Below are 144,179 nucleotides of genomic sequence, written 5' to 3'. Positions count from 1 at the left end.
CGAGGGATTGCTCACGCTGGACATCAGGGGCAAAGCAGGACTATAGACCATGTCCTTGAGTTTTATTGACCTGGAGTGCAAGCGGATGTCACATGCTTTGTGAAATCATGTGACAGATGTCAACGGACAGTACTCAAGCACCTCGTCGGTCGTGTGCCTTTGGGGAATATACCCTTAATTGGAATCCCATTTCACTGAGTTGCGATCGATATCATCGGTCTACTATCCCCAGCATCGAAAAACGGAAACAATAGACTTCGCTAAGCACTACCCACATGCAGTAGCCTTGTCGAGAATTGAAACAGAGAGTAGTGGAAGCGCTACTAGAAATGTTCACTCCCGTTGGGTACCATGAGAAATAGTAAGCGACTGTGGCAAGTTATTCACATTTTGTTTGGTGCAAGAACTGGGACGATTATTGCCATTTAGACAACTTCCAACAGGACTTTACCATCCCATGGCAAACGGCTAGTGGAAAAATTTAATGAGTCCCTCAAGATAATGATTCAACGAAGGTGTCAGGAGCACCCAAGCAATAGGACAGATATTTGGCTCGGCTTCTGTTCGCTTACCACGAGGTCCTGCATGCTAGCGTTGGCTTTTCTTCATTTGACCTTCTTTACGGACGATTTGTGAGTGGTCCAATGTCCTTTTTTAAGAAATTGTGGACAGGCGACAACATCGATTTGGAAACTAAGACGACGTATGGCTAGATCATCGAGACACAAGAGAGGCTGCAAAACACCTGCAAGATAGCTCACAAAAAGCTCAAAAAAGCAAAGGCGTCTCAAAAGAACTGTTATGACAGAAAGACAAGACTTTGACAGCTGTCTGCAGGTTACAAAGTATTGCTTCTCCTTCAATCAGACAGAAATAAGCTTATCCTTACATGGAAAGGACTTTTCCGTCGTCGAGGAGCGCAACAACTGTGATTATCTAATTGATGAGTTAGCTTATTTCATGTCGACCTCCTCAAAAGACATGAGTAAACAAGAACCAAATCCAATGACCGATAGTCTCTCTTAGAATTAACGTGTATCCCCTCTGCTCTGATCAGTTGTGAATTAGTGATGAACACATTGTAAATATTTTGTGCTAGTATTCCAGACTGTGGACGGGTTGTTTTATTGAAACAACTTTCTTGAGTGGAGGGATAGTTGTTATGAATGGATGAACTTTGTATGGTAAATTTGTGTGCAGATGAAATTTTCGGGTAATTTTAAAATATTTGTGCGGGCGCCCGAGGAAAAGAAGGACGACGACAAGAAGCGGCAGATGCACGAGAGGAGAACAAAAAAGAAAAAGAATAGAGGCGCGTGTGGAACGCACAAAGAGCCAAGCAAGACGTAGCCGAAGAACATGCCGGACCAGGGCGCTGTCTTTGACTGTTTCATGGCCGCGCTTGCAGAGGGCCTGGTGCTTGCCTAGTGGTCCTGATGGTGGCTCCAGCTGGGACACGCCGGACCAGGGTACTGTCCGTGGAGCTTCTCCTGTCTGTTCCCTGGTCCTGGTAATCAAGGTCCTGAAGCAGAGGTACCTGTCTAGGGCTACCGACACCGGGCGCAGCTCCTGCTATGTTAGTGTGCAGGACAGGCACGACGGGCTCATGATCGGCACCGCCATCTGGGACGGCTGAAGGCCGTGTTCGGATGTGAGGTCGTCCGCACGCCTTTTCTCTTGCCGTGACCGCACGCGGAATGTGTGTTGCCTGCCTGCCTGAGCTTGTCTCGACAAACATCGTCGCCGAACGGGAACTGCTGCCTCCTCGAGATTCTGGTTCGACAAACCGTGAGCTGTCGCGTTGTTTCAAGTAGACTGGATACTCGTCATTTTGAGGACTTTCAGTTTAATTTGAGCATGTTCTGTGCTTGTTTTTGTGATAGTCCATTGAATCCCTTGTTGTGATAAATGTTTTGAAACCTATGCATGCGTCATCTCTTGTCGTTCGTTCTGTTAACCATGCACAGGCAAATGTGATGAACCACCTCTGTCTTTACACCAAGCATAAGATACAAAATATAAGCAACAAAATGAGGTGTAGAGCTTATGAACTGAATAAATGATTTGCTATGCAATATCCGTGTTTAATGCACAAAGAAAACCAAGGACAAAGTACAATTCAAGAACTACTAATGTGCAGACAAAACAAGTATTCTGTGTTGCATTCACTGATTGATCGTATACAGAGGTCAAGGGCAGCTTTATAAGCCACGCAAATGACACTGTTGATTTCTTGCTTGTTAGAAAGGTGCAGATCGTAGTACAAAAAAATCGCAGCATATCCACGGAGTGAATGATGATAAGTGGGGCGAAGCGCTGGAGGATTTCATCGTTAAACTGCGAACTATCCACGAATATCGTCCACTACATTATTAAAGACGTGACAAACACAGCATATATTTCTACAAGAAATTTTATTACTCGCAAGTGGCAGCTATGTGTCACTTCCGTTCCCCCTTTATTAAAACAGCTTTATGGTTGGTCAGGTGGTGGATCAATGATGGGGCTAACTGCGGTGTTTGCACAGACGAAGTAGTGGACAATTTTCAAAGGTGAACTATAGGCGGTCACGTGCAAACAAGGGATGGACACAGTGGGAAAATCTATGGTTCTTCAATGCGCACCTGAATACAAGTACACGATCATCTTGCATTTCATATTGGCTAATTCTCAACAGTATTTGCTTTATGGTCTGTGAAGTGATTGATATGTGGGGTTTAACGTCCCAAAACCACCATATGATTATGAGAGACGCCGTAGTAAAGGGCTCCGGAAATTTAGACCATCTGGGGTTCTTTAACGTGCACCCAAATCTGAGAACACGGGCCTACAACATTTCCGCCTCCATCGGAAATGCAGTTGCCGCAGCCGGGATTTGATCCCGCGACCGGCATGGTCTGTGAAGTGGTAGATTGGTGATGGGGCGTAGTGGGATGTTTGCAAGGATGAAGCAGTGGGCGGTTGGCAAAGGAAGAACTATAGGTGGTCACGCACATACATACAAGGGATGGACAGACCCACGTCTTTAAAAGCTTCGCCCCTAAAAGCTGTACATGATCATACTTACAAAGAAAGCCTACATCGAGCAGCACAAATCAGCCTTTTCTATGCCGCTGTGTCATGTGGCTACCCGTTGGAGCACGCCACAGATTTGGCAGACTGTCATTTATAACTGACCTGTGAATGGTGGTTGTTGCACGCTGAATTAGCAAATCTAGGAATCTTATTGTAGGTACAGGAGGAACTGGCTAATCGTCTGTACTGACTAGTACATTATCTCATATGACAAGAAGCTGCGATTTTGTTGGGGAGCACACAAGGCAATTTTGTAGCACAAAATGTTGTACAGTGTTTCTCGTATGCGTGCGATTTCACTATCTGAACCACTGCCAGGTGGCAATGTCATCAGCATAGATGGAGTGCTCGATAAGTGGGATGCACTCCAGTAATTGTGAAAAGTTTTGCATGGTCAATTTGAAAAGGAGGGGGGCAAGAACTGCATCTAGAGAGGTGTCCTTTGTTCCTAATCAAAACTGTTCACTTTTAATATTTGCAATATGCACTTTTGCAGTGTGGTCCTCAAGAAAATTTATAATGAGCAAATCAGTGCATGTCCCCTCATTCATATAGGCCAGATTGTATAATATTGATGTGAGCGACCTGTTGTCAAAACCTTTACTTGCGTCTAGTCCTAGAATGGTACAGTTAGACATTACATGGGGTTCAAGTTTAGGATATCGTGCTAAATCTGCCACAGTGCATTGAGTGGACAGATGTGGCCTTAAATTGGATGTTGAAGTCTGAGATTTCAATAACTGACCCATGTCTAGATTTAGTATTTAATTGATTAGTGGTCCTTGCCAGCCACAGCTGGGCGATTCCACGAGAGATCGAGTATGCGTTTCCAGACCATATTTTTGTTTATTTTTTTATACGATATGTGGGTATATTCGAGGGGCACGGAACAGAAAATTTTATTTCATAAAACTGATTCCAGCGCACAAAAAAAAATGTCTGAAGGTGGCGGCGCGCGCGTCTCACTATTGCTTGCCGCATCATTTGGTGATCTCGCAGAATTGAATGCACACTGTAAAGGCTCACTCACCCCGAGCATTCCAGCTGTAGAAAGGGCTTCGAATCCAATTCAGCAGCGGCGAGATCCGCCGAAAGGAGCCTCTCTGCGCCGATCACTCTTCAACTGATTTTTGGGGCGTCTGCCAACAAATCTTCTCATCGCAAACCAGTAGGAGCGCTAGCCGAGGAATTTGAAAATATGGTGGCCAAGTCCGACTCGCTCTTCATGCCACAGTCAAGTAACGTGCGCTTAGAAGAAATGCTAATTGAATTTGTGTGCAACCACTCTGTCCTATACGACAAACGCCATCCCAGTACCAGGACAGCGTGCTAATTGACTACTTGTAGAACAAAATAGGAAACGAGCTTGGATTGACTGGCAAGTACCAGTTCCTTTGCCTGTGTTGCGTTGCTCCTTAAATCACGAGCACCTTGTGATTTCATTGCCTTTCTTTTCCAAGTTGCAACGAACGTTGAAACGTGCATAACACGGGTGCACTGAAGACTCGAGCCGCCGACAACATCCGGGGAACAGCGCATTCATCCCATGCTCGCCTTGTGGTTGATTGTTCACTGAGCAGATGACGCGCTATGGCTATGCGGTGCGCGTCCACTGCGAAAGACGCCGTGTTTCGGTAACAGAAGAATGTAGCTCGCTGGAGAAAGCGGATGCTTCGGAGTGAACTAGGCATAAATGTTGTGTCAAAATTTTTTTCTTCTTGTTTAATATGCATCACAGTGAATTACATTCATGCTTTTCTTAAGCTGTCTGCAGAACCAACAAAATTCTGAAAAAACGGCACACTTGGTCAAAATAAAAAAGTCTGGTATCTTTGATGCCCCTTGGCACATTTCTTATTTCATGCAAAAATGAAAAAAAAGTGCTAATATAGAGCAATATCTTCTTAACATTCTTGCAAAATATTGTTTTCTTAGAAGCAGCATGACAGAAGAAAAATATATTTAAAGAAGCAAGTTTTTTCAAAACAGCTCATTTTTCGAAATTTTGCATGAAATAAATGCACCATAGCACATCAAAGATACCAAACTTTTTTATTTGGACAGAGTTCGATATTTTTCTAGAATTTTTCGGTTTAGCTTAACGAAATCATGAATGTGATTCACTGTGATGCGTATTAAAACAAGAAAAAAATTTCGACAACGTGCGCATGTAATTCACCCGCGAAATTGGGAAATGTTGCGGCAAGCAATATCAAGATGCACATGCCGCCACCTTCAAACATTTTTTTGGAGCGCTGAAATCAGTTTTTCTAAATTGAATTTTTGGTTCTGTGCACCTCAAATATACCCACAACATGAAAAAAAAAAGCAGAAAAACCGAACATATCGTCCAGACACACATGTTTGATCTCTGGTGGAATCACCCACCCATAGTTTTGATGCTGTTAAAGACGGTGCGAACCTCCGATTCCATAATTTTGCTGTCCATGTCCCCATTTTCTTCCCTGCTATAAGCTGTAGGTGAAACAGGTTTCTTTCAGACATAAGGGGGAGCAGAGTAAATCGAACAATAATGCCTTGCATTCCTTATACAGGGTATTTCATTTAAAGGTTATTTAGTGCATTAAAGGGTGAATAAATGCATAGCATTTCTTGCCAAAGCAGACACAATATTTAGCCACCCATGTCTTCGTGCTATCGCGGTCATTTCATTAGCCTGCTCTACACCAAAACTGGCATCCCATGAAACGAGCGCGATAAATATCACACAAATATCATAAAATTCATCTCCTGTGCCCATGACAGACATTACAAGGGGCAACATGCCATAATGGTTGTTTCATAAGGTCCATTCGATTCACCCTGCACTTCCAGAACTAGTTGACGGTGGTGCTGTCTAGGTGTCGTTTTCGTGCAGGCGACGTTTCAGCAAGTGCAGCAGCGACGAGACGCAGAAACAAATACGAGAGTGAACATGTCGTGCAAGCGTAGGCCGTCTCGATGGTTGTGAAGGCTGCGATTCGTAAAAGACAGTGCCGCTTACGTTGCTTGGCATGTGTCTACCAGAAAATGCTCACTGTTGTACTTGTTGCACGTCACAAAAACAGACACGAATGCAATCGGCTGAGTCGTCTGCTGCAGAATAACTCTGGTCTGCTGCAGCTGCAGCCATCTTGTGCTGCACAGACTCAGCATTACCTCACGAGCAGGTGCAGGGAATTCGTGAACTAGCCTTGCACGACAGCTGCACTTTCTCGAAATGAATACTGCGGTGACGCTGCCACCATGTTGAACTCGTGAAACGAATGCCGAAGTGCAGCACCTCTGTGAACTGGTTCAGGAAGTGCAGGTGAAACGAATGGACCTATAATGCTGCTTTACACCAGACTGTGCATCACATGACATGCATGCATGACAAATATGAATGACAGGTCACAACAGATATGTTCAAGACATAAATGACAAATTACATGGTGCAGGTGTTGTTGAAATCATCATGGTCTTTCCATTAACATGGTACGCCAAGAGCACAGAAAATGTGTACAAAAATCTTTATTTTACATAAGACCAGATATTTGTGCACTCTTTACAGAATTGCTCGGGTCGCAGAGACGCATGCTTTATAATGTGTTGTGGTGAATGTAACTGTAATCAACAAAAATAGACCAACTAACCTTCTACCCAGAACAGGGTCAATTTTGAACATAATAGATACCTTTAATGCAGGGAATCCATATCAGTTTTAAGTTTGCAAAAGGGTGCAATTGCTAAGTGCCATAGATTGATGAAGTCCAGGCCAATTTTATTGCAAGACATTGAAAGCAACTGTTTAAAAAATGCAGTTGCTTGGCCTTTGTAACAACAGGGTCCTTCATGCATTGAAAGGCTTTGGCGATGCCCAGTGTGACATAATTGCTTTCCTTACTATCATGAACGAGAATGGAAAGTTTTCAACAGAAAAGTTGTTCGAGGCGACTGTAAAAACTTTGGAGAGTACATTTAACTAGGCTTGTGCAAATGGTTGAGCACCCCGAATATATCTCATATCCATTCATCATTTTTTTAAGTTTAAAAAAGACTGTTATATCAGCTTATATGCTTTCAGTATAGTAAATTTTAAAACATACCATATTTTACAGGTTCTCTCTTTCATTCCATTTAAAGTGAAATCCTGCTACTATTCAATGTTGATTACACTTTTTTTGAATAATTTATTTGTACATGCTTTGTCTCAATTAAAAATATATATACAATGTACAGGTTAATTGGGTCACGACAAATGTGCTCATTTTTCTTTATATTATGTGATATATACTATTCGAATTTGCTTCGAACGTGAAATTTACTATTTGCACAAGCCTACAAACCCCTCAGAGAGCCTTGCGTTGCTTAGCAACTGTTAATGTCACAGCTATGCTGCACCTGTTCCACAAGAACAGCACGCTCTCTCATCCTCTTCATTTTCTGCTATGTTGTCAGAACAAGCATACTGATTGCTCCAGTGCAGAATTCAATAACTATGATGGGTAAGACAGTGAATACACAGAGAGAAATAGAATGTTAGATAAAGAAGGAGAGAGAGAATGAAAGAGGAGAGAATGAAGGAAGGGAATATTGAGGGCTCTTTTTTTTTACACTACCTTAATGAAAAATAATAGATAATGAGAGAGAGAAAGGAAGAAAGAAAGCAAAAACACAAATAAACATAGGCAAAGAAGCATCAAAAAGAGGGAGAAGAGAGAAAAAGAAAGAAAAGGAAATTGGCAAAACTTGGCAAAACAGTTGCAGCTAGGACTACCCACGTGCCTATCAGCTTTGCTGCCTCTTTAGCAGTGTGCTTCCAGTGCAAGCTACAGTGATTAAAAAAAAAAGACAGCAAGCACGAAAATAGAAAAAGAATTTATGCATCTGTACACCTCAAGTTCTGGAACATATCAACACTGAGGCCCGTATTCAAGAACGTTCCTCGACTCGAAACTCGCCCTCAAGGGACCCTCCAGACATTTTGTGTTGAAGAAATCGCATTGCAAAACCATCCTCAAGGATCCCTTGAGGTCGAGTTTCGAGTCAAGGAGCGTTTGTGAATACAGGCCCGAGTGTTTGTAGTGTTTTGAATATCTATTGAAAACAGCATATTGGTCACAAGTTGACAAGAGTTTCACTTAGTTTTGGCCAGGTTCTGGTAATGTAGTGCATCTTGCTTATGTTTGCATAGTGCTCTTGCTGTTCAAAAAACGTGTATTGGCATGCTACCTCTGAATTGTGCCTTTCACTTAATTCAGACAAATTCCAATATAAGCCATATTCAACAACTTTAATGTGATACTTTGAAAAAATAAAATGTACAAATTCTTTACATTGTGATTTTAAAAAATAGTGCTAACAGGGGGAGGGGGGAATAGCATAAATATGCAAATAGCAATTAACCAGTACTTATTAGTGAGCAGCAAAAAAAACTATTATAAATCACACTAACTGTGACTTGTACAATTATTACAAAGATGTACTGTATTTCATTCTCTAATATAATCATCAAAGATACTTAAATAGGCCAAAAGTGAAAAACACTTATAAATCACACTGATTGTGACATGCCCAATAAGAAAAATGTACTGTATTTCATTCTTTTATATAATCATCAAAAGACACCTAAATAGGCTATAAGTGAACTTATACTGTATGGGTAAAAATATAAATACAGCCTTCACTGCAGTATCAAGTGTCCAACTACTGATCAACTGTTAAGATAGTTGAATACAGCATAACTCATTTCAAAGCAACATAAGGGGATATTAAAAAAATGACAGAGAAGGTTCGCATTCAGTCATGAATTGTCAAGTTGTCTAATGATGCAGAGCCTCATGTCAAATATGAAAGGAGCGAGGGGAATGAAACCTGCAATCGAGCCCTATGTCATGGCACCAAACACTGGGTTGTGACGGCAGATGCTTGGTCCACACTCTTCATAGGCCTTTTTGGTATGGCACACCTGGTAAAACTCCGGCTGGAATAAAAATACACAACAGAAGTTAAAGAAAAATTCTACTTATTCAGAGGTTTTAGGAGAACATATTTATATCTTAAGAGGCTAATTATTTCAGCAGAAGTAGTTGAATTACACCATTCTTGTTCAATACGCCATATTTGAACTATATGCAATCCCATTTTAAGCATTAACCCTTTTTTTACAACCACTTATGCAATACTTTTGGCCAACTATGGGTATCATTCATCTGTGTTCATCATAGGTCTGTCTTAGCTGTAATTTATTATTGCTTCAAATACTTTGTTGAGTCATACACCCACTTCTGACAGATGTTTTACATTGAAGGAACACGTAATGCAGATAACGCTAAGAGAACAACCAGCACTTACTTGGCTTTAAGACTGTGCACAGTTCTTAAGGAAAACATCCTAATTGCCATGATGTTTATGAGATCTGGTAGAAAAGTATCCGAACTTATTATTATTTTTTTTTTTGTGAGCACCTGATAAATTTGAAACAAAGGTGGTTGCATCAGCCGACCTTGAACCTTTGTGCACATGCGTGAATTTTTTTCGCTTGCCAATAGCGTCAGTCGCTGAAACGCAGAGCTTGAGTGAGGTAGTGCTCTAGTCTGTTTTTGGAAAAGGAAAATGACAGAGTGACTGGAGCAGCACTACTGCATCAAATTTAGCCATAAACTGGCAGACAGCCAAGTGGAAACCATAGGGAAGATGAAGACCGCTTTTGTTCACAATGCTACGAACTGCACACAAATTAATGAGAGGTACAACCGGTTTAAAGGCGCCCGCACATGGTGGAGAGAGAGCCACGCTCCAGTTGGCCATCAACATGCCGAAATGACCAGGTCATTGCCGAAGTGAACACTGTGGTGACTCGGGACAGTTGTGCAACTATCCGGGAAATTGCGGAAGAGGCGGGCATCAGTACTACCTCAGCATATTCCATTATGACCGAAGATTTGGCCATGAAAAAGAGTTGCAGCAAAATTCATGCTGGAACTGCTCACGGCGGAGCAAAAGCAACCTTGTGTTGAAGTGTCAGAGGACATGCTGGATTTCACAAGCAGTGACCCTAACTTCATAATTACCATTATCACTGGGGACGAGTCTTGGGTGTACGGGTACCACCCAGAAACCTAATCCCAGTAGTCACTCACAGTGGAAGCATTCTATGCCACCAGGACCAAAGAAGGCCCGCCAAGTGCACAGCAATGCTAACGTCATGCTGAGTGCTTTCTTTCGACTCCTGCTGTGTATTGCACCACGAGTATGCACCACAGTGTCAAATATTCACCAAAGAGTACTACAGGGATGTCCTTTGCCGCCTATGTGATACTGTGCGGCGCAAGAGACCCGAGTTGTGTTCAACAAGAAACTGGAGCATCCATCATGAAAATGCTCCTGCATATTCCACACACTTGGTTTGGCAAAAAGTCAGACTCCTGTAGTTCAACAAGCTCCTTAGTTTTCTGATATGGCCCCCTGCGACTTCTGGCTGTTGCCCAAACTTGACAGAACATTAAAAGGCGAGCGATTTCAGACGAGAGGACATTATGGCTGCAACTACAGCTGAGCTAAACTCCATTTCGAAAGAGGCCTTCTCAGAACGATTCCAACAATGGCAGCACTACTGGGAGATGTGCGTAGAATCCCAAGGGGACTACTTTGAAGGGGATTAGGCTTCCAATGCTCCAATTACGCCAGTTTTTTTTTCTTCCACCAAAGATCGGACACTTTTCTAACAGTCCTCGTATATTCAAAATTGAATTATGAATACTATATTCTACAGAACAAGTTTTCATCACATAATACTAAAACTTTATGTGAAAATGATGCTTGTTCAAGAGACAAAAAAAAGCAAAGGTATAAGACATTTCTTGTACACATGCTTACCACATTACCTTAAGTCTGCCCACAAGTCAAACACAAGCAGTTACCTGGCAGGACCATGTCGCGTGCCATGAGTGACGACATTGTGTTGCAGAGTGTAGCAAACAAAAACTAACGTTCCCAAATTGAGTCACTATAGTAGTACCACTGATCTTATGAAAACAGCAGCTCTTAAAGCCATATCATTACAGCTACATTACCAAAGCAAATAGCTCCAGTCACAACAGACTACACTTGCTGGAAACATACCAAGCCCACATGTTGATACTTGACGCAGACTTCTTGCTTGTGAACCTACGATGCGACCTCGCCTAATGCTAGCAAAACGCAAGTCAACAGTTTAGCCATATTTCCATTTCACAAAACTAAAGCAACTTGAAGTTATCATAAATACACTACTACATGCCAAATATTTATCTAAGAGAACACGTCCCCATACTTTATCTGTTGAAAGAATAAATTATTGTGATGACTCACCGTAGATGCCAACATGCTGCCACCAAACCAGACAGCATATCTCTGCATGTGGTGTGAAATCACTTGCACTTCCATCGGCTTAGGCTTTAAAAAAAAAAGAACAACACTGTGATGTCAAACGTCGATTTCAAGCAGCAGTAGCCATGGTGAGATGTGCATACATGAAGGCATATATATTAAGAAAACAAACAAAGCAAACTTGCCGTGATGCGTCCTCCACTTAATTTTTCACTGAACTTTAGGCGTGCATCAACTACACGTTTCAAGTCTCGCTGTAGTCGGCGGCCAAAATCTTTAAACATTGTGGAGCCACCAGACAAGACAATATTCTGGAAACAAGAAATAACCATTACACAAAAGCTAATCATACAACTTTCTTTAGGTAATCACCATATACATCACAGAGAAAAAATGTTATAAGTGACTGAAAGAGCAAAGTGTTAGGGGTACATATTATGCCCAATGTGGAAAAGCTATTAAGCAATTAAGGTCTACTGCTTGGGTGGGACATGAATATTCGCACATAGGAAATACATTTTTCGGTTGTTGCATACAAATGTTATCTGAAGTCAAGTTCATAAGCAAACACCATTATCTGATCTCTAACGTGGAAGTACTCTGGAAGTAATGGCATGAAAAGCACCAATTCTCATAGTGAATGCATAAACCACTGCACTCGCAGCAGGCCATTGCATGAGGCAGTGTATATGAAATTCATCTTTACAGGGCGAAATGGCTCGTTACAAGTAGACATCCATCCTAAGGGCTCACCTTATATAGTGGGCGTCGCACATCTATGGGACAACTTTGCACACATGTGTCAACAATCTCAGAAATAGGTGTAGTGAAGTCGGGATTTGAGAACTGGAATAGAATAAATAAATAAAGAATAAGCAAACAGTTGTAAACACAGAGCATAATTGTAACATTGCCGCCTCTACCTTGGTTAAAGCTCTATTCCCAAGCATATTTTTGCTGGCCCAGTACAGCATACTTGACCAGAAAGCAAACTCGTGTATAAAGTAGACAAGTTGCATATATTTCTAATCTTAAAAGCATATTATTGAAAAGCCCCGCCGCAGTGGTCTAGTGGCTAAGGTACTCGGCTGCTGACCCGCAGGTTGCGGGATCGAATCCCTGCTGCGGCGGCTGCATTTCCGACGGAGGCGGAAATGTTGTAGGCCCGTGTGCTCAGATTTGGGTGCACGTTAAAGAACCCCAGGTGGTCAAAATTTCCGGAGCCCTTCACTACGGCCTCTCTCATAATCATAGCGTGGTTTTGGGACGTTAAACCCCACAAATCAAATCAATATTAATGAAAAGCAACAGACAATGATGCCAAGAAAAGTATAGGGGATGGAATAAAAGTAATTGGAATGTAAATGTGAAGAAAGAAAAGTCGAAGAAAAAATAACATGCCACCAGCAGAGACCGAACCTGTGGCCTTCGAATAATGCATCCGATGCTATACCACTGGGCTACGGTGGTGATCATCCTTCTAACCATTTTATAGGGTATATATGTACATTTGAACATCTGAGCATCAGTCGGTGCCAACTGCTGCCATTACAGTGAGTGTGGAACACTCTTTTTGCCTGTTGGTGTCACGTAGTATGTTATCTTATAATGAGCCACCCCTTCTTCCCCCCTCATCACACACACAGTCAAACCTCATTATAAGAAAGTCACACTTGACACAAAAATACTTCATTATATCCAAATATTTGTTACACATATTTTATGCACTGTATGACAGAGCTATTCTTCATTTACTTTCTTATAACCAATAATTCATTATATCAGGGTTTGTTATAATGAGGTTTATTTGTGTGTGCATGCAAGAGGCAAGAGCAGGACCTTGTTTTCTTTAAACTCTGCTTGTAATATTTCAGGTGTGCCCCACACTTGAGTCATAAATTGGCACACTTACATCTTAAAACAGATGCTACCACCAACTGCAACTGCTAAAAAATGCTGTTATTATAGCGTTCCTGTACAGTGAGAAAACATTATGCACAGCGGGGAACAAGACGTGGGAAATTAATAAAACACAGCACAAAGTACTTAAAAAAACAAAACCCTAGCTTACTTTGACACAAACATTTCTGAACTAATTTATAAAAGGGACCCTTAGACACTTTTTCAAGGAACTATGGAATGGATTCGCTGAAAGAACTTACTGCCTTACGAATTCACCACCACAAAAGTTTTAGGAATCCGTCCATTATGAGCGGAGTTACAAAGATTTGTCGCGCTCCGCAATCTCATTCTCTGTCTCTGGTGCTGACGAAAGTGCTGGAAGCTAAGCAGGCAGGAATAGCATGAGCAAAGAAAACACGTCACACGTGCCTTGTGACTATCATGACCTTTAGAGCTTTGCTTTTTTCTTCGAATATGCGGCCTTTTCAGTGTGATCGCACACAAATGCATGGACACGTCGCGACCTCCTGCAGCAATTCATGTTATGACCAAGTTCGCCATGTTAAAATTAGCCAATGGCTGATAGAAGGCCTTTTACAAGCGATTTCTGAGCTGCTTCTGTCATTTGTCGAGAGAATAGAAGTCAACTGTTAGCTTACTGATAATTTATTTTGAATTCTAGACCGCATGCTGTGCTTTATTATTTGGCTCGCGTATTCTCGAGAGCCTTTACAACAGATAGGCAGCATTTTCTGACCATGCTAAAAAGTGTTGCAGGGCCCCTTTACAAAGTTAAGGTAGTTATGAATAAATTAATCTATATTATAACGGGGAAAAAACAGCAGTCAGTCCATAACCACAGGACAGCTCACACACAATGTCAACCTCTTCACTTCTGATTGTTATGTGTGTTTTAATGTCCCAAAACCACCATATAATTATGAGATGCCATAGTGAAGAGCTGCGGAAATTTTGACCACCTGGGGTTCTTTAACGTCCACCCAAATCTGAGCACACGGGCCTACAGCATTTCCACCTCCATCTGAAATGCAGCAGCCGCAGCCAAGATTCGATTCCACGACATGTGGGTCAGCAGCAGAGTACCTTAGCCACTAGACCACCGCGGCGGGGCACCTCTTCACTTCTAGTCAGAGGCTCATTTCAGGTCATGTCCCACAATGCCCTGTTACCATCAGTCGAAACCACGGAACACAACCCGCGATGACGAAAATGCTGACCCGATGCGACTACGGGGCCATAGCGGGAAGAGTGGTAATGCTTGAGCTTTAATATTAACGATGTTAGGGAACAACACAGCACAAGAAAGCGAGGAATAATTAGGAACAATTTCGTACATAACATTGGTCACTCGTCGAAGCATGCGGTATGGGCTGGTGAAACAAGCTTCTCAGAAAGGCCTGCAGGTGACCAAAGAAGAACAAGGAAACCCGCCAGAAATTGTTCGTCACGATGCCGCTCATTAATGACACTTCCATGTTTCTTCGGAAGCTGTTAATTTGCTGCTGGCAAGCTGACAGGCATGGTCAGCGCGGGCAATAGTGTCGTGTGCATATTCATAAGTAGACTGTGCAGCAGAGAGCAGGAAGATATCCAACGGCAATGTTGGTTTGCGTCCAAACAAAAGGTGAAATGGCGAGTAGCTAGCAGCGTCATACCGGACGCAAACAAAAGGTGAAATGGCGAGTAGCTAGCAGCGTCATACCAGGAGTAATTGTACGCGAACGTCACGTACGGTAGTGCATGGTCCCAGCCACGATAGTCCGCCGAGATGTATTTTGATAGCATGTTCGGCAATTGGGTGCAGTTTAAGGGTTGTGTAAGCCAATTTGTCTGGGAGTGGTATGAGGTTGAGAGCTTATGTTGAGTGCAGCAGGAACTCAGGATATCGTCAACCACTTTAGAAAGGAACGCACGGCCTCGGTGTGTTAGCAGTTGACGCGGAGCTCCGTGCACTAAAATGAGATCTTGTAATAGAAAATCTGTGAAGTCTGTAGCGCAGCTGGTCGGCATGGCTCATGTGATTGCAAGTAGGCCGCGTAATCTATAGCAACCGCGACCCACTTGTTTCTGGAGGCGGATGTTGGGAAGGTACCGAGAAGGTCCAAACTGACACGAAAGAAGGGCTCCAATGGAATGTCGATGGGTCGAAGATGCCCTGCAGGAAGTCTCAATGGCTTCTTGCAGCGCTGGCAAACTTCGCAGGCATTGACATAAGGGCGTACAGAGCGCATAAGGCCAGGCCAGTAGAAGCGGCGGTGCAGACAGTCATATGTGTGAGAGACGCCAAGGTGACTCGAGGTTGGCGCGTTATGGAGCTCGCGGAAGACTGTGGAGTGCAAGTGCTTTGGTATGACTGGAAGTAAGTAGTGACCGGTAGGTGACAAATTACACTAATATAAGGTGTGGTCCTTCAAGGTAAACATGTGAACAGAAACGTCATACGGTGAAGATTCGAGTCTTTGTATTAAGTGACATATGTGCCGATCGCAACGCTACTCGTCGCCGAGATCAAGCAGCTGGGAGATGGAAAGGACGCAGTCAATGGAGTCGGTGCTCATAGAGTTCCAGTCAGCCACGTAGTAGCGTGGCAGGCAATCTACACTATTTCCATGCAATATAAAAAGAAGGCCCATCTAAAAAGACAAAATGAAGTACTAAGCTAAATAATTCTGAACTATTAGTGAGAAAAAATGCACACAACAGTTACCTCAGGATGGAAGAAGATTTCAGGTCCCAGAAATCGCTCGTAACCCACATCAACACTAAACTTCTGCTTGGTGATTGCATTCATGCCTTCATACTTCTTGATCCACTTGCTCGGCTCCTGGTCATATCTAGAAAATTCCTTGGCAATGTCTGGACAAATGTAGCACAACTTCTCCTGGAAACACAGGTACAAATAAGCAACAATGGTATGGCAACCATGGCAAGAAACAATCTTACCTTGATGGCCTTTGCAGTCTCCAAAGACTGCTCTGGTGGAATGCCTACCTCCCGTTCACGCAGAAGGTTTTGAATGAAGTAGGTCACATTGCGTCCAGCTATGGGAATATGCTTGATGCAGCTGCCAATAACATAACCCTCTGCCTGAAACAAGTAGAGCAATGTCGGTTTTTATATATGGTCATACACAAGTAAAAATCTTGTACTTGCAATGAATTAAGGAGAAGTTTAAATTTGGGAGCTTTCATATGCACAAAGAAATGGAGAAATCACTTTTCAACAATTGTACTGATTCAGTTGACATTTGCTGCATAAGTAAAGAGACCCTGCACCCCAATTTAAGCGAATTTCTATTGGACATTTGCTTGCCATGAGCCTTGTTGACTGCTGTGTCACCATAGAAAGTGGCGATAACAAAGTGTTTGCTAGTTTAACTTGTTTCCTAAGTGGGTTTTTGTACCGGCTCCAGCGTCGTACATCAACAATTGCTACTGTCGTAAGTGAGGTATCACACTGAGCATATGATGAGCACCTTGATTGGTTCAAAACAGTGATTTCATCAATTAATTTATGAATTGCAATGTGTGTAATACTTGTTAGAGCTGTTACAAAGGACCAATTTGTCCTTCGTAATTTAAATTTCTGTGCAACTGGCACAGGTGGTACGGTCTACACAAAGCAGAGCCCCCCCCCCCCCCCCTCCACACACGCACATTTCTCATTTTCCATTTCTGCAAAGGGGCTTAGCAAGACGTGTGTTTGGGCGAGTTGTGTGCCTTTTGTCTATCTATGTCTCTGTTTCATAGCTCTTGTCTGTTTCGCATCTGCATAAGGCCCCGCTTGTAACAGGAAGGCGACCATGTGCTAAAGGGTTCCGGTATGGCAAAATGTAAGCAGTGTTTTGATCAGAAGCAGAAAAACCAGATTGACACATCACTGGGTGAGTGAAATACAAAAGGGTACGTTAATTTCTGTCATCTGCTTCTATTTTGAATTTGCAACACGAATTCATTAACTTTTTTTCATGAGCATGTCTCCAAAACATTTTTTTGCATTTATCTTAGGATATTACACGAAAGCACTGCAATCTAAAACTTGGCAGATAAAACTGAAAAATTCAGGTGCAGGGCCCCTTTAAATAGCTAAATCAAGAGCATTTTGTATCCAGGCAGTTTTCCCTAAACAGAAATTGCTGTAAATGAAAAAAGGAACAATTACCTAGCTCTCTAATTCAGCAACAGTTAACGAGTCATAACATGGACTTGTTTGTTAATCATTCAAAGCAAATGGTTTCACCGCGAATTGAACTTATGAACAAAAAAAGGCACAAAGAAGACACACACGCAGCACCAACACATATGCATCCTCTTTGCGCCTTCTTTTGTTCTTGTGTCGAGTCTGCAATAAGACCAGTTGCTTCTCAATAATAAGATAGCCTGACCTTGTACACAGCAGCATATTAAAGACATCTAAAGTGAACGAACTATTGTGTTATACACTGCTCTGAAATATACACTAAAAGATAATTAATTCAAACTCCATTAATTTGAACTTACAGTTTATTCGAACTGAAGCACAGGTTCAGACACAATCCTGTTTATTTCTATGGGGGGGGGGGGGGGGGACTGCCAATAATTTGAATGTGTCCGTACATGCTACAGTTAATTCGAACTGGGCTTTCAATGCCCCTTGCAGAAGTCTGCCCACAGTGATTGCGCGTTGCAAAACAAACTAAACTTACTACAGATGCAAAAGAACAAAATTGCAGCATTTTCCCGCAGATAAGAATTCGGTTGCTGCACTGGAGTACTTGGGCAAGCTGCAAACGATGCTTATGGAGTCGTGACAGAAGCAGTGCAAGCACAAATTACTGCTTACCTTTATTTTGATTCTATTAAATCTGCCGTGCAAATGAACATGTTTTGGAGCATAAATGATGTCTCATATTTTGACACTATGGATCACTGCTCACATGAATGCATGTCTCAGCTTGTTTCTGGTGTATCACTGACTGATCAATTAATTATGTTCTCTGTTAGAGCTCCATGAACTTAGTTTACAAAACCACTAGCCACAAACAGGTACTAGCATATGATTCGTGATAAGGAGTCCAGAGGTGGCTTCTTGGGCTTCTACCTGCACAGAGTGGAATGCGATGTGCAATAATTTTAACTGCCACTTATTAATTAAAACTCCGCTTAGATCAAAACATTTACTATCCACTAAATTCGAACTATTTCATAGTCCCTTTTGAATTTAAATTAACTCTTTCGCTACCGTGCCTAACCAAATCATTCAATTTGAACGATTTGTTTCCAGTTTAAATTTTTGCGTATTCCCGCAGTTTGCAGTTGCCTAACGCCATTTAGGTAAGAAAGTAGGAAATGAACAATGAGATCTGCTATGTTTTGATTGTTTTTTGCTTTAAGAAAGTTTTTCCTTGCCGTCTAAAGTTTTTGGTTGTTGCACAACCGCCCCGATCATGGCGTCGTTTTCGTGTGTGGATGTTCCTAAAAGACTCGTTTCTCGCGAATCGAGTGCATCAACAGCAAATTTTGAGGATGATATCAGCAGTAGTGAGCCTGGAAAAGATGATACATCAAATTTCAGCATCGATGACAACGATGCGTCAAGCCGCAACATCGAGCGAGTGAGTTCCCGCTGTATGTGTGGCGCACATATTGCTGCGTAATTAGCAGTTACAGACGGCGGAGCGCGTACCCACAGCAACTTTACTGATTTGGAGGGTCTCAACTTCCTACGGACATGATTCCTTGCCGGCAACTATCAAGCATGTGCAGTTTCTTTAAAGGCAAAAACCAGGGGTCTAAATTGGAGTCACGCTCCAGAGTAATGTACGGCGCTTTGCCCGAGCAGTCAATTTCTTCCAGCTGTTTTTTACTGCGCAGCTGACCAGCATGATCTGGGACTATGCCAACAAATATGCATGGATGCATATTTTAGAGAGGCAGACACACACGGAAAGAGATGACTCGTGGAGAAACTTCAGTCCCTATCAAGTGATGAAGTGTATTGGAATCCTCATTTACATATAATTTATTGAACTGCCTCGCCTTCATTTCTACTGAAATACCCCAGAGTTATTTTCAGGCCTCATTCCTTCGACAATTATGCCCAGAAGCTATTTTTTTGTTCCTTGCTTTTCCAAGTGTCATGGACTCTGAGCAGACGAACACCGTCCACAATGGCAAGCTGCACAGGATAACCCATATACTGCTGCACCCTCACTTTCTTTTTTATAGAAAAAACAGTTTTTGGCACTAATTGTTTAAACTTGTAAAACCTTTTTGCAACATAAAAAGCAACATATTGTAAATCTTGAATTCCTTTAACCTCATCATTTTTTATGTTATCCTCCTTTTTAAAGCGTGAATTATATAATCACTGTAAAAACTTTTTGATATAACCATTTTTTTCCTTAATGTGTGTATTAAATATATATGCAACATTTATATTATTGGACAGAACATTCTTTCAGCTACAGTATGGTAACAAAGAATGTAAATAAGGCATTAGTATCTAGCTGTCCAAAAATTGTTATTTACACCTCGTGAAAAAGGCCTCTTTTCCCGTGGTAGCCAAAGAGCTAAAGTACTTCTACTGTTACACCTAATCTGTGAATCGGCCTTTTGCAAAGTCATCATAGACATGAAAGCTATAATTCACACATCCAACTTGTCTATTTTAGATGATATAATAGATGCAGCTTTAAGTACATGCACTCTGGCAGGAAGCGTCTCGCGGCGGTAAAGAAATGTACCTTTGGTGAACAATGATACAGTTTTTTTTTTTTAATAGTTAGGTTTCTAAACGATGTTTTCCAATATTTTGTACACTTACCAGTTTTCATATATTTCATTAAAATGATCCAGAACTAAAATTAAATTTCTTTGCAAGGCCAATACAATGTCACTAACTCTCCTTCTCATATGCAACAAATTTTGATGATATGCGGGGTTTAACATCCCAAAACCACCATAGAGACGCCGTAGTGGAGGGCTCCAGATATTTCAACAACTGTGGGTTCTTTGACGTGCACCCAAATCGCACGAGCCAACAGCATTTTCCTCTTCACCGAAATATGCAACAAATTTTATTAAATCACTCGAACAATTGTCTTAGCAAAGCATTCTTGCATTTTATGAGTACGTATTTGAATAGAGAAATCATATGTGGCCTCAAGCTAAAAGTTCGAGTTTTATTGAGACAATAGCAAGTTTCAGTACTCAGTACAAAGCGTCCACAACAGCAGTGTGAGCATAAGTATGCCCTCTTTTTGCATCGAGTACATATACAAAGGTTCTGCACATAACACTCCAAGCGAAATGTGGCATTCTATATGCAATGCCATTAGACACTACATTATTTGTACTAAAACTTGCAAATGCCACACACACACATGTGCATTACTATAGCATAATCATACAATTCAGCTTCAATCTCTATGCGAAAAATCACCTGCAAGATGCACTCAAAGCACCCATGCATGCGCAATCATGTAATCACCGGACAACATGCAAATGATAAAGAAAGAAAAAATGTGGCAAATGAGTGTTTATGTTATGGATGTACAAGCTGTGAAATTTACTAACAAAGTATACGTTGATGAAATGTGAGCCCCAACAGTGAGTCAAATATGGTTACTTTTTAATTGATGCATGAACATTAATACCAAGGTATTGTGGAATTGTTTCAATAAACAATATGCATAACAGATTCATATATAGTGATACACGAAAGTAGCATAATACCATTCAACAGTATAACATATGAATATATATGATGATAAAGAAATGAATTGTATCATTCAGGACAACAAAGCAATAATAGAATAGAAGCATAAAAGCCCTTAATAGGTGCCTGTACAATGTTAATATATATACAAAATGGCCTGCAGCATTAGAACACCACATGTATTCTGGAGATGCAACATGTCGAAACCAGCCCAGTAAATATGCACATACGCTGCCAAAAAGTGAGCCACTGTTTTTAAATGACTGGAATTTAGAAACTACGTGCCTTGTGCTTTCATGAACGAAAGCACAAAGTACAACAACCTTGTGCAACAACCATTAAAATCCTGCTACAGAATCACTCAAAGCAGTTTTTACATCCATTGTTCGATCTCACTCTAGATTCAATTTAAACTTTCAAATATTAACATAATTACACCTACTATTATATTTGTATTTGCACACCAGTAACTGACCAAATGACACCATGTAAGGGTTATAAACATTACGTTTCACACTGCATAATTAAAGTAACAACTGCCCTGTATTAACTGCAGTGCCAACAAGGTACGTACGAATTCAGTTTCCAATATATCAACAAACTTGGTTTATTCAATCATGAAATGCCATTGCACTTCAAAATTAATTATTTGTTGGCAGTTATAATATGCATGCAGACAATATTTTCATGAAAACAGTGCTATAGTTTTCCCTCCCCGACATTTCAAGCACATTATTGAAGCTACCAATTTAATGTGAAATATAAATGAAATCAAAAAGGCCAGAAAATAGTGCAGGTAACCTTAGAGTACACTCAGCTGTTAGTTTTAGAATAAAAATAGAAATCAATAATGAAGCTCACCACAGGAATACAGTGAGTGACACCATCACCAGAATCAATCACGAGGCCAGTCAGGGTGCGTTCTCCCATTTGACGAGATGTCCAGGAAGCGGCCAAAGCCAAGACAGCCTGCAGGACAATGGAAGTTAAATGCAATTGGCACACTCACACCTGACATCTAGAGAATTTTAAAATTTACATCTTATGACAGTTCAGAATGGCAACTTTCTTTTTTTAACAGTCAGCACATAACTCATGTGGAATAGGTAAATATTTTTTCATATAAAATCACTTATTTCAAAGCAATACAATAGCAGCAAAAGCTTGGGAACACCCAGCTCAAACTGACATGCCATAGATCGTTAACATAACCACAATGTTTCAATATACTTCTTCTGGCCATGAAATTAGTGCAAAATTTTGACACAGCGACAAAAGCTGTGGCTAGAGGGCACTGCCGTGAGTGGTAGACAACTGATCTGCCGCATTTGAATAGGCAGTTTTGAGTTCATATGGGTACTTCCAAAGAAAGAAAAATTTCACCCACATTTCTTTCTCTGGGTACGTTAACTGAAAAACGCCCTCACACCCCAGTGCTGCTATGAGACTGACTGACCAGACAAGGCAATCGTTAGAATTTTTGAAAGTGCAGGATATGAAAAAAAAAATTATGTAAAAATGTACAAAAATTTCAAAGGATAAAATGTAGTAACCTTGTTGCGATATGGCATGGCAACATTTTACATTTAGATCCTGTGTCGTTATTAACACAGTCCTGTTTCTCTGAACCTATTTAGCATGTCTGTACACAAAATGACTGCACACGTATTCATACTTGCCAAACTGTATTTTGAATCCGGGAGATTTCCACCGTGGGTGGGGTGGGAGGGGTGCGCTGAATTATTTGCTTTTATTTTTTTTTCGGCAAAAAAAAACATAAGGACAAGAAAAAAAACAATCGCAAAAACAAGAGGGGCTTGGGGTGGGGGGTGCGGGGGCTTTCAATTGCAAGCGCCGACATCAGTGTTGTGGTCTTATTGTGGCCGAACACACGAGTGTAGACACACTTGAACGGATGGCATGGCGCAGCTGGTTGCGCAAAAGCGCGGGTCAAAGCTTTGCTCGCTACTGGATTCTTTTGACAGGAACGCCAAATCGCATCTGCCCCCCCCCCCCCCTTTTTTTTACGATAGCAATTATATGGACAGTCTAGGCTGGTTTTATGCCGTTATTCACCTTTTATGTATACTATACGTACATATCTATATATATATATATATATATATATATAGGAACACTCAAGAAAAAAAAAAAAGCTGCCCGCGCTCGGAGCCAAGCTTGTTGCGATGCTGATGCACCAATGCGCGCTTATCTTTGACGTGTACTCTGCCTTGCTGATAGGGGGAGTTAGATGCTTGTGCGCGCGCGCTTATCCTTTGGTGGGGAGAATCGTGTGCCTTCAGCTTTCACTGGAACGATTGCTGTAGATGCCGGGCCCACAAAGGTCACTTCAGTCTCTGCACAGACCCTGTTTGCGGAAAGGCCGCGCTTTTCATACACAGCGAGGTATAACAACAGGCACACTTGTTAGTTTGTACTCATCTGTACCTGTGATTACGTATCGTACATCGTTTTTGTTTAAACAACGCGTCACATGTTGAGTGGTAAACGCTGTTAGTTCACCCTCGTCCTGTGTGTATCATTTTTATCTGCTTGCCGTTCTCAGCATGACATTACAAGTTGTTGCCGTCGCATTCATTGCTATGCCCTCGCAGCAAAACTGTGACTTCTTTTTTTACGTATTTACTGCCTTGAATCTTCCACTGCGTGCCCTTGGAGCTCGCAAACGCGGTTATGTACGCGCCGATTACAGCAAACGGTAGTTTCTTTTACAATCCCCGTGCGCTTGGCTGCGCACGCGCCTTCAAAACTACGTCGTTTCATGCCATCTCCGATCGCAGCTGCCACAGTTTTGTCCGCAGTGTTTGCGAAAAGCAGCGTTGCTTTGACTGGTTGAGTGCACACTTTCGCAGGTTTGTCAGTTACGTTCTCGCCATACTACATGATCGTGTCAAGAGCGACTGAGACTTCTTCCACAGCAGTTGTGGCAACGATAATCACACGCACATTAAAGCACACTGCTTTCGCCAGTCGCACACGTACTTCTGAAGCTTCTTGTACGTTGCTCTCAGCCTTCGTTCAACGGTTTCCGTACTACAGTTCGCATAACCCGCCGCGATTAGGAAATGTGTTCGGAACATTTGAATTTAGGCAAATTAGACACAGTGGAATTTGGCTAGTGAATTTAACGAATTCGTATTTGCCGTGGTTTCAAATCACTGAGATTCTTCTGTACGTTTAGATGAACGCTCCTTAAACCGATTCATAAAAAATTGGGTAGGTTGAAAAAGCCTGGAGCAGATTGAGCTTTTTTTTTTTTTTTTTTTTTGTCCAGGTCACGCACAGAAATTTCGAATTCCGGGAAATTTTCACGACAACTGTACAAACGGAAGAAACGGTCGAAATCCGGGAGTCTCTGGGCCAATCCAGGAGACTTGGCAGGTATGCGTATTGTACAGATAAAATGCATACAAAATCCATTCCGAAGAGTATAAAAGACTGTATGCCACTTGAACAATCAAGTTACAAGTGACAAAACTACAACAGCAAGATTCATGTTGCGGCAAAATAAAACCAAACGTAATGATTAGACAAATTCCAATGAGCCTTAGATACTGCTAATATTGCAGTCATGCACTTCAAAGTGCTTTTGCCATTTCATTACTCAACTATAAGGAAACTTCAGTAGTGCACTTTTGCACTAATCTATAAGAGACATGGTTCCTACAAGATATGAAGAATTCACATGCCAAGAATCTCACCTGGACAGCTATGTAGAGTCCAGGCACATTGAAGGACTCGAACATTATCTCTGCTGTATACTCCCTGTTCTCCGGAGTGTTTAGTGGTGGCTCCGTCTGAAATAAATTTGAAGCATGATTTTAAGTTTCAGCCATTTTGTTTGATTAGTGGAGTTTTGTGGCCCAATCCCACTAAGTAGCGTTGTGTCACAGCCATGCTCAGACTAGTCGTGCACCATTCACTACACTCTGATGCTGCTAGTTCAATCGGTGAGATCGAAGTATGAATACAGGAAAGAATACACACGTATGCTTTTTGCAACTTTGAAATGACAAAAATTCATCTAACAACAATGCCAATCAGAAGGTACTGGCTTTACAGGAAAAGTTAGCAGAGAGGCGTGGATTGTAGCCCTAACTGCACCTTTCATTACTATAACTATTTTGCTTTGCTGGTTGAGCTGGGGCGCTCCATAATATCCACAGTAATTGTGCTACATGCAGGGCAAAAGAAAAACTATGCTTTTATTTTGACCTCGCTGAAGGATATGATCCATTAAATACAATTAAAGTGACTTATGAGCGTGAAGCATTATTAATGCATCAGGGAATATGAAGTGCAACTCTCTCCTCATGCGTTAGCCGATTGTTCATCATCGCTATCACTCTCAGTGTGTTCATAGCCTTCTACGACCAGCGAAAAATTATCACCGTCAAAATGGTTTGTTTCAATGTCACTGCTGAAAGCAATCTGAAGAACTCCCTCCGCCGAACTATTTCGACACAACAACAACACTACGTCACCACAATTATCTGGGCACAGAGAACATTTCGCCAATGTCGCTCTAAAACCCGTCAACAAGCACATCGCTAGCATTGTGCTGCCATCTATAAAAACACACAAAAACAAGTGGCAAAGTGATGGCCAATTTGAAATTGAGCTAGTGCGACTTTCTACGTACAATGAAATGAAATTCATGCACACAAAAGCACTCAAAAATGCTATATGGAAGTTCATCATCATCATCAGCCTGACTACGTCCACTGCAGGACAAAGGCCTCTCCCATGTTCTGCCAGTTAACCCGGTCCTGTGCTTGCTGCTGCCAATTTATACCCGCAAACTTCTTGATCTCATCTGCTCACCTAACCTTCTGTCTCCCCCTAACCCTCTTGCCTTCTCTGGGAATCCAGTTAGTTACCCTTATTGACCAGCGGTTATCCTGTCTACGTGCTACATGCCCGGCCCATGTCCATTTCTTGATTTCAACTATGATATCCTTAACTCCGGTTTGTTCCCTAATCCACTCTGCTCTCTTCTTGTCTCTTAAGGTTACACCTACCATTTTTCTTTCCATTGCTCGCTGCGTCGTCCTCAATTTAAGCTGAACCTTCTTTAAGTCTCCAGGTTTCTGCTCCGTAGCTAAGTACCGGCAAGATACAGCTATTATATACCTACCTCTTGAGGGATAGAGGCAATCTACCTGTCATAATTTGAGAGTGCTTGCCAAATGTGCTTCACCCCATTCTTATTCTTCTAGTTACTTCAATTTAGTGGTTCGGTTCCGCGGTTATTACGTGCCCTAAGTAAACAGTCTTTTACAATTTGAAGTGCGCTATTACCTATCTCGAAGCGCTGCTCTCTTCCGAGGTTGTTGTACATTACTTTCGTTTTCTGCAGATTCATTTTAAGACCCACCCTTCTGCTCTCCTTGTCTAACTCCGTAATCATGAGTTGCAATTCGTCCCCCGAGTTACTCAGCAATGCAATGTCATCGGCGAAGCGCAGGTTACTAAGGTACTCTCCATTAACTCTTATCCCTAACTGTTCCCGTTCTAGGCTTCTGAAAACCTCCTGTAAGCACGCGGTAAATAGCATTGGGGAGATTGTGTCCCCCTGCCTTACACCCTTCTTGATTGGTATTCTGTTGCTTTCTTTATGAAGCACTATGGTAGCAGTTGATCCCCTGTAGATTTCTTCCAGGACGTTTATATATACTTCATCAACACCCTGATTACGCAGTGTCTGCATGACGGCTGATATTTCTATTGAATCAAACGCCTTCTCGTAATCTATGAAGGCTATGTATAGTGGTCGGTTATATTCTTAGCACTTCTCTATTACCTGATTGATAGTATGTATCATATACTGTCAATATGCAAGTTAAGCAAGGCTAATTTAAACTGAAAAAGTCAGTCTTATTAATAACATTTAAGTAACCTACGTAGCTACAGAAAACCTTGCGAAGCTGATATGGGTACTTTGTGGGCTATCATCGAAAGTGCTAGTTGCCCCGTATTTCACAAAAACTTCGCGTGTCACGAGAACAAATAAAATTTATCGTGTTGCGGAGGGTCCGTTTGTTCACTAATGCAGGAAACATGCAAAGTTGGAGAGCTCATCGTTTGCTCACGCGTTAGTACTGAGGCTAGCACAGCCAAAAAAGAGAGAGTCTGCCTACTGACCCGCCTTGAGAGGACGCTCTTTGATTCCACTCCCGAAATCTATGGGCATTGCGAATACAATGTAGCCACTAATACGGCATGGCAAGGAACATGCACTGTTTCAATCTTTTGAAAATTATAGTTAGAGAAGGTGGTACACTTACAAAGCGTCACAAAACCATGTATACTCACTAATAAAAAGTAATGGTCCTCAGGCTCAGCTCGTAGGTACTTGAATATAGATTGCTCCCAGAAGCGCTCCATCAAGTCCCAGTCTTCCACAATGCCATGACGAATTGGGTACTATAAGGCAATGCAAGAAATGTCAACATAGCTTTGAATCAGTTGGTCCTACAACAGCTAGCACCCTCTACAGACTTTAAAGGTTAGATTAGGCAAAGAAAAATACCTACAATGCAATATGTTTCACGATGTTTTGTGTTAGTGTTGGCCCTCTCGGTGTTTAGAATTGTTCTAACTCTAGGTTAGTGTGAAGTAAACAAACACGCATTAAATTCTCTGCGTGACATCAACTGCCAAGTTCTGGCAAAACAACCGGCTAGCATAACACGCAATAAGCATATAGTAAGTTTAATCTCACCTTCACAGCATAGCCAGCAGCATCCAAGGCCTCATCACCAATGAAGAAATCCAAATCATCAATGCCTTTCGCTAACCTTCTAGTAGCTTGGTCTCCAATTTTAGCACTCTCTCGTATCGCTATTGCTGCGGGATGCACCAAACGATAAAATGAACAAGAATGCTCGACTTTGGCATGATTAATTAGCACTTACCAGATGGTATAATAAATTGCGGCTCTTTATTTCCAGCAAATCCAAGCTTTGTATAACTGAAAAAAAAAAAAAAAGAGCGGCGCCAATTCACAATGTATCGTACTTCCGCTACCACCACGCAATTATGCGTCCATTCTCTTGCCACATCGTATTGACAAATACTTATCTTTCAAACTTATTACTTTGCATGTTTGATACTGTTTAGCATTACATATTAAACACATACACCACAAGCTCCATCCTAGAGCCTGTGATGTATGTGTACAAATTAGATATTTTATTACCAGACAACACGATGACGCACGCATGAAGGCATTGCTCATGCAGGAAACGCTTGACTTTTTCAGCACCGCCTTAATAGTAGAGTAAAAAAATTGTCGAGATGAACCGCTGCAAGAGGGCTCTACTCGGGAGGCCTTATTATTTTTATAATGAAACCAGCGAAAGCGGGATTCTATATAATCACTGCGAAATTTTATTTTTGAGAGGCACCCATACTCGCTAAACGAGATAAGAACACTTGCAGCTTCCTGTCAGCACCGGTTTCACTTCAGCAGTTATTAACAGTGCTACAGTCATCAGCAGCGTCCTCGTACTTGGAGCAGCACGCACTTCAAGCGTGAAGTGAAAGCCGGCTAGAATTTGCATAGGGTAATTCGTTATAGCAGCCCGGAGAAGACTACTGAAGTGTTGCGTTGACACACCCTTCCCTCGCAACGAATGTAGCACAAATGAACTGCTGCGCGTATAATTATAATACGACGATTATTGCAAAACACAAACTTTAGATTACCAACATACTCATGCGCACACGGTAAGCAATGATAACATAAGAGAAAACCAAAACAGCGACAGAAATCGAGACAGCCGCCCCACTGATGGCTCTGTCGTGCCGGGGAGGTCAAGACAGTTTAAAACTACCACATGAACTCTATGGGATGTGCTTCATTGATATTATTTCGGAGCAGACCAACAAACTCACCCTGTGCCGTTATCAATTACGATCGCTGGAAGCCGGCCTGTCATTTTGTAGACCGCTGCTTCACAGCTTCAGTCCTAGAGCTAGTAGGCGAAGCCAGCGAAGAGGCAAGGCACGCCGAAGCTAGTCCACCGAAGTTGCGAATGTGCCTGCCTCAACGCGGATGTCATGTGATAGTCATAACATTTTGCAGGTTGGCATGTGAAGCAAAATTGAATAGTTCTTTTTTTTTCTGTCACAAAGTTTTTTTTTTTGTGGACAGTAAACCAATCTATAATCTAGACCAACGCCTTCTTTCGTGATAAGGAGTAAATCCTAGTGACCATTTATTTTACCGCGAATTTTGAACACTTATCCAACCGCCGTCGAGATCTTTTGCTGACTTTCGGTTTCAAGGAAAATATGCATAATTACATCATCGCCCCGCGTGATAATCGCGGCATGTGTGCTTCAAAGTGAACTTCAACGTCCAGAGGCATCGGAATTGTACTACTGTTAGTTGGCTTCCCAGTAGCGCATTTGCTACAACGGCCGTCCCCGTGACATGGAATCTTGCGCCTTATCGAGACCACAATTTGTTTAATTAATATCTGGGTTAAACGTCCAAAAACTACAAACGATTATGAGAGACGCCGCAGTGGAGGGCTCCGGAAATTTTGACCTCCTGGGGTTCTTAAACGTGCATGTAAATCCAAGTACACGAGCCTCGAAAATGCAGCCGCTTCCATCGAAAATGCAGCTGCCGCAGCCTAGTAACTAGCGGCATAATTTCGACAAAATTCTGCAAGCAAGAAACGAAAAACAGGTCCTGGGGACACGATTTCTAAGATTGCAGGGCTATATGCTATACATAGAGGTATATTAACTCTATCCTATATGTTGGGAGTGCTGCAGGTCCACAAGTCATGCACAATCTTTATCAGTTCACAATATAATTGTTCACAATATAATAATCATATCGTAATTTTGGCATTTGCAAAAAATACGGTATGATCAATTGTGAGGCGCACGCATGCTGGAGAGCGAGAGAGAGAAAACTGCTTCGGAAATTTCGACCAACCGCGGGTTATTTAAAGTGCATAAATTTACGTACACAGGCCTCTCAATTGCATTTTTCTCTACAGTAACAGTAGGAATATAAAATGTTATTTGACAAATATCATTGCCATAAGCGATAGCATACAAGGGCGTAGCCAGAAATTTCTTCGGGGGAAGGGGGGGGGGGGGGGAAGGCACCTTTTTAAAATGGTTTCGCCGCAGTGGTCTAGTGACCACCGCGGCGCGGTGGTCTAGGTGAAAATGCTGTAGGCTTGTGTGCCCAGATTTGGGCGCACGTTAAAGAACCCCAGGTGGTCGAAATTTCCGGAGCCCTCCACTACGGTATGGTGGCATAACTACGGCGTCTCTCATAATCAGATGGTGGTTTTGGGACGTTAAACCCCACGTATCAATCAATCACCCCCTTAAAGTGGTTATTTTTCACTCTGTATGCCATGGCGAGGCGCAGCACAGTCACAGCGAAAACTAGAAAAGCGGCCTTTCAGACAAAGCCTGTTCAAAACACTGATTGGGTAACTACTGCAAGCACACTTGCTTGATACCCACTAGTGCATTAATAATAACTTTTGGGGGGTAGTAGGCCGGCATTCGCTATGCTATTTTTCGTCATTCTTCTGAGAAGTGTGGTATATCTGCTAAATACTAACAAGGAATTTTGTGCCAATTGTTTATGCAGTGATTGATGATGAGGAATTATGGCTGAAGTAGGTATGGGCCACAGTTAATAGGGGAACAAGAACGAACTTTTGTAATAAAGAAATGGCTCTGGCAGTCCCTTCCTGGTCTACATGTTCGAACGTCATTCTTACACCTCCTTGGAACTCAAATATATACGACGGCCACAATGGTACATCACAATCATGCTTACGGGTCTGAGTGAATGCTGGGCAGCAAGTTATTGACTTGTATTGGATCTATTTAAAAACTGTGAGCACACTCAGCTATAATATTAAAGCGCATACATTAAAGCAATTTAGGGTACGTAGAACCATTTTCTTGTCACCCATTTATTTGTCATGCATCTGCACCATCAAAATTCAAATCAAATTCAAGAACTGAAACACACAAAGCAAACTCAATGCAAGTTGGCTGGTGCTGCTCAGCTGCAACACCACGGCCATGCTTACCATTATTTTTTGAGGGCCTGAACGGCACCACAACTGAATGCAATAATGCAATGCAATGCAATGCAATGGAACCATAACCGAGGCTCACATAAAAGTAAGCTGGAATAATATGGCCTCTACAAGCCACCATTTCAGTATCCAGTAAAACAAAGCACCCCTGTGGAACTTTTATTCTGTCACAGAACTATTCTTTTCTTATTGTATCTGCAGTCATATTTGCATGTTCTAATGATGTTGCGTCACAATTCCTGCATCAAAAAATGGCTGAGTAGTATCGACAGCTGTCATGTCAAAATATCTTTGCAATGATGATAGACTTGTGCTTTGCTGTTTAAATGAACTGCATGGCTGCATGGGCATTGGCAGGGGGTGCAGAAGGGGCACTTGCCCCTATCAAGAAACATCAGCACTTGCCCACACCCATTTTATTCCAAACTTCATTCCCACCTTTGATAAAAGAAATGAAGAAATAAAGGTGAGGGAAAAACCTGTCCCTGCATAAGCATACCAGGTTTAAAGCCAATGTGAACCAAATATATAGGGGCATTTAATTAAAACTCAAAGCTATACATAGGGCAGCCAATTAGACAAAAAAAAGTGGGCAAAGGTAGTGCACTAGTCTCCCTAGGGCTCAACGGGGACATAAACCTCGTGGAGCGTTTAGTAATTGACCAGTGGGACTTAGCCGGGACAGGCCCAGCAAGAAATTATAAGGTTATGAGATATCAGAAATTAAAAGCGAGAGAAAAACGAAAGAGGAAAGGGAGGACTGAGAAGAGGAAAGAAAATAGAGAAGAAGCCGAGCAGATGGCGGAGGGTAAGAAAAAAAAAAACGTGCCCCTCAACCGTTGGAAGTTACAGGGCATCATTAGGTGCCTGGAGGCCTCGTCCATGACTGCGTACCAAACCAAAAGGACAGAGAAAAGAATGATAGAAGATTAAAAAAAAAACACTGCCGGGCGTTTGTCCAAACACCCTGCCACCAGTCCTCTTGCCCTCACTGTTTCAAGTCCGGGGTGAGCCCACACGTTCACCAGGGTGGTCGTGAGGTGCCAGTAGGCCGCCGTTGAGCAAGATATGGCGTCACAGTTAAATTGTAGTGTGTGCCCGCAGACAAGGACAATGCAGGAGGCAGAGGCCGCCGTGGCTCTCACCCTCACCAGTGTAGCGTACAGGACAGCTCCACATCCACATCATTCCATTCATGCGGGTGTGACTTTGTCCACTGACCCCACCTCCCCTCCTTTTTTTTTCTCTCTGCATAGCTTTCGCAGGCTACGTGCTCAATTGAGGTCAGGAATCGGCGCGCAATTCTGTGCGTATCGTAGCAGCTAGAAAGGCCTACCTCTTCTGCTGGTAATCAGCGCGTGGCTAGATTTGTGTTACCAGATGTCGGGTTAGGAGACAATCAAACAGATATATAGTGATCGGTTCCGTCGCAAACAGCGCCACACGAACAGACCGGTTCCGGGAGCAGGTTAAACCTGTGAAAGTATACAAGTATAACTGACTGTGCCCTGTTAAGAAAGTGATGGGGCTTTGTTAAGTGGGAACCGAAAGGTGCGCCCAATATGTGTAGAACCCCATACGCGTGAAATGCCAAAGTTTCTGCCTCATCAAGGCACTGCGGACCGTCCTCGTAGTGAGGGTAGCCTGCCTCATATGTCAGCCAAGCAGGCCGCACGTGCAGCGAGAAAATCCGCCAGCTCATTACCAAAAAGTCCCGAATGCCCTGGCACGTGGTAGAGTGGAATTGAGGTGACAGCGGAATTGGAATTGAGGTGACAGTTGACACTGCCAGAGTTTATTTCTCAAATTCTCGGGTCGGTTGTCCGGAACCCTGAGAGTGCCTGGAGCAGGGACAATACGGTATAGCTTTGATTACTGCGATGACTTCTGTGCAGTGCGCGCTCGTGGCGTGGTGGATCTGACACCTACCTACCGATCCAATTTGCCCACTCGGGCCAAGCACAACGAACGTCATCCCTGTCAAGCGATCCGCATGTGGGCCATCCGCAGCGCCTCATCTCGTGCGAGTGTGGCCACGAGATGGTCCAGCCAGACGTCCAAAGTGATATAGACAGAGCGATAAAAACCTCAATATCTTAAGTGGTGACACCACAACATCATTATAAATATCTCTAGTGGGAGACCCCAGATTTATTTCTTAATTTATGCGAAGACATTGATTCACCTCATAATGCTTGGCTCAAAGCAAAAAAGGTTGCACAGGCAGCTACTCGCAAACTGGATCACATTAAATTGATTCCCACAATGTGTGGGATTTCCCAATTTTTTAAATTGACATGCTTTATTATTATGTTAAACTATGCACCATACAGAAAAGGGTGAGCTGATTCTGGCACGGAAACCCTTTTCTATGCCCGTGAACTCAATTTAAGACAACAAATAATATTCTCAGATGGTGGCATTTTCTACCACTGTGGACCTTGTGCTGAGCTGGAGTTGGGAATTTTCCCGCCAAGGGTTCTTTTCTGGACAAGTACTAGAGATGCTTTTAGGTGACCGGTGCCAGTTGGCAGTAAATAATTTTGCTAATGAATTTTAAAAATGCGTACAATGTTTTCTCAGCACTTTTATGGGCAGTTATGTCGCAGGGTACCAATTTGTACACAACCAAGAAATTACCCCCTTTTTTTTTATTGGCAAGCAAGACTGTGCAATAATGCAGACTGATATTGTTTCCGGATTACTTTCTGTTCTCAGTAGCATTTTTTGTTGAAAAACCAGTTGCTACAAGGTTCAAGGCTTGCATATGCCTGACCTTCGGCCGTTAATAGAACAAGTTTATACCGGCATAATCGTCACACCTGCCAAAGACGTGGCAAAATTTTGCTAACTAAACAGTGTAACCACATGAGCCCAGCTTGACATAGCTTAAAAGGAAGCTTCAAATGTTCATTAACATAACATATTCTGCCCATAGAGAACTGTTTGAGGGGGATATTTAAATGAATAACTGAATGTTTCACAGGAAAGTATAGGGAAAGTTATTCGTAGTACCGGAGTCCGTCAGCACTAAATGTAAATGTGAAGAAAGAAAGGTGGACAAAAAGATAATTTGGTGTGGGTAGGAACCAAACTTGTGACCTTGGAATAATGCGTCTGGTGCTCTACTGCGGCAGCTATGCCCCCTTCCAATCTATGGGGCATGCATATTTAAACGTGAAAGCGTAAGTCAGCACCGCCAGTAGCCATGATGGCGAGTCTGTGTGAAACACTCTTTTCCTGCATTGATGTCATGTAGCATGTGATCTTATTACAAGCTGGCAGCTGACCAATTATTTCTCGCATAATACCTGAAGTCATCGTCTGCCAGAGCAAGACCCTTGCTATAAAAAAAGGCAATAAGTGGAAATATTAAGGTCTATGATTCCAATTTTAAAAGCCTGAAATAAGAAAGTAAGGGACATCAGCAGCCCCCTGTGAAATAGTTGCCAGGCAGGACGGCCAACAGCTTGTTGTCAATGGACACTAAGCTCTTAAAAAATATCTTAGGCAGACACCGGGGAAGGGGGGAGCCCCCGATGAAGCCTTATGGAGTGGGCCCAAGCCTCCCAGCCCCCCCCCCCCTCCCCCACTCTTCTCCTATATTTTGTCATGCTTGAGCAATCACTGCTTGCCCGCTCTCAATGTCAAAGAAGTTTTTCACCTTCATGCCCTGCTGGATCAACAATTCAGCATCTTTAATCCCCTGCTCTGTTTCAGCCACTTTCTTTTTAGCTTGATCATTGGTACCTTCCACATTCGGGGAGCTTCGCTCTGTATCTAGACGCACACGCTTTGATGATCGCTCCTCAGCCGCAAAGCGCTCCGCATGGTCTTGATGACCCCCTGACAGCAGGCCAGGTTGCTGTTGGTAGTTACTTCGCACCAAACTGGCTACTTTATGACTACCATCTGGTGACAAAATTTTTTCAAGTTGGTGCCATGAATACTTGATAGTTACCTTTAACATCTGTTTTAGTGTGCTAAGTAGCCATATTTATTATTATTTGCAGATAAAACACACTGTTTCCATGTTATGTCATATCAGTCAATGCATTCGCATGTCCTCTGCCCCACTATGACTGGTGCGCATCGACACATTCCAATACAAAGCATAGAAAGAACACCTGCAAATACGAAATGTCAAAGTTAACTGCATATTGATAAGTATGTTACAGTTGATTAAGAGATAAATGAGTATAAGAGACAATAGTGTGCCTACAGTAAAACACTGATTATTAAGAAAATGCATACCTGGCACCCTGCTTATAAGAGACATCTCATACAAATGACAAGAATCGCTCCCCGCAGCGTGCCTCTTATAAAAGGGTTTAAATGTACTAGGATGTTGCTCATGGTGCTAGTTGACTACACTGATGCTACGTGCAAGTTTCAAATTCACATGCCATGCATAGGTGTCTTCTCGTGTGAACTTTTCAAAAAAAGATTTATGATGAAATGAAGCTGGACTGTACATATTAACTAGGTTTGACCATTTGAAGCTTGACTGGTATTATGCAAACTCTGGCAATCAAATTCGATCTGAGGCCTTATGAAAAAACTGGTTCAGCATTATATGTTTGTACTGACTGGTTGGCTGCAATGTTCCAAAATTACTCTGTTTTTGGCAGGAACGCTATCCTTAATCAACTACTATATGCATGCCACTCTAAATGTATTATAATTGATTCTTTTATTTGCAACTTCTTGATGGCTTGAAGACCAAGCAAGAGAAAAAAAGAAGGAAGAAAAATGCAGAAAGACAGGGAGGTTAGCCAGTACTCTGACAGGCTGGTTGCCCTGTACTGGGAGAAGGGGTAAGGGGAAAAAAAGATGATAAAAGAAAGATGTTACAAAAGAGATAGAAAAGAAAAAATTATGATTGGTTAATGTCTATTTCTAAAACATGGTGTAAGAAAAATAGTTTAAGTGAGGGCACTCGGCCTCACGGTGTGTCCAGATAATGCTCAGCACTTAAGTTCCTCTAGACCCCTATGCCCCCCCCCCCCCCCCCCCCAGCAACCCTTCGATTTTGAGGCACAATGCAGCCAGCGCACGCAGTCTCCGTCGCGGCGGCCTGAAAGTGTCCACTCCTAAATTACTTTATTACACTGTGCTCTAAGACCAGTTGTCCTCAAGAAATGCAATAAAGATTTTAAAGCCTTTGGTGCTGAAGAAAGACTTCGTATTTCAAAGATTTTGAGGTTCTGCTAACGTGTTGCAAGCTTTTATTTCGATGTTTCTTTAAGAGTGTGTGAATATTCAAAATTTCAAATATTTTTTAAATACTGGTAGCTATTCAATTCGCACTGAAATTATACTATTATAACTATTCAAACTTCGCCAAGACAAACACAGTCAACATCCAATTGACAGTGGCCCCTTCGGATTTTTATTCTGCTTCACCCCATCACACTGCTGTATTACAGCAAGCTGCCTTTCAGGACCTGCTTCAGTTGCAAATGTATTGACAAAAGACAACGTTGGTTCTAATGTAGAGATAATAAATGCGGCAAAGGTGAGGGCTCAATCAATGCTGTTCTGGACCCAAAATTCAGGAATTATTCTACAAATATTTCATCTGCACCCAAAATTTTGCTATTTGCACAGCTCTAGCTTTTTTTCTTATTCAAGGTGGTATCATACTTTAACAGGTATGTGGAAAGATTTTGCTCCTAGCCAGAATGTAGCTTTCTCTGCAGCATTCCAGGTTTTTATAGTTTCCTCTGTGTCTGCTCCTACCTATGCATTTTGTTTTCAGTTTCAAGAGGACTCAACATCATTGAATGCAAGCTGAATGCCCAACTTAGCCTAAAAGAGTTCGGTCCTTGAAAGACTTCCCAAGAAATTTTTTAACAGCATTGCCAATTCATCATAAAGAATGTGAAGCGGGGTTCAGTTCCATGATACAGTTTTAGGAACCTTGTAAGAAGTTCACCAGTGGAGCTATTCTGGTGGTGTGCAATTCGCCGGAGTGCATTAAGTTATGAAAAAAAAAAAAAAAAAGCGGTGAGTCGTGACGTCAAGACGCACTTGACCACATCAGCACACCCATTGAGTTTACTATATATACACTAGAGGGGACTCTGGTGGTAGTGTATATGGGTGCTGCAACTCGTGGCGCTTCAGCGAGCATTGGAATGATGGGTAGTACTCGGATTTGCCTAGTCTTTGTACTGTACATTCCTTCTGGCTTTGCGCGTCTTGAAGCAGCTTTGTCATGGAACAATCGGCAAATCTTCAGCAGTTGCGTTTCACCAGCTTAAAATTTAGGCTTATTTCAAACTGGGTCACGAAGTTCAAAAGGGTTAATATTTTTCTTTTAAACAAACCGAAACTCGACAATTAACAGAGTTACAAGGGTGATTAGCCACCCGCAAGTACGAAGATTAAGTTAATCAGTGTACTACTCATCATTTTCATGGTCGCTGAATGATTGGTCGGCCAGAGTCTCCTCTAGTTAATTTTAGGAAACTCTATGGGCGTACCGAACCCGCCAGCACATTCCCAGCATAAAAGAAAACTAAGTGGAAAAAATGTAGAGTAACAGGTCTTTTAAACCAACTTGACGTTTATGAAAGTGCATTTGAACGTGTTGAGATAATTGAAGAGCAATGCAGAGAATGCGTACAGACCTTTCAGGGGCGCCAGGCGAATGGCCGCGTTGAACCTAATTCAAGGGCTAACGTGATTAGAGTCCATGCACAGCCCCAGAGATGTGCGTCCAAAAGCAGATCTCTAGGGACAGCATTCGTTGCGGGGAAACGCATTCCGTCTTTCTCATTTATGACGAAAGTTGTGAAAGCTTCACAGTGTCAAAATGACGTTGTGGAAGAAAGACCGGAAACAGGCGGTGCACTGCTCGGCAGCTCCAGCCAATCAGGGGAGGACAAATTGGACATGACGAATTGGACGTGAGAATAGCTCCCCAGCATTCTTCACAATAGCGCCTTGGCACAAAAGTGTTTGCTATTCAGATTGCTCCTAAGTCTTTTGGCGATGCTGCCTCCAGCACGTGTTTGAGTCACGGCGGAAAGAACACTCTTCAAGGCACCAATCTGCTCGAGCAGTCCGTCTACTGCTGGCATAAGTGGCAGCCAGTCAATGACAGTCAATTTACATCCCGTAGAAATATGGTTTATTAAGGGGAGATGAGAGTCATAATAATATAACTGTTGGGGTTTAACGTTCCAAAACCATCATATGATTATGAGAGACGCCGTATTGTTGGGCTCCGAAATCTTGACCACCTGGGTTTATTTAACGTGCACCTAAATCTAAGCACACGGGCCGCAAGCACTTTCACCTCCATTGAGATTGTGGCTGCCGCAGCTGGGATTCGATCCCGCAACCTGCAAGTCAGGAGCAGAGTGCCTTAGCCACTAGACCACTGTGGGGAGATTGGTAGAAAAATGTTTTTTTTTTTTTACAAAAATTACACATCTTTTGTTTTTATTTGTTTCCACAAGTATAGTTTCTCTACTTTTACAGCAAAAAAATGAAGATTGTAATTAAACTCAAAGTAGGGTAAAATTGCTTAAGAGCACAGAAGGCCGCTAAAGACTAAAATGAGCTTATTGTCTATAAAGTACCCTGGAAATTGTCACCTCGGTGCTTGCCATTGCATTTCGCATGAGCGGTTAACTAAAACCACATGCTCAAAATAACCATTATTTCCGAGCTTTTATGATGAAAGAAATCGCTTGAAAAAACATTAAGTGAAACCCCGATTATACGACTTTCAGGGGACCACACAAAATTGTCGTATACTAAACAACTAAGATTATGGGCAGTGACACTCAGCCTTGCCAAAAAAACGGGTAAAGGCTGTCTGAATAAGCCCACGGCATGACCTTGCACTTCTGCAAGAAAGGCAGATTAAATTATTCTTGCCAGTGCCAGCTAAAGGCAGCATTACTTAATTGAAGGAAAATGTGAGCAAATACTTATTCGCAGCCTTAAAAAAAATCTAATCCAACGCGCGCATGAACATGAAACTATGTTGCCAACAGCCTCCCGTCAGAAGAGTCGGGCGCCGTGCCAGTATAGGTGTTTTGTGGTGCCAACCCTATCACATAAAGGCGACAGACCACGAGTTTTTGTAGAATGTCTTCGTGCGCGACTGAGCAGTGCTCATTGTAATTTGTTCCCTCGTGAAGTGCGACTAGTGGTGTCTTGCTCTTACCATAAACATTTACATCAAGTGAAAGTAATTTCGCACGGTGATAACAGCATCGTCGCACCCTTATACGTGCGCAGGCATGTTACTGAGAGTATGACAAAGGCAGGAAACCAAGGTTTCCATGGACCAAAAATATAAAAATATCAGCTTTTCGGCCAGCTGAAGCCACTCTATATAAATGGACCTTGACTAGGTAACGACTCTGAATACATACACACATGATCGATGCGTATGTAGATGCGCATAAACTTCCAGGAGAATCATCTTTTTATTCTACGAGAAAATTTTTAATTTTTTTTTTTTCCTTTTCGGACTTTTTCTCGGAAATTTTTCTTTTTCCGAACTGAATTAGAGAGTCATCGTAAGATGCGGGGTGAGCGTAAAGCTACGTCGTATAACCAAGGTTTTTAATACATTATATATATTGCGATGTTGCCATGACCAAACCATCATAAAATGACCATCATAAAATGACCATCATAAAATGAGGCTCGTCGTGAAACCAGGGGACATATAATCGAAGTTCCATCGTATCTTTTCTGCATAGACAAGCCTTCATTTATACCTTTAAAATGGGTTTTTCTAGATACAATTTAGGGCAATTTGGGTTTTGACATGTTTTTAGTACTTCCGATAGCAAGATAGAGATGAAACTTTGCCCACATGTTTCTTAAAATGTGAAGAGTGGAACTCTCTCTTTTACAACTTGATATTGCTTATTATTACAAACCTAAAGTAAGCAATTAGTATGGTATGAGCATTCCCAGACTTTGCACGTTACAATGTTGTTTGTCTATTAAAATGTCTTATATGCACTTTCTGGTTGCTTATTTGCATTCTACAGCCCCGCCGCGGTGGTCTAGTGGCTAAGGTACTCGGCTGCTGATCCGCAGGTCGCGGGTTCAAATCCCGGCTGCGGCGGCTGCATTTCCGATGGAGGCGGAAATATTGTAGGCCCATGTACTCAGATTTGGGTGCTCGTTAAAGAACCCCAGGTGGTCGAAATTTCCGGAGCCCTCCACTACGGCGTCTCTCATAATCATATGGTGGTTTTGGGACGTTAAACCCCGCATATCAATCTATTTGCATTCTACAGTAAATGTAGAGCAATATAAGCCATTAGTGGCTCAGAACCATAAAAATTTAGAAGCGTGTCCAAAAATAATATTTACACATTGTCATGGTGAAAAGTGAAAATTAAGTAACTTACTATAGAACTGATTACATATTTGAAGTGAGCATAAAAGACTAAGACTACACAGAACACTGTACCTTTACATCAACCGTTGGTATCCCACAGCCAACCCAGCTGTGCAAGTTTTTTTTTTTTGCATTTACAAAATAAAAACATACAAAAGTAGGAATAAACTGAGAACCTGGTGAATTTAGCTTTAGTTGTAGAAGAAAACAAGTGTCTTCATACGTGGACTCTGGGAAAGCCAGCTCTACAATGTCCATGATCCTTCTTCAATGTACATGGGAACTTTGCCCTGCAGACAACTCTGCTTTCAATGCATTATTCATTATCATCCAATCAGTTCAGAGCAATGTTAATTACACCATAATACACATTCATGTGGCTGCTTACTAATGACTCTTGATTAAACACTTTCATAACAATTGTTTGTTCTTGCCATCATCAACACCTCACGTTCAATGCTTTTATCACAACCACCGTTACCACTAATCAAGGCCCATTTGCTTGCCAACAGCTGTACTTCACCGTGTTCGTCATTGTAATGATTGCTGACCATTACCAATTTATTCATGATTATGTTCAAAATGAATGCTTTCATCTTCAGCAGTAGCACTGTTCAAGAGACCTGTGCGTGTTGACTGTTTTAACGTGCTGGTTGTCCGTATTCTCCAAAGAGCCACATTCGCTTCTGCTAGTGAGCTCAAAATGTAGGGCATGTATGTCTTCATCACTTCATTCCCCTCCAGAGTAAAAGAAATAAATTTAAAACTTAACTTCTAAAAGGTGTATTTAACTATATTACCGATGTTTTGTACAGAGCCACACTGCAATGAACAAGTCCTACTAACATTCGGCTTTGTATGAGCTTCTTACATGAATTCTCTTTGACGTCCACAAACATGGATACCTCAGGAAACTAAACTTAAAAAACTTTGGCCATTAACACTGAAGTTAGTTATGTTTTGCCCACACATGTGGATGCTGCAGTGCGCAAGGCCAGGGAAATGTAACTTACCGATTCAGCATGTTTATTATGTGGAAGCTCAATGACAAAGCCTTTTGGAAGACAGATATCTGCATTTAACTCAAGAAAGAAAATTTACATTTATTGATCAATATATTTCATTGGGACATCCATTAAAGCGCATCTAATCCTGGACATTCGACAAGTTTCCAGTCTCCAAACCTTTATATTCACATCCAAAATACAGAGAAACAATAGTTAAATGCGACTGTTTTACAATAATTACAGGACACTTTTCGTACATATGTGAAGTCACATTACATACAACAAAGTGTGATCACTTGTCCAACAAATATACCAAGTGCCAGACAATAATGCTACCTAATAAAACTAGATGAGTGACACATCCTTCCATGTAGTCCCAAGTTCTTTGATGCTTTATCAACACGCACACACATACACACAAAAGCCCTAAAATGAATGTCACTGCGACACACATACACAACAACACCCACCACTTTCACAATGTAAACTAGTGAACGTTTGGCAAATGCCAAGTTCTTTCATGGCTAAAGCGAAGCAAACTGCACCGTGAAAATATACCGCATGAATCGCAATGGTGTACTCTCGCATGTTCTTTCCTAACAGATTGCTGTTAGCTTAGAACACCACTAAACAAGATATCATGCAGCTTCCTCAAAATAAGCGACATTTGAGCAAGCTGAACAATGAACAGAGGTTTTGCAACAATCACCAGAAACACAGTAAGGAGTTTTCAAACAGGGGCCCCAAAAGCTTCGGGCCCCAAATCCTTTTGAGTGTGCCCACTTTGGGTAAAGCAGCAGCGAAGAGTTTTTGAATAGGGTCTGCGGCGCTTTGGACACTGCCCCTTCACTTCGATCGTTGCCGTCATGTGTCTGATGCAAAGCTTTTGGGGCAGGCTTTGGGGCTCCCGCTAAATTCGAGAAATACATACCTGTCAACCTGGCAACAGAGAAATTCGTAAAACGGCCAAGTGAGTGGGGGGGGGGGGGGGGGGGGGGGGGGGACAGGCATAATCATGTTTTGCCGACGGTTTCGGTACTCAAGTTCATATCACATGCCGCGATTAAGAAAAGTGTTCGGAACATTCAAATTTCCACCTAATGGACACATCAATTTGGCTGGGGAATTTCATGAATTTAATATCTGCTGTGGTTCCACATCACTGAGACTATACTGTACGCTTAGATGAACACTTCTTGAATTCGTTAATAAAATGCGGTGGGCTCGCAAAAAGCCCAGACGGACTGACCTGCATTTTTGTCAATGTGGCCAGATCTTGCACACAAATTTCACTTTCCGGGAGATTTTCATTGGTAACTGTACAAACTGAAGAAACGGTTGAAATCTGAAAGTCTCCCGGACAATGCGGGATACTTGGCAGGTATGTGGTGATGGTAACACCAATACATATTGATCTCTTTAGGTGGCGGAATATAGAACAATGCCATTTTTGTGGCATCCACGACTAGCTATGGCAATACACCATAGCCAATCGCAGAGGCCACGCTATTTTACAAATTTGATTTTTTTATGGAAATAAAATATTTTTCGTAAAATTTCAGGCAAGATTCATAAAATCGTAAGCGCAGTCATAGTTCGTACATTTTACGAAAAATTGGAATAGTTAGCAGCTATGGAAATAGCGTCCCTAACACGAAACCGAAATGCAGATTGGATTATGTGCATGTGCAGTGGCCTTGACGCCACTTCTTTGGGGCCCCTATTCGAAAACTCCCTAATGGTCAATTTTGCAGTGGCACTCGTCATAATACCACTATTGTACACGTCGAGGTGACTGGATCATTACACATCACTGCCCCCTCCCACCCCATCATTGCTTTTAAATACAGTCGTTTGTTATATAAAAAATGTCATTTGGACGCGAGTCAGAGGCAGTACCTGTTGTGGTGCTGGGGTGCTACACATTCCATTATTCTATACTGAAGATTACCTGCGCGAGTAATGCAGTGCCCATGCCCATCAGTGATGAAGCAGCATACATATATACAAAAAGTTAAAAGCATCCCTCCCAAACAAGGCCAGAATCCCAATGCAATGGAAAAAATCTTGACAGCTGACCAGTAAAATTTTTAGAAAGGATTGTGGGGGAACTCACACCACCATCAACTTTCTTGCCACTACAGATAATCTCAAACATTCATATACAACTTTTCAACTTTAAGGCACTGCTCAACCATGCCATATCTTAAATTAAAATACAGGTTATTTCAAAAGTCTTATTAAGTGAGAGTGTGTGATATGTACATTTCACCCATTCAACTGCTGGATTCACTGTCCGAGTCACTACTGGAGTCACTACTACTTGAACTACTAGTGGAATCACTGCTTGATGAAGCAGACTTCTTTGCTGACACTGCTGGAGGTGCAGCAATCAAGTCTGGAACTGGTGCTGGCTTTGGAGCAGACTTCAGGTGTTCGCGTAGGTCAGCCCTGCATAACAAGTGGTTGGAAATGTAGCAGCTTCTCTCCGATTGTGATCCATCTGATTCAAAGTGGTACAACATAGGAATCAACTATGCAAAACACAACTGAAATCCAAAACTTTCAGTGGCAATGCAATATATGTGTGCAGTTTTCCCAACAAAATGTTTGGTCTTCCTAAATGACAAGTATTAGAAAAAGTCACTTGTTCAAACTCTACCCGGACGGATAATACTGGCCGAAAGTACACTGATCATTTCTTCGCCATAAAAAGAAAGGACATTCAGATGTGCTCGTGTCTCAATGCTTGCAAAAATTCACACTTCATATACAGATAAGTTCCAAGCCAGATGAATGCTTGAAAGCAGCAACAATGACACCCTGGACCATATTTTGACTTGCCTTACTATCATGGCACGCTGTTGTATCTAAAAGATTTTTGAAAAGACGAATAAATAGAAAGAACAATTAGAAACATAGTACTCTCATCTTCCTCACTTTCCTCACTCTTTTTTTTTAAATCTTTACTCACAATTAGCCTTATTATAATAACCCATGAGGTTTAATGTTCCAACTAGCCTTGTCAAGACATTTGCTAGAGTGACTGTGATCGTTTCTTATGGAGCTGGAAATAAGCACCATCTTCCAGTATTTTTTCCTTAAGTGTCACCAGAAAAATTATCCAAGGTAAAAGTGTGTGAAGTGTTAAAAAATTTAAATAGAAATTTAATACCTTTGGTATTCCACTCATACTACATTCGAGAATTCACTATCAAAAGTTGCTGAATATCTCGTTTCAAAACTAATTGCTGCATCCTACAAAGATACTCATTCAAATAAAGAAAGTTCTGATAATTCTACTGCACTACTGTGGCTGTCAGGTTTCATTTCATTTCATTTCATTTTATTACCTTAAAGGTCCCCAGGGGGACATTACATAAGGGGTGGGGTTACAAAAAACGTACAAAAAAAGCCATGAATTAGTTTGAAAAATGGCTTGTGACGCTATGCATAAATGTTGATGGACAGGTGATTGCTGCAATATGGTGGGGGAGGTCATTCCAGTCTTTTGCTGCACGAAGAAAAAATGAGGCAGCAAAAGTAACGGTGCGGGAACGTTGACGGGCAACTTGAAAGACATGGCCAATGCGATATGACCTGCGAAATGGGGGGAGAATGTAAGGTTCGATCGCAAGTGGACTGTGAAAAAGTTTATGAAACAAGCAAAGGGTGGCACTGCGGCGGCGGGAAGATAGAGGGGACAGGCCAATTTCTTCTTTTAAAGATGACACGCTAATGTGATAGGCATATGAGGAATGAATGAATCTAGTAGCACGGTTTTGAAGTGATTCGAGTGCAGCAATGAGATACGCGTGTTGTGGGCTCCAAATTGACGATGCATATTCAAGCTTGCTTCTTACGAGGGACTGATATGCTAATAATTTTACATGGCGGGGTGTGTTGCGCAGATGACGTTTTAGGAAGCCGAGAGTACGATTAGCAGCTGCGATGATAGTCCGGATGTGCTCAGCCCAAGTTAGGTCACTGCACAAAGTTAGGCCAAGGTATTTGTACGATTGCACAAGTTGAACAGGAGTGTTAGAGATTACGTAGGAAGTGGTGAGCGGGTTATGGCGACGCTGAAACGACACAAGTTTACATTTGTTAGGATTAAGTTCCATTTGCCACCGTTCACACCAACGCTGCACTTGGTTAATGTCACTTTGGAGGCTAATTTGATCAGATACATTCGTTACTGTGTGGTACAAAACGCAGTCATCAGCAAACATGCGTATGTTACAAGTTAAGTTCGTTGGTAGGTCATTAATATATATTAGAAATAACAAGGGGCCAAGAAACAGGTTGAAGAAAGAGTTGTTGAAGAAATGCGTTGATACCACTAATGCACGAAAATTCACAGCTGTTAATGAGCATCTGTAACTTTAGGGAGCCTTGCTGCTAGGATTGATGAAAAACATATTACTACTTGGCTAACCACACCATATCTGCATTCCTTGAAAATAATGCACAATGCAGTAGTATTGCAAGCATTAACTTTTCCTTAATCAAAATGTGAGCACCACAGCCAGGATCAAGCCAGAGTATTTTGAGTCAGCAGCCGAGCACCATAAACCGCGAGCCACCATGGTGGACTTACCGTTGAACTGATTTTTGGGAACCTCTATTACACCATAATAGATGGAATATTTCATCAGCAAAACTTCTGTTATAACAAATTACTTTGATTACACTGTCCCCCCATTACAAAGTATTGAGCAATAATCACTATTAATAGCAGCAACCAAGTGATGCTACTAAGGACTTCCAATTTGGAGCAATTTTTGGAGCATCAGAATTTCAATTTTGTAGCACTTTGAAGCAGCAAAAATTTTCATCTCGGTACACTTTGGAGCAGGCAATTTTGCATCTTGGAGCACTCTGGCACAGCTAATTTCGCATCCTGGAGTACATGGGAGAGGCATATTACATTGACATTCCAGCCCCCAAATAATTATGGTGCTTTTATGATATGATAAAAATATTTTGATTTATTGCAAATCTAATGAAAATAATTATCTCAAGAGCATCCACATATCACTTGATAATGCAAAAATGAAGGGTGTCATGCACTTGGCTGTCCTCAAATAACCTTGTCTGATATTTTTTAAAAACTAGCAAATAAAGTGAATACTGTACACTTTATGAAATAACACTCCAAATACACCTAGTGGTTATCAGCAGAAGTGGAAGACAAAGGCCAAGACATACAATGGTGCCTCAATGCTAGTGTCACACTGTCGCTAATGTATTCGCACAAGATCAAGGGTGAAAGGCGGATTTCATCACGCAAGTATTGCTAGGCGCAGAAAGCCAAGTTTTTCAGGCACACATTTCCTTCCCCTGTGTTTCCAGACTATGGCTTCCACATGTGCTTGGTTGCCTGGAAAATATGATTCCCTTCAAAGGCCAACTCAGGCAATTTTTTTTTTATATGTCAAAGTAATAGTGCTCTCAAGTTCCTGAGACTAACTTCTCTAACTTCACTAACTTCTCTGTTTAAACTATATTATGATATATTTGTTGTATGTGCTCTGAAATAATGTGTTCCAGTAGTGAAGGTTCTTTTTCTTATGTTTCTCTTATGCACATTTCTGTTTTATATGAGTCAACTCCACTCCTGTAATAGCCCGCAAAGGGCTGACAGTATCAATAAATGAAATGAAATGAAATGAGACGCTCCTGTCATGGGCCTCATAGCAGAAACACTCGGCAAAGTTGAGAATATACTTAAATAAGCAAAAAAGTGCTACACGAAAATCCGACCACAATACTAGGGTGGCTAGAAGAAGGAGGTGTGAAAAGTGGCTGCTGAAACCGGTCCCCAAAGCGTGCCGATGCCGCTTGGAGCGCTGCACGCAGAGGCACGGGTACCCTTGCGCAGGCAACATACGAATGAGCGCGCGCTGCTCTCTGCAGAAATCTCTCTCACGCAGTTTCGCGCAGGCCCATAGCCAGGGTGGGGGGGAAGGGGCTAGGAGCCTCTTCTTTCCTGGTTTTTAGCAAGTGCCCCCCCCCCCCCCCCCCCCCCCGGAAAAAATTTCTGGCTACGGGCCTGCTCTCACGCTATATTCTCTGAAAACAATTCTCGAGAAGGCATATGAGCGAGACCTGACACCAACTTTTGTGGATTTCGTAATATTGCGGTTACTCACCGCAGAACTGCAGGGGTGTTACGAGACGTTGCAATTACTGGAAGGCTTCATATTACTTTGGAGCATGTTAAGTTCCTTTATCCACGAGCAGAAACGTCGGTACAAGAGCCTCGTTTTGCTGCTCCGCCGCGAACGCATAATCTTGTGCGAGTCGCAGCTTAAATTCTCACTTGGCATTCAATTATCGGTTTCCGAATGTAGAAGTTTTAGCAGCCTACAATTGCTCATTAACTTAGACGAGTAACGCTGTAAGAGCGCTAAAACTTACGTATGCCGCGAAGCCTGTGACTCGAAAATTGTCCCCAGCAGCAGACATAGAGGAGACACTTTTTTTAACAAGAACATAACTTTATTTTCATGCATGCCAAGGTATTCATGCTCTGCCACTAGAGTACACGTGGCTTAACTCTCCACCCTTTCTTTTCGTGTTCTTTTTGGTTCATGCCTTTAAAAAAAAAAGTGGACACGAGTGAGGCAATAAAATCACACCACACTTTTGGTCAAGAGAGCACCATGCTTTGGGCAGCCAATTTGTTGTGTCTCGCCAATCCCCTTTAGCATCTCTATGGCCGACTTGGCGTGAAAACGTGCCGAGCACAAGAAACGAGTGATTTTGTCCTCAAGGTTCAGGATGAGAGTATAAAGAGAATTTGACGGATACAAAAGTCCGCCCAGATCGCACAACTTGCTTGCCTGGGTTGGGAGATTTCCTGGCACATTTTCTCTCGAGACAAGACAGGCGTTCTTGCACTCATCACAATTGTTGCTAAGTATACGCTTTCTCGCAACGTAGCCTGCGACATAATATACCAGGCGGGAGTCACTTCACTCAGCAGTGTACGATGCATGATCTATCGACACTATCGGCACCCAGGCACAAAGCACCAACGCTGGGTCTTCTTTTTTACCGTTGACATCCTCGGGCATTTCAGAGTGACCTAGCGCAAACACTGACAGATGGCATACTTGCAATGTAGCGACTGCTTGCGAAGAAAATCCCAGCGCACCTGCAGCAAACACAGGGAAATGCACCGCTCCCTACCCGCGCCGCTCCCATCAGCGCCCCTTGCGACATCGGCGCGCCGAGTGACCCTCTCCAACAAGCGAAAAGTGCCCCACTCATCACACCTCCCCATTCTAGCCACCCTAACAATACTGTCTTCGTGTTACGTAGATGTTGGCAAAAACCATGCAAGGTCTGCCGGTCCCTCCAACCGGAGTATGAAAGCTGCAAAGTCGTGAAGAGCAGACACTCGGGAAAGTTGACTCCATCTCAACAGCCGCACCACATGTGTTACTGGTCGTGCAGTGTGCACAAGCTCCTGAGAGCTGTCAGAAAATGACAACCGAGATTTGGACGCATGTGGAGGCGGTAAATGAATGGCAACCGCTGGTTATGCATTATACTGTCAGATGGCACCACCTGTCCAGGCTGCTCAAAATTGTGGGGCCGTGATCAGTAAAATGCTATCGCTGAAACGTTTGTGGACTAACTGAAGCTTTTTCATATTGCTATAGACGGTTTCGGTGTTTGTAAACAAACTGGCTCTCACTGAGCGGCCTACCTCAGCAGACTTCCGGTGCGGCACTTCCGGCAATGATTTTTCAAGGTCCCGGTGGTGTTTTCGTGGCGTGTTGGAGTTTGCTGCTCTAATATTTCTCACACATTTCTTAGGATGTGTTTGGGGCAACGTCTCGCGGCTACATGAAGGGGCTCGACGTAGCGCACGGCTCGCGTGGCCAACGGGCGCCTTGCAAAATATACGTCGTGGCGCTCCGATGAGCGCGGCCCCCTGCTCCGTGTGGCCAGCTCTGAGAGTGGTCGCGCCTATACAAACAGAAAACGCATAAATTGTAGGAGACGTTTGTCAGCGAACTTAATTGAGCCAGTTGGTTCTGCATGCATGCCGACGATGTGGATGCGCTTTGGAGTCGCAGACCGGGAATTGACAGCTCACACCTGTCTTTTCCCTGTCCGCGTCTTCAAAGCGCACCCACCGTGTCGACGTGCAGGAGAAGAGTTGCTCGATTCATAGTAGTCAGCTATTCAATTCAGCTTTTCGACTAGAACTTTAAACCTTCCTCCTGTTGAACCCCAAACATAATTGTGTTTTCGTCTGAGCATGCAACCTCAGGATAAAACGCTTATTTCTGCGTCTGTGTCACGCCGCGCTTTTTAAAGAGATCAGTGGCGATCAGAATCGCTTGTAATCTGATGTGTTTGTGTGATTAAGAAATTATAAAATGTACTGATGTGATAAGTCAACTGTGGCTACAGGGTCACAGGAACTATTATGGTTTACTCGCGAGTAAGCTATTCATGAATCAAACTTTCAAGTTTAACTTACCTAAACCTACAGACCATGTTCACACCCAAAAGATAAGTTAGCTAGAATGCGGTCATGTTCACTATCGGCAGAAAGACAGGCGATGAGTCATTTGTTCGCACAGATGAGAGCCCACTCAACGGCGTCGCTTTCAAAAATCAAATGCAACATGGACACCACGACGTACACTGTGCGGCGATTCATGTTAAGCGCGGCTACTTTGTGTCCTGTGTTGTTTCAATCAGTACACATCATTGATATCGCTCAAACTATAATTCAAACACGTTAGCGATGGATTTTCAGTGTTAGCATTCACGTTTTGCTATCCATTTCAGGCGTCAGTACACTTGTTTGCCATGGGTGGAAGAAAACAGCGACCGGTGTGTTCCCGGTAACCGGGGGCCTTCGATTAGTCTAATGTCCGAGTATCGCCTCTGTGCCATTAGCCTGCGCTGAGCTTTACATTGCCTTTGATGAAGTGGGCAGAACAAACCTACAAGCTCTTAGCGGGAATCCAGTTTTTTTTTTTTTTTCTGCGTGATCGCTGCAATGCAGGCGCTCTTTCTATCATCATCATTCAGAAGACAACGTTACGACTAGAATACAAAATTAATTCAGGCATGTAGACTCCATCCCGACTTGACACAGCTGTGCTCGAGTTGCCAGCGCTTCACCGGAATAATTTTACCTGCATAAAACATCTGAACACAAGCTGCCGCGGCCAACAACAAAAGCAAAGAACCACGCAAGAACAAGCTAAACCGGACATTTTCGGGGGTGATTTTCGGTGAATGCACAATGTTGCTAGAGACCGGCAGGCTCTGGTAAAACCGTCTATAGGAAGAGTGCATATGCGTGGCAATGGCAGAGTTAAAAATGACGCTGGTAGGGCTAAAGGAATTTTATTTAGGACGAGCCACCTTTCAAACGACGCGCTAGGCCCAGTCAAAGTGCACCCTGTATATGTTATAAAAAGTGTTTTCACACAATAATGTGCATGCTTAGTACACCACCGTAATGTTCACCGGTACAGTATTCTTCAGCCGGTACAGTATTAACACAGTTTTCATGAAGCGAGCCGGCACTGCTAGCTGAAACATTATAAATCGAGGCAAGTGTTTTGTGAATGCTCAGGTAATTATACGGGGGTGTGCAACTGCAACGCAATACCACTTGCCACCCATCACACACAATGAACTGAAATTCCCACACCGAACTAATGAAATGTTGACTAAGCAAACCACGCGATTGTTGCCTTGTCAATAGCAGATTATTGGTTCAGTCACTTCTGTTGCTTTGACATAGATGTTGGCACACACATAATGTTGCCAATAATTGTGGGAACCTGTTGGGAGAGTCGGGGAAATCTATAAAATTCATTTGTAAAAAATCTGTGCATGTCTCCAGCCTGTAATTGGGGACAAATAATCTGAACGTGCAAAGGAACGTATCCACGGAAATTCATCGAGATCCAATGATCTCGAAAATCGCCACAGTTGGCCTTTAAGCTGACCAACCGTGAAAACATCCAAAAGTGCATTCAATGGGAGACTAGTACATTAGATAACAAGCTTTGCTTTTGTTTTACAGCAAAGCAGTATACAGATAGGACTTTCCATTTGTACCCCGAAAGCCCCTGGTGCCTCCTAGAGAGCATTACAAAGAAATAACGCGCAACAAAAGTTAACAGCCTACCCTTTGACATTAACTTGCACACCAGCCTCCATCATGTCATTTCTGTGCCATGTACCAAACAGATTCGCTGGTCGTACAGCATGCAGAGTGGATGGCTCCTCATTTTTTAAAGGCGAAATTTTTCACGCTATCGGTAGCTTGTGCTCGGTCGTACAAATCTCCTCAGGTGGGTAGGCGCCACAGGAATTGGGCAAACCCACTAATGTGAGCAGCAGGTGCAAGTGTTAAACGAGAACTCTGCCCAGGGAACTGCAGGGCATGAAACTTGTGAAGGAGAAAGACAAAGAATAAAATAAAAAGAAATAATGGAAAAATGGACAAATATTGTGACAGAAAAAGAAAAGAGGAGAAAGATACAATACGCACAAAAAGAGATGGAAAAACAGAATAAGAGAAAAAAATGAGAAAGAGAAAAAGTGGGAAGCAGACAAAAAGATGGCAAGAGAGAGACAAAACAAAAAGAAAGGATAGAAAGAGCATGAAAGAAAGATGGAGATAAAGAAAATAGAAATGAAGAGACAAAGAAAAAACTAGGCAAACATGAAAGGTCAACCAGCTTCACTCTTCGTTCAGGCTTGGCACCACTAGTGTGAAGCTGCCACAATTTATTTCTTTGTATTGCGATTGCAATTGTATACTCTCGAGAAATTTTCGGCGTCACCAATGCAGTCATTTCCAGTAAAAATCCAAACTATAACCTTGCCTCGCACATCGTACGTCCTGTCTGCAACTAAAGGCTCGCAAGCGCTGGTGACAATCATGGCTGAAGAGAGGATGAAGCGAGCCGGCCTTCTCCATTGCACGGTGAGCGCATGCGATAACATAGGGTGTTTACCAATTTGATTTTTCCAAATTCCCCAAACGGTACATCTGCTTGAAAAAGTATGCGCACTGGAAACAAACCCTCGAGTGGCAAAAAAAATATCAGGTGCTCATATAAAATAAGTCTGAGTGTTCCAAGCATGTACAGTTAATATAAAAATATATATATATCTAGCCAAAATGAAACCTCTGAGCCAGACAGTGAGCAAGTTTGCTGTTTAATCTTCGGAAGAACCAGGAAGCGCACGCACAAGTTGAAATTAACTGCAGCTGCAAGTTGCAAAAACCGAGCTGTACTGCAAAATTTGTTCTTTCATTTTTTTTTTTAACACGATGGGCACGTGCATGTTGGTGTTGTATTTCTCTGAACTGAGGCTTGAAGCACGATGAAAGTCTTCAGACGCTTGTAATGAAATCTGGGGTAGCGTTTAAATATGTGGTGGCGAGAAGGAATCTGTCAGTCCGCAACAGCTTTCTCGATTCCATGAATGAATCATGGATGCCGGTGTGTTAGCTTTGTTTACGTGCTGTTCTATAGACGAGACGCTAAGAAATAAATAATCATAGATTTAATGACACAATCTCAAGAAACTGAAATGAGAAATTTAGCTGAAGTTACCCATCGCCAAGTGCCTGATCCTGCGTTGCTTTCAAAAATGAAAGAGATAGGCAAAATGGTGACAAAAGCTATGCGCAGAGCACAAGAAATGTACCTTTGTGATCTAGGCGAGAAACTTAAAACCAACCCCAAGGAAGTGTGGAAATACGTGAAAAATAAAAGTAATTCTAGACCCACTATTCCTGACATCATGGACGGGATAAATTACGAATCTAACACGGAAGCCAAAGCTCAGGGTTTCAATACATACTTTCAGTCTGTGTTCTCGCATCCAGTTAACACATGTAGTCTATGCCAGAATGATGGCTCGCTCCCGCAAATGAACGACATAGAAATTTCCGAACGCGGTGTCGTGCTCTTGTTGGAAAAAATAAATGTTCACTCTGCTCCTGGTCCTGACTGTATATCCAACTTCGTCTTGAAAAACTGCGCAGTGTCTATCGCCCCTTTTTTAACTCTCATGTACAAAACGTCGCTTGAACAATGCGTTTTACCGGCTGATTGGAAAAATGCCAACGTAACCCCAGTATATAAAAGCAGAGATAAAACAAAAAAGTGTAACTACAGGCCCATTTCTCTGACAAGCGTGTTCTGCAAGACACTCGAACATATCATTTACACAAACTTAATGAATCATCTTCAAAGTAATAACTTCTTTTCCCCATTGCAACACGGTTTCAGGGCGGGTTTCTCGTGCGATACACAACTGGTCGAGTTCACGCACGACATTGCAGCTTCTATTAACTCAGGCCTTCAGGTTGACTGTATATTTCTGGATTTCCAGAAGGCATTCGATTCCGTGTCACATGTGTTGTTGTTGCAGAAGCTTCATTGTCTAGACATACCTAATGCACTTCTCATGTGGATTGAGGCGTACCTTTCAGAAAGACAGCAGTGCGTGATTCTTGACGGTGTGTGCTCATCAAGCGTCGGTGTATTGTCAGGAGTGCCACAAGGGTCAGTTTTGGGGCCCCTGCTTTTTCTTATTTTTATAAATGATATCTCCAACAATCTCTCTAGCTGTGTTCGATTGTATGCTGACGATTGTTGCATTTACAGTAACATTACCTCTGAAGCGGACACCGTTCAATTGCAGAATGACTTGAACTCTATAGTTTCTTGGTGTGATTCATGGAGAATGACACTAAATCTGTCGAAGTGTAAATTGGTGAGGTTTACGAACAAAAAACAGCCTCGGATTTCAAATTACGTCATGGCCGGGGCTACCTTGCCGGTTGAAACAGAATATAAATACTTAGGGGTCATTTTTTCTGCCAACCTATCTTGGAACGCTCATATTAATTACTTAACATTAAAGGCTAGTCGAGTGCTAAATTTTTTGAGGCGCAAATTCAGACAGGCACCAACTAAGTTGAAAAAAACACTATACATATCCAATGTGCGTCCCATATTAGAATATGCCTGCAGTGCCTGGGACCCCTCAACAAAATCAAATATAGAAGCCCTGGAGCGTGTACAGGCACGCGCAGCACGCTTTGTGGCAAGCAATTATAACTTTACCATAAGATCAGCTGACATTCGTTCAGGATTGCAATGGCCTCTGTTAGCTGACCGGCGAAAATACCTACGACTGTCCCTATTTTACAGCATATTCATGAACAAAACAGGCATCGACAAGGATCAGTATATAAGGCCACCTACCTATGTGTCACCCCGTACTGACCATTATTTAAAACTGCGTGAATACACTTCCAGGATCAACGCATTCAAATACGCCTTTTTTCCAAGAACCACGCATGAGTGGAACGGCTTGCCAGAGGAAATTGTCTCTGCGCCTCCCTTATCTTTTGTTAAAAATTTGCACAATTTTTTGTTGAACTAATCATTACTGTACATTTCTGATGCGTTCCGTACTAATTATTTTCTTTTGTTTTTATTGCCCTGTGTTACCAATAGCACTCTTCTCTTTCAACGTTTGCTTTGTATTTGCAATTTGATGCCTTATTTATGACAGTGTTGTTTCACTTTGTTGTTTCACTTTGTTATGACTATGTTCTTTCAAACGATACAGCCTTTTATCCGCAACCATCTTTTTCGGTATATCGACTGTACTGTATTGTTTTGCTTGTTCTCCGCCCTACAATAATGCCCATAAGGGCGATGTAGGTACATGTATAAATAAAAAATAAATAAAAATCGCAAACCTTAAAACGCAAGCTATTAGCGATAAGTGTGTAGCTGAGGATGTTTGCATTGCATCGCCAATAACAATATTAGTAATAATAATAATTATTATAATAAAAGACATGGCATAAACCAACAAGCCTCTGCTCATGGCAGTTCTAGCCTAACCAGAAGGCCTTCAAGCTGAGCTGAAATCGTGGCCAAGACAAATATGCACAAATATTGTGCTTTGAAACTCAGATATCCTGTGTGATATGTAGAAGCAACAGACATCAGAATACAGTGAAAGTGCGTTCATTTGAACTTCAATAATTCAAATGGAAGTTATGGTCCAACCAATCTCCATACAAGTCCATAAATAAAAAATCTCGTTAATTCGAACGCGAGTAGGTTTCGCCACGGATAATTTGAACTACGCACCACCGCGCTGGTGGCTTGGCTAGTCACCCGATAAAGCAGCTGCCGAGTTACAAGGCGGCGTTGACGGGGAGCGAAGAGAAAAACGGAGAGAGAAACTGGTGCGACTGCCAGAGTGCAGAAAATAGCGCTTCTTGCTCTTCACCCCCCCCCCCCCCCCCACCATCTCTCTCTCGGCCCCACCTCCTCTTCGTCCGACGTAACCTCCAAAATTTGTTTTTTTTTTTTAAGCGCCGATCTCGAAACCTTTGCAAATCCTGCATAGTTGCTGTTAAACGACAGATGGCATGACCAGCACACAGCAAATCAGGTGCGTCGTAGCTTTCCCAGCCTTTATTTCTGCAGTTTCTGCCTCGGTTGTTAGAGCTTGGAGTAGCTTCCTGTCTGTGACAGCGCTTCCTGTAGCTTCCGTCTGTGCAAGTGACAGCGCTTACGATAGCAAATTGCTATCGCCACTGTGGCTTCAGCATTAAAGCTCTGCAATCCGACGAGCTGTTTGTGCTCGAACACAGCGTCCTCGCACCCATGGAGGACGTTTTGGAAGACGTCTGCTTTGCGGACTACATCGATGCGGACTCGAATGCAGTGGTGTGTGGTGCACTCACAGATGATGACATAATATGTCAGGTGAGAAGTGCAGAACACGTCGCTGCCAGTGACAATGATGAGGAGAAGGACGAATCACCAGTGCAGCCCTCTGCTGCGGAAGCCATGGCCGGATTGAATGCCGCCCATCTCTTCTTAAGTTTTGAAGAAGATGGAGAAGAGGCCTTCCACTAATTCCCTCATTAGAGCAAAAAGTACTGGCTGTCACCTTCAAGAAAAGAAGGCAGGCCGCGATCACAGATTAAAAAATAAATAAATTGCTAGGCGCTACTTTGCCGCAGTGAGTTGTTGTTCTTCACTTTTGAACTGAGATGGCTTTTGAACTGAGATTCGAACTGAGATGGCTTTCCCTTGCGGTTCAAATTAACAACCTTTTACTGTAGTGCATGTCAACATGCACTATTCTGTATGTTGGAATGCTTTAGTCAACGTGAAGAACAAGTTGCCGAGAGGAAATTTTCCTGGTCTTGTTTACGCCATAGGCTGACACGATTGTGACAACTGGTACATTGGTGAGACAGGTGATTTAAAAAAAAAAAGAGTTACACAACACGAATACGTTGTCACGAAATGGCGCATGACCTCGAACGCCCTCGCTGAACATGTGTAATCTACAGGCCACCAAATTGACTGGTCCAAAGAAAAGTAGCTTGCATCGTGCCTGCATCTAGAATCCCTGCACATACAGACAACTGCATATATGATGAACATGAGTGATGGGACGCTTCCGACGATGCGCTTTTGGTGCTACATCGCGTAGTTAACGTACCTAAATATGCTGTATCTTTCTTATGGCTCTTATTGCGAACAAGGCTCCCGTAGTGGGTGCCGAAACGTGAGTAATCTTTGTGCTCCTTTGGCCGGTGTATTGTTTCGTGTTTACGTTAAAAAGCAACAGTTATTGCCTTTGTTTTTTTTCATGCCTCTTCTAGCTGTTCATTGTAGTTGCAGCCGAAGAAGCAATATTTTAAGCTTTGATCAATGGGAATACTTATTTTTGTGACGGTCACACAGACTGCCATGAGTTTCCATGACCTAGCCAAATTTTTCAGGAATTCCCGGACTTTTCCAGAAGGGTCTAAATTCCCCGACTTTTTCCATGTTTTCCAGGTTGGTAGACACCCTGTAAAATCCCCCCGTGCACAAATCCTGCCATCGATCCTTGATGAAGCAGAAAGAAAACGCCCCGCCAGTTTTTCGTAAGGAGCATGAGAAGAAGAGACGAGAGCTCCCTCGCTCAAAGGGCACAGTGGCTGGCACCTGCACTATCTCACAGGCATCACCAGACTGGTCGTGAACTTGCTGTGCTGATTTTGAATGAAGAAACAGCACTAGAACAGAAGGAAGACAAAAGGATAGAAACACAAAGCTGGCTAACAACTGGATTGCTGCACTCTCAATGCTTACTTTGTACTTAAAGAACTGATAGCACGAAAACCACATTGGTCCCTGCAGCGGCTGTATTTCCCTTAAACCTGCATTTTTGTTGAGTTTTGTTGGTACAATTTACTGTTATAGCATTCACTGCTTTACCTTTAAGCGACACATAATTTTTAACCAATGGTTATTCACCCTGGAAAGTGGCGAGAGGCGGATGTGTAACATAGCGTAGCTGCCGCACAGTGAGTCTTCCGACACCAGGGCAGGCTGTCAGTGACGGGCCTGCTAGTGAAGCTGTGCATACTTTTATTGAGATCAAAAAAAAGAGGAAAAAGAAGAGCAAGACATTCGAATCGGGACCCTAACCATTACGAACTCTAAAAGACAGGATCCTTTAGAGGGTATTTACAACAAAAGTGATGACAAACCTAGATGTACTGGTCGAAGAACATTACAAAAGTCACTTGTGGCTGAAGAACCATGGATGAAGTATATTCAATAAAACACATTCCCATTGTTCACATACTCTTACATGAATTGAGGTGAAGCACGGAAAATTTGATGTTGTTCCATATATCTATTCTCTGTCCATTCTTGTTTCATGTGCTCTGAAACATTGCATCACGCTGCACCAATTAGCCTAACCAGCACCTCCTACATTTTTTTTTTTTTTCCAGTGCCTCGGCGACACTTTCTCAAGGCCGTCGAGCGCACGCTCAGCCTCTGCTCACCGCTGCTGCATGGCGGTGCTGCGCAAGTAGACCAGGCGAAGCTGGCGCTGAACGCCGCACGTATTTGGAAGCTAGTGGAATCCTGTTTTCATGAGAGTTAATTTGCATTCGTGCTTTTCGCCAGTTTCACGGGTACACGGAGGATGAAAAGTAACGAGAACATAGCAGCACGCTGTTTTCAGTGCTTCTCACCGTGGTGGCAACAAAAAAATGCTATATGGTCTTCGTCACATGTATAACTCTGTCTTTTCATCACTTTAATACATTGTACGGCTGTAGTTCCATAAAATTGCAGCTGCCGCTGGTGTTCAGGGGAGGGTGCTTGCAGTAATCAGGCAAAATAATTAGTCTCCAAATAAATCTTCGTACAACACTTGAATATGTAGCCGTCAGTTACAACCCAAATATTTTAAGAGATTATACGAAGTGGTGGCTTCAGACTACCTTTCACGTTTGGAAGCATGGCAATCAGTATCACAAAACGGAACTGCGCTGTATCCGAAACAGTCAACAAATGAGTCTATCAATAGCAATACTGCCTTGCGATAACTGCCACGTGCAACGATAACATTACACCTCGAAGTTTAATGGGAGCCCATGGGCACCACATGAGTTATCGGTGAAACAAGCGACAGTTATCATGTACAGTGTCGTAATGAATTCGTGCTTTTAAAGCTGAACAGGGTGCCCCATGCGACAAAAGTGTCCGGGTCGACAGCCATTCGGCCTCTACTTTGCTCACTACCGAAGAGGCGAGAGGGAAGAAGAATGAAACAGAGCTGAGCAGTTGGACATTGAGACTACAACAATCCGTCCACGAATACACAGACGAGCTCAAGCAACTGACAACAGGCCTCATTTTTCATGCTTGTCACCTGGGCTCAAGTTGAGAGTCGGCATTAGACTTCAGACTTTAAAAGCGCCTGTTCAAGACATAGGCCACGATTGCAAGAATCGGGCCGCATATGGAGCTGTTTTTGTTTGTCTCATGACAATTTCATTGTTTAAACTCTCAAACAGTGAAATCAACCTGGAATAGTTCCTAATTTTCCGGCACTTGCTTTGTCTCAGTGGCAACACATGTAATGCTTAAAAGCTTTGTGAACTATGGCAGGTGATTGAAATCACCTGGCATAGTTCCTAATTTTCTGGCACTTGCTTTCTCTCGGTGGCAACACATGTAATGCTCAAAAGCATTGTGAAAAGAACGTATAATGTGCTATGCCATTAGACAGTAGCAAGCACAAGGAATATTAGGCACCCAAGCTTTTAGTATTAGCTCCTGCAAAAGCTTCATTCAAAAATCGACTTTCAGCGAGTCAAAAAAGCAACTTTCAGTCAAGCGAACGTCACAATGACAAAATGATCTTCCATGAATTACTGGCATGAGCTATCTGGCATCGGCATAGCAGACGATGTGATAGCGCCTCGATCAAGTAGTCGTGAGCTACACATGCCTAACAAGTGATTTTCGATTCTCGTTTACAAGCTTCTATTATACCTGAAACGATGCGAACACAGCCGAAAATCGAGCCGTATAGCAGCTTCAAATGCAGCCGCTGCATTCGTTTGTGCGAGAGATGACAGGGTGGCATGTCTACTGTGGTGGCGGTGTTTGGCGGCGAAACACCGCACTAACACTGACAACCGCTTTCCATTGAAATCCGCTCCTTCGCCCAGGCACTGAAAAAATAGAGAAGGCGCTGGCCCAACACCCAACTTTAGTGAACTCCACATAGCTATTTTAGTTTTCCCAGATTTGATTCCGTGATGTCTAGAAACAGAAGTGACAGACATTTTTGCAGCACACCAGAACATTGCTGCAATTACATGCCGTGAAACGCCTGAAACTAGCTATCAGCAGCATTTCTGGAACTGACGGCAGTCGGCGATTAGTTGCCGAAACACTTTCTAGCTACTGAACGGCTTGTGTCATGAGCCTCTGCGAAGGATGCGCTTTGCTGTTGAGCGGACTTCCACAATGGAAGCTGCTTCGGTATCGAGCATGGCGCCATGGTTTTACTCAGGATGCTCGCGCTAGCACATGTTTATTCAATGAAATATTTATTGCCCTCTGGTTGTGACTTTGGTGGCCCAAAGATCACGCTGCATGAAGTTTTGATGTGCCAGTGGCACGATTGCCAGTCATAGGCACCCTCAAAACCGAGACTCTGGTAAAGTTTGGCGCAACTTACTTAATTTTATCAGGATGGCACAGTAAATTCAATTCGGCACACTTTGGTGCAGTTGGCGCCAGAGTGGAATCACTGCAGCAACACCAACAAAGTGTGCAGTTTCTTTACAGACATGTGCATGCTTGACTACCTCACACATGTACTTGCAGTGGGCATTCAAATAAAACTGCTTGCAAAGTGCACTAATTTGAAAAAGGACAAGAGAAGGGAAGAGCATGAGCACTTGTTTTTGTCCCTTCTCTTGTCCTGTGCGAATTTTCATGCTACACAAACAGTAATGCATCGCCAACAAGCCCAATTTCACATGTTCCAGGAAAGTTTACAACATCAATGTCACGTGCAAAGACATTCCTTTTCTCATTGGCACGGCTGAGGTGTTTATCCAGAAGACAAGCATGGCAAGTGACTGAGAAAACAATGCGAAGGAGGGTCTGAAACAAAGTGCTACACTTAAGTGTCCTATATTTTTGAAGTGGAAAGCAGTGCCGTCACGTGCCAATAAGCTGGCATGTAGTAGATAGGGGGCAAAAGACCACCACAAGGGTCCCCCCCCAAAAATGCGACAAAGTACCACAAACTTTCACATCTGCACAGATCAGTGCCCTGAATCTTAACCCAATGCAAAAGAACGAGTGCCATATGTGAGTTCTGAAGGCATCATTTCTGTAATACGAAATGCTGAAAGGCAATTTCAGATGACGGAGAAAGTAACTGCTACTCACGTCAGTCCTCCAAGGCCAATAGAGGTGAAGAAATTAATGGCAAACCGAGTGTTCTTGGGCAAGTCTCTCGGAAACAGACCTTCAAAAGCATCTTGAAGTGTCCTAGAAAAAGGAATCGTAATGCTACATGAAGATACTATACAGTAGAGATCGCAAACCTTCGCACAACTACATTTGCCACTACCCATGCAGGGAAGCTAGAAGTTAAATGAACCTGCATCACGTACACATGATGCCAGTTACACGCTACTGTACAGGAGGCCTATGTACACACAATGCGGCCCAAAAATTGTTACTACCAGCGTTGTTGCGGCTGTACACGGTGTTTCATGATGTTTTATGAACAGCGGTGTTTATGAATACGGTGTTTTATGAACAACGTAAAACTGTCCACTGGCATTCGCCCATCGTGCTTAGGCTTCTCATTGAACCTAGTGTAGTTAGTCGGCAACCTGCTAGCTGGTCGACAAGCTCAGCAGCGACTCCCATCAATTACAGAAATGTCGAGCAAGAACTACTGTAAGCCAAGTGTCTACACAGCTGTCCTCTTACCAAGCTAAAACAAACCTTAATGAGATCCTTGGTGGTTAACTAATTTACTTCAATAGAGAAGAAAAATACTTTTGACATACAAACATGCATTTCGAATAATGGCAATCGGCCACATTTCAGAAATTTTTCAGTACACCTTTTTGTGCATAGGCGTTCACTACTAGATCAGGGGGCGGGAGGGGGGGGTGGGTGGGTTCAAACTACAAACTTGCAAATGTATCGAAATAAAATGGGCAAATATTATATCAGATACTATTTTTGTGGTAGTATCTTGTACCGGTATCTTGCCTGAGTATCTTGTATCGCATCGTAATACAATTTCAAAGTATCCTTGCAGAGTCCTGGCATGACAGCAAGCAGCACAATTACTAAAAGCTGAGTGAGCTCAGACATATGCAAACACATTACTTGGCTAACGGTGCCACATAAAAAGAACATGAGGAGGAAAGACAGACATAGCTTCCATTCATCTTACTTTTTATTTTGTCAGTGGGACCATTACCAAAGAAATTAAAGCAGCACTACATCACCTTCCAAACATAAGACTAAACAGACAAAAAAGAGCTGAGATAAGCAGAAGTGAAGCTTCCCAGATGAAATAGAAAACCTGCTGCTTTTTTATTACAATTCCCCAGGACTGCTTATGCACTGCTTGCATAATGGATTGCTAATGTCACCAACAATGGTTTGAGGCACTTGGTATAATTGGCTGCTTACACCTACAAATGCTTGTGTTTTTATTGAAAAACTTTTGTAGCAGAGACTTTCGTCATTACACTCCAGCACTGAACAATGTTGCGATAGTGTGTCCAAAAGCTAACTTCCATGGCAGCACATTTTTATCTGGGCAATTTGAGAACAGTGTTTGCAATGCTAGCAATCACTTTTCACAGACACATAAAAAATTAACAGCTGATTTTCTCTCATCCTCCTATAGCTCATGATGTGGCATTAATAACGATTAGATGGCAGCAGAATGTGAAGGAACTTCTCGAACTGTGAACGAATGTGCTGGTCTATTCCAGTGCCAGCTGGACCAGTTTCATACACTGCTAAAACATCTAAAGCGAAAGAGTGGCGATATATGCCCTAATACTGCGATCCAGTACTTCAAAGCAGCTACTGCCTATCAATCAAATTTATACTAGAATTAGAACACACTTGTTTGAATCCACCATGTCTTCATAGATGATACGCTCTGCAGTTACTAGCCGTTTTTCTTCAATAAATGAATGTGGTGTGGATAGGAAACAACAATCGATTGGAACTATCCTTACGGTTGCAATTAGATGCCCTAGCACTTTACTGGAGTGAGAAAAAAAATTAAAAAATAAGCAGCAGCAACGCTGCACGGGGAAGAAGGGTGGTTGTTGGAGTAACTTTTGCACCTGTGGCTCCGGGTGCTTGCCGGCCGCACGCACTCCGCATGGAACGTATGATTGCGTCCTTATCAAGAGCGCTTTGAGTTTCTTGTCGGGAAAAAGTGTCGCCGTTTTCGCATTTGCTACCCCATCCACAAATTTTAAAAGCTTTCCGATGCAAGCTTTCCCCTTTGCTGCCACAATGCGCACTTGCACAAGCTTGGTGGATTTTAGTCGCCGATGGTGTCCTGGCCGCGAACTTAAGCATTGTATCATGCACGCTGCTCTTGGATGAATGCTTGAGTGCGATATTTTCGAAGCCCAATCTTGATCTTGTCTTGTACAAACTTCCCACGACAACATGCCGAACTGTACGCTAGGCCTAATCAGCGTTGGTTGCTTTTTGGTGGCAGTCACAGGCGATCTAAGTTGCGGTTTTGCATGGATTCAACGTGACTATTTGCGGTGGCTCTACTTGATGAATAGGGGTGGACATGGGTGATGTTTTTAACACTCAAATGTGGGTTCACAATTTGATTGCAATGTCATGGATATGGGGAACCAACAAATGTCCGCAATGATGCTTTCTCTTCGCATCTTTTTTTCTTCCCACATTCATTTTGTTGGCAACGCAAGTCCTTTGATGTTAATATTTAAAAATTTGAATGCTTGTAAGCACACCGCATCGCGTGCCTCAATTCTTAGGCAAGCAAGCCAGCATGATGAACATGTTTAGTGCTTTAGCAGCCTATGAAGAAAGTTGTTTTGAATGTAATGCGGATATTCGCGACTTTGGCGAATCGCGTTATCAGCGGTCTATGCTGTAGTCAGATATAAAATTTTCAGAAATTTTACCCTGAGCAAACCCTGAACCTGGAGCCAGATTTTGAGGGAAAAAAATACGCCTAGTATGCGAGTTAATATGGTAATAAAATTATGGATTATTAGAAATTCACTGCACTGAACAGCAGTGGCTTGCTGATAAAAAAAATCCTATATGTGTCATACAAGCTAGGCATACAATGCACATATAAATAAAACCTTTCATTATTGCCCACTGAGGACAGACTTACGGATCTTTTATTCTTTCGTTCAGTTTTGGTAGACCCATGTATTCGCATAATTCTTGAAACAATATCTTGATAAAGATGCGGCTGGATGATGTAGTGTCATCTTCGGTAAGCTTGATATGAGAAAGAACCTACACGAAAGGAAATATTTCTTGAAAGCAACCATCTATCACATAAAATGACAATTACATTATTTAAAAGAAGTTCCACAAAAGACAAGTACCTACTACTTTACTTCACTTAAGAGTTACACAGTACAATGTCCAATTATGTCAGGAACACAGTGGCATAACAATATACAAAACAAAAAGGCATCTAGGCATAGAACTGCATGCAACCATTTCACCGCATGCCTGAACCATTTCATTACATGCATTGAAACCTGAACCATTTCATTGCATGCAGCACAAGATAAAGTTCAACTGTACACAAAAAGTAACAAACTCAGTTTTGCCAAAAAGGAATCTCTTATGAAAGAAAGTGCTGGAAAACTATATGAATGAAGGTTCACTTGACACTGAAATCTTGAACAGCACAGGCAGAAGGGAGCAAATGCTTTTGTGCTGTCTCTCTCTTTTTCTCACACATGCATGCACACAAACACACAGTATCTTTTTATTATACAAACGCCCCCCAAATAATCTCGCTGATTCATACAGTGTACCGTGGCAATCGCATGTTGCAAATATTACAGTGTTACAAACCGTGCAGACCCTCCATTTCAGAAAACAATTCCTACGAAATGATGCCTTGACCCTGCAGTGACGCAGTTCTGGATGTGCAGTCAACATTTTCCTTTTTTCGCGCTGCAATCTGCCATTTTGTAGAGCCAAAGACTACTACAACAAGCTGTATTGCCAGAATGAAAGCTTCCAAAATAGAGTGGCATCTAGCTACCTTATCGCTAGGGAAAGAGTGAATACTTCACCAAAGCCTTGTATTTGCACCTCGCTCCTATGATACATGTACACGTTGGGGTGAGAAAAGCCTTACTCGGTCGTTAGCCGTGCATCAATGATGTATTGTTGACGTCGTGTTACATTGACGAAGTAGGCGTAGTTGGAATAAAGGGCTGCGCCTGCCCCTCCCCTCAGCAAGAAAAGTGTGGGAAGGACGAACGAGAAACCGGAACTAGCAAAAGTGGGTCGTTCAAAACACAGCAACTTCCTTATTACAGCTCTTATTCACAAAGTTCTTGTGCAGTTATTTGAACATTGGAGGTACAAGTGCGCAGTTATTTCAACATTGGAAATTTTCAACTTCGAGGTTGTTTCCTGGCCCTTTAAGGAAGGAAGAAGAAAAAATAGAAACAGAAAAATCTCGAGGTGACAATGTAGCTACCAGGTCACTACATGGTCGGCTCAGATGCTGTTTAGAGATTGCTAATAACACAATTAAATTACCAGCTCGGTGGCTTTTCCTATATTGCGCCTTACTATCACTTATTATAACTTATTTAGTTGAATATTGCAGCTTGCCTTTCACCTCACTTTTATCAAACTTCCTTAATTATCAGACATACAACAAGATTAGAGGTGCGACAAGTGTTTGTTACTTCTGTATACAATATGAAATAAAATGCTTTTTTAAACACTGTCTTCATTGTTTGCCTGGCCTACCTATTTATAAAAATGTTTTAGTGTATGAGACATAATTTTAAAAATATACATGCAATGCACATACATGTACAGACACAAACATGCACACATTTATAAAAATGCATATCTTTGGTGTGGGCTAACATACTTTAATATTGTCTAGCCCTCTCAGGGACTTCAGAAGCAGGGAGCAGAAGGGGCTCAGCCCCATCCTTTCTCCAAGCTGATACGTGCAGTAATCCCAGAAGTTGCCTCCTCACCTAGACGCCTCCCACATACCAACCATACTTGTTATTGGTCAATAATACTATAACCTTTTAATTTTTCCAGACGAACCTATTTGACGTCCCTGAATTATAGTTCGAGATTTTCCTTGAATATCATTAAAAAAGAAGTACTTAGAAGGGTAGCAGCTTAGGCTAATTGGTATGTCATGGCGAGTATTATAGCACGAACTGAAAACAAGGACACAGAGACATAGTGCTCGTCCTTGTTTGTCTCTATATCTCCTGTCAGTTGGTGCTACAGGATTCATCAGTAGTTAGACTGTATTTTCTTTTTCTCCAAACCCACTGCCTTGCCATTTCCATTCATAATACACTATTAAAAGGCGGTTGTTGGGATACAAACTTGCATGTTACCAGAAAGCCTATCAAAGCTCACTCCTCCGCAAATTCTTCGAAGGTAGATCAATTTCTTATTCAAGTAAATTCAATAAAACATATTTAAAAATAAACTTTACTATGTATGCTGCTTAACTGAGAACAACATAGAGCACCTCACATAATCAATATCAGCTTGGTTTTTATGCAAATAACCAACCACCATGTCATGGATTCGTGTTGGTTGCTATGTACCTCATATATGTTTTTTCTCGCAGTTGTTGACACAGTGCAGCTGTCGACATAGTGGTGTCATACCTACTAATTTTTCTCGGCTACCAACCGATTCCCAGATTTTAAAAAAAATCTACTGATTTTGGCACAGTTAATATATTTCTTTAATTTTAACATTTCCTAAATAAAAAAAAACTCCCAAGCATTTCCCCGAGGGTGAACATGGTTAAGTGCGAATACACGGGGTGATGCTATGAGGGGTATTTATTAATTCGCACTATTATATTTATTAATCACACTATGGTGCCTTTATGGTGTAATGGTTCCTGGGAATTGCTATTTGATCACACGGGGGAGTTTACGTTAACTCACTGGCAAATGCCAACAGATTTTAACTTTACTCCCCCTCGCAACCCGCTCTCGACGGGGAGACTGAGAGAGAAGGCGGGCGCGTGAGAGAGAGGGGTGCGCGTGCAGCTGCAGGGAGCGAGGAGAGCGGAGGAGCGAGCGAAGGGGGAGGGGGTATTAGGCGCGTTACTGACACCGATATCAGCGTCGCGTCCGTGGCTTATTCGGTAGAGCGTCGCGCTGCGGCCCGCCAAGTCCTCTTTCTTTTAAAGATAGAGAGAAGACTGCGCACGCCGCCGACGGCGGTGGATGGTTTGGGGTCGCTTATAAAGTGTATTCACACTTAAAAATAAACTTCAGTAGTAAGTCCATCCTCCTGTGTGTCCCTCTCTTGTGCTCCAGTCCTGAACTTTCTGGAACCCTTCACTTTTACATCAAGTACCAACTGGCCTAGGAAACTAAACTGCTACCCTATATGTTTCATTTGTTGTTTCAGTAGTGGCATTTACATCCACTCCCAACCCCTTCTTACACGATGCTAGCGTCTGCTGAAATGTCCTTTCCAACTTGGAAGACTGATGCATGTTTTAACAGGTTTAAATGCGTTAGCCCTGCACTTCAGTACACAAGGAGCGAAAACGACATGCATGTCTCCCTTGCAATCCCCTTTACATCTTCTTCAATCTCTGCCCCCCCCCCCCCCCCCTCCCACTGTGCATCCACACGAAGATGGAGCTTTAGCATATCTCGGGGGTGTGCATACTCGGTCTCCACCAATGCGCCCTCTCTGCCTAAACGTGGTAAGTTCATCCTTCTCCTGTGCGTCTCTCTCTTGTGCTCCAGTCCAGTCTTGAACTTTCTGGAACCCTGCACTTTCACATCATGTACCAACTGGCCCAGAAAACCAAACTGCTCTCTCTGCCTTAAGGTATCAACATGTTTTGCTATGAAAAGAACCGTAAACAGGGGTTGTGTCAAGCCGACATTTCAACAAACAGGCTTGCCTTCCTGAAAGCGAAAAGGAGAACCGATTTCTTTAGCGCTACCACCTCTATGCTTCGTGCCCTCTCCTTCCTAACAAAGGAGCAGGAGAGGGCAAGATTGGATACGTGGGGGTGGGAGAGTGAGGGAAGGCGGCACTGTGACAAAGAGGGAACAGGCGTTCCGTGAATAACACGAAAAAGAAGGAAGTGGTGGGAAGGTGAGGATGTGCACGTTTCGCTTAATCACAGCTGACAGAAGTTAACAATTGTAGGTCTGAAATTACAAAACGAAGGGCTTAACTTGCACTGTTTCTTTATATACACCATACCGAGAGGATCTCAAATCCCCTTTAGAAACATTTATACCTGCTGGCAGGAGTGTATTGAATTAGTGAATGAGGTATAACTCTATATTTTCTGTCTCTTGAAGACTGGAAGTTTGACTGAAGTATGTAGAATTTCAGATCGTCGAAGTTGTGCCCTGCTGCATTGAAATTCTGTGCCACTGATTTTGGTAATTTCGTTGCCGTGTCCGCATGATGACTGTCGAATCAAACATTAACAGGCTGTCCTGTTTTGCGAATGCACCAATTATGACAATATGAACATTAGGTCATGTAGTTAATATTTGCACTAGTGCAGGTAAAACCACATTTTATATGATGGAGGAAGTCACTCACGGTGCTGGCAACCGCAGCAAGAGCAGCTCTTCTAGCCTTGAGGAAGACAATTCGCTTGTGGAAACGTCTGCTCTATACAACCCCCGTTTACGAATGTTTTCATCGCAAGCTTCCATTTAATTACATTTATTATACATGCTGTTATAAATGCTTACAAACCATATATATATATATATATATATATATATATATATATATATATATATATATATGAAACAAATTACTTCCGTAAATTATTAATTTTTTTATGTCATAAAGTGCTTTTTATGAATATACTAACTTTTCGAAAAGTCTATTTAGCTGGTACAGCTACTGATATTGTCTTCAGGCCATCTGGCAGCACTGCCCTTATGTAACTGTTTTACACGCTCACGTGGTCAGCTGTGTTCACAAAACAGTGGCTAGGTGTCATAAAAACATTTCCAGATCATTAACCACCTCACTCTCTGGCAAACAAGATTTCCAGCCATGATAAGCAGGTCACTAGCTAAATACTAAAGGAAGATACAAATAACACAAGATATAAAATTTTCATGTTCGTACTCCTTTCAAAATTACGCCCAAACATTCTGCCACAACCACATGCCAAAATGTTCCTGTTTACTTTTAAGTTAGAAATATTAAATTTTACTGTGATGGAATTCTTTAAATACATATTTTAAAGATAAAAACACAACTATGCTAATTTGCATGGAAATCAACCAACACCTCTGCAGCTGCTTCTCTCAATGTTCACAACTAACCACATTCAGACTGAAACCAAGCCTCTTATACATGACATAAGCATGCAATGATTGTTTGTTATTTGTGTCACATGGGTTGTCAAAGCACTTGACAATATTGTGCAGCTTGCATGTCTCAAAACAGTCAGTGATGCTGTATGAACTCAAAAACACCAGTTCAAAATGCTCTGCGTATCCCCCTCCCTTTTTTTTTTTCAATTGACAGAACCAATTAAAAACATTAGAATAAGAATTAGAATAAAATTCTGTGCCACTTATAATTTCGTTGCGCTGTCTGCATAACGACTGTTGAATCAAACATTAACAGGCTGTCCTGTATCGTGAATGCACCGTTTATAACAATATGAAAATTCGATTGATTGATTGATATGTGGGGTTTAACGTCCCAAAACCACCATATGATTATGAGAGACGCCGTAGTGGAGGGTTCCGGAAATTTCGACCACCTGGGGTTCTTTAACGTGCACCCAAATCTGAGCACACGGGCCTACAACATTTCCGCCTCCATCGAAAATGCAGCCGCCACAGCCGGGATTTGATCCCGCGACCAGCGGGTCAGCAGCCGAGTACCTTAGCCACTAGACCACCGTGGCAGGGCCACAATATGAAAATTCGATCATGATACAAGAAGCTAGCGACCTCTTGAATACTGCAGTCATAAGACCATGGTAAGTAGCACTTGAACCCTAATTTGCACTTCTAAACAAAGAAAAATAAAAAAATTAGCTAAATGTGGTCCAACAAAGTGACATGTAATTATTGTTCACAACAGCTACAAATGAAGCTTAAACTTGAGAAACATATCCATAAGCACAAAAATAGTAACTGAACTGCACTGTCGGTTGTACTTGCCGAATAGATGAACTAAAAAACTAAACATGAGGCACTTACGTTCCATGGAATGGCATCTGTGAAGAGAAGGTGAGAAAAGAACTTGGCAACATTGCGCAGCTTGTTTGTCTCAAAACGGTGAATGGTGTCGTATGAACTCAAGAAAATCTGTTCAAAAGGCTCTGCATAATCCTTTTTCAACTGGCAGAAACGCTGTAAAAGGTTGAAACAAAAAAGTATTCATATATTACTTCATTCACAGTGCAAAAAGAAGGAGCGATGCAATGTTGCCTACAATATATGTCAAATGTAGCCTTATAAAAGTTATAATACAGTCAAACATCAATATAAAGATGTCTTACTTGCAATAGACAACTTTGAAAACATGAATTTTATTAAGTAGTGGTTCTTAATTTATACAGTAAGAAATACCCTTAAAAGAATACTTAAGAAAAATTGGAAAAACCTGAGAAACATCGAAATTCTACTCGAAAAATGGCACTGTTCCAATAAGCAGAGTTAATTGCCTGTATTTTTTTAACAGTTGGCTGTATTTTCTATTGATTGTCAGCGCGCTAAGGCTACACCCGAATGCAAGCCGTGTCGTTCACATTCACAGAGGTGCATGCAGGATGCACATGTTTCTGTCCTCCTCTTCCTTTTCTCCACCTCTCCTTTCATTCCACTGTCCCCCTTCCACAAAAGCACTGATGCTTTACCCCAGCCAAAATCATTGTTGGCTATCGCTGCTGTTAATACCGGTTCTAGGAACTTAAGGGGTAGACCAGCGAGTTGAGTGACCCGGGTGATGGCTGGTATTGTCGGCTTGCTCGCTTTAGGCATTTGTGATGTCACCAAACACCGCCTCCTCTAGTTCATGGCACGGCCGCTAGACAGGTAGTTTGTGAAAACATTAAATTCTCTATTTTCCTGTAGTTATGTCTCTATCAAAATCTTGGCAGCAAAAACTTTCTTCAGTATCCCTTTGGAGGTTTCTAGAAAAATCCTGCATTTTATTTGTGAGCATTTGAAGTGCAGAGGCTGAAGAAGAGAGTGCTGTAGCGTGACAGGTTGTCTCAAGAGCCGAAATAAAACCAAGAACATGAAAAAGATATCGAACTGTTTAACATCCATGTGATAGCGCTGGGCATCAATACGAAGGAATGCCCTAAAACTACAACAGGAAAAATAGCGGCAGAGCTGATGCGTCGTCTGGCCTTCCTTCAATTGTGCGAGCACAATTGTATAGTGATCTTCCATCAATTACAAATAGCCTCTCAGTTGCGATAGCACTAAGGACTACTGGAAATAGTTTTAATCTTTTGTGTGTGTGTGTGTGTGTGTGTGTGTGTGTGTGTGTGTGTGTGTGTGTGTGTGCGCGCGCGCGTGTGTGTGCGTGTGTGTGTGTGTGTGTGTGTGTGATGGGCGCATAACAGTAGGGTTTCCTAGCACATGCTGAAAGCGATAACAATACGAACCTGAGCACCCACTCGCCGCTTGACTCCTCTGCTGCGAGTGAGTCAAGCGGCGGTTCATGCTATTTGAACTAGTGCTAAAATACCAAATCGGAATTGGATTCATAAGATTTCAGCTGCCGAGGCAAGGACCAGCTTGAAATTGGAACCCAATCAAGAGTATCTTAGAAACTGGCGGGGCATGATTATTCTCAGTGGTAAAAAAGTCTCAGCTGTTGTGCTCATTTACCGAGCATGCAGAACATATTCATTCCAAAAGTAGGTGTTTTTCTCCTTCTTAGTTGTATCAATAACGAGTAAGCAATGCATTCATACCCATAAAAAAAATTTTTTTTTACACTTAATAGTGACTCCTAAAAAATTAGGGTAACTATTTTTTTTATATTGGCCAAACAGGTTCTCGACTTTCTGCGCAAGCTGAAGGAAAACGAGAAGGGAGACAGTCTCCCTTCTCGTTCACCTTCAGCTTGCACAGCAAGTAGAGATTTCAAGCATGAACCAAGCAGTCTGCAAAGAGGTATTGCTTACAGAAGTCTGTCATGCTACCTTACTGAGCACGAAAAAAATATTCCCTCCAATCAGGATGTCTACCAATTTGATATTTCGAAATTCCCCGAATTTTCCAGGTTTTCCATGATGATTAAAAGCAAATTCCATGACCGCCACGTCTGCATGGAAAACTCGGTGCACTGGAAACAAGCCCTCAAATCGTAAAAAAAACATCAGGTGCTCCATATAAGTAAACATAATTACCAGACACACTCAGAATGTTCCGAGCGCGTGGGGTGAATGTGAAAAAATATGTATATCTGGATCTCGCCAAAATGAAACCCCTGAGCCAGGCAGTGAGCAAGTCGGCTGTTTGATGTTCGAAAGAACCAGGAAGCAAACACGCAAGTTAAAAGCAACCGCAGATGAAAGTTTGAAGGAGCTTGCGATAGTCCGACATTGCAGTCAAAGCTGCTAGGAAACGTAGAAGTGGTGCCATCTCACAGCATTCATGTAAAATGAGGACACGGAAGTCTGGCCAGTTCTGCCAATGGAGCATAATCTAGGTAACTATAATGGCTGTAGCCCATGCCTCTTAGGATGTGGATTGCATTCAATTAGATCGACCTGAACTGTTGTATTTACAGACTCAACTATTAGGATGTGGAATAGATTAGATCTGATTCAACATGAATTGCTGTGTTTACTATTGATGTGCATCCCTGCCTAATTTGCGCACCTCTAAAATATACTTTTCAGAAAGAAAAAAAAAACTGCTACTCGCGTATTCTGTGTACCTTGCCTTGACAATAAATAACGACAATGTTGCAAGAACAGAGCTGTACTGCAAATTTTTTTCCATCTTTTTCCAATGAGCACATGCATGTTTCTATCTTATGTACTTGGGCTCTGACATTTAAAGTGCCTCGGAAGTCTTCGGACAGCTGCAATGAAAGCTGGGGACGGCATGCCGATGTTTGAATATGTGGTGGCAAGAAGGAATCTGTCAAGGTGCAGCAGCTACTTTGATTCCACAGATGAATCACAGATGTCAACACATTACCTTGATTTACGTAATCTTCTGTGGATGTCACGTTAAAAAATAATTGCAGATATATTTTTACAATATCTCACGAAACTGAAATGAGAAATTTACCTGAGGTTATACAAGCGCTACCCTTGAAACACAAGCTACCAGCAATAAGTGTGTAGCTAAGGACGTTTGCTGTTGCATCACCAATAATAATAATAATAATAATAACAATAATAATAATAATAATAATTCGGCAAACTTCTGCTGATGGCAGTTCTAGCCTAGACAAACCAGACGGCCTTAAAGCCAAGCCGAAATCGCAGCCTAGACAAACATGTGTAAATTTAGAGACGTGAGTAGTGCAATGTGAAGGACAAGTTGCTGAGCAGAAATTTCCTTGGTCCTGTTTATGCCATAGGCTGCCACAATTGTGACAACCAGTACATCGGTGAAACTGGTGATTTTAAGAAAAGAGTTAAACAACATAAATATGACGCCACGAAATGACGCATGGCCTCAACTGCACTCGCTCAACACGCGAAATCTGCAGACCACCAAATAAACTTGTAAAACGTGTGTTCTGGACAAAGGAAAAATCCGCATCTTCCAACGGGAGGGGGGAGAGACTAGAGTAAATGTGTCACGGAGTGGTGGGGGTATCGAATGAATGTTGCATAATTGGGTAAGGTATGTGAATGCTTAACTGTCATTTCATCTTCATGTATTAATTTATTAAAAAATACCTGCAGCACCCGAGGGCATTATTGCAGGGGGGGAAATACACAACGTAAAATACCCTTACACAAAAATAACAATTCAAAAATAAAGCTGAACACAAAAAAAGATCATAACAAAAATGCAGCTATGACAGTAGCAATATGTCCTTGAAAGTTGTTTCAGTGCGGCAGTCTGCAACCTCCTGTGGAAGCAGACTCCACTGTGAGATTTTGAGCGGAAAAAAGGAGTATTTGTAAATGTTTGTTCTGCAAAAAATTTCTCCCAATTTTAGGGGATGGTCAGTTCTCTTAGATAAAAGATAGGGAGGAGAAAGGTAAGATTCCTTATCTATTTTGATGAACCCATGAAATATTTTAAATAGCATTTCTAATCTCAAGCGTTTCCTACGTGATACAAACAAATCCCACCCTAACCTATCTTTAAGCACAGTGACACTGACACTGAAGTCATAGTTGCTAGTCACAAAACGAGCTGCGCGGTTTTGTACAATCTTGAGCATAGTATTAGACAAAGTTTTTGTTTGTGGGTCCCACGCTACACAGGCATACGAAAAGTAGAGTACTTCTCTGATTTTGGGAGGAGCTAACCAGAAGTTCCGTTTAACAAAGTTTAACATTCTGCAGGATCTCGCTGTGACATATTCAACGTGCTTGGTCCAGGTAAGATTTGATGAAAAGTAAACACCTAGGTATTTATACTCAGTTACTTGCGTTAGCTGGATGGCATCTAATGTATAATGAAATAGGTACGGGTCATTTTTACGAGTGAAGGAGACGCACTGGCACTTTTTAGGGTTCAGACTTATATGCCACTTATCACACCAGGGCATAATACTGTTTAAATCGTATTGCAAGAAGTGATGGTCAGAGGTGGATCTAATACAGTGCTAAATCACACAATCATCTGCATAGAGACGTACTTTGCATGACACATCCTGAGCAATATCGTTGATGTACCCTAGGAACAGCAAAGGTCCTAACACAGATCCCTGTGGAACTGCCGAAATAACAGCAACATATTCAGATTGAGAACCATTAATTACGACACGTTGCATCCGGTCTTGTAGATAACACCTGATCCAATCAAGCAATGCAGGAGTGATACCAAGGGATGAGAGTTTATGTAACAGCAGAACATGAGGCACAGAATCAAACGCTTTCTGAAAATCTAGGAATATGCAGTCCGTCTGCACCCCAAGGTTGAATGAGCAAAAAAGATCATGACTGAATTCGATGAGCTGTGTTGAACATGAAAGACCAGACCGAAATCCATGCTGAGATTCGGTAAAAAAATTGTTACTTTCTCGATGTTTTATTACGACACTGTAAACTATGTGCTCCATTGTTTTGCTGCACACACTTGTTAGGGAGATCGGCCTGTGGTTGGAGACAATATTTTTTTGGGGCCACCCTTATGTATCAGAACCACATTCCCGACTTTCCATTCGCTAGGTAAACAAGAAGTACGCAATGATTTCTCAGAGATTATAACAAGGCAGTGGGCAATTACATCAGAGTAAGCCTTTAACACATAAGAGGGTATACCGACAGGGCAATTTGCAGAAAAAGCCTTTATTTTTTCAAGCAACTTAAGTATACCACCATGTGTTACCATCAGCTCCGGCATAGGTTCAAAGACATTATCAGGAATACACGGTACATCACTGTGACAAGGGTGTGTAAAAAAAGCCTATTATTCCTATGTATTTAATTAAGGAGAAGCATTGCCTTCAACGAGTGGTGGGACACTGTTGGGTTGTCCCCATTACTGGTTGAAGGTACTGTTGCTTCCATCGCATCTACTTGAGTGAAGCAAAGCGTCAAGTCAAGTGAAAGCCAAGTAAAGCTGCCTTGGACTGAATTCCGAACACCCGATTCAGTGCCTACATATAAGGGGTAGTCAGTGAACAGTTGTGCAGCGCGAGCAGTCAGCTTTTACTAGCAGACGCTGCCTGTGTCCGCCTTGCAAGGCGAGAGAGGGAGGGGGGGGGGGCAGCGCTGGTTGGTATGAGACGTGAGACTCGAGCATGCGCAGTAGGGGTGTAGACACCACAGTCGACGCCAGATTTGCGAATAGGTGAGACTATAAAATGCTCCGCATTTAAAAGAAGCTTGCATCGTGCCTGCTCCTGGAATCCAGATACAGACGACTGTACATACGCTGTACAGACGACTGCACATGGGCTCCCTCCCATATCGTGTGCTGAAAAGTCGGTAAACTTTGTGTTCTATGGTTCGGTGTATCCTTTTGCGTTTACACTAAGAGGCATGATTTATGCACTGTCGCCCTCTCTCTCTCTCTCTTTTTTTTTTTTTCAAACGCCTTCTAGCAGCTGACTGTAGTTGCAGCTGAAAAAGCGACTTTTAAAGCTTTGATCAATGGTAATGCTAGTTTTTGTGACGGTCACACAGAACTGCTGTCAGTTTCCATGACCTGGCCAAGTTTTTCAGAAATTCCTTGACTTTTCCATGACTTTTGCAGAAGAGTCCTAATTCCCTGACTTTTTTAGGTTTTCCAGATTGGATTTTCTAGACCCTGTCCAATGTTCATAATTTATAAAGTAGGAGTTTTTATCCTCCTTAGTTACATTATTCATAAGTATGCAATGCATTTATAGACCCATAGAAAAATTAATTACTACTTAATTGCTACTCAAAAAAAATCTGGGGGAATTATTTCTCAACAATATTAGTCACTCTTAAGCAATAAATTTATGCAACAAAAAGATAAATCATGTGGAGTGGCATTTGGCAAAAAAAAAAAAACCCTAAGGGGTAAAAGTGTGCAGTGAGCTTAATAAAAGCAGGACTACACACAGTCGCCAAGAAGAGTTGAAGATGCATGCCAGGGCAGTCAGATAATTTTGTACTCATGAGTATGTCTGTGTCTGCTATCATGCCCTTGTGCACTTTCAATGCGATTTGTATAGGCATCATGGCAATATCATAACCACAGGTCGGTTGGCACAGCGCACTTCTGCCACATTGTGAAGTGAGAGGCCAAAATAACTTTTACATGCTTAAAGTATGGCATTGTGTGAAGTTAGCTCGCTGGACAATGTTTTCCGACACCCAATTGCAATGTTTTCATGCGAAAGATCATCTGTGAACATCTTTCTCTCCTGCAGGATATTTACAATTTTTTACTTGCCATAGGGGGGGGCTACACGTGTGTGCAATGAAAGATTTTGTTAAGTCAAAACTGCAGCACAAGACTACTTCACATATAAAAAAGTACTAAATGGAGCTTCAACTCTAATATGAAAATTGTTCATTACACTAACAATTTCATTGAAATGAGGTGTTATACCAACATTTAACTGATCTCTTTGCAAAGTATTAATAACTTAAAACTGCCTGATACTTATATAAAATAAACTATTGTAGGTTCAGTTATGAATGAAAGTGACCCCAAAAAAAGTTTACTAGCAACTGTTCCGGACAAGCATAGCCTGCGTTCTATTATCAATCCCATTCGGGATGCTGCCCTCTTTCTGCATTGATTGTAGAGGCCAGCAGCCTGTGTTCTATTATCAATCACATTTGGGGATGCTGCCATTTTTCTGCGTTGATTGTAGGGGCCAGCAGCTGTACACAGTAAACTCGCGTTAAATCAAACTCTGATAATTTATAATTTCAGTTAATTCAAACAAAATTCAATTTTTTGGTTGGCTCTCTATTCTTTCAATGTATTTAAAAGCCTCTCAATTCATACTCCATCATTCAGTTAATTCATACTTTTTGCAGGTCCTTACCAGGAAATATCAGCTGCTTTCCCATTACAATTTAAAAATTTGTGTGCTTATATAATCCTAACCGTATAAAAATGAAAAACAAGCACCTGAGGCCTTCAAGAAAAAAGGCTTGGCAAGTAAACGAATGTATGAAATGAACCAAATGCATGGTACACCATGATGCTTCTCAACTAGTAAAGACAGCTCTGTGCTGAAGGCACATACTTATAGCAATTAAGCAGTTGGCAATTCACGATTTCTTTAAAAGGTCTGATCAGCAGTAAATGGCCAACAAACTTGTGGGCTTTACACCTCTGCTTTCTGATCAATGCGATCAGTAAGGGCTTAAAAACACTTGAAAATTTTTTAAATGTGATAAAATCAATGCCTAATCATAATGTGTTGTGTCACCTCACCCAGAGTCATCTATCTGAAAACTTCTTTTAATTCAAACTTCTTGATAATTCAAACAAAATTCAGAGGTCCTTTCGAATTTTAGTTAACAAGAGTCGACTGTTTTTTGTTACTATTTTTGCATGCCTCCTATTAGTGTAATTTTCAAGTTGCCTCATTCTGGAGTGATCAGGTAAAATGCCAGTAGCATGCTAATAATAATAATAATAATAATTGTTGGGGTTAACATGTGAGAACCACCATATGATTACGAGAGATGCTGTAATGAAGGGCTACGGAAAGTTCGACCACCTGGGGTTAAAAGTGTTTAACATGCCCCTAAATCTATGCACACGAGCCTCAAGCATTTTTGCCTCCCTCGAAAATGCTACTGCTGTGGCCGAGATTCGATACCGCGACCTGCGGGTCAGCAGCAGAGTGCCTTAGCCACAAGGCCACCGTGGCAGGCTGCAGTAGCAGGACTGAAGTGCTGTGCTGGTCTCTGCATCATGAAAAAATAAAATCCCTGAGCAGCGATCCACAAAGCCCCATGCATGGCTGTCATGTGAAGCATGTCGCATGCTACAATTTGCTGTATCGTAGGAAAGAAATGTAAATTAAAATGCTCGTTTTTTTTTTAAGAAACAATAATAAGGACAGATTGACAATGATGTCAAGGAAAGTACAGGGGATGTTAATAGAAATAATTGTAATGTAAATGTGAAGAAAGAAAGGTGGATGAAAAGATAACTTGCCATGATGGCTAGTGGCGGCGATGACTGACGCTCCCATGTTTAATGCACATATATACCCTATAAAGTGGATGGAGGGATGACTGCTGCTGTAGCTCAGTAGCAGAGCACAGAATGTGTTATTTTAAGGTTGCAGGTTCAGTCCCTGCCAGCAGAAAGTTATCTATTCACCCACTTTTCTTTCTTCACACTTACATTAGTTACTTCTAAAATCTTCTATACTTTCCTTCGCATTACTGTCTGTTAGTTTTCATTATTGCTTCGTTATAAATGAATTCCTATTACAAGCAACATGATACTACAATGGCAACGGCCTTGCTTTGTAAGCAATACATAGCATGCTGCAATTGCAAACACCATGGAGCCAAGGTAAGCTTCCTTCTCTTATTGACAACACACACAGCCCGAGAAACATTTCGAACCAATCTGAACACTGTGCAGTTAGTGCGGTCAGTACAGAAGCGTGCTTTCAGTTGATACTACTGCAGTGAAGTACACAGACCACAAAGCATAGAAAACTATATTACTGCAATAATTCTTTGTGCATTGAGTAGAGCTGCGCAAACAGTGAAATTCTGGGTGTGAAGCAAATTTGAATACTGAAGTGTGAGTGCAAATCGAGTCTAATCTTTTTAGATGGAATATCTAATACCTCGAAGCGAAATCCTGCTGCGGTGGTCTAATGATTATGGTGCTCTACTGCTAACCCGAAAGCCACAGTATCGAATTCCGGCTGTGGCGGCTGCATTTTTCATGGAGCTGAAAATGTCTGAGGCCAATGTATTTAGACTTAGATGCATGTCAAAGATCCCTTGGTGGTCGAAATTTCCAAAGCCCCCCCCACTATGGTGTCTCTCATAATCTTATTGGGGTTTTGGGATCTCTCAACCCCAGATATTATCATTTATATTCGAAGCAAAATTGCAGAAAGAAAAGTTGCAGAGGATTCCCAAGCATTATCTTATAAGACAACAGCATGAAAATGTTTGTTCTGGCCAAATTGATTAAGGACTGGCAGAGTGTGTTTCACAGTTGTCTTATCAAAAACTATATGATGTGTGGCAAAAAGTTGATTCGAGGGCAGCCCATGTGTTGCCGACAACAGTTCACACGTGAAAGACAAACATGCTATTTTCTCAACCTCTCATCCTCTTTCAACTTCTGTGGAAGCCCAACTGATGTGGCGAACAAGGGTGTGATTCCTCAAAGTCTGAAGTTCCAAATCTCCCTCATAAACATCAATATATGTATAACAACTGAAACTTTGGATGCCAAAAACATTTGCCACCCAATTTTTTAGACTTCCTGCCCAATTCCAGGCCCTAAACAGCATTATTTGAGCCGAACCTCTACCACAACTATCATCTCCACATTGGAGTCAATGTTTTCTTGAGTCGATACTTTTGCTACTGTAGTGGAGCTTTGCCGCAATTCGAGAGTAATGAGTCGATGCATATTTAAAAACTGAAGGGGTCACTCCCAATCAATCGGCGACTGCTCTGCTGCAGTGGTCTAGTGGCTAGGGTACTCTGCTGCTGACCCGCAGGTTGCGGGATCGAAGCCCGGCTGCGGCAGCTGCATTTTAAATGGAGGCGAAAATGCTGTAGGCCCGTGTGCTAAATTTGGGTCCACCTTTTAAAGGACCCCAGGTGGTCGAAATTTCCGGAGCCCCCCACTGCGGCGTCTTTCATAATCATATGGTGGTTTTGGGACGTTAAACCCCACATATCATATCAATCAAACGGTGACTGTAGCATTTGTCTTTGGGAAGTTCGAATAGTAAAATTCCAGTGCGAATTGAATAAAATAGCAAGCACCGATTTGAAAAATATTCAGAATTTCGAATATTCATGCACACCTAGTATTGACTAGTAAAACTCAAGTCTTCTTATGCAAACAAAACTCAATCAGTTGTTGACAAATTGCACAGGGCAGTGTGTAAGGTCTCTCTTGTTAAACAAAATTTTATTTGATGCCATTCAAAGTGTACTGGAGCACAGAGCTGGCACACCCTGTATTCTGCTTGTTTGAATGAAGCTTTAAAAGATTTTTTTACAATTTTCTTTTGCAAGGTTTTAACGTGAAAATAAATGTAGCCATACTTGTAAAGAATGACAAAAATTTAGGGCCCCCACATGCCGAGTAAAATACATACCTGAGCCAACAGTCCAAAAAACTTCTCGTATGTGCGCTGCTGAGCACAGCAGTCAAGAATCATATGGCACATTTCCCCCTGAAACAGCAGAAGAAAAGCATGATTATTCATTAAAGAAAAGACACAAACATACCATCTTTATTCTAATACACAACTTGGACAGCCCAAGTAGGCTTGCTAATTAGCTTAGGATTATTAAAAGTAATCCTAGGACAATGCAGGGTTTTTATTGCCCAAGTTATATGAGGTTAATATGCCCTGCCATTGATAACCATGGAATAATAAAAAATTCTTTAAAACAGGATGCTAAATTTTATTATATTGCATTTATGCACCTAATCAACTGATTGATATGTGGGGTTTAACGTCCCAAAACCACTATATGATTATGAGAGACGCCGTAGTGGAGGGCTCCGGAAATTTAGACCACCTGGGGTTCTTTAATGTGCACCCAAATCTGAGTACACGGGCCTCCAACATTTCCGCCTCCATCGGAAATGCAGCCGCCGCAGCCGGGATTCGAACCCACGCCCTGCGGGTCAGCAGCCGAGTACCTTAGCCACTAGACCACCGCGGCGGGGCTGCACCTAATCAACACGTTACTACGGATTGCACAAGGTCAGGCAGGTAAACAGCAAATGCAACAAAGAAAAAGAAAAAAAAGTTTTGTTATATTTACTAGGGCACTGCACGTTTTTTTTCTTCTTTCATATATAGAGAGCAATTGTGCTCATCATACTCTCATAAAAATTAATTATAATAATTATAAAATAACTATAATTAAAAATCACAAATATAAAAACCAACACAAATTTTATAACTTTGTTTATAAAGAATAAATCTTGGTATGCCATTAAGGAGGTGGTTGGCCACAAGGCATATTAATCTATTAGTAGACGAGATTATGTATTTATTATTTATATATGAATATGCATGTCATGTCAGTCCTCTTGCATAGTGGCAAGTTGCTCCAGTAATCTTTCCCACTCTGCTCTGATGCCACAGCCTTAAGTCGGCCGAGTTAACGAGGAGCCGAGAAAACGAGTCTCACGCCTGCCTTGCCAACAAACATCTTGAGTGCATGCCTCACATCGTGTACGTAAGGGATGACAGAAATTTTCTGTCTTTCCTGCGTTGGGCATGTCCTGGAGCCATGTTTCGAGAGCTCACTCAGTAGAATTGTCGCAAAGGCACTGAGCAGTTCAGTCGGGTAGCCGGCACGTTTCAGTCGCTCGACCTGGGCGCCTTTGCAAATAGTGATAGATGACAATCCCAAGGCGCATGCGTGCATCAAAAAACACAGGACGCAGTACGTTGAGTGTGTGAGCAACGTAGTGTATGACATTCCGTTGCCCTGTGGTCGGTCCTATACTGGACACACCGGTCGCTGTTTGAACGACTGCCTGATAGAGCACGCAAATAATCTCGGGACTTCAACAAGCAGCACCTTGGCAGCCGATCGCTCCTTGTGCGGCTGCGCCCCGTTCTTTTATGAATGCAAAATACTCTCAAGGTATCGTAACAAGACAAAGCGTGAAATTAACGAGGCTTTTCACATCAAGACGAAAAGGAACATGTGCGTCAGTGAGCCATTACTCACCCTCCTGGAAAAAGAGATAATGTTTTTGAATAGTTAACTTGTACTTTTCGACTCGTGGCAGATTCTTTTTTGTCTTTCACTCTCATGTGCACGTGATGATTTTGTTCGTTTTCAGCTATATATTTCCCGGTGTAATAAATTTACACACAGTTGTTCGTCAGTGCTTGTGTCGTGTGTTCAATCTTTCTCCGTTCCGTTTGTTGCGCTGTTCCCCTCAGTAATGTGAAATGTTATGATTACATTACATAAAACACAGAAAGCATGGGTCTTTTGTTAAAAGGTATGCGAGATTTTGTCTCATTTAAAGTTCTTGCATTTTAACTGCATGTTTCCATTCACCATATCTTTGCAAGGCAAAAAAAAAAAAAAAATCACACACACCCTTCAGTGAATGCACAAACAGAACAGCAAATCAGCCACATTACTATCCTGTACCAGTAGAAGAGCCTCACCACTTGTCCAGGTTTGAGCTCGAGCTTCAGCAACTTGTGAGCACATTCCTCAAAGTTAAGGCTCGACTGAATTGTCAAATAAATGGTCCGTCTGAGTGCCACCAGGTTAGTCTCAGTGTTGTCTATTATCTCACCATTCTCTCCAGCTGAAAAACAGACATAGAACAAATACCCTGGGTTTAAAGCAAACCAAAACGTTGAACACGATGTTTTGAATGCACCTGAATTCCATGATTGCAGAGATCCCAGGATCTCACAGTTGCCATTAATTTTCTGAAATATATGCATGCAAAATACTCCTTTACAGGGGTCGTGATAAGAAAATGAAGCCGATTTGTTGTTATTTTTACTGCTTCAATATAAATTGGGCATGCAGATTCCTGAATATATTGGTGCAATATTCAGCCTACATTTTATAACGCCCGTTTGAAGTACAGGCTGTTCAGGCATTTTGGGGCAGCGTGGCCCTATTTCAGCAAATTTCATGGTTTTAGTGCAGCTCAGTGCAAAAATGGGGAATTGTAACAAATTGGCGCAATTGGAGCAGCTGTTGCACCCCTGTAGAATGCACAATTGAGAGAGACGGCTTGCTTGAGTGAGGCAAGCAGGAGTAAATGCAGAATAACAGTGAAGCCTCAAGCTCAGCAGCCCATATCAGTGTCTTGAGGAAAAATGAAAAAGTGCGAAGTGAGTAGTATTTGTAAGCTACAAGCGCAGGCACACGAGGGCATATAGGGCATCCAATTTTAACGTTCACAATCATGGATGTTATGGGGCATATTTGCAAGTTCTTTTTAGTGCTGGAACAAAGGAAAAAAGGGACAGGGTAAACAGTAAGAGGACTGTTTTTTTTTAGGCTTGTATTTTACGTTCATGTTCTGTAATCATCCTTTTTTTAGGCATATATATTCCAACTAACTAGTTGGAAGCTGAAAAAAAAAAAAACAGCGCACTTTCTGTCTGCTCTGTCCCTTTTTTCCTATGTTCGCATGCTGAAAAAAACTTGCAAAACTGACTGCGCACCAACTAGCCCAAGCTTCCACTCTTGTGAGTTATAGGGCACTTTCGATGGGTGATGCCCACAACTAGCCAAAACGGAGATCTACATGCATTCCCAAACTTCAGTTCTCCACACTGGCACATGACTGCCATGACTGCCATGGCTACACGGGCGACACACCTGCTTGTGTCAACGGGTAACAGTGCATTCATATAAAACATTAAAGAGTAGCACATCTGTTTGCAACAACCGTGCTCTAGCATATTGTGTAACTATGGGCCTTGGCCCGGACCATGGAAGAATTGCCATCACTCTGACATTCACATGGACTGTGATTGTATTACTGCAATTCTACTTTAGTCCCCCCAAAACTTATCTCAAGTGGGTTTTATTTTATTAGTAATGAATCAGTGCATGCTGCCTGCCTTATTGGTATAAAAACAACACTAATCAAATAAGTTACACAGTTATAGCTTGTCAACGTTCAGAAAAGTTGCTCTGACAAGTGAGCATGATATGCCCCACTGTCCATTAAATGATTCAGTACAGCGCAACAGCATCAGTACACTAGGCTCACCTTGTTCTTCTTCCTCCTCCTCCTCATCATTAGAATCTTCACCTCCAGAACCTTCATCTTCGTCATCGCTGCCCAATATATCTGTAAAACAAAAGTGATAAGCAAGGGCACAACAAGCTTATTTCTGCATATTTATATATATGGATATATATACCTTTTGCGATCTCTGCATATCTCTCTTCGTTTTCAATGAACTCCGGATCGAACTTGAATACATCTAAAGAGAGATATAGACGAAGGAAGTGAACAACAAAGAGAGGAGCACAATGTAATGAGCATATTCTATTTATATTTTATTATTAGCACAAATGTGATTGCAAGCCTACATACTCAACATATCTTCCCCGTCCAATGTATCATCCAAAGCCAATAAGTGGGTGTATTGACTCTCCTCTTCAACCAATTCAAGCTCCTTCACAACACTGGGATGGGCCTGGTGGAGCAGCAGCAATAATATAAGCATGAAGAGTTTCATTAAGTAAAAAAAATTCATGAACACACCACAAGATAACTGTTAATTTAGAGCAGCATAAGTTTATCCCATGTACTTTGCCATATGCAAAGTGAACAAAAAACAAGAATGACAACACTCACAGAAAATCCATCTTTGCGTATAGCAAACATAACTTCAATCATGTACTGCACTCGTTTGTCCAAACTGGCCTCATGAAGAATGCTTCTCAAACGTTCAAATATAGCTGAAAAGAGGGAGAAAAAAGCACAATGTCAGCAATGAACATGCTCCTCTGATGAAATCACAACATGCTTTGCATGATGTTATTTTCTTCAAAATGGTGGAAAGTAACATGCACATAGACAAATCCTGTAATAAGATAAAGGTGAATGTTCAAAGTTCTACACACTACTTAAAGGGTCAGATGCCCCCTTTGGCTTGTTGAAAAATCAGATACTGATGAAAGCAGACATGACTATGTACAGCTCGTCCAAGTATTACAGCCGCGTGCACCACGTAAAGACTACAAACGGAGCCCGGACTCAATTTTCCTGTTTTGTTGCAGCACTTGAATTGTCAGAATTACAATCTCGTCGAGACCAGAACTTTGAAAGTACACTCAAAGCCCCCTTTCGGCCCATAACGGATGCACCGCATGTGCCAGTGTCAAGCGTGCATCGGGTAAGTGTGACAGCTTTCCAGTACCTTGTGCCACACTGGTTAAATAATTATGTACAAATAAGGACTGTTGTAGTTAAATAAGGACATGTTGTAGTAGGTGCGTTATTTATACATGTGCCGTGCTTGTAATCAGCCAAGCCATTTGAAAAATGCTGCTGTATTGTTCAATTCGAGGCTATGCTTAAAGTTTGAACACAGCATGTACATGAAAACGCGCTCTATTTTCGGAAAAATGTGTGATTCCATTCCCATTCCATTCCAGGCAAAATGTGCTAATTTCATTCCCGTTCCATTCCTCCAAGCATTGTCCCCATTCCATTCCCACTCCAATCCAGGGGTCGCGAAAATGTGAAATCGTTGCAGAATCATTCCAATCCCGTAGTGGTAACTCCACAACACTGGACCACCACATGAAATTGCAGGCAATGATTGGTCGCTGGTTTAACACCTTCCACTTACAGAAATATGATAACGCATTGCTACTCCTTTATCATCAAACTTTGCAATGTGAACGACATTCTGTCCTCACACGCTCTACTGTGTCGATTGGACGGCACCTTTTATAAGAACCTTTGCTCCCTCCTACGCATTCATGCGCCTCCGCGTGCTCTGATGAATGGCGGGGACATCAATCGCATCCTTAGATGTCTTGATAGATTCTTCCACAGCAGCATATGCATCTATATTCATAGTCATGTTATTACAACATCTTGTACCTTTTCATTTGAACATTCTTCGTATGTTTCAGACAAGTGGTCGATGGGAACAGCCACACAGACTATCATCCACTGCTTGAAACAGCGCCTATACACAAGATTCCTTCCAAGCATAACAACTGATCAAAAACATGAAAGTAACGTCTCAATCACTGTCTCTTCCTAACCTACCCCAGTTTTATTTTGTTCCCTCAGTGTGTTGTGTATTTACAGAGATTAGGTTTCATGAGTTAGACATTTGTTTGTGTTGCACAAGTTCTCTCAGGTCATGTTAGTCATTTTTACACAGAAGCAGCTACTCATGTGACATTCACAAGTGTGAAATCTCTGCTAGCAAGAAGAGTGATTCCTCTGAGGACACACAAGCTTTCATTTCAATTTACAGGTATCTCAATCACACAAATTGCTACAACATTTTGCAGACACAATTGTTACTATTTCAGGTATGCAACACGAATGTTTGTGCACAATGTCTAAACAAGGTGAGTGCCAGCTAAAATTTTATGGAGTTTAATAGCTGACCATGAACTCCTTTTGGCGTCAGCTCAGTCAGTTTCATGCCGCACTCCTTTAGAAATGCCACGGCCACTTCCACAGAGTCATCGGTTGAGTTTCCAAGGAGGAGTGTCAAGATTTCCAGGGCCAATACTTCATGTGCCTGGTAAAAAAAAAAATTTTAAAGTGCATATACAGTTTAAAAAACTAACATAGAATAAAAATAATATTACGAGTTTAAAAGCGGATAGAACCAGACATTAGTCTAAGCAGCTATGCACCTTGCCGCCAAGTTTTGTGTCCGCTGCATAGAGTAGATATTGTTGCTGCCACAAGCCATAATGTCAAGAAAGGCTCTTGCCAGCGGGATGCACTGACAATGGTTTACACTGATCTCTCTCTCTCTCTCTCTCTCTCTCTCTCTATATATATATATATATATATATATATATATATATATATATATATATATTGTCCCGTTACACCGTAACTGTAACCTGTAGATGATGGCACACAAGGACGTCAAACTGATTCGAACAACGGCAATACGACTTTTTCGTTTTTTCTCTGCGCGCACATCTTCGTCCTCTTCTGAACAGCGGCACATACAAGCCTGCCAGCATCTATGGAAATAATACTTTCAGAACTTGTACTAGTGGAATTCACTCCTTCCCAAAGAACATCGTCCCGATGTCACAACATAATTACCAGAGGAAAAGAAAAGACATACGATAAGCAGTACACAAGGAGGTGTTCACAATTACTGTAAGTCTACTCAAGGAAGTTTGACGAAGAGTCAGCGTTGGTAAAATAGTTTCATCCTCGAAACATGGACGACGTGTGGCTGTTGTGAACGGCGGGATTTACGAGCCATGTCCTCGTCAAGAACTTCATAGTTTACTTTGCTGAGACGACGGAAAACTCTATAGGGACCAAAAAAGCGGCGTAACAACTTTTCCGATCGGCCCTGCTGTCGAATAGAAGTCCACAACCATACTCGTTCTCCGGGTTGGTAAGAGACATTGCGACGACGAGCGTTGTACCGCAGCGAGTCGATGCATTGTTGCTTGTGGATTCGTTCGACTGCAAGCTTACGAGCTGCGTCTGCCAGTCTGATAAATTCGTTCGTCTTGACACTAATCTGGCGTCTGTCTGGTAGAAGCATGGCCTCCAGCATTGTAGTGACCTCCCTGCCGTGAAGCAACCGGAATGGTGTGAATCCAGTTGTTTCTTGCACAGCGGTATTGTAAGCGAACGTGACGTAAGGGAGGATGTCATCCCAGTTTTTGTGGTCTTGGTCAACGTACATAGATAGCATGTCGGCGATCGTCTTGTTTAGTCGCTCTGTAAGGCCGTTGCTTTTTGGGTGGTATGCAGTAGTTTTTCAATGTACTGTGCCGCTAAGCTGCATGACGTCTTGTATGCCACGAAAGCTATGCCACGATCAGTTATGACAACTGCTGGTGCTCCATGTCGGAGGACAATGTTCTTCATAAGAAAGTGGGCAGTCTCAATGGCGGCCCCACGTTGTAATGCCTTCGTTTCGCAGTAGCGCGTCATGTAATCAGTAGCGACTACAATCCAGCGGTTGCCGTCACGAGACTTGGGAAAAGGTCCAAGTAGATCCATGCCAATTAGTTGGAACGGTTGTGTCGGAGGAGTGACGGGCTTCAAAAAGCCGGCTGGGCGCTGATGTGGTGCTTTGCGGCGCTGGCTATCGTGACACGTCTTCACATATATGCTTCACGTCTCGATTGAGCTTAGGCCAGTAATAGAGTTGGCGAATCCGGGCCAAGGTACGTGTCAATCCTAAGTGGCCTGAGGAATGCTCATCGTGACAGACGGACAAGACATCGGCTCGTAACGCTGGCGGGACGACGAGCAGGTACTCAGTCGCGTTAGGGTCGAAGTTTTTTTTATAGAGGATATTTCTGCGAATGCTGGTGGTGGATGCGGCGTACGGCCTTCGAGATATTCGATTAATTGTCGAAGCTCGGAATCGTTCTTCTGCTGTTCAGCCAAGTCGGGTACACTAACGGCGCAGAGAAAACGGCCGTCGAGATCGTGATCACTTGATGCTGTCTTAAGATGAGCTCGGGAAAGGCAGTCCGCGTCAGTATGCTTCCGGCCAGACTTGTACATGACTGTAAAATTGAACTCCTGGACGCGTAAGCTCCACCTGGCCAGACGTCCAGAAGGGTCTTTAAGGTTCGCCAACCAGCAGAGCGCATGATGATCGGTAACAACTCTGAACGGGCGACCATACAGGTACGGTCTGAATTTAGCTATTGCCCAGACAACAGCTAGGCACTCCTTTTCAGTGATTGTGTAATTCGCCTCCACAGATGATAAAATCCTGCTCGCATAAGCAATATGGCGTTCGACGCCGCCTTGCCACTGGACGAGGACTGCACCAAGGCCGATGTTACTGGCGTCTGTGTGTAGTTCGGTGTCGGCATATTCGTCGTAGTGTCCGAGCAAGGGCTCAGACTGGAGACGCTGCTGGAGCTAGGAGAAAGCGCGTGTTTGCTCAGGGCCCCACACGAAGGGACCATCTTCTTTTGTCAGACGAGTAAGGGGTTCGAAAATGTTTGCGAAATTTCACACAAAGCGTCTGTAGTACGCGCAGAGGCCTAAAAATCGACGCACATTACGTTTGTTGGCAGGTGGTGGAAAATCTGCAACAGCCAATGTTTTGCCTGGGTCTGGCCGTATACCATCAGGGCTAACAAGCCGGCCTAGGAACTTTAATTCATCAGCCTGACTATGTCCACTGCAGGACAAAGGCCTCTACCATGTTCCGCCAGTTAACCCGGTCCTGTGCTTGCTGCTGCCAATTTATACCCGCAAACTTCTAAATCTCACCTGCCCACCTAACCTTGTGTCTCCCCCTAACCCGCTTCCCTTCTCTGGGAATCCAGTTAGTTACCCTTAATGACCAGCGGTTATCCTGTCTACGCGCTACATGCCCGGCCCATGTCCATTTCCTCTTCGTTATTTCAACTATGATATCCTTAACCCCCGTTTGTCCCCTAATCCACTCTGCTCTCTTCTTGTCTCTTAAGGTTACACCTACCATTTTTCTTTCCATTGCTCGCTGCGTCGTCCTCAATTTAAGCTGAACCCTCTATGTAAGTCTCCAGGTTTCTGCTCCGTAGCTAAGTACCGGCAAGATACAGCTGTTATATACTTTCCTCTTGAGGGAAAGTGGCAATCTACCTGTCATAATTTGAGAGTGCTTGCCGAATGTGCTCCACCCCATTTTTATTCTTCTAGTTACTTCAATCTCGTGGTTAGGCTCTGCGGTTATTACCTGCCCTAAGTAGACATAGTCTTTTACAACTTCAAGTGCACTATTACCTATCTCGAAGCGCTGCTCCTTTCCGAGGTTGTTGTACATTACTTTCGTTTTCTGCAGATTAATTTTAAGACCCACCTTTCTGCTCTCCTTGTCTAACTCCGTAATCATGAGTTGCAATTCGTCCCCTGAGTTACTCAGCAATGCAATGTCATTGGCGAAGCGCAGGTTACTAAGGTATTCTCCATTAATTCTTATCCCTAACTGTTCCCATTCTAGGCTTCTGAAAACCTCCTGTAAGCACGCGGTAAATAGCATTGGGGAGATTGTGTCCCCCTGCCTTACACCCTTCTTGATTGGTATTCTGTTGCTTTCTTTATGAAGCACTATGGTAGCAGTTGATCCCCTGTAGATTTCTTCCAGAATGTTTATATATACTTCATCTACGCCCTGATTCCGCAGTGTCTGCATGACGGTTGATATTTCTACTGAATCAAACGCCTTCTCGTAATCTATGAAGGCTATGTATAGTGGTTGGTTATACTCTGAGCATTTCTCTATTACCTGATTGATAGTATGAATGTGGTCAATTGTTGAGTAGCCTGTTCGAAATCCTGCTTGTTCCTTTGGTTGATTGAATTCTAATGTTTTCTTTACTCTGTTAGCAATTACCTTTGTAAATAGCTTGTATACTACAGAGAGCAAGCAACTTTAATTCGTTGTAACCAAAATGACATTTTTCTGGTTTCAGTGATAGGCCTGCCATGCGAATTGCAGCAAACACAGATCTAAGTCGCTGCAAGTGCTGCTCAAACGTTTGGGAGAAGACAACGGCGTCGTCTAAGTAAACAAGGCATGCTTCCCACTTGAGACCGGAGAGCACTGTATCCATCATCCTCTGGAATGTCGCAGGGGCAGAACACAGACCGAAGGGCAGCACCTTGAATTCGTACAGACCATCAAGCGTTATGAATGCTGTTTTCTCTCGATCGCGTTCATCAACTTCGATCTGCCAGTAGCCACTGCGTAAATCCATAGAGGAGAAGTATCGGGCGCGTCGGAGGCGCTCTAGTGAGTCGTCATTGCGCGGAAGCGGATAAACGTCTTTCTTAGTGACTTTGTTGAGTTTGCGGTAATCGAAGCAAAATGGGAGAGTGCTGTCCTTTTTTTACTAGTACGACGGGGATAAACGTGGACTGTTCGAGGGTTGGATTACGCCATCTTCGAGCATCTGTCTCACTTGAGAACGTATTGCCTCTTGTTCCTTTTGTGATACTCGGTAGGCAAGCTGACGTATGGGTCGCTCAGCATGGTCAGTGACAATGCGGTGCTTTATGGTTGGCGTTTGTTTTATCTAAGATATAGACGCGAAACAGTCGCTAAACATGCGGAGGATACAGCGGATTTGCTCTTTCTGCGCACATGACAGATTCGGATTGACATCGACTATATCGGCTACCGCAGTGTCACTTTCAACGGCTGCATAAATTGGGGCTATCGTCGTACACGCTTCATCGTCAATGGATTCGAAATGAGCGATAGTTGTTCGCTTGGCCAAATGTTGGTATGCTCCATTAAAATTGGTGACCAACTCAGTCGTCCCACGTTTAAATTGAATTATGCCGCGGGCAACGCAGATTTGCCGAGACAAGAGCACCGAAAGGTTGGCTTCAGCGATACCACTACTGTCATGGTCTATGTCACCTTGTACAGTAACGAACATACTGGTGCGTGGCGGAAGTGTGACGGTGTCGTCGACAATGCGAAGCGCAGTCTTCTGCGGATCGGTATCTCTAGGCTTCGGACCATAGTCGTCAGCAAACGTTACGAGGCAGTCTCGAAGGTTTATAACAGCGCCGTGCTCGCGAAGGAAATCCATGCCAAGGATAGCTTTCCAGGAGCATTCGGGAAGCACAACGAAAGAAGCAATGAACGTCGACTCACAGATTTGCAGCCTTGCGGTGCATCTCCCGATTGGTGTCAAGAGATGACCACCTGCTGTCCGAAGGTTTGGTCCATGCCCCCAAGGAGTCATGACTTTCCTGAGTTCAGCCACAAGTTCAGCGCTGATAACTGAGTGGTTGGCGCCGGTGTCAACCACAGCAGTCACTGGATGGTTGTCGACAAGGACGGCAATGTCAGCAGAAACAGGTTCGTCCGCGATGTGAGGAGTCAGCTGAAAGGAATCATCGAAGGTCGGCGGATGGGTCAAAGGAGGCTGTTTTAACGATAGCTTAACAGCAGTCCCACCCCCGGAGGCCGCTGATTCTAGTTTCCCCGGCGTGGACTTGGGGACCGAGCAGATCGTCCCGCAACAACATCGGAGAAAGTAGAGTATTGATTCGCGGACGTAGAGCGTCGAGGAGACAGAGAGCGTGATTGGCGTCGCTGAATATTCAGAGACGGTAGACTTGCTAAGTATTCTGCGACGGCGCGGGGTCGTTCCCAGTCCCTGGGCTGACGAGCGTCTGGCCGAAATCCAAGTAGGCCCATCTGTCTGTACGAGCACTCCCGGTACAAGTGACCTGGCTCACCACAGTGGTAGCATAGTGGCCGATTGTCAGAAGCGCGCCACACGCTAGATTTCCGCAAATTAGGTCGCGGATTCTCATAGTGTCGCGGGCCCGAGAAGTACTGCGGCAGCTGCAGGCAAGTCGGCCGTTGGTTTTCATAGTGCGGCAGGCCCGAGAAGTGCTGCGGCGTCTGCAAGATAGTCGGTCGGGGGAAATAGCTGGCCACCGGTGCAGAAGTGCATACAGCTTCCGCGTACGTTAGCAGAGGAGCTTCGGTTGGAGGTGGCACTAATGGTCGTACCAGCTGCCGCACCTCTTCACGGACGACGTCTGTCAGAGCAGCCACTTGGGGCTGTGAAGGCACTGCGTGAAGCTTTTGCAGCTCGTCGTGTACAATGCTACGGACTAGCTCAGCAAGGTTTCTCACGCTCGTGACATCAGGTGTTACCAAGGGTGCTGACAGACATGCAAGGTTGTCGGACCGCTCATACTGCGAAGACCGCTGTCTTAGCATTTGCTCCATTGTCATCGTTCACGGAGGAATTATGCCACGGTAGCTGGTGGGTTTCGTACAAGTCCTGCAAACAGCTGCTGCTTGACACCCTGCATCAAAATGCGTAGCTTTTTTGTCTTTCGTCATTGCAGAATCCGCTCGACGGAACAGACGAGACATCTCCTCAACGAACATGGCTACGCTTTCATTAGGTCTTTGATTGCGAGAATTGAGGAGACGTTCGGCTTGTTCTTTCCGGTCGGCGCTATCATACGTGTTCCGCAGCTGAGTGCAAAACACCGGCCAGGTTGTCAGGGCGGCCTCGTGGTTCTCGAACCAAATACGCGCCGAATCCTCCAGGTATAAATAGACAAACCGCAGTTTCCGGTGCTCGTTACACTCGTTGGCGACGTCGACTCGATCGTATTGGTCCAGCCAGTCTTCAACGTCTTCGTAGGGCTCCCCATGGAAGGGCTTTGGGGTTGGAGGGGCTGGTAGCCATGGAGCTGGCGGAGTCGCGGTCTGTTCAGTCTGGCTTGCAGTTGTCGCATATGCTACGGTTCTGGAGCCTTCCGGAAGAGGGCCGAATTGGGGTGGTAGACCTAGTTGCCGCCGACTGCGTCGAAGGTTGGCTGTTTCTACCAAGGCGTCGATGTTGGGGCCGAGATCTTTCTCATGGTAACAGTGTATAGACTATTACCCAGCGCCTCCACCAGTTGTCACATTACACCGTAACTGTAACCTGTAGATAATGGCACACAAGGACGTCAAACTGATTCCAACAACGGCCATACAACTTTTTCGTTTTTTCTCTGCACGCGCACCTTCGTCCTCTTCTGAACAGCGGCACATACAAGTTTGCCAGCATCTGTGGAAATGATACTTTCAGAACTTGTACTAGTGGCAATATATATATATATATTCCCCCTTAAAAGAGGAGCAAACTTCACACTAGAATAGTGCGGTTCATTCACGATTCCTTGGAAAGGTGCTTCAGAGACGTCGTATTAAACTGTCAGTAAACAATTTAATAAGTAAAAAAAAGATGGTTTGTAGAACTCCTACAATCGTTTGTTACAACAAATAAAAGCGAACACTTACCACTTGCTGGTTCAAAAGATGTGCAATGAAACGCACAGATGCCATGCACGTGAGCTTGTCATTTCGCCTAAATGATCGTCTGAACTGGATCACCAGTCTCTTTAGTATAAGCTCCCCGGTCTGAGGAAACTGAAAAAAAAAGGGGTACATCGTAAGCAAATAACAAGCAGATAAATAAAGTGCAAAAACTTAGAATATGTAGGCTTACCCTAGTGTTTATGACTGCCACCATTGCTGCATAAACATGGGTAAAGGTGGGTGACGCTGCCTGGGCAGTCATGATTGTGCGGCACAAAAGGCCCCTGCACATCATTGTTTCCACAGTGAGATCAAATGAACATTAATTAAAATGCACACTGACCATGAGCTCAAGCACAATGGTTTAACAGTCAGTCACTTGCTCATGATACATTTTATAAGGCAGCACAAGCCAGTCAGTCAAAAAGTATTTTCCGCATTAAAGTTATGTGGATGCCATAACTAAAAGAACAATATGATACTGACTGAGAGAGTTATCCAGAAACAAGAGGTTTATGGATTAACTGGAGTCCAGATAAGAAGAACTGAGAATGGTGAAAGCAAACTCTGAGTTAACAATAGCAGCCCCAGGAAGGAGCCAATGCTTCAACAAGGGTCTGATCCCCATTGAGAAATTATGGGCCAAAAGTGCTTCAAAACTGCAGTTTTCTTAACTGCAGGGGTGAAACGGCTGAGACTAAATTGGGAGCAATATTTTTGGAGCAGCAAAATTTCAATATGAAGCAGAAGAATCTTGTTTGGGAGCAGTTAGCGGCATTTAATATGTCATCCTGGGAGCTTGAAAAAAAATGTTTAGCAACGTGGGGGCACCAGTGCATATTCTAATTGGTTTATAATACACATAACACTGAAACAGATTTCAAAGGAAGTTTTAAAACAGATTATCGCCAGGTGTGAACTGCACTACCTTTTTACATACCACGTGACCTACCTGGCCCTCGTAAGACACATGTGAAATAATATTAAAAAAAGGTTTTGTTGAAAACTAGGTTCCCCGAAAACATTTAGAAAGAAAAACGCATCACACCCAAAAAGACATCCAAAAATTGTGATTGCACAAGAATCTTAGTTATGTAGCAGTGGTCCAGCTCTTAACAGACAACAAAAGCATAAAACGTGTGCATACTAAGCGATAAGCAAATGATACTAATAACGCCTCTTCACACGAGCAGCCACGTGTTATTAATATGGCAGATGTTGAGTGTTTTGTTTCCCTTTAATCGTAGGTCATCAGCGTCGATGTAGAACTGATAATACATCAACTTCGATTCCCACTCCACAACTCTCGAAAAGCGCTCACACAGTGAAGATAATTCGTGTCCACGCAAACGAACCACTGAACGTACAAAGGCCGGTTTTATTGCATAAGAAGAAGAAAAAAAAAAAACGAAGTCACACTGCTGCTGACCGAAACACCAATTCAACTAAGCCTAAAAGCATCGCCCAGAGCCGGCACGCATGCAGCGACACCTCTTAAAGCGCACGTTGAGAGTTTAGATTACAAAATGAAGCAGTGACAAATCATGAAAACTGTGCCACGTAATAGCCGACGCATCATGAGTCACAAATAAAGTGCTGTGGTGCCCATTCATATAGTTTAAAACAGTTTGAACATGCGTTCCGTCACCACGGCTTCGCAAATGACCAAATGTTTCTCTCTACTCGCAGACAGCGATGCGCGAATTTAGCGTGCGATGGCTTTTTTAAATGCAAAATGCAATGAGAACTCAGTTGTCTAAATAAGTTGGTAGCTAATGGGCGTAAACCGGGAATGGGTTGCTCGCGTTCTGTTGCTCATGGAACCCATTTCGAGAACCGATGTGCATGCCCCAGAGCATCCAAGAGAGGCATCGCATGCAAGGAAATGACTCCACGTTTATAGTTACTCGCTCACGGCAAATGCACATGCGGAGGTGACTGCACGCAGCAGCATCAACATAAAAACCGCAGCAACTAGAGGAAGTTGTCTAAATAAGTTGGTAGCTAATGGGCGTAAACCGGAAATGGGCTGCTCGCGTTCTGTTGCTCATGGAACCCATTTCGAGAACCGATGTGCATGCCCCAGAGCATCCAAGAGAGGCATCGCATGCAAGGAAATGACTCCACATTTATAGTTACTCGCTCACAGCAAATGCACATGCGGAGGTGACTGCACGCAGCAGCATCAACATAAAAACCGCAGCAACTAGAGGAAGGCGCTATGCACAACAAATCACCTGAGTGTCAACCCTGCTACGCTTGCCACACGACTCTGTGGTCTTCTCAAGGCGACAGTAATACCAGAACACACAGCTTAGCTAGTAGAAGCAGCACGTTCGATGCATGGTAGCACATTTCTGTGGGGTCACATATATTTACAACAGTTTAGAGGAGATTATGGTGGCCCATATGGGAGCCTTCACACCAGAAAAGTGCAAAGTAAAAAAAAAACAAAAAACTCGATTGGGCGTCTCATTAATCAACTCGGCCTTTTCTCCCACTGAAGCTGAGGTTGGCATCAAAATTCTAGCTTTCGAAACTGTTTTGGAGCAGTTCCGTGCAATTTTCCTGATTTTTATGCTCTTGGAGCAGCTTGGCGCAAGAAAACAGAAATGTATCGAAAATGCGCAGTATGCGCAACTGTCTCACCCCTGTAACTGTAATCACAGATTCTGGAATGGATGCTTTCCAGTGTTTCCCAGTTGAAAAAACGTCAGAAGCTGAGCTGTAGCCCATACTAGCCCATTACAGTTACGATACTGATACAAATTTTGATGTGTTGAACCCAGGGATATTATATTGTCAATACCGAACTCTTTAGCACCATTTTAGAAATCCCATGAAAAAGTATAGAACTGAATTATGCATATAGTGCAACATCCACTGCCACATACAATTTATCGAATGCTATGTTGTATCCCTGCAAGTTTTCTTTTCCTGACAGTATTGCAGTCACGTCTAGCACCTTTGAAGACATCAGGCCAATAAAATGGCAGTGCTTTGTCAAATGCGATCAAACAATGCAATAAATTTCATGAGGACTGCAAGCAGTGGGTGCATTTACCTAAACGTGGATGAATGCCTGCCAACCTAAGGAATTCAGAAAGTTTCTTGAACTGGCAATGACACCACTTTTTGGAAGTGTATATTTACACCGTCATACAAGTCTTCTGTGTACAGAGACGGCTCTGAGCAAGCGTGAGGCTCAGCAAATGCTAGTAAAATATTTATTTTGATATTCAAGACAATTTTATCATGGCTCACCTACCAACATTAACACTACCTTTACGTCAGGCTACAGTACGAATTCTGGTGTCGTCATACAGCAATCTGGCAAGGTTTAATGACGCCAAAGCACCAATAATTCCAATATGGCCGGTTGTGTGTCACCAAAACATTCAAAATGGCTGCTCATGCGTCAATGACGAAGGCACGGTGCGAAGCAGCCGTGAAAATGTCATGACATCTAGCGCGAGCACGTGACGAGAAGCTCAAACCATGTTGTGACGTCAGGGAAAATCAAACTAGCTCTCAAAAACCCACTGTAAATACTTTTTCAAGGTGCACTCGTGCTTAGCAGTGCATTTTCTAGGCTCTTGAAGTCGTGGCCTTCTATTTGACACTAAAAAATAAGAACTGATAATGTTTATTTCAGTAACCCTTTAGGCAATGAAAGAAGGACGTGGACGAAACATTTTTTGCTCAAGGCAACAAGAATGTTGGAAATAGCTCTGAATTATTGCCAGCATAGTTACAACTAGTGCTAGAGCTAATAATTAACAGGGTCTTGAACCAGTCCTTGTGTTTGGTGAAAAGACACAAAAATGAGAAAGCAGAGTTCAAAAGTGGGGCACGAAGTTGCCATTTTCTCAAGCGCCCCCCCCCCCCCCCCCTTTAGGTATCACAATTTTCATAGCAAACCAGGTGGCTGCTGTTGGCCAATAGCCAACATTTAGACAAGATGCGCTTCTTCCCACAAGATGCTGCCACATGCTGTGTGCCATACTCCATAGAGAGCTAAAATTACATAGTAGCAATGCTAGAAAGCATCATAACCACACTAAAAGAAAGTAATTACGTTTCAAAACGCATGCCCAGTCATGATTTGTGCGTGACATAGCTCAAGCTTCTGTCCCTATTTGCCCGTAATCATTCCACTAAAAAAAACACTTTCACCCCTGACAATGTGGTATCTTTAAATGAAATGAAAAAGAAAAAAAAATCAGCAGTGTGGCCTTAGGACAGTTTTTTTGGCAGTTCTATGGCTGTTTCCATAAAATTAGTAAGAAGAAGTTTTGTAGCAGTTTTTTTTTTTTTTTCAGATTTGTGGCTGTCTCAATATTATAGTAAAAATTGGTTTGAAATTGGGAATGTTATGGTAAAGTAGCAAGCATTGGCAGGCAAGCAGCACATGGCGTATTAAAATACCCCCCCCCCCCCCCCCCCATATAATAAGCTACATTTCACTGCAACCCAGCAGTGCCATGCAATGAAGCATACTACCTGAACTATATGGTATCTATAACATCAAATTGCCATTATTGTGAACTATTCTGCGCTCACCTTCACACGCAATACACTTTGATTCAGCTGTATTTTTGATTGGACGCTGGAGGGCATTGACATATTGCCCAACACCCCATTTTCCTTGTTGCTATTGTTGACACTTATCTCCAATTGCAAGATGAACATACATTGGCATATGCAGTGTGTATTCGTAACTGCTGCCAAGAAACGTAAGGGTGCACGAATCGCATACACAAGAAAGCATATATAAAACATGTGACTGACTCGACGACAGCTACCAAACTTTTGACCAAATCAGGACAATAGGCCGTAAATTAAAAAAATACCCCAGTTAAAAATTAAGTTTTCTCTTATGCTTTTACTGATTTTCTTATGACTGGATTGACTTTCAACCATTTTTTCCTTGAATTCCAAATGAATTGTGGATTTCCCCTTCAGGACTACTAATAACTAGTTGAATGAGAGCATTCCAGGGGCAACATTTTCCACAGATAAAATGTTTGCACCTGTACTTTATAATTCTGCAATAATCCTGCCAACACACTGTCTGCAGATGCAGCTAGAAGACAAAAATCACATACCTTCCACGAACGAGGTTCTCCCGCATCAGCTCTTTGATTATTACATCTATGTTTCCCACGTTTGCTTTGTTTACCAAGCCATTAATGCTCTTCTTCAGCGCTTCCCAAGCAATGCGCTGATATTCAGCACTGAAAATAAAGAATTCAAAACAAAAATCACACATGCGCGACCATGAACACTTGTCCTAAATATTCCCTTGGAAAGATGAAGAAGTAGAGACACCGAAATGATAGATAGCTCAGTGCGACAGAATCTAAGGCAACATTAAAATGGAAGTTTCTGCAGCAACTAAGACCACCATTTATACTGAACCTATTACACAGCATATATGATTTTCATACTCAGATTCCTCCTGACGTATACATCAACCGGCCTCACTACACATCAGCACACAAAAATCATGAACCCAAAATAAAATATAAATGCAACACATATTCTTTAGCAAGTCTTTTTTCCCAAGAACTATCAATCAGTAGAATTGACTTCCTTCCACGATACTAAGAATTTCTTCCACTGATACGTTCTTTTCTGCAATACAAACGATTTAATCCTTTGACCACTAAGTATTAAAATATTGTGTGTACACCTCACAATCCCCATGATATGTACCGTATCTCAATTCACAACATTAAAGACCCATAGGTGGCGCGACTGTACATCCAACATGGCGATCGTTGAGATGATCGCATCAAACGAGATTGTACAATACACGTTTGGCGAAAGGTATAATTCTTCGCACCTCGGTGGCTCTCGATTTATGTTTTTGTGAAAGTATGGAGGCACTAACATACTATAAGTAAATAATGTCGGGTAGCAAATTGGGTAGATAAATATGGGCAAAATTGTAAATAAGGCAAATTCACACATCGGTGGTTGTTGGTAATTGTGTGCAACGCCTACTTTCATGTAAAAAAAAATATAATAATGGGAGCCTCAGTACAAATTTCTCAGTAATATCAGAGACATTATCTAGATGCGCTTCAACTCTTAGACTTGCTTGCATTGCATTCTGCCGCAAAGCTTGTTCAGCTCACATACAAGCACGAAGTAAAATAAGCAAGCAAAAAAAAAAACTTATTGCTTTTCAATACTGAAGCACAAGCATCACTTGAGGCATGGGTTAAAAAAACCAACAACAGCAGAATATCAGGAGAATGAAGCTTGACAAGCAGAGAACGAAACCAGTCGCAATATGCAATTTTCACGTTTAAGAGGCGATGTTCCAGTTACTATTCTTTCGGTATTTCAGAAGTACAAAAAGAGCCTGGGGTGGGACATAAAGGAAAAATAAAAGCTCCATTATCAAATATTACCACACGAGAGATGCTGCAGATGTGAAGGTCATGGAGGCAAATCGCAGACGCTTCAGGTGTGGAAAAATTCGAGGAATGTTTTAAAACCGGTCCTTTCATTGTATTCTAGAGGCGGAACGCATTCCTAATAGTTCTGGTGCTGTTTGCACAGCGACCGTGTCGAGTGGAGGAACTAAGCGTGAAAACTGATATTCAAGGTACAAACCTGGAAGTTGATGTACTCGTACACAAAATGGGCATTGCATTCTTGGTCATTTCAGGACTCTGGTTATTTGCCTGCTAAATGTAACCTTCTTAACCACTTGCAGCGTTTTGGGGTGCTAATTTGAATGGGAGGCTCGCTTTGCCTCCCGGTGTACAGGCTGTGAACATCGAAGCTCACAATGATATCAGTCGGCCTTTTTTTTTTTCTACTTTCCCTTTAACTTGAGAAACTGAAAGGTTCACGATAATATCGAGGCCGTTCTAAACCTTGCAGAACAGCCACAAACACGGCAAAATAATCATCAACATTTGCTGTTTCAAACAGGTCGAAAACTTCAATCATCTCTGCAGGACTTCCGGTGACCACCGCTCAGCGGCGCCACGGTATGTACTTGGAAGTTGAGAATAGTAATGTTTTCTTTCTGTGCTTTCCTTATATTTTATACTCTACCAATTACCGCTGCCACAATTTGTTGTAATATAATTGTCTGTTTTTTTTTTCACAATACATATGCTATTTGTGATGTAGCTGTGTATGTTCGTGTCCACATAGAGTAATGTGCTCTTTTATTTTTTTAATACATTTTACAAACCTGCAATTTTCTTATTGTTCTTTCTCTATAATCCCTCCACCCACACTGTAATACTTGTATGGGCACTGTGAGTACTAAACAAATAAATAAATAAACCAAAGTGCGCACATGCACTTGAAAATTGCACTTAAAGGGGCACTAAAGTCAAATAATTAATGTTAGAGTAAAAGGTCAATGTTTGAGAACATCTAATCCATCAACATAATCAGCAGCAGTGCTCTACTAATCGGGACATTAAGGTAAATGTAGGACATGATATGCACCACGAGTGGCACATCTTGGAATGATCCCAATGATGTCAAGAGTGGAATTAATCCCTTGTGCTCTACTTATAATGAAAAAGAACCTTCCGTGTACTATAAGACGTAATGAAACGCAGTTCATGAGTTTCTGTTTGATTCACAAATAAAAACTTGTTCGTATTACCTTGGAGAGTGGCAAGGGCGGTCTAACAAAAGTTTAGTTTTTCACCAGTTTTAGCTTCTCGGGTGCAGTCATATATCTCAGTAGCAGTTTCATAATTGCGTACTCTTGTGCGTGCTTAGCAGTACGCTTGTGAAAGTCATTCTAACAAATATTTTGACAAAATGCCTTGTCTGTGTCATGTTGTGGATCTCCCAATGGCTTTGCTTGAGCTACAGCAAAGAAACCAATGTGACTTCCAACTGGGTGCCACTGAACAAAGCCCTATGCTCAAAATGGCCGAGTGCCTTGCTTCGAGATCCATAGCAACAAGCTTTTGTGGTCGCTGTTGCTGCTGCTGGCCTAGCCACACTCAATCTTGGATTAGTCAATGGCCACAATCAGGCGGCACGCACAAAAAGCGTAGTGCCGGCAGTAAAGGCTGGCAACCTTGGGCAAGGCCTCTGTTATGTTTGGATGGATGACATGAAAGGCGCTAATGCTGTGCAGACGACTAAAACACTATTTTCTTTTGTAATAAACATTTCCTTGACCAGAAATAAGCATTGTGATGTTTGTGGAGCGATTTTTTGACAATCAATGTCAGCTTAGTTTGTTGACAAGTTTCACCCATGTTGTGCACCAAAAATAAAAGTCAGTGTGAAACCTTGGTGACACGATCATGTCTCGTACGAATTTCAGGATGATACAAATTTTTTTGTGGTTGTGGCCAAGGCTCATTAGCCTGCAATATAATGAGTACAGTTGTTGCAAACAAATTTTCACCTTGCAATGTTTTATACTACATAAGCAACCAGCACTGTCGTGTAATATGCGGCAATCACGCTAGCCCTAATGCAGGCATGCATATTGCGTCGCAAGTTGACCATCAGCAGCACGTCATAGCATCCGAGTTGCACACATGAATCTTAGAAGCCTCACTGCACCTTTGTTTGCATTCATGTTTATTGTGGGCGTAGCATTTTGCCCCCCCCCCCCCCCCCTAACCTCAACGTATCATTGCTCTGTTCACACAAGCCGGCCATGCTGATGTAAGTCATTCCCTCACAATCACACATTCTAAGAAAATGTGCACAAGGACCGGAAAAATAAATGAATGGTTCTGGCAAGGAGCCAGCCTTGCCATTTCAATATGCATGATTGTTTAGGGTGCACACACATACCAACTCCCCTATTTCTATGGGAGGCTACCGAACCTCGCAATTTCGCAAGCCACGGCCGTAAATCTCTCGAAAAACACCCCCAACCACCGCTATAAGAAAATAACAAAACTGAAACGGCTGTTTTTTTCCCTAAATCTTCACGCCATTTTCTCTGCAGTACCCTCGAGTCATGGGGAAGAGCACACCAATATTTGGGAAAGGTTACTAGCTGTCGCGGATCACGGTGCAACTGGTTCATTACTTGCACACGCACCTATATATACATGTATAGATATGATCCTTGATGTCTCAAAACATTACTGTCAATCATTCAGAGCTTTTTTGTGACATTATTACAGCCCGAAGACACAATAATTGAAAATGTACGCCAGGTTTTTTTCCCATACTAATCTGCTATCTTTTCCAGTGATAGGAATTCTGGATAATATATTTTTGGTGACCCTGCGAGATTCGTATCACTGAAGTTTTACTGTATATGGGGGCATTTATGAAACGTGCAAGAGGGTTTACTACCTAATAAAATATTATTGCAAATAAATCATTCAACTAAATATGTAAGACGTGTTTTCTTTTTACACAAGAGATGGTGCAGCAAGGCCATCTGTCAGAGTTGTTCACATCTTGTTTTTCGACACAGTGAACTGATGAACTGGCATAAAAACTTTTGCCTGCACATTTCTAAATGATGCAGAAATTCAAGCAATAAATACATCAATAAATAATGAGCAAGAATGCTCAAAATAAGTTGTAAAGATAATAATAAATGAAACGACCATGTATACTACATGCACAGGACATTTCCACTGCAGTACTTAATGAAAAAGAACTATAAAGTAATTTAGTTTTTAACTGCCACATCACTCACCTGGACTTGTCTGTAATCTGCTGTTGCATCATGCGAAGGCGTGCTGGTGGTATGTAAGCACCACCAGTGCGCCCTGTGATCACATCCTTTTTCCGTGGTGGTGCCTCTGCATCAGGTGAACTTTTCCGCACTCGCTTTTGCCCCACTGGCTCCTCCCGTCCACCACGGTCCGTTCTAAAATCACCAAGTTGCTCGTCATCTCTATTATCGCCCTTTCGATCCTCTCTTCGATCATTTCTCCTTCGATCACCTCTTGAATCGCCTCTTCGGTCCTCCCTCTGCTCATCTCTTCTATCATCCCTGTGATGATCTTTTTGTTCATCCCTCTGATTGCGATCTCGATCGCTCCTGTGATCATCTCTTCTGCTGTTCTCATCTCTATGGCTCTCACTGCGACCTTCTCTCCGGTTGTGCTTGTGATCATCCCTCCTGTGCTGATCCCCTCTCCAGCCTTGCTCATGGTTTTCTTTACGGTCCCTGTCTCTGTTCCTGTCATGTTTCCGTCTCCGATCATGGCCCCTATCCTGCCTTCTCTGATGATCTGTATCCCGCTGGTGATCATGAGCATCATCACTGCGCCGTCTTTCAGAATCGACTCTTTTGTGGTCTGCATTTGCGTCTCGTCTGCGTTCTTTTCTTCGCTCATGGCCGATATGCCTGGCATTATCAGTTTCAGAGTCGCTACTTTTATCTGACACTGCATGACGAGCCTCCTTTATTGGTGGACTGAAAAGAAAAAAAAATTTTTATTGAACTTTTTAATCTGGCGACATCAGTGCACATGACGACAGTCAACCATGCAAGCTATAAGAGAAAACTACACTGCAATTAGAAGTAACCATATGTACAAAGTTGTATGGTGCAGACAAGTAGAACTACAGCAAAAAGGATACTGTAGAAAAGCCACTGCTAAAAATTATTCACAAATAACATTATGGAATAAAGCGATACAATTCAAATCTATGACAATCATCTTGTGAATCTAGGGGTCCCTCTCTAGCCATATTTAAAGGGGCCCTCAGACACTACTTATGAAGCACCTACATCAGTACTGATCGCATAAACATGTAGTGGCGCTTGTGAGAACTACCGCAGGTGAAAATGGTGATTGGATAAACTTAATGCTATATGAAATCACGGCATTGCATCAAGAGAGATTATTATTGGTTTTCTTTTTTTTTTTTTGGCATGCTTTTTCACTGAACAGGGGATAGACTAAAGCTCTCCAAATTTTCAGGCTTGAAAACTGCAGCGTTGAGCAAAGAATGCGCCAAACAGCACAGAGTTAGAAGAAACACACCAGGGGACACTTCAGGCACCGTTGTTTGAAGAAAGTGAAGGGGGAAAAATGTAAGAGCGATGATAAAGACGCTGTCCGCAATAATAAAGATCACCAGAACTACAAAACATTAAAAGAAGCCTGCGAGCTGCCTTGTTTTACACGTGCAGTTTATTCTTTAAAAGCAACATTGTTACCATTGCAACATCATTAATACGTTTGAAATAACTGGAAATATGGCATTGTAAGAGTGCAGAGGAGAAGGGCAAAGGTATAATGATGCCCTCTCCTTCCACAAGGCAACGCATGAAGCTGACTTTGTGCCCTCCCTCCCAAGTGACAGGAGGGTGGGGGTGGCAACCCTCCCTGACCCCTGTGCACAAGTTTATGCAGTTCATTCTATAGGTAGGCCATCGAACGTCACAAGACGAGGGAAACATGGTTAGGCGATCCCACGAAACTCAACTTGAGGGTAAGCGTTGATTTTATTGTGTTCTAAATTTTCTATCCTGAACAACTTCAAACTGCGTGCCCCTATTTTAGCTATTCTTTCGGCATTAATCTTCTCAGCCTTCAGTCTACATAACCAGTAAGCGAAAAATGTAGAGCAACAGTGGTGGAAGCAACATTTTGCTTTTTGAAGCAGACTTTGGAGAAGGAAAAATGGTGCTAGGGAGCAGGCTTAAGCGTCTTCAGGAGCAGAAAAAAATGCTATAGTTTAGGGTTGCTATTGGCGTTTTCAGAGCACACGCATGTTCCCAACGACTCCTGCAATCCCCCTGAAATTTAGCTTGAGCACGTGATATAATTGAGCTAACAGTTAAGTATAGCACAATCAACATTTTCAAAGGCTCCTTATCTGTTACTGCATACCTGTGTTAAATGCCCTTGAGTTGGGTGAACTATGGAAATCGCAAAAAGGTAAAAAAAAAAGAGAGCCTGAATAGAACAATTCAATCGCTTAAGCTCAGACCCTGCGCTTGTTTTTTACAATTTTATTGAAAGCATTATTTAATAATCATATAAATAAAAATAAAACTCGTAATAAATATACGAATTGGCCACCATGGCCTGGTATGTGTCACCCCTAGCAATTTTTCAGGATTTACGCCACTGAGTTGCATACTACGATGATAGCGTGTATACAGCATGGTTTTGGTTTCACTTAAGCTCACGGGATGGTCCCATGGTTTAACTTCATTCTTTTTAGTTTGCAAACACAATTTTGGAGAAGGTTTGGAGCAGTTACTAGCAAATATTGCACTTTGGAGCAGCATGGAGCAGCATTTCTCTTTTGGAACAGTTTGGAACAATTGGAGCAGCACTTCCATCACTGAATTAAGTTTTGAAAAGTGATGGAAACCCTCTTTAAGAAGAGATGTGGTTATACATTATTCATAAACTACAAACATTTTGAAAAATTAAAGTGGTACACACTTTATTAAAATATAAACTATCCAAATTGATGAGACCATATAGCTCGACTTTTCAAAAGGGCCCTTCTTCCCAGAGCTTGTAAACTTTTGTTACAATGAGAAAAACAAACCTTCTTAACATGTATGCATTTGCATATGAACATTTTTGTATGCCAATCTGCAATTATTATTATGCAATCACTGCATGCAATCTGCACCTTTCTTGTCGCCGTCATTCTTACCTCAATTTAGAACCAAACTGCATGGCAACATGTTTTCTCTACAATACCACTGTATTGCTTTTATGAGGAATGAGCTCAATGTATCGAACTGTTGTCACGTCCTGAGAGTGCAGCAGATCCTGGCTAAGTAGACCTATAAGATGTTCATCGTTGCGACAGCACCAACGTTTATAAAATTTCTTTCAATTTTTAAACTCCCTGCCTTCACTGTTCTCTGAAAGCAGCATGCAGCCGACTTCTGGTACATGTGGCGCAATCGCAACAACAGGCTCTATGTAGTAAACGACCAGGTAGTGCAGGTGAGAAAGCATCCACCGGACAGCTAACAATTCCTCCAGAGCGGCCATCGAACTTGATAGTAGTGTTTGTAGAAGGTGTACGCGTTGAGGCTCTCGTAGACATTGGCGCTGCCATTTCGATTATTCATGTGGATTTTTTTTCCCGACTTCGAAAAGTCACTAGGCCTTATGGCGACCCACCTGTCCATGCGGCGACCAACGCTCCCATTCATCCACTTGCACAGTGTACCGTTCGTGTCTGCATAGAAGGCATTCGTCATCACATTGTTTTCGCGGTATTTCGCGAGTGCACCCACGCTCTCATTCTGAGGTGGGATTTCTTGTTTTCTGCGTCCGCTTTCTCATCTTGTCATCAGCGCCTCCTACATCTAAATGCCACTGACTCTTCGCCGCTTGAACACGATGGACGCATCCACCTTGTTGCCAGGTCAGATTATGTACTTCGGTCATACATCGAAGAAATTATAAGTGTTAATTGCACTGACATTGTGGATAGTGACATACTAATTCTCCCTTACGGCCACACCCTACGTAGGGGCATTGTGATCACACCAGGACTTATTCGGTTCTTCGATGGGTCTACCTACCTAACCGCCTTAAATGAAACCCCCGAATCTGTACTGCTCTCCTGTGGCTCGACAGTATCTTGCGCGGTCGACAGCGAGCCTGTTTCGATTGTTACTTTTCCGAACAACAACCACAATGATGTCCCGAAGTCACAATCACTGCCATTCAATGCCTCTTCCACACCTGTATCGTCAACTATAAGCACTCACTTGATACCTGCAAGAACTGAAGATTTGCTCGTCCTGTTGAATAGACTCTGTTTTCTATTTGATATGAACTCGCCCGTCCTCAGCACGACTACGACCACTACTCACAGCATCCACACTGACAGCTCTCATATAGTACATCGGCATCCATATCGCGTCTCGGGCAGAGCGCAAGATCACCGAGAGAAACGTCTCAGACATGCTACGACGCAACACCATACGTCCTTCCTCGGGTCCCTGGTCATCTCCAGTTCTCGTTCAAAAGATGGGACAGTTCGTTTCTGCGTTGATTACCAGGCGCTAAACAAAATAGCATACAAGGACTTTTATCCTCTCCCTCGGATCGACGATGCATTGGATTCATTACAGGGCGCCGAGTATTTTTCTAGCCTCGACCTTTAGGTCAGGCTACTGGCAGATACCAATGTCGAAGTCTGATAAAAGAGAAGACCGCCTTTTCAACGTCAGATAGGTAGTATGAGTTTATTGTGATGCCTTTTGGACTCTGTAATGCGCCCGCCATCTTCGAACGCATGATAAACGGCATATTGTGTGGTTTGAAATGGAAAGCGTGTCTGTGCCATCTCGATGACATAGTAGTGTTTTCATCCACATACTCGCAGCATCTACAACGTTCTAACGAAGTCTTCACATGCCTTGCAAGAACCGGTCTACAGCTTAACACCAAGAAATGTACCTTTGCTAGCAAGACAATCAAGGCTCCCGGACACCTAGTCAGCAAAGAAGGAATTCGGCCGGACCCCGAGAAGCTTGCCGCCGTCCTCGATTTTCCTTGTCAACTTCGTCAGAAAGACCTGCGCAGCTTTCTTGGGTTAGCTTCTCACTTCCGGCGCTTCATACGTGGCCTCCCGGAACTTGCGTCTCCACTCCAACTCCTCACAAGTAACGTCACCTTCGTTTGGTCCGAAGACTGCGAAAGCGCTTTCAGGGCATTGAAGCAAGCCCTCACATCGAATCCGGTACTGTGCCACTTCGATGCAAGCGCACCCACCATCCTTCACACCGACGCTCGTAGTCATGGTCTAGGTGCAGTACTCTTGCAGCACGACAACTCACGTGAACGCGTCGTTGCTTACCCAAGTCGTGTTCTTACGACTGCAGAAAAGAACTACACTATCACCGAGCAAGAGTACCTTGCTGTTGTTTGGGCAGTGCAAAGATTTCGACCATATCTTCACAGCCATCACTTTACCGTAGTTACCGACCATAACGCCCTATATGCTGGCTTTCATCGCTCAAAAACTGATCGGGTCGCCTCAGTTTCTGAGTGCTTCACTTGCAGGAGTACCATTTCGATGTCGCTTACAGATGTGGGAAAAAGCATCAAGATGCTGATGCTCTATCGGGCTGTCCTTTGCCCAGCGAAGGCCACTGACCACCGCTACTCCAAAAAGAGACCACACTTCCAATAGCAGAGGAAAGTTCATCACTCGGCACCCAATCGGTCCTTGTTTCACATCAACGTGTCGACCCATACTGCCGCACCATTGTTGACCGCTTGACCGGCTCTACTACTCCTCCAAATGCCCGGCTCCATCGACAACTTCAACAATTTAAGCATGCCAGGGGCGCTTTATACCACTACATTTACCACATCGATAGTAACAAAAGGGTACCCGTCATCCCACGTTCTCTGCAATGTGAAGCTCTGGAAGCCTTTCATGATGATCCAACCGCCGATCATCTAGGCTATCACAAGACTTACGACAAAATACGAAGTCGTAGTTTTTGGCCTGGCCTCTCTTCAGCCGTGGCTAAGTACGTCGCCTCCTGTGTGCATTGCCAACAGCGAAAACGACTGACAACTACTCCGGCTGGCTTAATGCGACCTCTTCCTTGTCCCGCCTCACCTTTTGAAGTTGTTGGAATCAACTTGTATGGCCCTCTTCCTATATCATCCAATGGGAAGCGTTGGATTGTCACGGCCGTTGGCCATTTTACCCGCTACGCAGAAACAGCTTCTATACCATCTGGGACTGCCACTGAAATCGCCGATTCCTTTCTTCGCCACACCTTTTTGTGCCATGGAGCCCCATGCGTTCTCCAGTGCGATCATGGCAAAGTCTTTCTCTGTTCTATTGTCGAGCAAGTTTTGCGTGCCTCCAACACTGTTCACAAGACCACTTCTAGCTACCACGCACAGACCAACGGATTGACTGAACGCTTTCATCGGACCCTATCGTACATCATCGCGATGTACATTCACCCCAACCACAGGAATTAAGATGCAATCCTAACCTTCCAGACATACGCTTATAATACGACTGCTCAACAAACTACCGGCTTTTTCTCCATTTTTTTCTCGTACATGGTCGCTCGCCGAGTTTCGCTCTGGATGTATCTTTCCTTTTGGCCCCTGCATTCTTGACAGCTCCTTTCTATGAAGAATTTTTATCTCGTCGCGCTTACTGCAGTCATTTGGCCCGCGTTAACACCGGCCTCTTTCAAGACACTCAAAAGTCTAGCTACGACTCGTCTCGCCGTGTTGTACCTTTTTCCCTGGTGACAAAGCTCTTCTATGGACTCCACTGTGCGTCCCCGGCTTATGCGACAAATTCATCAGTAACTTCATTGGGCCGTACACGGTGGTCGAACAGACACCTTCTGTCAATTACCGCGTTTCTCCTCTTGGCACTAATCCTGATCATCGTTGCCGTGGGACAGAGATAGTGCATGTATCTTATTTAAAGCCTTAAATGCGACGCATTTCATAATACTCTCAGGCGACCAGGCGGCCGCTTTCACCACATGGGGGAATTAGTGTGAGTGCGACGAGCGAATGACTCTACGTTCTCTTTACATATCGTCATCACCTGTACATCATCATCTGTAATTATCATCATGAGTGTGATTTAGCTCGAGCCTAGCTGAATGAACCAGTTCCTCACAGTATTATTATAAAAGCAATGTAGTAGCCACCACAATTTCACGGCACACTTGTAGAATTTCAATCTCGGAAGCCACATGATGCAGAAAGTTACGTGTGACTCGAGAAAGATCGTGATACTGTGTGATCTGGATCCAGATTTTTTCGTTGTGACCGAGTCAGTAGAGCAAGGTGCGGATTGAGCCAGTAGTGCGGAGCTATAAATGTAGTTTGATGTAAACTGAACGAATGGCACCACAACATTAGTGCCATTTATGTGTTGACAATGTGAAACACTCTAAAAGTCTATGTTTTTGTATTCTGTGCCAATAAAATGCTGTTCCACTAAAGAATGATATTTCATATCAGCTGAAAGGGCGTCGACTTAATCTCCGAAGCACCGTAGCTCAAACATCCAGTGTTTTCCGAAAGAAGCGGGGTTAGCTTGCGCTAAATGCGTCTGGTGCCATCAAAAAACACACTGAGAGTGCCAGTGAACATGCCCTGTACCAGTGAATTTCTGAAAATAAAGAAATAGTGAGGTGAAATTCCCAAAATGGTTTTTGCCTTTTATATCAACAGCAGGGAGCAAGTAACAACAAAAAAGATGAGCTGATGCCAAAGAGACGATGAGCACGCAGATAAACATGTCTTGAGGGGCTTTCGCCTTTTATATTGGCCAACAAGTCCTGCAGCTCCCGCATTGCTGCAAGGCACTTCCAAGATAAAATATACAATTTCATTCTCTGCCACTTTAAATATTCATGAACGAGAAATATCAAAAGTGCAATATTAAATTCCAGCTTACTTGCATTTTTACTGTTCTGATACGACACCCTTTGAACTATGCTTCTTTCCTTGATTTTTTTTTTATAGTATCATGGTGCATTGAAATCCATTTGTTACATATTATAATTTTTCACCTTTTCTTTTCAATGAAGCTGCTACAGCGACACCGGTAAAAGGGGCCCTCCAACACTTTTCAAAACCTCATTATTTTACATAATTTACTAATGGGTTGCGTAGACTGAAGGCTTAGAGATTAGTGCCGAGCAACAGCAGCGATGAGGGCATGCAATTCAAAGCTATTCAGCCTATAAAAATCAAAATACAATAAAATAGACACCTACCCTCAACTTGATTTACGCTGGGGTCCCCGTTTCCCTCGCCCTGTGACGTAGGATGGCTGCCCAATGAAATGAACAGAAAGCCCTTACGTACAGAAAGCTTGCATGTCATATTGCCAGTTATTTCCAACGTATTTAGGTCACCGATACGATGGTAACAAATAATATTGCTACAAGCATATTGACATTTTGTGGGACGATGCACGTGTTTGAAATATATCTATCGCCGCTGCTGCTGGTTTGAAATATATTTTATCCACAGCCTTATCGATACGGCGTCTCTTCTGTAACATATTTGGTGGAGGTGGACCGTTCCCCATTCTTACCACAAATCTTCTCAGTGGCCGCACCATCCAGCCTCCGGCCATGGCTTCCAATAATAACAACCCGTCACGGCGTTAGCTGGAGTGCCAGCCACTACATACCTTGCGATGTCCCACAGCAGTGATCCCGATACGTTCTCCGCTTAACCTAGCCTTGACGTCGACTAGTGGCTCCGCATGTACGAGCTCATTAGCCAGACTCACCGATGGGAGCCTACCATGATGCTCACCAACGTCATCTTTTATTTGGATGTCCCCACGCGTGTATGGCTCAACGCTCATGAGACCGAGCTCCCCAGCTGGGACATCTTCAAGGAACGACTACGCGACATCCGGTCGACAAGTGGCCGCGCCACAAGAACTCTCCACCTGTGTACAGTCATCAACCGAGTCGTATGTCTCGTACATACAGGACGTACTCACATTGTGCTGCAAAGTGGATGAGGAAATGACCGAGAGCGACAAAGTGGGCCAAGTACTCAAGGGCATAGCCGACGACGCTTTCAACTTTCTTGTGTACAACATCATCACGACTGTCGATCTCATAATTAAGAAATGCCGCCACTTTGAAATGGCCAAAAACCGCCAAGTTTTGCCTCAATTTTCGCGACTCCCAAACACGGCTGTCACGTCAACCTGCACCGATGTTGGTGCTACACCACCCTTGCTCGAGAATGTTACACACATCGTTTGGTGCAAGCTTGAGGCGGCCCGTCCGGCGTCGTTTCATCTCCTTCCACTCGACCAGGGCACCGTCCAAACACCTCCAACAGTCTCAGTTATTCAGGCAGTCGTGCGGCAAGAAATTGCTAACCTTGGTTTTCCTGTCACCTGCTTCATCTCCCGACCCGACTATAGACCGATGCCAATGAATGCACCACACCATGACCAATGTTTTCTGCCCAGATCCTGCAATCCGACGAAATAGAAAATGGCACACAACAAGCCAATCTGCTTCTGCTGTCACAGAGTTGGCCATGTCTCCCGCTACAGTCGCAGCACTCCTTCGTTCTTCACCCCACAAGAAACCCCAGGTTTCATCTACCGTTAAGGGGAATCTGACGACTGCTTGCGTCAAGTGGTGCGCTAAAGATGTGCGGCCATTTGACGTTGTTTGCGATGATGGATTCCTAAATGTTGCCGACGAACTGATTGCTATCGGTGCCAAGTACGGAAGCATATCCGCGAGGACCGCGATTTCGCATCCTACGACGGTGTCTCGCAGAGTGACCTAAGTTGCAAACGAACTCCGAGAAGTGGTGATGCCTGAGATTCAGTCAGCAATGAAGGAAGGTCGCTGCTCGATGACACTTGACAAGTGGACCGACGACCACAAGAAAATTGCCTAAATCACTGCAACGGCGCATCACGTAAGTGTGAAATGGGAGCCGAGGAGCCTTGTTCTGTTCACTAGTGACTCCCCCCCTCCCCCCCCGAGAGAAAAGCGGGAGAGAACATCCGTAAGGAGATTGCACGAAGGAGCGCTAAGTTGGGGAATGATGAAGGCATGTTGAGCAATGTGGTGTTCGTGACAGACTAGGGTGCTAACATAATTAGCGCGCTGCATCCGTATGCGAGGATGAACTGCTGTGCGCACGTCCTGAACAACGGTCTTTGGAACACGTTTGATGACAGGTACCTCGCTCAGGAACTTCCCGACCTTATAGAACAACTGCAAAAAGTGAAAGCTGTCGTGACTTTTTCAAAACAGAGGGGACTGACGAGCCAGCTAACACACAGTGTGTGCCAGGAGATATGCACGCGGTGGAATTCAAAGCTTGCCATGATCAAGTCCATGCTAAGTCAGTACGATGCGATAGAGAACCACCTAGATTCAAGGGGAAATCTGCTCTTGGAAGACGTCAATAAGACTTTGTTGACGGAGGTTGCCAAATTCTTGGAGCCCTTCAAAGAGGCCAGCGAAAAGCTTGAGCAGAATGAAGTGGTAATGCTGCTTCTTGTACTGATGTACTACACAAAACTGAAGAAGCACCTTACTGCTGATTCGACAGACTCATGAGAAGTGTGCCAGCTCAAGTTGAGGACACTAGAATTCCTTCACATGAAACTGCCCATTGGCCGCCTTTCCGCCATCTCCGCGTTCTTGGTGAGCAGGAGAGGGAAAGTGTTCATGACAGAGTGCGCAACTTGTCAATCGATGTACATCTGCGTTTGACACAAGAAGAAACGAGCACAGATCATCCTGATTATGAACCCCCAGCGAAGTGTACGTCCCTTGACGAATTTAAGGAGCAGCGCGATGCTGTGAAAACACAACCGGCCGACAGTGAGCTTGACAGTTGCCTTCGGGACAGGGACTCATGTGAGGACATTGAAAAACTGCTTGAATGATGGGAAGTCCATCGTAGGAAATATCGTGGGCTTTCATTTATTGCAAAAAAATGTACTTTGTATCCCATCCACGAGCGCCAGCAGCGAACGCAATTTTAGTGCAGCTGGGTACGTGCTCCAAGACAGCAGGACCTGCTTGAAGCAGGAGAGCCTGGACAATTTGCTGTTTTTGCACAAGAACATGTAGATTTTTGCCCTTTTCTAGACTTTTCGCACTCGTATTCCTGTGGCATCATTTTGAAGAGCAGTCTTTTTGTGTCATTGAGGGTTATTTTAAGCGTATTTTCTATCTTTATTTCACAAAGAAGGGTGAAACCTTTCATCTGAAATAGCATCAACCATGGTGTAAAGCAGCTTGATTATATAATTATACTGTAAATAGAGATTATGTTTCCGTGACGGCGTTAGAATACGAAAAATATATATTTCATCAGCTTTTTGGTGGCTGTTCACAATATGTAACGTTAAGGCTTTTTATCTTGCTGCAAGAAATTATTAATCAGGATCCTCTTAAAAATTGTGTAATTAATGTTTCTAACACGAGAGTAGAAAAGAAAATCAATGAAAATGTCCCGGGTTTGATTTTATCCGCTTTTTCATGTTAGTTGTACACTTTTCAATAAATTTTGTAGTTATGTTTTATTTTCCCTATACTGCTATTTTAATGACTTGCCATGTGACATACAGGCAACATTTCATCTATATTCCATGCTCCCTAACTACGATATGATTACGAGGCACGCTGTAGTGGAGACCGGATTCATTCCGACCACCTGGAGTCCTTTAATTTGCACCTAAAGATAAATACACGGGTGTTCTTGCCTTTCGCCCCGTCAAAATTCAGCCACCGTGGCCGCGGTAATCGCACCCACGTCCTACTACTTAACAGCAAGACAGCTTGACCACTGAGTTATCACCACGGGCAAAGCAACATTTCAACAAAGGCACACTAAAGTTTCCCTCCGATTCCAAGCTTCAAAGCGCAAAGCATCATTAATAATCATAGTCAACAATTAATACTCTCTAGTGAGCCCAGGCCGGACATAATCATGAGTTTAGCAAGTTTAGCAATGAACACCCGAGCCTTGGCCGGGCCCGGAACCTCGGGCCCGGGCCGGGCTCGGGCTGGGGTTAGTCATGTACGGCCGGGCCCAGGCTTAGAACCTCAGGCCCGGGCCGGGCTCGGGTCGGTCATGTACGGTTGGGCCAGGGCTTAGAACCACGGGCCCGGGCTTCATAAAGCGGGCCCAGGCCGAAAAATCAGGCCCGTGCAGTGCTCTAGTCACCGCAACGCCGCCGTTCTCCGTCGCCCCGACCCCACTGATATCTATCGCTAAGTATAGATCCTCCTGGACGGAAAACTAGATCATGCAGCTCTTGGAGGTAATGCTGCATCAAGTGCGACGAACCCAAATCCTCCGTTGACGCTCCCTACTGATAAGAACTTGCTGGAAGTGCATGTGGATGGTCTTTCTTTGACGGCTTTAGTTGACACTGGAGCTTAGGTGTCTATAATGAGTGCTCGTCTCTGTCGCTGCCTCAAAAAGTACTTACGCCTGCCGCAACACAAGCTGTCCGTGTCGCCGATGGTGGAACTGTGGCCGTTATTGGAATGTGTACCGCTCGTATTAGCCTTGACGGCCGCCATGTTCCTGTTTTATTTACCGTGCTCGACAATTGCCTTTATGACTCATATTCAGGATGGACTTCTTATCGACGCATTCTGCCCTGATCGACTGTTCCGCCGGCACTCTCTGTTTAGATTTTCCTCTTCTTCCAGATTCTCGCCCAGAGCTGCCGAAAAGCCTCTGTACCACAGACTTCAGTCGAATACCTCCCAAAAGCCCTCAAATTCATTGAATTGGCAACAAGTTCCCCTATTATTGACGGAGATTATGTCATCACACCTATTCCTGATGTTCTCCTGGCGCACGACATCACTATGCCACACTCTACCATAAAACCATAGCCTCTAACCGGACATATCTCCTTATTATTAATTTCGGTTTCCCACAGCAAGTACTACCACGTGGAATTTCAGTCACCACGTTGCGACCCTTAATAGACGCCCACGTCACTGCTTTTGCGGCATGCGCACGCTCCGATCTTCCGTGTTGCCTGCAGTATGCCACATCCCTCGATGCGGCCCTGCGCCCCATGATCGACTCGAAACTCAAACCTGAGCAATCTGACGCCCTGTGCCGCCTTCTGGCTTCCTACCGCGACATATTTGACATCGGCAGCAGTCCACTCGGCCAGACTTCTCTCGTCAAGCACCGCATTAATACAGCCGATTCTCCTCCCAATCACCGCTGACCATACCGGGTGTCTGCCACAGAGCGTAAGGTAATTCAAGAAGAAGTCAAACAAGATGCTAGCCGAAGGAATTATTGAACCCTCCTCAAGCCCTTGGGTATCTCCCTTGGGCATTTTCCGTTGTGCTCGTTAAAAAGGGAGACGACACGTAGCGCTTCAGCGTTGATTACCGCCATCTTAATCGAATCAGGAAAAAGGACGTTTACCCATTGCCTCGCATTGATGACTCCCTTGATTCTGGCTATTGGCAGGTTGCGGTAGACAAGAAAGACCAAGAAAAGACTGCGTTTGTAACTCCCAACGCCTATACCAAATCAAGGTGTTGCCATTTGGGTTATTCAACGCCCCAGCCACATTCGAGCGTATGATGGACTCGCTTTTACAAGGGTTCAAGTGGTCAACATTTCTGTGCTACCTGGACGACGTCCTTGTATATTCGCCTACATTTGAGACACACCTTCAGCGTTTGTCAGCGGTTCTCGACATCTTCGGCATTGCTGTCCTTCAACTAAACTCGTCGAAATGTCACTTGGGCTGCCAGAAGATTAGTGTTGGGCCACCTTGTCAACGCATCAGGCCTGACACAAAGAAAATTCGTGCCGTCACAAGCTTTCCTGTAAATTTCGTGCCTTCACAAGCTTTCCTGTACCCCAGTCTGTCAAGGATGTCCAGAGTTTTGTGGGACTTTGTTCCTATTTTGAAAGGTTCGTGAAAGATTTTGTAACAATCGCTCGACCTCTTAGTGACCTTCTGAAGAAAGATGCAACTTTTACGTGGGGTTCCGCTCAAGCTGCCACTTTCCCTCGCCTCATCACACTCCTGACGACTCCACCTATATTGGCCCACTTTGACTCGTCCGCTCTGACAGAAGTCCGAACTGATGCGAGTGATCACAGGATTGGAGCAGTCCTAGCCCAACGCCAGTGGGGACACGACCGCATTATCGCCTACACTATCCGCCTTCTCACAGCCGTCGAGCGCAATTATTCAATTACAGAGCCTGAATGTTTTGCTTTTGTTTGGGCAGTCACGTAGTTCCCCCCATATTTATATGACACGAATTGCTCTGTAATAACGGACCACCATACGCTTTGTTGGCTTTTGTCACTGAAGGATCCTACCGGCCGGCTTGGGTGCTGGGCTCTGGGACTGCAAGAATATACCTACATAGTCAAGTACAAGTTGGGACACCTATATCAGGACGCAGGCTGCCTGTCCTGCTACTCGGTCGATGAATTGAGCTCCATCTCTGACACCGACACCGATACTTGCATCTTTCCCGTTTTGCAACTGACCCACATCGGTGACGAGCAATGCCATGATGCATCTTGTGTGCTATAATTGAACGTCTCGAATCACCATTTTCTGACAGGTACCATCGCTCATTCATTCTCCCCGATGGCGTCCTATACCGCCAAAACCTCTACCGAGATGAACTAGCCCAGCTGCTCGTCATTCCGAAACACCTTCACTCGGCAGTTCTCCACGAACTTCATGACCTTCCAGCTGCCGGTCACCATGATGTATCACGCACTTAAGACCGGATTTGCCGATGCTTCTTTTGGCCAGGGATTTCACGCTAAGAAGATACTTTGCGGCTTGTGATAAATATCAGCACCGCAAAACACCCACCATCGATGCTCACCATCAACCGCTTGACATTTCGTCAGAACCTTTCTTCCGCATTGGCTTAGACCTCCTGGGCCTTTTTCTCGTGTCTTCTTCCAGCAACAGGTGGATAACTGTGGCCACAGACTACGCCATCACATGAGCACTTCCAACAAGCTTTGCCAAAGATGTCGCCAACTTCCTCCTACGAGACATAATTTTGCAACATGGGAGTCCACGCCAGCTGCTTACAGACCGTGGCCGCACCTTTCTATCAAAGCTCACAGCCGATATCCTGCAGTCATGTGAAACGAGGCACAAACTTACTACGTTGTACCACCCACAGACAAATGGACTCATGCGTCTGAATCGAACACTTACAAACATGCTTGCGAAGTATGTTCTTCGGTCCCACTCTGGCTGGGACCTGGCTTTGCCATACGTGACATTTGCATATAATTCTTCTCACCATGACTCTGCCGCTTACTCTCCATTTTTTCTGTTGTTCAGCCAAGAACCAACATTACCCCTAGATACAGCCATTCCATCTACCGTGACATTGACCAGCGAATATGCCCTTGACGCTACCACTCGGACTGCCCATTCACGCGAAATTGCCCACACTCGCTTTCTGGCCTCTCAAGAGAACCAGCGGCGTTTGTACGATCAACGGCATCGCGACTAGCACTTTTTACCGGGTTGATTGGTCCTGCTATGGTCCCTAACCCGTCAACTCGGCTTATCGGAAAAACTTCTTTCTCACTACACAGGTCCATACTGAGTCCTTCACGAGGTTACTTCTGTGACATACGAAATTGCCCCTCATGCCTCATCGCCTTCAATTGCCCCACAGACCTCCGATATCGTGCATGTGGAACCCTTGAAACCTTAACCACTCTAACGCCAACGTTGACATCTAGGTGCGCTGAGACGGCGCTTCTGCCGCCGGGGATTATGCTACATGCATGTTGACATTTTGTGGGACGATGCGCGTGTGTGCCTGACAAAAAGGACAAAGGGTTGTCTCCCGCTTGGTGGCTGGTCAACCGGTAAGGCCGCTGCTGCTGTTTTGAAATATATTTCATGCACAGCCTTGTCAATACGGCGTCTCTTCTCTTCCGTGACAATATGGTGCTTGATGAGTGTAAAATGAGGCAGCTCGCACAGTTCTATGTTGTTTTTGCGTTTACAAATTTTTTTTTCTTTGTACATTTCCCCTCTCAGTTTGTTCAAACAATGGCACCTAGAGCGTCCCCGGCACATTTGCTCTAGCACCGTGGCGTTCAGCACATTCTTTGACCCGCTTTGCAGTTTTCAAGCTTAAATAATCCGACAGCTTTAGTCTCTTCGGCATTCGGTGAAAAACCATGCTAAAGACAAAAAAAATAACCAATCGGAATCCCTGTTTTGATTTAATGCCGCGATTTCATCGAACGTTAAATTTATCCAATACCAGGTCTGCAACCTCAGCCGTCATATCCACAGGCGATAGTTCTGGTGAGTGCCACTACGAGTTGATGTGGTCAGCACCAAAGTTTTGAAGCATTAGAGAGTCCCTTTAGGGTGTTTTTCTGCCGAACAGAAGAACACAGGTTAGGTCTCAGCTGCAGAGTTGACATTTTGATGGAGGCAAAACGTTAGGTGCAAATGTGTGTACCTAGCTGTGCCAGCACCTATTAAATATTGCCAGGTTAATTGAACTGTCTGGAGCCCTCCACCACATGGTCTGCCAAAGTCGCTTTTAAGGAGTCAGTCAAACCCCATAAAAACCAATTAATAATCTTTTTATGGAAGTATAATTTACCTGTACATTCACTGTCAGTAAGTGTGGTAGCCAAGAGATGTGTTCAATGTTTCAACACTCCCTCTGACACCCCCAGATGTTTACATTTTGCATGTATATATGCATGCATGCACATGACCACACACAATACCACGCCAGACTAACAACTGACAATAACTGAAAGTCGCATCTCTCCTCAGTATAAGATGTGGAAACTCGCCCAGCAATCAGAACTTCGACAGTACATTCCCTCATTACCTTGCAATTTGTCTTTCAGCCTTTTATCCCACCAGGTCATGCGTAGCCAAAGTGCCTCAGCCATTTGTTCGTCCTATATCTGCTGTGCAGCCCAGCAGAAAACATAACGGCACTGCGGATCGCATGCAACACAAGTAATATTTTTTACTGTACAGTACTTCAAAATCCGAACTGCCTCTTCGTCAATACAACTCAGAATGCATATGGTCCTCTGATATGATAGCAGCGGCCATACCGGCGCACCTTGGCGAAACCCGACACGACTTCGCAACTCACCCCCTCTGCTTGAGGCGGAGCCACACAGCAGAGCAGTTTTCAAACTGAAGTGGTTTTTAAAGAAACATTCCAAAGTTTTTCTAATGTCCATCAGTTACAGACCCAACCATGATGTCAACATATGAACTCTCAGTATCACCACCGTTCCCAAACAAAATGTTGCCACGTTCCCTACTACCTAACACATCTTACCCATATGACATCTGGCTACTTAATTACTGGGCAAAGCAATCGGGCAGATCAACTTGCCTCCAATAATCTGAATATTGATTAGTTTTTGAACAACTGTATAAATGAAAAAAACTATGAAAACTTGTTTTGTATTTTTTAAAATCTATGCTCTCCTATTTTGCAGTTGTCAGAGTCTGAAAATGCACGGATTAGCTCTGTTTCCTTCACAACTGTAAACTTCATAATTTCTCAGGCTTTGGGGACTGCATAACACATGCCTTTCACTGCCTACTAGTTTTTAAATTCTCACTCTAAACACCTTGCACATGTTTTAACAGCAGCATATTATACATGGGTTGCAGGTACGTCACATCCGGGAACGAGAGGACCGAAAACCGCCATGTTTGTCAACATAAGCAGCTGCCTAGAAGCTTAGCTGGGAGCTTTGCAGCGGCAGAATCTGGTCTTCGGTCGCGCTACCGGCTTCACCATGACTATTTGTGCCGTTCTTGAATGCAGAATAATACCAGTCACGGTGGTCTAGTGGCTAAGGTACTCACTCGGCTACTGACCCGCAGGTTACGGAATCGAATCCCGGCTGCATCGGCCGTATTTTTGATGGAGGTAAAAATACTTAGACATGTGTGCTTAGATTTAAGCGCACGTTAAAAGAACCCCAGATGGTCGAAATTGCCGGAGCCCTCATCACAGGTAGGGGTATTTTCGAGTTATGTCCAAGTTTGACAAGTTTACTTACGTGATTGCGTCGCTTTCTCCAGAATGCCACCTAGATTCACAGCAATGTACAGCCGACCTTTTCCACTTGAACAGCCGCGTCTCGTGTTGTTAAATGAGGTTAACAGTGCAACATTTGTGAATGTGTCTTCTTTTCCGCAAATTTAATGGGCGACGCGAACTGCAACTGAGCAACAAGCCCACTAGTTGCTGGGCAACAGCCGTTATGACCCCACTATTGCCGCGGCATCAGCGTGATTTCACCGCTCTAAATAGCAACAGATGAACACGCTGGATGCAGTTTCAGAGGGCACGCCGTCCACGAAATCAGGAACATTGCTCGAACTGCCTCCCGTAGACGCAGAACCAGAGCGTGATGAACTATCAACAGTAGATCCCACGAAACCATAGTTCATGCGAGAAAAATCAACCAAGCATTGCAACACTACTGCAACGAGCACAACTGCGGTGACGTCTGAACGTGGGTTCACACTCATCACTACAAAATCCCGCCAAACCCGATGTTTCACTTCAACCGAGAAAGAGCATCGTAACTATTTTTGATTAGAACGATGACATGCTGTGATTGAAGCTGCTTTGCTCTTCACCCATGCGCTGCATGGTGAAGTAGTTGTGGCCGTCCAGCGACTCGCAGGCCTGTATTTGCGTGACATGACTTGTTGAAAGCACCACTAGTTGATGTCGCCATGTCTTACGCAAGGCAGCAAATTGGTGTAGCATCCTTACCGATGCGCAGTTTGTACGAGTCAATATGCCATGGCACATTCCAATTTTCGCTCGGTAACGTACACAAGTCGTTCCCACAAGCTCTTCAAAGTACGACGGGCAAAGCGAGTGCACATTTCCTTACGCCATATCAAACAAGTGATGCCGACAAGCTCCCAACCGACAGTAAGCTGCACGTGCAGCCTGACTCAATGTTTACAAACATGGCGGTCGCTCACTTTTGCAGCCGAAAATCATGTCACGTGCAACTCATGTATTGTGATGAAGAGAATCACCGGTATTGAAGTTTTTTTAACTTTTTTTTCCAGAAGAAGCGTCTGAGCTGTGCTGAATTTGAGGTGCACGCTTTTCGATTTGCTTTGCTGTGTCAATGAAGTTTTTTTAACTTTTTTTTCCAGAAGAAGCGTCTGAGCTGTGCTGAATTTGAGGTGCACGCTTTTCGATTTGCTTTGCTGTGTCAATAGACAACTGTGCTTGTAAAAACAGGAATTCGACACTTAGATGTCTTATGAACTTGATCAAAACACACGAATGTCAACAACTTCACGGTTTCAGGAAAATTTGATCGCTCCTTCTCCTCACATACTTCCTATTAACATATTTAAGAAAAGCTCAGTACAGCTAAACAAATGAGTTCTCAATTATACATATAACCCCACGCAGCTTTCACTGGTTACCTTCATGCAAGCAGTCTTACTACGGCTATAGATAGCATGCTGCAAATTTTAATGGTGCGCATGAGATAACGTAACTTTAACAATTTCACTAAACAATGCTAGAGCAGCACACCTACTAAGCATAAGCGGCGTGCAGCCTCGACACCTTTCAAAATGAATTTTATTAACAGCTAGAAATATAGTGTAAATATTCACGCTCAACGCAAATGAAAACATGTGACGACAAAAAAGAAAGAAAAAAAAGAACAGCGGTACGCACAACTTTAGCGCCGCAGTACCAGTAAACAAACGAATCATAACGTAAATACGGCACACAATACAGAAACAGGGTCTTGTCCAAGGCACCATAGTTCACTAAACTGAAACCGCGGCAAAACGATTACACAAACTTTACCTTTCGGACATGACTGCTCATTACGGCGAATACGAGCGGTGAAGCTGCCGCGGATCGGACGACGTGACAACGAATGGGTGCCAAAACACAGAGCCGTGAATATTAACACGAAGCGATGAAACGCGCTAAGGTGCCGAAATGTCACGCAGGGCCTGCAACCACGTGCTTGCCGTGATGTAGAGAGCGATTTCGGCAACGCGAACAAATATCGGACATTTCTACCACCCCGTCTACCACACTACACAGAAGTCGCCATACTGCCTGGTGATCACAGTTGCCAACAGGTTTGATAAACTGCGCTAGAGTTAACGCGTACGATCACAAACTTTAGAAACATCACTATCTACGATCAGTCTTTGAAAGGTTATTTATTTCCAACATTGGGAATGCTGAGCATTCGGCGCCATTCGTCAGACAACCAAAAATTTCACTTACACTAGTTTCGGTTTTAGTGCGAAAAAAAAATGAAACAAAAAAAAAAAAGCACGGACGTATGGTGCTACGGAAGAGTGTGAAATAGGCGTTCGAAAGGGTACTTATCTGCCGCCTTCCAAATGACCTCAGATAAATAATGCCAGATTTATTCACTTCGATGATGAAGCAAGATGTCTGAGAGAAAACGCACATAGTTTAAGAAAAAAAAAAAAAAGTCACAGTTTCGCCGCAAGGGCGAGGCAATAGGAGTTTTAGAATAGCGCACCGCGAGCACTTGCGGTGTAGTGCCTAGAAGAATATTCGAACGCTGCCCTTCGCGTTCGAGGCCCGCGAAGTGCTGTGAATAGGTCGTGGTCACTAAAGCAACGCCCGCAACACCTGCAAACGTTATTAGGGAGTTTTAGAATAACGTTTGCAGGCACTGCGGGCGCCATATGAGTTTACGAATAGCATTTGCCCCCCCCCCCCCCCCCCCCCCTAGGGAAAAGTCTAGAGACTTTCGCCCTGACCTTAAACCCAAATGCATGGAAGCTACAAACAGCACCTCGCGGGCCACGATCGCCACACGATTCTCTGCGTGCGGGACGCGAACACGGGCGACTCGCGTTACGACGCATGCGCAGTGGCAGCGACTACATCGCGAGGGCTCGCTCGCGGTGCGCTATTCTAAAGCTCCCTAGTGAATGTGACAGATGAAATTGGAATGTAACACTGAGAACGGCAAGCAGATCGAAACGTGCAGCGCGCTGCTCACGCACAAATGACGCACGAAAACAACATACACAGGACGAGAGCGAACTAACAACGCGCCGTTTAAACAAAAACGAGGCACGACACGTAATCCCAGACAGAGTGCGAACTCGCAAGTGCCCCAGTTGTTACTTCGCTGTGTTTGAAATGCACACTATTTTCGCAAACGGCTCTTGTCCAGCGAGCGAAGTGGTCTTTGTGCGACCAGGAACTAAACGCAATCGTTCCGGTCAAAGCCGAAGGCACGCGATTCTTTTTACCTATATTAACTTTTAAGTTTCCACGGAAAGATAACCGCGCCCACACAAGCATCTACCCACCCACCCTTCGCGGGGCAAAGTATGCGTGGGAGATAAGCGCGCGTTGGCGCATGCATCGTGAAAAACTGGGCGCCGACCGCGAGCGTTTTTTTTTTTTTCTCTGGAGTTTTCATATATGTAGATACATATACGGTGAATGACAGCGGCAGCAAAAAAAAAAAAAAAAAAAGACCAGCCAAGATTATGGCAATAAAGAAAAGCGCATTCAAAGCTTTTCCTGCTCGACTTGGTGGGGATGGGTGCCATTCCCATACACATATAGACCACTTGTAGTGAGTGTGTCTTAATGGAGGGGAGATGAATATATTTAACAAAACATGAAATCCGGCAAGGTGATAATGGCTTTTGGGAGTATTGCGTTAGTATTCTTGAATGCCCCTTGACTCAAAGTCAATGGGAGCTTCTTTTCCAGTGGAACAAGTCCATGAATATCAGAGATAATCTGTAGTGATCACTAGGAAGGGCAGCATCAACTTTAGTCAAGCAGCAGTGCTCAGCTCGTTCAAATGAAGGACTAAATTCGAGTCGAGTCTTCTTTAAGAATACGAAGGTTAGAGCGCCAATCCCATCATTTATAATAATGAAAGGCACTACCTTTATTGGGGCTTCACCAGCAAATGTAAATGTGTGTGCGCACACACACACTCATATATATTTATATATATATAAGGGAAAGAAGTGTATACCTAAGGGCTCGTTTTTCTGTGTTTTGACACAACAATAATGAGATCTAACAGACAATAATGCCAAGGAATGTATAGGGGAAGTTATCAGAATCAATGTAAAGTAAATAAGAAGAAAGAAAAGTAGGTGAAAAAAATAACTTGCCATGAGCAGGAATCGAACCTACGACCTCCGAATAACGCGTTCGATGCTCTACCACTGAACTATCACGGCGGCCATTCCCCCAGCCACTTTATTGGGTTTATATGCGAATTTAAACGTGGGAGTGTCAGTCAGTGCCACCGGTAGCCATGGTGGCGAGTGTGGTACACTCTTTTTATGAGCCTGTGTGGCGTCACGTAGCACGTGAACTTATTATGAGCTGGCAGCCGACCAATAGTCCCTCGTATACAACCTAACGGCACCAAGTCTGCCAGTACGAGAATGAATTACGTCTTCATAAAGCATGTGTGCAAAGTGAGCTCCAAGCGTTGAGCTTATCAGGATTTCGAATTGCTTGGCTACACTCTCCTTATTTCCACTTGCACAATCAAAAACTAACAAAATGCAGCGAAATCGCAAGTTTATTGTGGATGATAATCTTACGAGACGCGAGGAAGAATGGGTGTGGCGGGTGGCGAATGCATGGCAAGACAGGGTAGAAAATAATTTACAATTCATATTTCTCGTCTATGGACCATGTTAGAGTATGCGCCCTAATCATGTCACTGTTCTTGCGTCACGACGGACGTCAAAAGAGCTTCAGAAGCTGTTCTAGGGTTCTTACAGCGCATGTAAACACGGAAACGAGAGCAATCACAACACCGCAAATGCCGTTCTCAGAAATCTTAAAGCTGCAGAAAAGATTGATTGATTGATTTGTGGGGTTTAACGTCCCAAAACCACCATATGATTATGAGAGACGCCGTAGTGGAAGGCTCCGGAAATTTCGACCGCCTGGGGTTCTTTAACGTGCACCCAAATCTGAGTACACAGGCCTACAACATTTCCGCCTCCATCGGAAATGCAGCCGCCACAGCCGGGATTTGATCCCGCGACCTGCGGGTCAGCAGCCGAGTACCTTAGCCACTAGACCACCGTGGCGGGGCAAAGCTGCAGAAAAGAAGGTGAAGCGATGTATTTTATGCTCAGATTCCCCGCTTGGCTATAAGTTAGACAAACAGCGGCGCGCCGCACATTATTGTGTGACGGCGGCGGTGGTGTGGTCTCTCTCGGAACTTCAGCGGCGACGCGAACGGCGTGAGCAAAAACAAGCGGCAACGCTGGCATTCGCAGCAGGTTGAGTTTGTTTGTGAGAAGTAACAGTGGCACACGCTTCCAGCTTTAGTTCCTAGCATGCCATAGCCGCATGTGCGGATAAGAAAATTGCATATTTCTCGCAAAGTGTTGCTGGCTACGGCAACGCATTTTTTTGTCTTGAAGTTGCGTCGTCACGCCGATAGAGATCCGCTGTGATCAGTGGACCAAAGGGCGCGCGAAGTTGTTACTTTATCTGGTCAATCGCATTTTTCGAGTATGGTCTGCGCGCCTGAATCTCTAAATTGATTGATGAAGCAAACTACAGCTGGCCAACGTGGCCTCCATTTCTCATTGAAATTAGTGGAACTAAGAAAATTTAGAGGCTGATCAGGCATTTTAGCGCAGAGTGGCGCAAGAGTTTTGGCGCAGTTCAGCACACAAATAAGGAATGGTATCAAATTGGCACAACTGGTGCAGCTGTTGGACCCCTGTTATATTGAACACAGGGCCACGTACTGTGTCGCTAGTCGCTCCTATGGCATTGTCGCACACACGCCACTCAAAACTATCTTGCAACCGCACCTGAACTGAGTGACGACAAGCTCCGAGTCCGAGAATGACAGCACCTCAGCTTCAAGTTCTTATGGCGACAATGTAATGCATCAGCCTGAGACATCCGTAGCCGTTCAGGGGTTGCTTTCGTTTACGACCTGGAGTGGTCTCCTCTGCCACACGTGCGTACCTGCTGACGTTTGGGACCAATCTTAGAGAAACTCTGGTCATATGCAAGGTCCACACGTCGCTAGGGCGCAATGTGCTACCACCGGCTGCAGAGCTTCTTCTTACAAGACGGCCGCCGGAGCAAATCTCGGCCCTGCACTACGGAGCGGCGCGAGACGTTTCAAGATTGAACGCGATTTTGTTATTTCTTCAATACTATCTGTGAAAATACAAAAAAAATATGCTTGGATAGATATAATGAAACGCCAAACTATGCGGAGAAAAGTGGCTCATGGAAATAGGTGATGCTAGACATTCATTGTCCATCTGATCTATTGAGAGATATTTCAAGTTACGGGCATACAATTACATTAGAGCATCCGAAGGCTCTTATTGTAAAACGAACAGTTATTGTCAAATGTGCACGAGTGCACCTATGCATCACGAAAAATTAAGCAATGCTTCCCCACATGACGCGAGCAATGAAGCAGCACCTTGGTGCACATTTTTTTTGTGTATGTGAATAAAAACATTGTGAAGAACTTCTATTAATTTTTATACAATTCCTGGGTCCTTCATTTTCAAGAAATATATTATGAAATTTCTTTGTTTTCAATGTTTTAGCACATAATTATTTCTTTATTGCATTACTCACAAGATGGGAACCCAAAATTACACCCTTTTCACATTTTTATTCATTCCAAAATATTTTTGTTCCTCTACAAGATATATTTTTCAGAAGGAGCATTTCATTGTGCATAATTTTATATACTGCAATTCATGATAGAGTGCTTGCCAAACAGGCAATGCTGAGACATATAAAAAAAATAGTAATTTTCTCGTGGTAATGAAAGAATTAACATGCACTGACATTGCACAGTACACTGGCCTCTACCACTTTGGCTCCATCAAAATGCGACCACCATGGCTGGGATCAAACCCAGGGCTTCGAGTCAAACAAGATTTTAAAGATTTTTTAGTAAGCAGTCTATGCTAGCTTAGATGAAAAGCAAAGAAATAAAATAGTGAGAATTTATGCATTGTTTTTACATCTGGTTTCATTCAAACAAACCTGTTGCAACAAACCTGTTGCAGGAATCTAATAAATAGAAATCTGGAAGCACCTAAGTATAGCGTCATTCGGTAATGATTTTAAGCAGATAGATTACAGTACCTAATATTATTTCTCATATCTACATCCTGAATTATTTTGGGATGACCTGTAACAAGAAATATGCCATTAACAAAAAGCATGGTCCTCTAAGCTTGAAGGCGAAAACATGGCTTTCCGTGGAGCAAGTAGAGAAACTGGCCTATCTGCAAACATTTCTGTTGACAAGTATTGTGTGTATGCTCACCCTTTGTTGCCATTTCTCGATGTTTTGCTGTGACTGTCACCAGATCCTTTCTGGTCAGCATTTCCATTTCTCTTGTTAGCCACAAATGTAGAACCTTCAGTGGCCTCTGTCAGGAGAGAACCATAAAGGAGCTGCACCAGCCTGGCACAAGCATTGCAAATGTCTCGCCTCGTGACCACTCTCACATGTTCCACAGGCACAGTCAACTCGCTGATCCCTTTCCATTTGACCCGTTAGATGGTTTATTGGCTTGTGTTAGCATGAGTTTGTGGCCTGCATTCTAGGCCACACCAGCTCTATTTCATTCCGGACAAAATGCAACACCACTATACTTATTCTTAATGGGGCCCTGCAACACTTTTCTAAGTAATCTTCGAATGGCTTCATTAGAGAGCGTATTCCCTCACAAATTTTAAAGTCTAGGAAGTACAAACACGGTTACATGGATTTGTTGAATGCTTCAAGCTATGAAGGGGATGGATGACAAGGAGTCCTCGACCGCTTTATCTGCTCTTCTCTCATTCACAACCTCATATCGGACATGGACACTGAACCCGCCGACGGGTGCATCGGTAAGCGGAAAAGGCACATCACTCCGCTTAAGTCTCTACACTTTTCTGAGGAGATTCAAGCAGCCATCAAAACAGCCCAAGCGTATTTCGAGAAGCAGCTAGATAGCCACTTCAACTCAGTTCACCAGCTACTAACGACGCAGTACGAGGCCTTCAACTCCTTGCGCATGGACCTTTTTCCCTTCAACAACGTCCCTTCAATCACTTCAGGAGACAATCAATACCCTACACGCTTTCATGCTCGAGAGCATTTGAGCAAAGCCACCACTTTACATACCGCCTCCGCTACCCGACGTTCACAATCGCAAGCTGAAGAAGCTTCTGTTATGCTAATCATAGGTGACTGCTCTATTGTAACTATTTGAAATGGGAACTGTCGAAATGGGAACGACCTTTCACAGCGGACTGACCAGCTACTGCCGGACCTCGACAATATCACGGCCTCAATCACCACTACGACAAGCCATACGGCGACTCACTGCAGCCTTGCTCACTTGCAGGCTGCTCTTGCAAGCCTTATCAACTGCTGGAAGAAGCAATGACACAACAGTAGTCTTCAACGCCGAATCGCATACCTTCACCGGTAAATCGTAACGCACATAACCGCCCTTTCACCAGCAACGGGAAAAGCTCTGCACGGGACTTTCCAGTCAGATGGGTTGTAAGCAATCATGGCATCTCCTACGGCATCTTCTCAACTCTACGTCTGCGGTGTCTGTCACCCAGCAGAAGCTGCAGCGCGTGATTTGGGCCCATTCCAATGGCACATCATCACTCATGAAAGACCTGGCTGCCAAGTAACTCCAACCCTTGCCCTCTGATGCTCCCTCTGCCCTTTCTGAGAGCTATTCTGTGTCCCCCCAACCCCGAACGAGACGATGACATCATGAAAGCGGAGGTTTACGCAGCTCGACTCAAGCGTCGCACCAATTCTGCCCCTGACCCTGACTGAGTCCCCAATAAGCTTCTTCGCTATCTTCATGCCACTTCGGTCATCACACTTACTTTTTTTCTCAATCACTGCTGGTGCTCCGGCAATATCCCGAAGTCATGGAAGCAGACGTGCATAGCTTTCCTTCTGAAACCTGGCAAAAAGCTCGCGATCAAAAATCTCCAATCCACCTCTCTTACCTCCTGCATCGGCAAGCTCATAGAACACATAATTCTTGCTCCCTTGCAAACACACCGGACGCCCACAGGCTCCTTCCCCATACTATGCTTGGTTTTCATCCTGGACTCTCAATGCAAGACGTTCTCTTGCAACTTCACCACGACCTCCTGAGCTCATGCACTTTCTCGGACACGAAGGCCCTTCTCAGCCTCTATGTTCATAAGGCGTTTGACCAAATCTTTCATTAGGCTATCCTCACTGAACTTGGAGTCCTAAACCCCGGCACTTGACTCTTCAACTATATTCACTTTTTCCTTACTGATCACACTACCAAACTCCATTGTGGGAGATCTTCTGTCTCCCACGTACGCTTTCGTGCTACACCCCAAGGCTCAACTATATTCGGCTCAACTATATTCACTTTTTCCTTACTGATCACACTACCAAACTCCATTGTGGGAGATCTTCTGTCTCCCACGTACGCTTTCGTGCTACACCCCAAGGCTTAGTCTTGTCGCCTTTTCTTTTGAACCTCGCCCTCCGTTCGCCTACCGAAAAGCTAGACTGCATCCCTGGCCTAAAACACACCCTGTATGCAGATGGCATGACTTTTCGGGTCACTTCTGGTTCCAGATTGAACAAACCTTGCAATGCACCACCGATGTTGTGATGAGCCATGTGCACAAGGCTGGTCTAACCTGCTCGGCAGCCAAATCGGCTCTTCTCATATGGTCCCCCGACCACCATTGCCACAAGACACCCCACCCCACACCACCATCATGATTTATGCCAAATCCAACCCCGCGCCCGTCGTCCCGCATCTCCATGTGCTGGGGTTGGTCTTGCAGTCCAACCGTCGCAACACTCACTCACACTATTGACCAGCTCACGCATGCTAGCTCGTGCTTGAGTGCAGCGTGAGGCTAAGCGCAAACGCGATCTACTCCGCCTAATTGACGCTTTCGTCACTACCCATCTCACCTATGGCCTGCCTTACACTCACCTCCTCAAATCCGAACGCGACAAGACGACAATGTTCACGTGCTCATCCGCCGAGCCTACAAGACTGCCCTTGGTCTTATCAAGAGAACGTATCAACAGAACACCTTTTCCGCCTAGGGGTACTCAACACCATCGACGAGTTGATTGAAGCCCAACGTACTGCTCAAGTGCAGTTACTCTGTAGTTCAGTGACTGGTCGTTGGTTCCCTTCTACCATCAGCAACGACACCTCTGCCCATCCACCAGACCTGGTCTCACTAACGCACGCAATTTGGGCAGTTTTCTGCATCAAGCCACTACCCAAGAACATGTTCGCAGGCCACCATGACAACCGCCGCCAAGCCAAAGTGGCCATGCTTCGTAAAGAAAACGACAACCACCCAGCCGTCTGCGTGGATGCAGCTCATTACGCCTAGCCTCACGGCACCTTTGCCATTGTCTATGTATCGCCCTTTTCGCCACCGCACGGGAAGACAACGCCCATAGCCGCCACCGTGTGCACAACCTACGCTGTCAAGGCAGAGGAGGCGGCCTTTGCCTTGGCTGCCATCTCCACCAAAGCCAGTGTAGTACTTTGTGATTCTAAGCCCGTCACCTCGAACTTCGCCCGAGGCCTTGTTACGCCTATCACACTGCAGTTCCTTTGCCCGCTCTTGCTGCGAGACGAACCACGCCACATTAAAATGGTCTGGGTCCTCACCCACTCAGGTGCAGCAACAAATCGGCTCACCAACATGCTCGAGGATTTGTCAACCGAGTGGTGGGCTCCTCAGAGTCGGACGTCCTGGTGCCCGAACGCCTGGTGACCTACCATGACATCGCCTAACACTATCGCATTGAATGGTACGCCTACCCATCCCCTCATGATAGCCTTCCCAAGAGGTGCCAGATCGCCTGGCGCCGACTGCAGACCCACACCTTTCCGTGCCCCCTCGCGTACTACCATATCAACCTGGGCGTTATTGATTCACGCTGTTGTCTAGGTGGAGGTGTTGCATCGCTCACCCACATCCTCTGGACTTGCCCGGAGGACCTTCCCCCCACCGACCAGATTTCACCAGCCCTCTTCAGGGAGCAATGGGAGGCACTTCTTTTCAGCACAGACCAAGACGTCCAAGCACAGGTCCTGGCAAGAGCTGAGGATACCATCGAGAAGCACGGCCTGGCAGCATACATAGCCTGCTGAACCTCCCCTTACGCCTACACCCCTGATGAATAAAGTTGTTGCTCACTCACTCCGTGGCGGCCGTTCTTTACTCCATGAGAATTCATTAAGGTACCAATTAAATTTATCAACAAACAATTATAATGCTTTCATGAGCAAGAAGTACCATCAATCGCACTGCAGAACCAAATTCGTAGTTTTAGTTTGTCAGTAGATTTCTTTTCGTCCGCGTGATGCTGGGTTACTGCTGCTGCAACCTTGAAAGGCCGGATAGATGCGGCAATGTGGAGGTGCAAAGAAGAACCTGGCAAGCAGAGATTGATTGATTGATTGTGGGGTTTAACGTTCCGAAACCACCATATGATTATGAGAGATGCCGTAGTGGAGGGCTCCGGAAATTTTGACCACCTGGGGTTCTTTAACGTGCATTCAAAACTAATGGCAAGCAGAGAACGTACTGGTGTGCAGCCCCTATACAGATATTCCTTTTACCCCTTTGCGCATACTTGAATGCTGTGCATGCCCAAAACTCCCGAATATAGCTAACTGAGACACACGAGCGAGCATGGCCAAAGCATGCATCCTTGGGCACCTTCTCACTGCTTCTTGGAACAGCGTCCATTTTGGTATCGCTGTTCTGCAAGGGTCGATCAAAGCAAAAATCATTCGCGACGTCACGAATCGTCATGCCAACCCTAGTCGACGCTATGTATGACAATGACGGCAATACAGGTCTTAAGACATGACTGAATGTGTGGTTCTAGTAGGCGAAATTTTTGAGGAGCAGCTGAGCCCAATGTCGCTCTTTTCTGTGGAGGAGTGGTCTGCTGTGGTGCGATCTGGACGTGACTGCGAGGAAGCGCTCCCAGCGCTAAAAATGGCGGGCCTGCCTGACGTTTTCAATTGTGCTAGATCCCAGTGATATAAATCAATAAAAGTGATAGTTATTAGTCCCTCAGGTGCGTTTTAGTTCAAGAATCGCTACTAAGGGGTCGATAGCTATTCGATGCAAAAACCTTGACACGAGTAAATTTGATGTCAGTGCTCCTTTAAATAAACAAACAAATAAGAACAAACCAATTCACTCCACCCCTAACTGCACTCTGCAATTAAGTGCTAGTAAGGTGTGTCATGAAAATATCTAGCTACTAATTTATTATTTTTGGCCAAGCAGTAAAGTAATTCATCCCACCATGGCTTATTACAAAGTTTATCACCAATCACCAACTTTTAACTGAAATTCGCACTTGAAATAAGCAAGTAGTTCAGACACAAGAAGAATTTATACCTGCGTTCACTGTTATATTCAATCAACCTAGTTGCAATGTTCTTAATTATCTATAGCTCTGTAAAGCCTAAAACTTGTACCTAAAGAAATGGTGAAGGGAACAGCGGAAGAATTTCTTTTTATAAGCGCAGCCCAATTCTGGCATGAATATGTAGCTTCGATAGTCCTCAAAGAACAAACTGCGAGCGGTAGGTCAGTATTATTTTCTTTTTGTTGCTGCAAGTGCTGTGCCAATGAAATAGAGCACCTTAAAACAGCACTTATGACTAACTACACTTACACTTTTTTTTTTTTCGTACTACTATCTATAGAATACGAAGATACCCTTTTCAATGCTAACAGATGGCTTAAGAAACATAGCCTGACCCCAAATGTGTATATCCTGCCCTGACCTTTAAAAAAATAAAACTTTGATTTCTACCACTTTTAAGGTAGGTCACCACCTTGAAAAACCCGTTTTCATGAAACAATAAATTTTTTGGATTCGGCATTTTTATAACCCTTGTCTATTCTATGCATGACATTACTTGTCTATTCCATGAAAATACATAACCCTTGTCTATTCAAGAATATTTAGGACCAATAATCATGAAGTTACCTCAAGCCGTTCGAAAGTTGTGACCATTCTTCGAACCCTCCTTGGATGCACTCGAAACCGAAACAGAAGGTTTCCAATTTCACAACATCTGCCATATCGTCATCAATGTTTTTTGTTAGACATGTAGCGAGAGGCAGAGAGATGTGAAGGACCTCGCCACTTTATTTTCCAGAGCCAAAGCAGGGCGGCGGCGCCTGGCAGCTAGGACACAGGCAGCCATGGCCGCCGTACTTTCATCCAGGATAATAAAGTGGCAAGATTCCACACGTCTTTCTGCCTCTCGCTACAGACATATTCTGTAATGCTAAGCTGTCAACATAGATTCTAAAGATTGTGGGAAATAATGTTGATTTATTTTAAAATGTCTACTACACATCTACGGCACCATTGTTTGGGTTGCGCGCATTCTTGCTCGGCTCTCTATGCTTTTGAGTACACTACCTACACCTTTTGAACTTTGTTCTGGCCTTAAAAAATAGAGTTCTAGTACTCTATCACAGATGGCAAAGTATAGAACAAAAAAGAAGCATCAATGCAAGTTAAAAAGTGAATATATCAAGCGTCGACCTGCTTTGACGCACGTAAATGAGAGTCAGCTGGAGATGCAAAACAAGCTAGAAAAAAAAAAATATTTGCTTCAGATCAATCAAAAGGAAACTGTGCCACTTCAAAATATGTCCCAAGCTATGATACTGGTGAATTTTGCATATATTGACATTTTTACTATATGAACACTTGATTCGAATTTTTAAAGCCATTTTTCTCAGAACATTATCTTTGGGATCCTACAGTTATGCAAACAGCGATAACTCTTTTTCTTATGAATGTTTTCACATTCAATTTTTCTTACTACACTCAAACCTCATTATAACAAAACTGAATCTTACATGAAAATATGTTTGTTATATTGCAACACTAGTTTTCATTAACTTCGTTATAACCGATATTTCATTATATCCAGATTCCTTATATCGAGGTTTGGGTGTATTTCTTTAGAGGAAGAGCTGTGCATTCAAGCACAATTATACAAAACAAGCAGTACCTTTTCATACTATGGCTAATTGTATGCAACACAAACCTGCCAAATATAAAATTTTTCAGTCAATGAAGTTTTTCAGTTTCACCATCAGCAGCAAAATCATGAGCCAAGAGCCAGGCAATCACAGACGTGGTCCAACACGTGCTTGGCATCCTGGAAAACCAACAGCCAAAAGCAGTGCCCCCACGGGTTTGATGCGAGTAGGTAGCTGCTCCGGGACGTCCCAGGACGATAGACTATTGCTTAATTCGCCTACCTCTTACCCCTTCATGCCGGATCGACAATAAAGTTGTTTCACTCACTAAGCCTTTTGCGATAAAGCGCCATAACTTAAAGATGTGATAATCATAGATGTACCTGCTAAGTTGCGTTTGAATCACACCAAGCATTTTCTAGTTGTGACAGTTGGCGCAAAACGCATACTTTGGAACTTTTTGATTTCTACAAATTTTATTTTTTACATCTTCAGCAGCTTCATCATTTTGTACCGTAAATTCGCCTAAGCCTTACAAGCCAATACTATAATTATTACTTTTGGACGAAACTGCTGTGAAATTTTTTTTTTTTTTTTTTTGAAGGTGGTGACCCTACAGTGAGCAGAGCTAGGACATGCAAGTACTAAGGTACAAGACGGGTTCTATTGTTATTCTCTCTCTCCCCATTATTTAAAATACAGCCAAAGGCTTCACCTTTGGCAAGCTCCATGCGCTTTGAGGCTTCCTTACTGGTTGGTGGACTCTTGGAAGTTTTGGCTGCCTTCTGATGGGTGTGCTTTGCCAGGGCGTGCTCAGTCCGCTCAGTGTGGCCCAATGGTACAGGAACGGCTTCTTTTGAAAATGTTCTTTTGTTTTCTGCACTTTCATTCACAGTAGTTGATGTGGGAGCCTTCACTTTGCTTCCATTTGAGCTTTCTGCGTCCTCCTCTTCGGTACTATCACTCTGGGTGGTTTCAGAGTCTCTGTGACGGTAAAGGATGACCTCCTCCCGGCGGCCACGTTCACGGTCACGTTTCCGTTCCTCTGCATATCTGTACAGGCCCATAATTATACAGTATTCCATACAGTAGTCACAACGCATCAATGCTCATGACACTTGCCAAGGAGTGATACCAAGGGCTGTGTGGAATGCGAAAGTAGAGGTTTCTAGAGTAACTTTTCATTACTTCAGTTAAATTAATGAAAATTCAGTATGCCCACATTTATCTTTTTTAAATTTTCTTTGCAAAATGAATACCTATTAAGAGTGACGTCAAAGATGCTTATCATTATATTCAAGTTGTGCACTGAAGCTGTGACTGATGCACTGACCAAGTGGCAAAAAAAAGAGAAAAACCATAAGAGTGGCAATACGAAAGCACCGAAGTAATTAGATAATAATCCAGATTCTATAGTTTCACATCTTCTATGGTATAAACAGCTTCCTTTCGTGTCGCTGACATCAAATTAACTAACAGCAAAATGCAGTAAAATTAAGTTATTGTTCGCATTAGAAACAGAAGTGTCAAACAAATTTCTTAATGAAGTGTGTACCAACATAACATACCGAAATGAAAACTTTATTGAAGAAGGAGACTTTTCTTTACTTATAGTGATAAGGCAGATGCTTATTTATAAGTGTGGCTACAGCAATATTTGGAAGACTCGTAGAAAATGTATTCAAATGCAGCCAGTAAATAGTAAAAGTAAGCTAGAACACATATTTTGAAATATGTAAATATTTATCTATTTGTACATATTGCGACCAATTCGACATATGGCAGAATTGATTTGATTTATGGGATTTAATGTCCCAAAACAACCCACACTATGACAGACACCGCAATAATAAGACGGACACCGCTATAACAAGAGTGGGTGTACAAACAATGACAAGCGTGTGCAAAGAGATTAATACAAAAGAATATATATATATATATATATATATATATATTCACCACCATAGCATATACTAAGAGAGAGTTAATGATCAGACTTCACCATGCAATGAATTCCAATACTTAGTCATGCAGGGGAAACACTGTTTTTTGGAATACTTAGTGTGTGGATAGAACACTCTGATGTTTTTAAGGTTTAAGGAAAGGTAGCCTGAAATTGGTGTCTGATGAGCAGACATCAAATGAGAGGAACCTGAGCGGTGACAAAAGGAGCTTTCAAAAAAGAATCTTGAAATATTCAATGTGGTGCTATATTGAAAAAAGCTGGACGATTAAAGGCCAGCTGCAACGAAATTTTACTTACACGAAAACGGCCATAAATACGTAGTATAGATATGGTAAGTTACGATAACGACAGTGATCCCGGCTGCGGCGGCTGCATTTCCGATGGAGGCGGAAATGTTGTAGGCCCGTGTGCTCAGATTTGGGTGCACGTTAAAGAACCCCAGGTGGTCAAAATTTCCGGAGCCCTCCACTACGACGTCTCTCATAGTCATATGGTAGTTTTGGGACGTTAAACCCCACATATCAATCAATCGATCAATGATAACGACGGTGAAAAATCTTGCAGTCGCATATTTAATTTATAATTGGTGCTCTAATTGCCAGCAAGCAGACGACGCGGAGCTTTAGTGGTGTGCTCAAGATAATCGAACAGAACCGGATATGACCAATACTACAGAGCGTCGCCGCGTCGCTCCTTGTAAGCAATCCTCCCTACTACTAAATCGCTCTTTCCTGCATGACGCCCGTTCGCGAGCGGCCGACTTGGAAAGATTTGCAGTACGATCCCAATGCTATGCATCGCCATAGACTGCGCTAATGAAGGAATTTTGAAAAATGGCGGCCAAGCCCACCCCACTTGTCATGTCGCAGTGCACGTCACTGAAAGTTGTAACCAAGGAAAGTTTAACCCACTCTGTGCCTACTTCACATCTCCATCTCTATTTTGTGGAAGAGGTGATCGAGCTTGTTGTTGGCATGACCGAGCTTGTTGCCATCTTGCAGAGCAAGACGAACCCACCAACACCGCTAGTGTCGGTGGTTTTTTCTGCTCTTCATGCATTACAAGACAGCAACTTGCCAGTAACGTAAGCAGTACTACTTCTTCTTGCTTCCTGCGTAGGAGAATCATCGAAGTCTACATCACCGGATAGCGTTGTGGCGTTTGCGAGATGCGTCAACAACCGGGTAACAGCGCATCCATCCCGCATTCACCCCGTGGTAGATGGCATAATCAGCGGCAGCAGAATTTCGCTTGATGTAGAAAGCGGACGCTGCAGTGTGAACTAGGGGTACGTGGCGCGTCCGCGATGTGCGTGCTCGAGGAGCGCGGAGCAGAAGATTTTTCTGTCGTTTACGTCACTTCTAGTCAGCCGTAATGGCGTCATTTTTTCTAGTTTTGGTCTCAAAAACGCCGTCATTTTCAAGTTTTTTTCTCTAAGGTAAGGGCTTGTATTTTGAAGGTGACATTTGGCAGGCAGCACTACCTCTAGCTAGTCTACCTATATATCAACTTTTTGTGGAGTGCCAAATTTCGTTGCACTTGGCCTTTAATCTCAAACGAGAAAGACTGTAAATAAAACAAGCAGCTTTCTTCTGAACTTCTGAAATTATGCACAATGTCATTCTTAAGTTGGATGAAACAATATTTTGTACTCCACTAGATCAGTGTACCTTGTGGCAATGTACAAGGTATAATGGAGATAACCAAGTCTTTTTTTTTTTTAGCTTTACAAGAGACAATCTATATACTTGGGCAAAGTCAAGGTGGGTTTTAAAAGTAACTCCTAAATATTTGTAATGCGTAACTCTGGTTTGTGATACATCAATGATATTGCGGCTGTAAAATGACGGGGCCTGTCTGTTAGAAAAAAAAAAACAGTGTAATTAGGATGGCTCATTGTTACTATTTATGTTACCACCTTTTCATTGTGGCTTGCCCTTGGAGAATCCATGGGATGCCAGCTTTAGCACCCATTTCAGTTCGCGAATGCATAAGACCTATACTGTGCACCCTATTGGCTTTTCACATTGCATAGCTCTTGCCATGATCACTGAATCGCACAATGATGAGAGTAGGTGGCATCAGCCACTGGAAATGCAAAGAAAATGAGGTGTGCATGCATACATCCCCTCCTATAGCTCAACGGTGACTGAGTTCATGCATCAGAAAGAGAAGTGTTGAGTGTTCACTTTCATTGTGCAGCTAAAAGAGGGCCCCCATATCTAAGTAGTTTGACAAAAGCACAATTTTGTTTCACTCATTAGGCTTTGCCTCCTGGCACTGCAATTCCAAGTTGAATTGGGCCGCCACTTTTTTCCCCTAATTTCTCAATTCAGTAATGCTTACAGTTTTTCTATAACCATAGACATTAATGTAACATAATATGTGGGCATATATATGCAATTAAAATAGTATTTAAAACCAAACTGGTGTTAGTGCAGAGTGGCTGAAGAAGCCTTACCGTAGATCCCTCTCCCTTGTTGCCGAGTCACGCGAGTCCACACTCCTTTCCCTAGAGTCTGTGCTCCTCTCACGTGACCATCTATCCCATGGGAAGTAGTCCCATTGCTTTGGCCCGTCTTGGGAGTCGCACGTCTTTTCACCGGTCACATCCTCTGGCGGGGGGCTCTCGTTTCCCACTTGAAGACAGTCAGGACCTCCACCTACTTTTTGGTTTGGTGCTTGTTGATTTTCTTTATCAGCCATTATTAGAACTCTGAACACTTCACAGGATATCCTGCTACAGTTCAGGCAATCCTGAAAACAGACAAAACTACTTAGCGGCTCCAAACCCTTCGTGCGTGTGAAATCGACTGGTCAATAACGGCAAAAGAAGCCAGCTCGAGTATGAACATTGTGCGGAAGCACCGAAAGTAAATAAGTTAGAACTTTTTATCGTGAAATGGAACTGCGTTCACAAAAGATTTCACAGACGGCTTTCAATTTAACGACTTAATATTTTCAATTCCTTGAAAAAATGACTCGTGCACACACACTCAAAGTATAAAAATGATCATGTAAAATTACAAGTTTAAAAGAGAAGGCAACATTACTCAAAACGAGTATTTAGCATGGATTAGGCAGTTCTCGGGATCTTCGCGGCACACAGCTCACGTATGATATACGGCGCCATCACACGCGTCTAGCATCAGTATTGATATTATGAAGGTCCGGCATGACCAAAATAAGCGCATAAACAACATAGCTGACGCGGGCAAGCGAAAGCTTGACCCGTCGCGAAAGGTTATGCGGAGCAGAAGTAACAGCTTACCTAAAGAAGGAAACTGAATGCTACATTATGCACCACACAATTCGTTAAATTAAGCACCGGCGCGCACCAGCGCAATCACATATGAATACCTATGCGCCAAGCACATGAAGGAGGTAAGTTCCTAAAGCAATAACAAAAAATGCGTTAAAAAGAGCGCGAAGCTACCTTGCATATTCTAAGCAAGATTACGCTCACGTCCACCACGTAGATTAACGACACTAAATGTATCGTGCGTCCACATATAGTTGAAAAAAGGAACCAAAGGAAACTCCACTGACTTCAGCACTCAGAATGAGTAAAATTTAAACAACAAACAAACGCAACCATTGTTGCCAGATTAGGAAGAGGCTCCAACACCATATGTCATAAATTTTTATACAAAAATTATTCTATAAAACTTAATGTCATACGCTAAACAATATTTTACCAGTTTTCACCAGCATTTCAATCAAGCAGCCAAGACGTCATTTTTTACGCTTTACTTCACAAAAACTACACAAAAGTGTTTTAATTATTTGCAGCAGTTTTATGGCATAATATTATTGCAAAAAAGTGATTGCACTGTTTTTGCAAAACTCACTTTGTCATGTGCAGCACCGTTATGGTGGCATTTGACCAAAAGACGCCAGGCCAAGGAAAGTATCAAGTTCTACTCTTCGCCGAACTACAGCCTTCAAGATAAGAAACGTACGACGCCGCTTGTTTTTTATTTCGGAGGTCATTGTGCGCCAAGGCGGTTTTGACCGGCGGCGGCGTCGGCGCAGTCGCGCAAAATGATCGGCGCCGGCAACGCTGAAACCGAAACAACAACTTAAAAAAAATAGCTACTTTCTTGTGTTTTTATTCAACTGAAATTTACAACTTTTACCAGTAATGCCTAAAAGAACAGTAATATGTAAGAGGATTGGCAAATGTCCCGTAAAGGTTTTGTTTTTCAGCATACATATTGAATATATGTTCTTTCACGGCGCCCCGTTTGGTCACATGGCTAACACTGTATCACAAGAAATTTCATTTCTTTCTTTTTACTCTCGTAGCGATGCTGTTAGGTACTGTGTCTTATTAACCTACACTATGTATTGTTTTTAATTTTAAGTAACTGATATTCTCTTATTTATTATCAGATGTACCACTTCCCTCCAAGGAGGTTATTAAACGATAGTTTAGTCAACGCCTCCTCTAGAAGATGCCTGCCGCATGAGCAGAAAAACGGCTGCCACAACCTTTCTCTCCTCTATTTTAGAATGTTCTCAGTCGCTAGCGTCACCTGTGGCGGACGGTGCAACAACGCAACACTTTGCATGTCCTCCGAAATGGCGGTGTACAGTTGCAGGTCTCGAACAACTCTCGACTGACGCGCCCCTATGGGCTGCAGATTAAATGGCACCGCCCGCTGCCGTGATAATAGTCTCGGTCGCGAGCGCCACCGCGCGGCGCTTGCTCAAAACTGTAGGCAGGCCAACTCCGCTGGGAGCGCGAGCCATTCCCCAGGCATTGTTTAGAGAAGTGGCAGCTTGGGCTAGTTGGTATGGCATGACGATAGTTATAGCGCGAGAACAAAACGACGACACAGAGACTCTGTCTCTGTGTCGTCGTTTTGTTCTCGCGCTATAACTATCGTCATGTTTAGAGGAGGCGTTGGTTTAGTATAACCTCCTTGGTAGGTGTTCTGTGGTTATAGCGCGAGAGGGCCAGGTTCCATTTGACGTTGCATAAGTGGTTGCCAGACTGGAAGAATGGTTGTTGCCAGACTGCCGCTAAATTTGGCAGAATTTTTTTTTGTAGTTGTGGCTTCTTCGCAGGAGTTTGGTGCTATCCGCGGTGCACTTCTTGGCTGAAAATTTTTCTCCAGTAGTTGTGGCTTCTCCGTCAGACAGACAGTCGGGAACAGCACAGAAGCGGCCGCCGACATCCGAGTGATGGGGAATTCGCAAGGACCTCGGCTTAATTATGGTGACCCAGGATGCAGTAAGTCGTCACGTACAATCGCCCCGGCAAAAAAAAAAATGAGCAGACCCACACTTCAGGTACAATGGTTGCAGGAAACAGCTAGCTGTCCCAGCTCCGCGGGACACTCACAATGCTGGGTAGACAGGGGCAAGGCTCCTTTTTTTTTCCTCTCGAGACGTACTTGGTCGTTGCACGTCTCAAAGTGAAAGACCTTTTCCTTCGATTAATGGAGGTGATCGCTCGCCGATATCCTGTGCTCGACTTTTGCTAGGCTCGGTTCCTTCCGTTAATTAAAACGTAATTGAAACGGCCTCTTAATTGCACGGCAGCACCGCGCTCGACTTCTGCTAGGCGCAGTATATTCCGTAAAGAAAACGAATTCTGTAATGCGCGGTTCATTCCGTTAATTAAAACGGAATTAAAACGGCCTCTTAATTGCGCAGCAGCGCCGCGCTCGACTTCTGCTAGGCTCGGTCTATTCCGTTAATTAAAACGGCCAGCGTCGCTCATGCACTCGCGAAATTCACCGCGGATAGCACCAAACTCTTACGAAGAAGCCACAACTACAGGAGAAAAATTTTCTGCCAAATTTAGCGGCAGTCTGGCAACAGCCACCCCAAAGTCTGGGAACAGATTTATGCAACGCCAAATGGAACCTTGCCCGCGAGAGCAGAACGACGACAAGGGGCATGAAGGAGACGAGTGCTTGTCCATTTGTCATCCATCGTTCTGCTCTCGCGCTGTAACTATCGTCATGTCATACCAACTAACCCAAACTGCCATACTTCTGGCAGAGGGGCTCCGTGGCTGAAGCCAACGTTTCTAGAACACTATAGTTCTAGAAATGTTGCCGCCGATGCCGCCATATTGCTCA

General features: G+C 43.3%; 3 protein-coding genes and 1 long non-coding RNA gene across 6 annotated transcripts in view; 2 read left to right on the top strand and 2 right to left on the bottom strand.

Moving 5' to 3' along the window:
• The window catches only part of LOC142775477 (uncharacterized), a 6,449-nt gene extending 4,526 nt beyond the window's left edge, over nt 1-1,923 (top strand). Inside the window, exon 2 of the long non-coding RNA XR_012886776.1 lies at nt 1,409-1,923. This is a non-coding gene — a long non-coding RNA (uncharacterized LOC142775477). The remainder of the gene's footprint in view (nt 1-1,408) is intronic.
• Nucleotides 1-1,923, top strand: part of LOC119176088 (cilia- and flagella-associated protein 298-B) — a 5,929-nt gene extending 4,006 nt beyond the window's left edge. The window contains exon 1 of the mRNA XM_075876890.1: nt 1-1,923. This exon is cut by the window's left edge and continues 4,006 nt beyond it. The gene's annotated coding sequence lies outside the window, so the exon portion shown is untranslated.
• A 6,408-nt stretch (nt 1,924-8,331) lies between these two features.
• On the bottom strand, nt 8,332-29,125 carry Arp3 (Actin-related protein 3). Its single transcript, XM_037427216.2, has 12 exons — nt 28,969-29,125; nt 27,987-28,042; nt 27,794-27,918; nt 27,385-27,495; nt 24,771-24,866; nt 21,910-22,017; nt 16,294-16,437; nt 16,058-16,231; nt 12,181-12,273; nt 11,613-11,738; nt 11,410-11,493; nt 8,332-9,040 (listed from the first exon to the last, which is right to left on the bottom strand). The coding sequence occupies exons 1-12, from the start codon at nt 29,010-29,012 to the stop codon at nt 8,945-8,947; spliced, it is 1,257 nt and encodes a 418-aa protein (XP_037283113.1). The 5' UTR covers nt 29,013-29,125; the 3' UTR covers nt 8,332-8,944.
• Nucleotides 29,126-43,736: 14,611 nt separating this feature from the next.
• Nucleotides 43,737-141,657, bottom strand: ncm (pre-mRNA-splicing factor nucampholin). 3 transcript variants are annotated; one of them, XM_075876883.1, is made up of 19 exons: nt 141,521-141,657; nt 140,546-140,841; nt 136,834-137,171; nt 129,370-129,475; nt 104,202-104,927; nt 99,640-99,768; nt 94,722-94,815; nt 94,514-94,642; nt 87,136-87,271; nt 85,357-85,460; nt 85,093-85,195; nt 84,917-84,979; nt 84,763-84,843; nt 83,186-83,331; nt 81,134-81,211; nt 70,426-70,578; nt 64,350-64,477; nt 61,364-61,465; nt 43,737-44,000 (listed from the first exon to the last, which is right to left on the bottom strand). In XM_075876883.1, the coding sequence occupies exons 2-19, from the start codon at nt 140,788-140,790 to the stop codon at nt 43,826-43,828; spliced, it is 3,036 nt and encodes a 1,011-aa protein (XP_075732998.1). In that variant the 5' UTR covers nt 140,791-140,841; nt 141,521-141,657; the 3' UTR covers nt 43,737-43,825. The 3 variants fall into 3 exon arrangements, with proteins under 3 accessions (XP_075732998.1, XP_075732999.1, XP_075733000.1); XM_075876884.1 differs by having other exon boundaries at nt 136,870-137,171; XM_075876885.1 differs by lacking the exons at nt 129,370-129,475; nt 136,834-137,171; nt 140,546-140,841; nt 141,521-141,657 and adding an exon at nt 123,864-124,004.
• Nucleotides 141,658-144,179: the final 2,522 nt, after the last annotated feature.

The sequence above is a fragment of the Rhipicephalus microplus genome, chromosome X (assembly GCF_043290135.1).
Source record: "Rhipicephalus microplus isolate Deutch F79 chromosome X, USDA_Rmic, whole genome shotgun sequence".
Classification (NCBI taxonomy): domain Eukaryota; kingdom Metazoa; phylum Arthropoda; class Arachnida; order Ixodida; family Ixodidae; genus Rhipicephalus; species Rhipicephalus microplus.
The sequence above is the reverse complement of the archived record's forward strand: the minus strand, read 5'-3'. Positions and strand labels throughout refer to the sequence as shown.

Coding starts and splice junctions, on each gene's coding strand:
- Arp3 (XM_037427216.2), bottom strand. CDS start 29,012: ATGACAGGCCGGCTTCCAGCGATCGTAATTGATAACGGCACAGG. Junction 27,919..27,986: donor GCAATTTATTATACCATCTG/GTAAGTGCTAAT, acceptor TGCATCCCGCAG/CAATAGCGATACGAGAGAGT. Junction 11,739..12,180: donor TGCGACGCCCACTATATAAG/GTGAGCCCTTAG, acceptor TCTTGTTTCCAG/AATATTGTCTTGTCTGGTGG.
- ncm (XM_075876883.1), bottom strand. CDS start 140,790: ATGGCTGATAAAGAAAATCAACAAGCACCAAACCAAAAAGTAGGTGGA. Junction 129,476..136,833: donor GCGCATGGAGCTTGCCAAAG/GTGAAGCCTTTG, acceptor CTCTCCTGACAG/AGGCCACTGAAGGTTCTACA. Junction 99,769..104,201: donor CAGATTACAGACAAGTCCAG/GTGAGTGATGTG, acceptor CTTTATTTTCAG/TGCTGAATATCAGCGCATTG.